Raw genomic sequence first — 140,320 nt, 5'->3', positions numbered from 1 at the left:
ATCCAGGGTTGGGGAGTAACGGATTACATGTCATCTTTGACACAAAAGCGCAAATTTAAATTTGCTCCACCTGAGCGAGTCTGACCACAAGTCAGAGACCACTATGATACACTAAATATGTTTGATAGATCGCGGGAAAAGAGCAGGAATGGGATTTTGAAGGCTACAGTCCAAATTATGTCTTCCAATGGTGCAACTGCTGTTTTTTTTTGTGTTTTATTTTTATATGACTTATTTGTATCTGCATAGCGCATTGATGCGAATCACACTGCTGCTCTCTCGTTTAGCTATTTGCGATTTACGGGTTGTGGTTGTTGTGGATGGCTGTTAACAAATATAAATGTGTATTTGAACCCAATAATGGTTGATTTCAAGAAGTTTAAGCTGCCTATCAATCATTGTTTTTGAAACCAGTGGACGGCCAGTAAAAAATGCGCTCTTGCAACAGCTGCATAGTGCTGATCCAAGTTTATGGAATAACAGTGGGGCTTTTATTGCGCTGTCTAATTCAACAATTTGGCTAATTTATGCTTCCATAAGTCCTATTCTTGAAAATCAAGGAGTATAACTTTTATTGGAATGCCTGGAATTCTGATAGACTTTGGTTTTTAATGTAAAGATACAGTTGAAGTCGGAAGTTCACATAAACGAGTTTTAATGACTTCAACCTAAGTGTTTCAACCACTCCACACATTTCTTGTGAACAATCTATAGTTTTGGCATGTCGGTTAGGACATCTACTTTGTGCATGACACAAGTAATTCTTATAACAATTGTTTACAGACAGATATTTCACTTATAATTCACTGTAACACAATTCCAGTGGGTCAGAAGTTTACACACACTAAGTTGACTGTGCCTTTAAGCAGCTTGGAAAATTCCATAAAATGATGTCATGACTTTAGAAGCTTCTGATAGGCTAATTGACATTTGAGTCAATTGCAGGTGTATCTGTGGATGTATTTCAAGGCCTACCTTCAAACGCAGTGCCTCTTTGCTTGACATCATGGGAAAATCAAAAGAAATCAGCCAAGACCTGTAGACCTCCACAATTCTGATACCTCCTTGGGAGCAATTTCCAAATGCCTGAAGGTATCATGTTCATCTGTACAAACAATAGTACGCAAGTATAAACACCATGGTACCACGCAGCCATCATACCGCTCAGAATGGAGACGCGTTCTGTCTCCTAACGATGAACGTACTTTGGTGCGAAAAGTGTAAATCAATCCCAGAACAACAGCAAAGGACCTTGTGAAGATGCTGGAGGAAACAGGTACAAAAGTATCTATATCCACAGTAAAATGAGTCCTATATCGACATGAACTGAAAGGTCGCTCAGCAAGGAAGAAGCAACTGCTCAAAAACCACCATAAAAAAAGCCAGACTAAGGTTTGTCAATAAATGTTACACCCATAGAGCTGCCATAGGGGACAAAGATCGTACTTTTTGGAGAAATGTCCTCTGGTCTGAAGAAACAAAAATACCGTTATACAAAAAAATACAAAACTGTTTGGCTGTAATGACCATCGTTATGTTTGGAGGAAAAAGGGGGAGGTTTGCAAACTTGGGGAACTGTGAAGCATGGGGGTGGCAGCATCATGTTGTGGGGGTGCTTTGTTGCAGGAGGGACTGGTGCACTTCACAAAATAGATGGCATCATGAGGTAGGAAACCTATGTGGATGTATTGACCTCAATCCTATAGAAAATTTGTGGGCAGAACTGAAAAAGTGTGTGCGAGCAAGGTTGCCTACCACCCTGGCTCTGTCAGGAGGAATGGGCCAAAATTCACCCAACTTATTGTGGGAAGCTTGTGGAAGGCTACCTGAAACATTTGATCCAAGTTGAACAATTTAAAGGCAATGCTACCAAATACTAATTGAGTGTATGTAAACTTCTGACCCACTGGGAATGTGATGAAATAAATAAAAGCTGAAATCAAACACTCTCTACTATTATTCTGACATAAATAAAATAAAAAGTGGTGATCCTAACTGACCTAAGACAGGGAATTTTTACTAGGATTAAATGTCAGGAATTGTGAAACTGAGTTTAAATGTATTTGGGTAAGGTGTATGTAAACTTCTGACTTCAACTGTATAATTTAATCATATTATTATATGTAGTAGAAAGTGATGGGTTCGAAGAAGCCTACACAACCAACCCATCAAGTAAAATGTAACATCCATATATGGCCAGCTATGTAAACGTTAACATTGATTTGTTCTGCAATAGATGTTGTTCAATTGGTAACATACATATTTGTCTTCTTCTAATGCCTCATAAGGGGAAAGTAATCTAAAAGTAGCAGAATGTAATCAGATTACTGAGTTTGGATAATCCAAAAGTTACGTTATTGATGAAAAAATTTGCACAGGTAACTAGTAACTGTAACGGATTACATTTTGAACGTAACCTGCCCAAATCATAGACTGTTCTCTCTGCTACCGCACGGCAGGCGGTAACGGAGCACCAAGTCTAGGTTCAAAAGGCTGCTGAACTCTATTTCTTGAACTGCATTGTGGGTTAAGGGCTTGTAAGTAAGCATTTCATGGTAAGGTCTACAACTGTTGTATTCAGCGCATGTGAACAATTTAGATTTTCTGCTCAGACAGTTTATTTAAAAAATAAATGAAAATATCATGGTGACAAGCAAATCCAACAGGTTAGCAGAGCTCAATTCCATCATTAGTTAGACTTTTAAAACGGACACTAGATGGGGTATATGCCCACATTCAAATGTTTTTATCAATGCGTTTCTCCTTTTAATCATTTTAATGTTCTTATTATCTTGCAGTATATAAGCTGCTCTGCAATTCAGTTGTGGAATTTAGTTTAGTCCTGATGACCTAAATAAATATATCTATTGTCAAATCCCCTATGTTACACATACACTATATGACCAGAAGTATGTGTACACCTGATAGTCGAACATCTCATTCCAAAATCATGGGCATTAATATGGAGTTGGTCCCCCCTTGCTGTTGAACTTGCTTCCATTTAGCTACAAGAGCATTAGTGACGGCGGATGCTGATGTTCGGTGATTAGGCCTGGCTCGCAGATGGCATTCCAATTCATTCTAAAGGTGTTCGATGGGGTTGAGGTCAGGGCTCTGTGCAGGTCAGTCAAGTTATTCCACACCTGTCAGCAACGGGTGTGGCTGAAATAGCCGAATCCACTAATTTGAAGGGGTATCCACGTCCTTTTGTGTATATATAGTGCATGTCACACCCTGGTGGAGAGGGGCTGTGACTAAACTCAGTTCAGTACCATAGATCCGACTACACCACCCTAGGTCAACACCAAAACCAAAGAGAGGTCTGAAAAGCTAATCAAATAGGCCACACCGGTTATTTAAGTGGTAATACATGAAAGCCAGAGGCAGGTAAGGGTTCAGAAGTTCATTTATTTCTCTCCAAATGTCATCTTCCAAAAGAAGGCTGGCTTTAGCTTTGCAAACAAAAATGGAGGAAAAAACAATATAGGAAGCAGTTAAATAAAACCAAAGCAGGTTTCAGTGGAGAGAAAGCGTTACACTTTTCGACATCATTCCATCAACATAATACTTTTCATAACGCTTCCAAAAGAGCTCCTGCGTGGCTTCAAAACAAATTCAACTAAGGTTATAAAGGGGCAGGGAAAAACAGGGAGCCAATTATTTTACTCAATCAATTAAAAATCACTAAATTAGGACAATGTGGGCTGAAGAGTGTACAGTAATCAAGGGGCATTAGTCACACCTGTAGAGTAAATACGAATACCTGTGACACATGTTTATAACAAGGTATAAAGCATTTTAACTGGAGGCTTGAAGTGTTAAGGTACTAGGGGGGTAACTAGGCCCCCCTAAGAACAATGTCTAATTGCTGACTCAAAAAAAGGGTTTGGGAAAAAATTAGTATGTGGATGAAGGCAATGCTTAGTCAGATACACTATAAAGGGAAATAAATGGCTACAGTTCACACTTTTGGAGTTATTTCAGGAAATGTTGTTTTTAGAAAAGAGGTGGGGTTTTAAGTACCGGGGTAACATTTTTTAAACTCAGATTATCTGGCTTAAACTAGCGCTAACTGAGCTAGTCATTGTCTAAATGACAGGTAGAAACACATTCATAACCATAAAGGGGTAACTAGCCCCCTTGGGCCTAATAAGGGGTTTCCCCAAACACACTCATCCAACATATTACTTTACTCAAAAATTATTTCAATATTTTTATTTAAACAAGTGGATTATTTATCATAAGGCTTTCCTACTTGTATATTTAAAAAGCAATTATAGATCTAACTTCATTAGAATACATCTACAACTTTTACTACAAATCATTTTGTTTAAATATAACATTTTTTTGTTGAGCAATAGCATTGGCAGCAAGGGAAAGTGTTGGGAAAATCATTTGGTGAAATCTTATGGTCTTAATGTGAATTACAGAGTGGGGGTTAAAATAATCATTAGGGTAATCTGATCCTAGATCTGTGGTTAAAGGCCATAACTCAAGCTGTCTTAGCTCCACAGGTGAGAAGTCAGAGGTCTTCTTCTGTATTCGGTCAGGCAGGTCATGTAGGCTGTGTTTTGCGCCAAGTGGCCAGGGTTCAGGTCTAGAAGTACGGTTTTGACTAGTCTTACAGTTTCGCTTCGGTATTGCATTTTAACTGACGCCTGGCCCAGAGAGACAATTTCTATACACGGCTACATGGAGAAATCAGATTAGAAAACTCCTAATAACACACTTTAGTCATCACCTCTGTGCACAAAACATCCATTAGATTATTCAAATAATTGTCGTTGAGGCAGATTTTTGTTTCATCACTTACAGCCGAAGATATAAAAATTTGATGTGCTAGTGAATCGGCGTATGGGAACGTGAGTACATTACCTTGCAAACAACAGGCGGACATCTGGCTCCAGTTCTTATTATACCTCAGTGGTTTACACAGGCAGCCAATGCTGATATTATTTTAACTAAATTGTCTTTTGACCAATCACATCAGATATTGTTCAGAGCTGATCTGATTAGGCAAAAGACCAATTAGTGAAAAAATATCAGAATTGGGCTGCCTGTCTAAACCAACCTTAGCTGCTTAAGAGATGGAAGAGGTAGTGAGACGCCACACTTGCAATTGTTTTTCTGGTTCAATAAAAGTCAATGAACTAAGTAGATCAGACTCAGCTGCTATTGAATTGGCGTCTATGGGACACACCCACTTAAGTAGACCGGAACTTACTTTTTTTTTCAATGGTAAACAGCCTGAGTGAACTATCTTCTTTTATCCACCATCTTTGGCTGCTCCATCAGAAAGTCTCGTGTGTTTCTAATTGACCCCAACTCTGCTTAAACCAGTTCTGGGATGCAGTTTCAGTTTGACAAAGTTAGGGAAATTCCTTCCTATTAGACATCATTATTAAATATGTTTTCTACTTAATAAGGTCCAGACAGCAATCCACACACACACACACACACACACACACACACACACACACAAAATGTGGTCTTAATTTCCATCATGTGGAGAGGCTCAGTTGTCAGAGAGGAGCAGGAGCCGCACGATACCTCGCTAAACTCACCTCATTCTTGATTCCATCATGAAAAGAAAAACATGTCAAATTTCCTATTAACTGTAAACTGCATGCAGGTGGAGAAATGAGTCGACCCTACAGCATCTAGTATACTGCACAGTACACAGAGGAGAGATATGTGCCTGCTGTGACCACTGGGACCACTGGGAGGAAGCAGAGGATCATACAGAACAGTGGTTCTTAGAACTGTGTCAGACAAGGTTATTTTGTCACAACCTGTATGTTCCAACTCACCATTTGGGGAAACAGCTGAATATAGAGGTCTAACCATGACCTCTGTGTTAAGTTAGCAACTGCTCAGTAGCCAAAGATCCTCAATTAGTACGTTCAACACACTCCCTTCATGACTCTTCCTGAATCATTACTACTCTCAAAGATGAGAACATGAAGTACTGCCGCTGTGCCTGTGGGCCATCCATAACTCTTACTCTGGGTTGAATTATGACATCAACCCCTGAGAACAGGCTTTAGATGGGTTTAGGGAAGCAATATGGGACACGAATATTTGCATAAATATGAGATAATTACCTGACAGCCGGTTAACCCCAGCAACAGCAGATGATGGATGAGCCTGGGATAAAAAGAAAGACAGCAGAAAAAAGAGAGACAGAGTGAGGGAGAGAGCATATAGTAAGAGAATATAGCAAGGGTTAACGTAACATTAACTGTGGACGGAGGGATGAAAAAGTGAAAGACAAAACAAAAGGGGGAGTTGGTGGAGGGTGGAGGGATGGAAAAGTGAAAGAAGGGTGGAGAGGGTGTTGTCTCTGGCCTTAAGTGTTGTCCTCTAAACTGCTCTTGTTCGGTTTCTGCCTTTTATGGCTAAGATGAACCAATGTGAGGTGGGTAATGAGTGCCTCCAAGCAGACTGAGTAAATCATACAGGGGAAAAAGGGAGGAGGGGGAGAGAGAGGGGGAGGGAGACGGGGTGAGAGCAAAATGGGTTGGAGAGAGGGAGCATGAAGAGGGTAAGGAATGAGAGAAGTAGGAGGGGAGAGAGAGAGGAGGGACAGCAAACAAGTAAATGAAAGTGGGATGGAGAAGAGAGCAGGGGGAGCGGGGAATGGAGACGGAAAGCCAGGGAGGGAAGTGAACAAGGGTGAAGGAAGAGAGAGGGGCGGTGGGGAACATTGAGAGGAAGAGGGAGATTAGAGTTGATAACAAATGGAGGTGGGTGAGGGTGAAGAGGCTTAGGCAGTGCTTAGCACAAGCTGGTCTCAGAGCATTTCGTATTATTCTGTACGTAAATCTGTAACACTCCATTCAGTATGACATGTTACGTTTGGTGTGGTATGTGTTCATTTGTGGATGTCCATCACCCATTTTGTATTATATGCTACGAATTTGGTTAAATGGTTATGGGAAGGGTCAGCTAAAAGGGTTAAGGTTAGAGTTAAGAGAAGGGTTATCTAAAATGGTCAAAGTTAGGGTTAGGGGAAAGGTTAGTTAACATGCTATGTAGTTGCAAAGTAGCTAAAAAGTAGTACATAGTTGAAAAGTTGCTAATTAGCTAAAATGCTAAAGTTGGCCGTGATTAAATTTAAACTCGCAAATGTTGTGTTGGTAGACTCCCCTTATACGCCCACCCACCCTACTTTAGTTTTTGCCTTAAGTAACCATCTGTCTTATATAACCATACCACACGTAACATGTCGTACTAATTTCAGCATCCCGGATTTACATTTACTATGTTACGTCTAGTTTATGAATCCAGGCTGCTTAGCAGGGTATAGCTGCGTGATAAGATCTTGCAGTGAGTTTAAAAGCATACTTTCATAAAACTTCAATGCCAGATTTAGGTTGGGAAAAAGCAGTTTGTGAGAGAAAATAGTGCCCCTAGCTAAACATGGATATAACTTTCCCAGTTAGCACATAACATTCTTAGAACCATTTGTTTTTTACAACTTGGCGAGAGCGTGGTTTCAACTTTCTGGGAATGGCGCAGGACAATTATTCGGCTTTGGAACATTCTCAGCATATTTAAGGAACTTGACAAAAAAACGTTATTTTTTGTGGTATTTCCTAAAGGTTTTAACATTTACATTTCATTTGAATTTTGGTGATATTCTAGGAACGTTCTCCAACCGGTTTGATATTGGAAATGTTCTTAAATAGTTCAGAGAGTGTTGAGAAACAACATTCTTTTGTGAGAATTTCAGTACTTCGGCATAATGTTTCCTACAGGTTTCCTCATGGTTGTATTTAAAGTCATGCTTTCAAATTGTTCCAACAACGTTAAACGCCCACACCAGTAGAAATCAATTTTTTTTAAATCTCCACCCACCTGGGGCATCGGGCCATGCAAAACGAGCTTGCAAAACGAGCTTGCCAAGATTATATTATTTATATTTATATGGCAGATTTGCGGCTGCAATTCACATAGCTAGCTAGTTTGCTGAAATGATAACAGAGAGAACAAAGAATTTAGCTGTTTGATATGGTCTGTGAGCATGTCCAAATATTAGTGCTGCCTGGAATCCGACATGGTTTCACTGGAATTATCTAACGGCAAGACTCAGACAAACGTCAACCCTCAACATGTCAACAGGTCGTATATGCACGGTTTTGTTGGGACTCATATCTTGACAGGTAGGCTGGTAGTCTTTTTCTGAGATAATTATTTTCACCTGACTTACAGAGAAAGACTACCAGCCTACCTGTCAAGATATGAGTCCCAACTAAACCGTGTTAAGTTAAGCCTGTCTTAACTGAAGTGGTGCTCACAACTTTAATTAGCTAGATAAGGTTAGCATGCTAGCTAGTTACACTGACAGCTGTCAGTTAGTGTCCTATTTGCTGTTATTATTTCTCTGCAACACTAGGGAATCATCACAACATTCCCATCCCCAATTCCTGAAGATTTTTTAGCAGCCTGTGTCAGTCAGTCTTCAAGGTGGAAGCTAAATTAGGATTTCTGCTCTAGGACAGAAATTACTCGAAATAGGTGCTCCCACTTCCTCTTAGGTGGATCTTTAAGAAACATTTCCATAAAAAACACAAGAAAACTTTAACGTTCAGAATATGATTAATTATTCAAAAACTTAGGATTAGGTGTCCCGTCAGCGGGTCAGATTTTTTAAAAACTTTACGGAAAAAGCATACCATGCAATAATCTGAGTACGGCGCTCAGAGCCCAAACCAGCCAAAAGAAATGTCCGCCATGTTGAGCAGTCAACATTAGTCAGGAATAGCATTATAAATATTGACTTACCTTTGATGATCTTCATCAGAATGCACTCCCAGGAATCCTAGTTCCACAATAAATGTTTGATTTGTTCGATAACGTTCATCATTTATCTCCATATACCTCCTTTTGCGCGCGTTCAACTTCCAGTGGAAAGGTCGGACGAAAATTCCCAAAAGTTATATTACTGGCCGTAGAAACATATCAAACGATGTATAGAATCAATCCTTAGGATGTTTTTATCATAAATGTTCAATAATGTTCCAACCGGAGAATTCCAATGTCTGTAGAAAAGCAATGGAACGGGAGCTACCTCTCATGTGAATGCGCATGATAGAGCTCGTGGCTGCTGGCAGACCTCTGACTCATTCCCCTCTCATTCAGCCCCCCTTCATAGTAGAAGCATCAAACAACATTCTAAAGACAGTTGACAACTAGTGGAAGCCTTAGGAAGTGCAACATAACCAATATCCCACTGTATCTTCAATCGGGGCTGAGTTGAAAAACTACAAACCTCAGATTTCCCACTTCCTGTTTGGATTTTTTCTCAGGTTTTTGCCTGCCATATGAGTTATGTTATACTCACAGACATCATTCAAACAGTTTTAGAAACTTCAGAGTGTTTTCTATCCAATACTACTAATAATATGCATATATTAGCGTCTGGGACTGAGCAGGAGGCAGTTTACTGTGGGCACGCTTTTCATCCAAAAGTGAAAATGCTGCCCCCTATCCCAATGAAGTTTTAAAAGCTTAAATTCTTGTTAATCTAACTACGTTGTCCAATTTACAATAGGCTTTACAGTGAAAGCATGTCATGCGATTGTTTGAGGACAGTACCCCACATCAAACTATTTTTCAACCAGCACAGGCTTCGTAAAATAACACATATTCACTTTTTGAAAATCTTCCTCTGATTTGCAATCCCAAGGGTCCCAGCTACAACATGCATGGTCGTTTTGTTAGATAAAATCCTTCTTTATATCCCAAAAAGTCAGTTTAGTTGGCACCATCGATTTGAGTAATCCACTCGTTCAACGTGCAGAGAAAGGAACCCAAAAGCTACTGCTAAACTTTGTTAAAACAAGTCAAAATACATTTCTATTTAATCCTCAGCTACCCTAAAATGTAATTAAACTATAATATTTCACACAGAAAGAAGTATGTTCAATAGAGTAAAGTAAAATCAGCAAGTGCGCGTCCTCTTCGTCGCGCGCACACAGACTGATTTCCAACTCTGATTCCCAGTACTAAAACTCAAAATTATTTATCTGGCTCAGCGTGCTCTAGCGACTCCTTGTATGGCGGGTCATGTTTCGGAGGACTCATGGCTCGACCTTCGCCTCTTCCGAATTCCTTGGATAGAGAACAGAAGATCATCGGTTTGAATCACACTGACACTGTGCCATAATAAAAAAGAAATGTGTTTGCATGATTCGTGTCCATGTGTCCTATCTGTGCTTGGAGTTCACAACAGTTAACCTAAGCTAGCAGTCTTATTGAAACATGTTCTCAGAACGTTATTTGATTGCCTTCAAATAACATATCATTTCTGTTCTCAGAACGTTAGTATTAGTTCCGTTTCACCAGTCAGGAAAATTATGGCTCTGTTCCCAGAACCAATGGGAAACCAAAAACGTATGTTCCCACAACTTCCGAGGAACCAAATGTTCTTGCTCAGTTCTCTCTCTTTCCTGTGTCCTCTCCAAACTCAGCCTTGGTCTTCCCTCTTAAGTCCCGTCCGCTTTTTTAATTTGTCATTTTCTCATCCTTCTCTTTTTCACGGTCACCTTTCTCCTTTCTATCCCTTCCAAACATCTCCTTCCTACATTGTTCTAGTGCTTCTCTCTCCTCAACTCGCCTGTATGACCTCATGTCTGTGGTTCAGAAGGCTGCGATTGGTTGAACCCTGGCCTTTGACTTCTAAGGGGCTACCATGTAGGAGTCAGGGAGAGAGAGGAGATTCTTAATGTAAAGACCAGTGACAAGTGGACACTCACTGAAAATGATCTATAGCTCCCTGTCACTCTGATTCTGTCATTGATAGAGAAACATAGTCAAAAGAGAAATGATTTATGAATGTGGTGTAAGTCTTAGTTACTGTAAGTGCTTCAGCCAGTAGGATCTTACTGTAAACCAACAGTGAAGGAAAAATCAAGTGATTGTGTTTGTTCCTCTAACATTATTGACGTCAATTTCATTTTTTTGTGTCCTATTCTTCGAACTGCACATTTGGTCCACAAACGTGGAAGGAAACCAGTGGCAATCAGGTTTGGTCATTGCGCAAATCACTCATTATTTCAACCTCCTAAAACCTTCATTGAGGAATCAATCAATGTCACAGACCATCACTTCCTTTGAAAACCAACTAGCCATTATCACAGACTGTTTTTAACGAGAATAACTTCTCATTACAATATCAAAGTCCAGGCCTGTCCATTTCTCACTGGGCAGACAGACACATATTTGGGGTTGAGTTTGTTTTGGTCTAGTCCTGTCTAAATGTGTTTATGTTGCCAAAAACCAAAAGGGAATAAAGAAAGAGAAACTCAGAAAAGAAACTCAGACAGTGCAACGAAATGAAGAAATAGCATTGTATCCCCATTGGGTTTTGAATGGACCATTGAAAGAAATGCCCTGTAAGTATTTCCCACTGTTAGACTGGGAAAATATTTTGTTTGTTTTCATGGTTCCTTGAAATAGTTTTGTGTAAGAGAGAAAGAATATGTCTGTGATATTGCTCTTGACGTGTATGTCTCTCTCTCTCTCTAGGTCATGTAGTTTATAAAGCAGTTACAGCAGGAGAGTTTCATCTTCAGTTGACACACCGAACCCACAACAGGAATTTCATATATGGGCTTGTTTCAGTATTGGAACACAGCCTTAGTGCAGGATCTCCATATATGGGCACAGACCTACAGTGCCTTGCGAAAGTATTCGGCCCCCTTGAACTTTGCGACCTTTTGCCTCATTTCTGGCTTCAAACATAAAGATATAAAACTGTATTTTTTTTGTGAAGAATCAACAACAAGTGGGACACAATCATGAAGTGGAACGACATTTATTGGATATTTCAAACTTTTTTAACAAATCAAAAACTGAAAAATTGGGCGTGCAAAATTATTCAGCCCCTTTACTTTCAGTGCAGCAAACTCTCTCCAGAAGTTCAGTGAGGATCTCTGAATGATCCAATGTTGACCTAAATGACTAATGATGATAAATACAATCCACCTGTGTGTAATCAAGTCTCAGTATAAATGCACCTGCACTGTGATAGTCTCAGAGGTCCGTTAAAAGCACAGAGAGCATCATGAAGAACAAGGAACACACCAGGCAGGTCCGAGATACTGTTGTGAAGAAGTTTAAAGCTGGATTTGGATACAAAAAGATTTCCCAAGCTTTAAACATCCCAAGGAGCACTGTGCAAGCGATAATATTGAAATGGAAGGAGTATCAGACCACTGCAAATCTACCAAGACTTGGCCGTCCCTCTAAACTTTCAGCTCATACAAGGAGAAGACTGATCAGAGATGCAGCCAAGAGGCCCATGATCACTCTGGATGAACTGCAGAGATCTACAGCTGAGGTGGGAGACTGTCCATAGGACAACAATCGTATATTGCACAAATCTGGCCTTTATGGAAGAGTGGCAAGAAGAAAGCCATTTCTTAAAGATATCCATAAAAAGTGTTGTTTAAAGTTTGCCACAAGCCACCTGGGAGACACACCAAACATGTGGAAGAAGGTGCTCTGGTCAGATGAAACCAAAATTGAACTTTTTGGCAACAATGCAAAACTTTATGTTTGGCGTAAAAGCAACACAGCTGAACACACCATCCCCACTCTCAAACATGGTGGAGGCAGCATCATGGTTTGAGCCTGCTTTTCTTCAGAAGGGACAGGGAAGATGGTTAAAATTGATGGGAAGATGGATGGAGCCAAATACAGGACCATTCTGGAAGTCTGCAAAAGACCTGAGACTGGGACGGAGATTTGTCTTCCAACAAGACAATGATCCAAAACATAAAGCAAAATCTACAATGGAATGGTTCAAAAATAAACATATCCAGGTGTTAGAATGGCCAAGTCCAGACCTGAATCCAATTGAGAATCTGTGGAAAGAACTGAAAACTGCTGTTCACAAATGCTCTCCATCCAACCTCACTGAGCTCGAGCTGTTTTGCAAGGAGGAATGGGAAAAAATGTCAGTCTCTCGATGTGCAAAACTGATAGAGACATACCCCAAGCGACTTACAGCTGTAATCGCAGCAAAAGGTGGCGCTACAAAGTATTAACTTAAGGGGGCTGAATAATTTTGCACGCCCAATTTTTCAGTTTTTGATTTGTTAAAAAAGTTTTAAATATCCAATAAATGTCGTTCCACTTCATGATTGTGTCCCACTTGTTGTTGATTCTTAACAAAAAAATACAGTTTTAGATCTTTATGTTTGAAGCCTGAAATGTGGCAAAAGGTCGCAAAGTTCAAGGGGGCCGAATACTTTCGCAAGGCACTGTATATATTGGAACGTGGTCAGAGCAGGAACTCCATACACTGTTATAGAGAAATTAAAAATGTAATAAATAAAAAATAAAAAATATATGCTTTTAGAACCACCTGCATCCAATCTTCATTAGCCACAAGCCCACCTTACTCAGCTGAATTAAATTGCTTCATCAATCACCATCATTGTATTTAATTGCCATCCTTCTACACACCTTTGCACTGACTCTTGTCTGAGCAATTTGTGGGTGAAAACAGAGTTGGGGGCTGTAGTATCTGTGAAGGTAACCAGAAGTGGTCTTGTGATGATGGTTTGTGGTTTTGCTGGTCAGAGGGAGCAGGTGCTCTGTGTTAAATGAATGGGGACATGAGCTGTGAGTGGTTTTGCTCATGATTACTGGGGCTAGTGGTAAATGTGCAAGTTGGCCAACTGATGGGGAAGAGTTCTGGTTGATGCTCATTGTTTGGTGGGACACAGACAGGGTGGTGTGAGTGGTGAAAGTCGCTGATTTGATGTCTCTTCTTGGCGAAGTGATGTTAGGATATACTTACTGTATGTTATCCTGTACAAGCTTTTATGCTGAATACATTACATTGTTATAGGTGTCAAACTTATGAGCATGTGGCAGTGTGTAGGAGCCTCCTTCCTAGGTGTGCGACGTAAACAGGAGGGCATGAGACAAAGGAATGTGTTGCATTGGGGAAAGTAGTGGTATGTGTTAATTGTCGGGGTGCCCATGGGGCTGGGGATCAGAAATGTCCTGTGTGAGAGAGGCAGGTTGAGGTTTCCAGGGTTAGAGTAGTGCAGAAGTTGTCATATGCTGAGGCAGTGAAGGGAGATGGGTCAATGGGAGGGATCCTGAGAGGAGTGATCTGACTAGTAGACATGTATTAGTACAGAGGGGTAGGCCAACAACTGGTATGATTGTATTTTTAGTTTATAGCAATGGGTTATCAGCTACTGTGTGGATGGAATGTGAGTCGCAGAAAATGTGAGATTATGGCGGCAGCTGCTGAGGTATTTGGGTGTGTGGCACTTGACGTCAGAGTTGCAGGGTGTTTTTTTTTAAGTGGTGGTGTCCCATCCTTTCAGGCTGTTGGCATGCGGTAGGACCAAATATATTTCATGTTCTTTTTTTTCTACCTGCGCTGTTTGATCCACCATAATTCCAGCTGCTCCTAACCAGCCATAAAGAGTATAACAAATGTGACACGTCAACATGGAGCACTGACTGTGACGCGCCAACATGCTAAATGCCCCATTGACTTCCCCCACAACCAGAACTCCTTTTAAGGCCACAGAATGAACTCTCTGACAGAACATGAATCACAACATGTCATGAGAGCATTGTTAAAAATAAAAAAAATTGTAAATAAGGCTGGAGTCAAAGTCAGATTCCGCCATGTTGGATTTACCTGACCATAGGTTTGCCGCAAAAAACTAAGCTCTTCAAATAGGTCCTATATCTTTCTGTCTCCAGCTGTGTTTTGTATTCATCTGACGGGCGGCCAACATGCATGTCAGACTTATTAGATGATCATCAAACAGCCCTCTGTCATCTGGTTCTGTTCTTGCATGGGCACACAAACCATTCAAATGTCCTATGAATTCAATCCAAAACCACCCTTCTAATCTCTTTCAAAAACATGTTGAAAAAGTCTAACACGTAGGGCAACAGCAGGCTGTGTTTTCCTAGGTAGCCGAGTCAACAGACTCAAACAGCCAGATGAAAGAACGCACACCTCAGTGGTTACACGCTCACAGAAGATGAATTGATTAACTCATAAATCAAGCTCATCCCAAGCCCTCGGGCAACCCCTGCCTAGCGGTTAAGAGGTTCAGCCCAACCCTGCACCCTCCAGCTAAGTTAGTGGAGGCAGAACGTTCCATTGCATGGCAATGGCCCAGAGCGGGGGGTGGGGCATGAGGTAAAAGGAAGGGATGGGCCAGGGAGAAGTGGGGTGGAGGAGAGAGACGAGGGGAGGTAGATTCAAGAGTATGAGAATAAATGTATGTTAAGACAAAGGATGGAGAGAGAGAGAGAAAGGGGAAATAAAATTGTTAAAAAGAGAAAACAAGTCAATGCTATGTAGCTGTGCAGAGAGAAGAGGAATGCAGTAAATCCCTGGGTGACACAACAGTTCTGTGGAGAAATAAAATGGGCATTTTTATGTGCTGCAGGTGAGCAGAACAGAGGGAAGGAAAGAAAGAGAGCTGAAGATAGACATAAAAAGGGCTCCCGAGTTGCACAGCGGTCTAAGGCACTGCGTCTCAGTGCTAGAGGCGTCATTACAGACACCCTGATTTGAATCCAGGCTGTATCCTAACAGCCTGTGATTGGGAGTCCCATAGGGGCGGCACTCAATTGGCCCAGCGTCGTCCGGGTTTGGCCGGTGTAGGCCGTCATTGTAAATAAGAATTTGTTCTTAACTGACTTGCCTATTTAATAAAGGTTAAATTAAAAAATATATATAATAATAAAAAGAGGAAGAGAATAAGGGGGTATTAGAGTTAAAAAGTGATGGTAATGAAAGATTTGTGGTGAAATGGAGTCAGAAGGATAAAATGACTGACAGGCTGGTTAACGTTCGGATAGATGGACTGAAAAAGAAAGGGATTGAAGGGGACATATGGGGAAGAGATTGAAAGAGTGACAGAGAGGGAGAGAGACCGAGGGGGGGGGGGGGGGGGTCAGATTTGTACTTAGGAACGAGCATCTGTGTGTAAGGAGAGAGAAGGACAGAGAGACAGCGTTGCCTCTCAGTGCAAATAAAAATTCTTAACAAGAGGACTTATATGTCAACAACTCTGTAGGCCATAACTCTTCCATTAGGTCACAGACTGCCACTCATCTGGACAGGGCTTTCCCAGACTGCTACAGGGAGCCTTAGGGAATGGAACTGAATACAGACTGCTACAGGGAGCCTTATGGAATGGAACTTAATACAGACTGCTACAGGGAGCCTTAGGGAATGGAACTTAATACAGACTGCTACAGGGAGCCTTAGGGAATGGAACTTAATACAGACTGCTACAGGGAGCCTTAGGGAATGGAACTTAATACAGACTGCTACAGGGAGCCTTAGGGAATGGAACTTATTACAGACTGCTACAGGGAGCCTTAGGGAATGGAACTTAATACAGACTGCTACAGGGAGCCTTATGGAAGGGAACTTAATACAGACTGCTACAGGGAGCCTTAGGGAATGGCACTTAATACAGACTGCTACAGGGAGCCTTAGGGAATGGAACTTAATACAGACTGCTACAGGGAGCCTTAGGGAATGGAACTTAATACAGACTGCTACAGGGAGCCTTATGGAATGGAACTTAATACAGACTGCTACAGGGAGCCTTAGGGAATGGAACTTAATACAGACTGCTACAGGGAGCCTTAGGGAATGGAACTTAATACAGACTGCTACAGGGAGCCTTATGGAATGGAACTTAATACAGACTGCTACAGGGAGCCTTAGGGAATGGAACTTAATACAGACTGCTACAGGGAGCCTTAGGGAATGGAACTTAATACAGACTGCTACAGGGAGCCTTAGGGAATGGAACTTAATACAGACTGCTACAGGGAGCCTTAGGGAATGGAACTTAATACAGACTGCTACAGGGAGCCTTAGGGAATGGAACTTAATACAGACTGCTACAGGGAGCCTTAGGGAATGGAACTTAATACAGACTGCTACAGGGAGCCTTAGGGAATGGAACTTATTACAGACTGCTACAGGGAGCCTTAGGGAATGGAACTTATTACAGACTGCTACAGGTAGCCTTAGGGAATGGAACTTAATACAGACTGCTACAGGGAGCCTTAGGGAATGGAACTTAATACAGACTGCTACAGGGAGCCTTATGGAAGGGAACTTAATACAGACTGCTACAGGGAGCCTTAGGGAATGGAACTTAATACAGACTGCTACAGGGAGCCTTAGGGAATGGAACTTAATACAGACTGCTACAGGGAGCCTTAGGGAATGGAACTTAATACAGACTGCTACAGGGAGCCTTATGGAATGGAACTTAATACAGACTGCTACAGGGAGCCTTAGGGAATGGAACTTAATACAGACTGCTACAGGGAGCCTTAGGGAATGGAACTTAATACAGACTGCTACAGGGAGCCTTATGGAATGGAACTTAATACAGACTGCTACAGGGAGCCTTAGGGAATGGAACTTAATACAGACTGCTACAGGGAGCCTTAGGGAATGGAACTTAATACAGACTGCTACAGGGAGCCTTAGGGAATGGAACTTAATACAGACTGCTACAGGGAGCCTTAGGGAATGGAACTTAATACAGACTGCTACAGGGAGCCTTAGGGAATGGAACTTAATACAGACTGCTACAGGGAGCCTTAGGGAATGGAACTTAATACAGACTGCTACAGGGAGCCTTAGGGAATGGAACTTAATACAGACTGCTACAGGGAGCCTTATGGAATGGAACTTAATACAGACTGGTACAGGGAGCCTTAGGGAATGGAACTTAATACAGACTGCTACAGGGAGCCTTAGGGAATGGAACTTAATACAGACTGCTACAGGGAGCCTTAGGGAATGGAACTTAATACAGACTGCTACAGGGAGCCTTAGGGAATGGAACTTAATACAGACTGCTACAGGGAGCCTTAGGGAATGGAACTTAATACAGACTGCTACAGGGAGCCTTAGGGAATGGAACTTAATACAGACTGCTACAGGGAGCCTTATGGAATGGAACTTAATACAGACTGCTACAGGGAGCCTTAGGGAATGGAACTTAATACAGACTGCTACAGGGAGCCTTAGGGAATGGAACTTAATACAGACTGCTACAGGGAGCCTTAGGGAATGGAACTTAATACAGACTGCTACAGGGAGCCTTAGGGAATGGAACTTAATACAGACTGCTACAGGGAGCCTTAGGGAATGGAACTTATTACAGACTGCTACAGGGAGCCTTAGGGAATGGAACTTATTACAGACTGCTACAGGGAGCCTTAGGGAATGGAACGTAATACAGACTACTACAGGGAGCCTTAAGGAATGGAACTTAATACAGACTACTACAGGGAGCCTTAGGGAATGGAACTTATTACAGACTGCTACAGGGAGCCTTAGGGAATGGAACTTATTACAGACTGCTACAGGTAGCCTTAGGGAATGGAACTTAATACAGACTGCTACAGGGAGCCTTAGGGAATGGAACTTAATACAGACTGCTACAGGGAGCCTTAGGGAATGGAACTTAATACAGACTGCTACAGGGAGCCTTAGGGAATGGAACTTAATACAGACTGCTACAGGGAGCCTTAGGGAATGGAACTTAATACAGACTGCTACAGGGAGCCTTAGGGAATGGAACTTAATACAGACTGCTACAGGGAGCCTTAGGGAATGGAACTTAATACAGACTGCTACAGGGAGCCTTAGGGAATGGAACTTAATACAGACTGCTACAGGGAGCCTTAGGGAATGGAACTTAATACAGACTGCTACAGGGAGCCTTAGGGAATGGAACTTAATACAGACTGCTACAGGGAGCCTTAGGGAATGGAACTTAATACAGACTGCTACAGGGAGCCTTAGGGAATGGAACTTAATACAGACTGCTACAGGGAGCCTTAGGGAATGGAACTTAATACAGACTGCTACAGGGAGCCTTAGGGAATGGAACTTAATACAGACTGCTACAGGGAGCCTTAGGGAATGGAACTTAATACAGACTGCTACAGGGAGCCTTAGGGAATGGAACTTAATACAGACTGCTACAGGGAGCCTTAGGGAATGGAACTTAATACAGACTGCTACAGGGAGCCTTAGGGAATGGAACTTAATACAGACTGCTACAGGGAGCCTTAGGGAATGGAACTTAATACAGACTGCTACAGGGAGCCTTAGGGAATGGAACTTAATACAGACTGCTACAGGGAGCCTTAGGGAATGGAACTTAATACAGACTGCTACAGGGAGCCTTAGGGAATGGAACTTAATACAGACTGCTACAGGGAGCCTTAGGGAATGGAACTTAATACAGACTGCTACAGGGAGCCTTAGGGAATGGAACTTAATACAGACTGCTACAGGGAGCCTTAGGGAATGGAACTTAATACAGACTGCTACAGGGAGCCTTAGGGAATGGAACTTAATACAGACTGCTACAGGGAGCCTTAGGGAATGGAACTTAATACATAAATAACAAAAAAAATGCCACTGGTCAGACGAACCATTGGGTAACACTCACCAGTTACATCATCCATCTACTCCATACAGAGGAAATACCGAGAGAAATATTGAGGCTGTGTGAGTGTGTGTTGCAGGAGAGAGAGTGTAGAAATGGCATAGTTGTGAAGGGGGAGCCTCGTTCATACCCACTTATGACACATGCGCCTAGGATGATTCACACGAGTGGGGCGCATACAAGCCACACAGGGTCAAACACATGCACGCGTGCACGCACACATGCACAAACACACACGCTGGCACAAAGCGGTCTTTGTTGACCACTGGTGGCGGCCCCTTTGATGTCTTTTACCAAATGTAAAAAACACACTGCGCTGTGTGTGTGTGCTGTCTCAGAGTTAACCCTTTCACTCATAGTTACTGAGTCAGAGTGTGTATGACCATGTGTCAGCATTGACAAGCAACCAAGGATAAGTCACTTCCTACTGAACCATTACAGCTCCCTTTCCCTCTCTCTCTCTGGTTGGGTTGGGAGTTTGAATGTCAGTGTGTGTGTGTGTGTGTATATGTGTGTGTCAAATACAATTTTATTTGTCACATGCTTCGTAAACAACAATTGTAAACTTAAAAGGGAAATGTTTACTTACGGGCCTTTCCCAACAATGCAGAGAGAAAGAAAACAGAGAAATAGTAGAAAAGTAACACGTAATAATAATACAAGTAATAATAGATCATAATTAGGTAATAAGTAATAATAGATACACATAACTAACGTTAACATGGCTATATACACCGGTACCAGTTGATGTGCAGGTGTACGGGGTAATTGAGGTAGATACATATAACTAGGAATATAGTGACAGATAGTAAACACTAGCAGCAGTGTATGTGAGGAGTCAAAAACGGTCAATGCAGATAATTAAATAAACACTTAACTTCACAGATCTTCATTGTAAAGGGTTTAAACTGTTTCCCATGCTTGTTCAATGAACCATAAACTATTCATGAACATGCACCTGTGGAACGGTTGTTAAGACACTAACAGCTTACAGACGCTAGGCAATTAAGGTCACAGTTATGAAAACTTAGGACACTAAAGAGCCCTTTCTACTGACTCTGAAAAACACCAAAAGAAAGATGCCCAGGGTCCCTGCTCATCTGTGTGAACGTGCCTTAGGCATGCTGCAAGGAGGCATGAGGACTGCAGATGTGGCCAGGGCAATAAATTGCAATGTCCGTACTGTGAGACGCCCAAGACAGCGCCACAGGGAGACAAGACGAACAGTTGATCATCTTCGCAGTGGCAGACCATGTGTAACAGCACATGCACAGGATCAGTACATCCGAACATCACACCTGCGGGACAGGTACAGGATGGCAACAACTGCCTGAGTTACACCAGGAACACACAATCCCTCCATCAGTGGTCAGACTGTCCACAATAGGATGAGAGAGGCTGGACTGAGGGCTTGTAGGCCTGTTGTAAGGCAGGTCCTTACCAGACATCACCGGCAGCAACGTCGCCTATGGGCACAAACCCACCGTCCTGGACCAGACAGGACTGGAAAAAGTGCTCTTCAGTAACGAGTCGCGGTTTTGTCTCACCAGGGGTGATGGTCGGATTCACGTTTATCGTCGAAGTAACAAGCGTTACACCGAGGCCTGTACTCTGGAGCGGGATCGATTTGGAAGTGGAGGGTCCGTCATGGTCTGGGGCAGTGTGTCACAGCATCATCGGACTGAGCTGGTTGTCATTGCAGGCAATCTCAACGCTGTAAGTTACAGGGAAGACATCTTCCTCCCTCATGTGGTACTCTTCCTGCAGGCTGATCCTGACATGACCCTCCAGCATAACAATGCCACCAGCCATACTGCTCATTCTGTGCGTGATTTCCTGCAAGACAGGAATGTCAGTGTTCTGCCATGGCCAGCAAAGAGCCTGGATCTCTCCCGGTGAGGGCTAGGGCCATTCCCCCCCCAGAAATGTCCGGGAACTTGCAGGTGCCTTGGTGGAAGAGTGGGGTAACATCTCACAGCAAGAACGGGCAAATCTGGTGCAGTCCATGAAGAGGAGATGCACTGTAGTACTTAATGCAGCTGGTGCAAATACACCAGATACTGACTGTTACTTTTGATTTTGACCCCCCCCCCCCCCCCCCCTTTGTTCTGGGACACATTATTCCATTTCTGTTTGTCACATGTCTGTGGAACTTGTTCAGTTTAGCAGAGAGTAGCAGAGATAACAGTCTATGACTGGGGTGGCTGGAGTCTTTGACAATTTTTAGGATCTTCCTCTGACACTGCTTGGTATAGAGGTCCTGAATGGCAGGGAGTTTGGCCCCAGTGATGTACTGGGCAGTACCCACTACCCTTGCAGTCAGATACCAAGCAGCTGTACAAAATGGTGATGCAGCCAGTCAAGATGCTCTCAATGGTGCAGCTGTATATCTTTTTGAGGATCTGAGGGCTCATGACAAATGTTTTCAGCCTCCTGAGGGGGAAGCGGTGTTGTAGTGTCCTCTTCATGACACTGTGTTGGCGTGTGTGGAACATGATAATTCCTTAGTGATGTGGACACAGAGGAACTTGAAGCTCTCGACCTGCTCCACTATGGCCCTGTCGATATGAATGGGGGCATGCTTGGCCCTCCGTTTTCCGTAGTTCACGATCAGCTCCTTTGTCTTGCTGACGTTGAGGGAGAGGTTGTTGTTCTGGCACCACACTGCCAGGTCTCTGACCTCCTCCCTATAGGCTGTCTCATCGTCGTCAGTGATCAGGCCTACCCCCATCATGTCATCGGAAAACTTAATAATGGTGTTGGAGTCGTGCGTGGCCATGCATTCGTGGATGAACAGGGAGTGCAGGAGGTGACTAAGCACGCACCCCTGAGGGGCCCCCGTGTTGAGGGTCAGTGTGGTGGATGTATTGTTGCCTACCCTCACCACCTGGGGGCTTCGCATCAGTCCAGGATCCAGTTACAGAGGGAGGCATTCAGTCCCAGTGTCCTTAGCTTACTGGTGTAGCTTGGAGGGCACCATGGTGTTGAACGCTGAGCTGTAGTCAATGAACAGCATTCTCACATAGGTGTTCTTCTTGCCCAGGTGGGAGTGGAATAGAGAGAGCAATATGAAGTGCAAATGAGTCATCAGTAGATCTGTTCCCGGCGGAACACCGAATTTGAGTGTGTCCAGGGTGTCTGGGATGATGGTTTGGCTGTGACCTCCAGGTTTGTTAGTAACTCTCACTCAGATGTCCATAACATGGCATAAGCCATGGCAAAATAGGTAGAATTGCAGGACATTTTTTTATAAAATATAAAAAGTTTATTTCCGCCCATGGAGAAATATTGCAGGAAATGAACCTGAAAATGTACATTTCTCTGTCAAGAGGGGGGACACTAAAAGGGCCCCCAAAAGGCTAGAGCCGGCCCTGTGTATCTGTGTGTGTAGTGGGTAGGGAAATGGTTGTGCACAGTGTAGGTGTGTAGCTGAGGTGAAGAGTGGGACCTTCATTGATCCCTTAATTTCCAGCCTGAGGGAAAACGAGAGAGGGGGGGGGGGGGGGGGGGAGAGATAGAGAGTGAGAAACTGTGTGAGGGAAATGGAAGAGAGAGTTAAAGAGAGAGAGAGCAACGGAAAGAAACAGAGGGGGTGAAGGTGGACGTGTTTACGGGTTGTGTTTGTACCTGTGTGTTTACGCTCCCAAGCTCTGTCTGTTACGAGGCAGGTTCGAGGGATATTTTTGGGAAGGCGAGATGCGTGAGATAATAGGATGGAGAACAGAAAGGGAGTAGTGAGGGATGGGGGGGAAGGGGAGAGATGAAAGGAAAAGAGACATCGTAAATTTTGTCAAGACAGACAAATAAAACTTTCATTCCCCTCTTGTTTGTGATGAATGTGAGTCGCTCTTTGTTTTGGGAAACGCACCCCCTTCCACATCTTTCAGTTGTACCCCTCACCCAAACCAACACAGTCAAAGCCATAATGTTCAAAAACAACCTCACTCCCCAAACACCCCTCCCTAAATGACCAATAGCATTCATCTCAGTACAACAACTCATATTTGATTCTCTTCCATCTCCAACATGACGTAGGACAGTATTCACACGAGAAAATAAATACAACATCTTGTTCAATAAATATCACAGCTATAATCTAATCTTAAACTCTATACATACACACTGTTGGACATTACTGTACAGGTCCTTGTGTAATGACACAAGGCAGTTGATAGAAAACCCCACTATGCCAAGCTTAGGGGCTTTTGTGTTGCATTTGGCTGAAACAAGCGGAGGGAAAAGCTGAGATGCCCATTCCAAAGCTAAAAGTGTCAACAACTCACTGTAAAAACAGTTGGCCAAATCACAAATGACTGGTACGCCTGGAAATGGGTCTGTACTGTGTGTGTCCGGTGGGTGTCTATGCAGTGTTTACTGTAAGTGTCTGCAGATTTCTGATTACTCAGCAACCCCCACCGCCCAGACTCCAACTGTCAGCCCCTGACTCAGACACCCCCTTTCTCCCACTCACTCTCTTTCTACCCTCTCTCCATCCTGCCATTTCTCCTTCCTCTTCTTCCCTCTGTCTCTCTCCATTCATAACTCTCTCTTCCTCCCTAGGCGAAGATGAATGTCTAGTGATTCACTGCTGTTCTGAATCAGCTCTCAGTCAATGACATGACTGTCTATCTGCTTGATCACCACCTTTATGTCCAGTATGTGAGGCGTTACAACCAGTAAATAAGTTCCAACGGCAGATCAATGACCTGCTAGGTCATGATGTCATGTCATTGGTGACAGTGCTGATATTGTCCACAGACTGAGAGGCAGACAATTGATTATTTCCCATCCCCAGATGTGCCAATGTGTGCTCAGGCTGATGGCAGGCCAGAAAGCCACTTTTCTGTGGTTCAGCGCTAGGTAGGTATTCCAACACTGTCTGTGTGAAAATGTGTGTGTGTTTGTGCCCACTCTCAGGTTCTATGTGTGAGTATGTCTCTGTGTGTGTTCTCTCAGTTTCTCAGACTGTGTGTGTGTGTGTGTGTGTGAGAGAGAGAGAGAGAGACAGTGTGTGTCCACCCTCCTCTATCAGTCTGTCAGACTCGGAGTCTCTTCTTGAGGCGGTTGAAGTCCTTGGCGGAGCGCCATAGCCAGCTCTGCAGTTCCCTCAGTACCCAGAAGCCCTCAACCTTTCTGGAGAAGTCGTTCAGCGCCGGGTGCACCGCCAGCAGTGGGGAGGAGGACAGAAGAGGTGGCAGGGGAGGGGGCGGCAGCAAGGGGGGGCCCCTCCTCAATGACAGGGGAACTGGTTCTGACAACAGGGTGTGTCCCTCCCCTGGCCCTGTGCCAAACGGGTAGAAGAGGGAGAGGGGTGAGAGGGGGGGGTGGAGAGAGGGGGAGAATAAGGAGCGAGGGGATCGGCGCTGGGGATGGAAGGATGAAGAAGAGGAGAGGAGGGATGCAGACTCTCGGATGATGTATTGTTCCTCCTCTGTCGCCCTGTTTTCTGAATCCCCCCCGGCTCTGTCCTTATTTTGGGGGTGATAGTTGAAGTTGTAGCTGTAGAGGTTGTTGTTGTTGTTGTTATTGTTGTTTAGGAGTTGTTGTTGGGGGAAGGTTTGTCTGTCTGAAAAGGACAGAATGACTCTGGCGTCAGAGTCCAGTGGACCCTGCTTAACTGTTCTCTCTCCTTCCTCTGAAACACTCAGCAGCCTCCTCCCCCTTCTGTCCTTCCCTCCCTTTCTCTCCAACTCTTCCTCCTCTTCCCTGTCTTCAGTGGCCCCCTCCCAATCTTCTGCCTCTCTCTTCCTCCCTTTCCTCCCGCGCTCCCCTCTCTCCTCCTGCCTCGACCCCACGCTCCTAACCACAGCCCTAGTTACCTCCGCTCTCCTACCCTCCCTCCCCCTCCCTCTATCTTTCTCTCTCTCCCTCTTTCTCTCTGTCATTTCTCTCCTGGTGCTCTCCTCCTTTTCTCCTCTCACTGCCCCTCTGGTGGTCCCAGTACCCCTCTGATCACCAAGAGGATGCGTCATTAGCCCCACCTCCGCCCCCACCCCTGCCTTATAGAGACCCCGACTCATCAGTGGAGATGGTCTGCGCCCCATTGCCTCTCTGTCGCCCCCCGTGTCTCTCTGCGGGTACTGCGCCTCGATCCCAGCAGGAGGCAGGGCATACCCCTGAGTGTTCATGAGGCTTGATATAGACCCCAACAGACTGTCCAGGCCTGTAGAGAAGTGCAGCAGGGAGCTCTGGAGGTAGGGACAGAGGGTGGAGCGGGCCAACTCCCTCACCGCTCCCAGCAGGACAGAGTAAGCCCTATGGTTCTGGGTCAGCCTGGCACGGTTCTCCAATCCCCGCCACAGCTCCAGACGGGTGGCGGCGCTGGGCAGGGACAGGGTCGTGCTGTTGGGACGTGGAGGGGAGAAGTCTGGATCACTGAACGGAGGGCCCAGGTAGGATAGCTAAGGGAGGGAAGAGGGGAGGAGATGGAGGAAGAGCAGAGCATGGAAAGAGGGAGTGGGAGGGAGAGAAGAAATATTTCATCCAACATGTGAATTCAGACAGGGATTGGTTATGCTCAAACACAAGTCTGGGTGCCAGTCTGTTTCTGTGTTAGCAAACTCCCCATAGCAAAGACCAACGGGTTGGCTGGAGCAGAAACAGAATGGAACCAGGCTTCTCAAATATGTGGTGAATTCAAACACTTGTGGAAAGAAACATTGACATGCTCCAACATAAGTGCTTCAACACAGCATATGTATAACAGTACAGTACTCACATAGGTGTCCTTTATCTCTCTCAGCTGATGCTCCAGGTACTTGGTCAGCTCATACGTCCTCTCAATCGAAGTTCTCTCATTAGACAGGCTGATGTAGGGCTCTGGGACCTGGACCGATGCCACGGCTGCAGACAATAGCAGTGTGAGCTGGATGTGATGGACTGGGGGAGAAAGCAATCAAAGGAAAGATCAGTATTTGTTGAAGATTAAAACTACACAAGGCTGTTTATTTCTTTGTCTCTATGGTGATGGTTTTGTTTGAATGTATTGGCAAATCTAAGTAATCTAACTGGCAATAAAACCTCTCGGTTTCAATCCAATTCTAGAGGTTCTGGCTGTCAAATGTTTCCTTTGGTCTCAAATAAAACTTCACTCAAAGCTTCAAAGAGTCAGACGAATGGTCTCACTGCTGTTCAATCCACTCCTCTCTGACACACACACACACACACACACACACACACACACACACACACACACACACACACACACACACACACACACACACACAGCAGAGGTATATATCTGGCTTACTTTATTGTCATCAACATGTTTATTTGTGTGCGTTTGTTTTGAATGCATAACTTTGTCTCTTATTAGTGTTTACGTTGGTATGCGAATGCTTGTGAATTTGCGTACATATACGTGCATGATTTTGTTGTTTGTATTTGAAATGCTGCACATCGGTGTGGATACATTGGTGTGCATGTGTGTGTTTAAGGTTAAGCGTGTGTGCCTGTTTACATGAGTTTATGCATACGTTGACCCTTTTTAAGGCCCTCTCTTCCAGCTTCACACAGGGAAAATGGTGGCCAAATGATCTATGTCAATGGTAGAGAGCTCAGTGCCTATCCACTTCCCTGTCCCATAGGGCCAATGAGAGACACAGAACACACAGAAAATAATTTTCCCCTGTCTGTCTGTCCCCCAGGACTCAGCTGTCATAACTTCCCAAATGCTCTCCTTTTATGCATCCTTTAATCTCTATCTCCCCCTTTCTCCATCTTGTTGCCACACACACACACATCTGTTATCTCTCTCCTATTCTCCTTTGCCCTTTGCTTTCCAAGAACCGTTTCATCCTCACTATACTCTCTCTTTTTTCCATTCCTCCACCACGCTTATATTCATGGTCCCGGTCTCTCTCGGTCTTCCAGGCTGACAGGCAGACAGGGCAAGGGTCTGTGTAATTATGAGTTTTAAACATGTTGCTGTTCACCAGGTGTGAAATATGTTCTGTACAGGATGTGACCATCTCTCTGTTCCCCCATCCATCCCCTTCTTTCTCTCTCTATCCAATCCATCTCTCTCCTTTCTCTCTTTCAACTCCTCCTCCACTTATTCTCTCCTGTCTTTCTTACTCCTGCAATATCCCTCGATGTTTCTCATTTCCTCTCTTCCTTTCAGTCCCTCCATCTATTTGTAGAAAGTTTTCAGGTTGTTGATTGTTTTCCCCATTTCCTCTCCTTCTCCTCCTTTACCCCCCCTCACCTTTTCCTCCTTTACCCCCCCTCTCCTTCTCCTCCTTTACCCCCCCCCCTCTCCTTCTCCTCCTTTACCCCCCCCTCTCCTTCTCCTCCTTTACCCCCCCTCTCCTTCTCCTCCTTTACCCCCCCTCTCCTTCTCCTCCTTTACCCCCCCTCTCCTTCTCCTCCTTTACCCCCCTCTCCTTCTCCTCCTTTACCCCCCCTCTCCTTCTCCTCCTTTACCCCCCCTCTCCTTCTCCTCCTTTACCCCCCTCTCCTTCTCCTCCTTTACCCCCCCTCCTTCTCCTCCTTTACCCCCCCTCTCCTTCTCCTCCTTTACCCCCCTCTCCTTCTCCTCCTTTACCCCCCCTCTTTCTCCTCCTTTACCCCCCTCTCCTTCTCCTCCTTTACCCCCCCTCACCTTTTCCTCCTTTACCCCCCCTCCTTCTCCTCCTTTACCCCCCCTCTTTCTCCTCCTTTACCCCCCTCTCCTTCTCCTCCTTTACCCCCCCTCTCCTTCTCCTCCTTTACCCCCCCTCCTTCTCCTCCTTTACCCCCCCTCTCTTTCTCCTCCTTTACCCCCCTCTCCTTCTCCTCCTTTACCCCCCCTCTCCTTCTCCTCCTTTACCCCCCCCCCCCCCCTCTCTTTCTTCTCGTCTTTAGAAGTGTTCTGTTTTTCGCCCCAGGCCAAAATAACAGCAGCTTATTAACCCTGATTAGTGCTCTCTCTCTCTCTCTATCACTCCCTCATTCTTCCCTCCATCAGTTTGCCCCCAGGGAGTGAAAGACTTAAGTGGAGCTCTTGAACAACTCACAAACATTTATGCAGACACCTTGTTCTGCTCAGGACTAACCAAACATGTCAGGACTTTGTCCACTATAGAACCCATTTCTCAACGTCATCACTTTCAACATATTACTCCTTAACACACCTCAACACCTTTCATCTGAATCAGTTTAACAGTTATAGCAAAAACATGTCAACTCCTTTCAATCACAAAAGCTCAATGCCCGACACACCTTAATATTTAGAACGAATGGCAACAGCTCAACAACTCTCCCTTGGAACATCGAAGAATACTGCAGAGAACCATAACTAATCTAGGTAACCTCCTAACACACACCTGGGACACTTCACATTGCATGTGTTTTAATGCAAAACACAACGCAGTCTGGCAGAATGCCGTTTTGATGCACAAGCGTCTTCTGTAGAATGAGACAGTTTTACTGTGGATGGTAAATGTTACGATAACGTAAAGCCCAAACCCTCAGTCTTCTGAGCAGGGAGCAGGGAGCAGTACCTGGCACTAAGAACAAACTCCACAGGCCAGGTTGAAGCCAGAACATTCTCACAGGCATGATCACATTACAACAGAGGTTCCCCGTGACCTGTGTGTGTGTGCCTGCATATGTGTGTGTGTGCCTGCATATGTGTGTGTGTGCCTATACACACAGTTCTCCATTCTCTAAACCATGTTTGATTATCTATGTTAATCTATGGTTTGATTGCAGATGTAAATGTCAAACTTTGCACAATATTATGGCTGCCAGCTGTAGGACAATGTTCATGGTGCTTGATTTGAGGTTAAGAGTCTGTGGTCAGTCAAGGTTGAACATTGGGGTTAGGGTTCAAAGTTTATGTCAGGGCACAGGCTGGTCTCGGGGCTGGGGTACAGATTCTACAGACTACAGAAGACTTGCTATCAGCTACCATCATGTCCAAAATGATTAGCACCCTTGATAAAGATTAGCAAAAAAAGACTGTAAAATAAATAATATAAACACATATTGTATGCTAAGTGGGTTTTTTATTTTATACTAATAGAGTTGCTCAGAGACTATTTTATTTAACTAATAAAACAAATCTAAAAACGATAAGGTTGTAAATGACTGGCAGCCTGTTTTCAGTACTCCAGCATTGCGAGGATATTGACATATTGAGCCTTTTTTTAATGTTTTTTGAGTCGGAGAACACATTGGGAGGGGTCTTAGACCATTTCTCCATACAGAATTTTTACAGATCTTTGATATCCTTCATCTCTGCTTATGGACTGCCCTCTTCAATTCAAACCACAAGTTTTCAATGGGTTCAAGTCTGGAGACTGTTGATTTTGTGGTCAATTAACCATTTATTTGTGTATTTTGTGTTTGGGGTTATTGTCTTGATGGAAGATCCCCTTGCCTCCTAGCTGAGGGAGCCAGGTTTTGGGCAAAAATTTATTTCTTAAAGTTGATGATGCAGTTGACCTTAACAAGGGCCCCAGGACCAGTGGAAGCAAAATAGCCCCATAACATCAACAAGCCATATTTTACAGTGGGTATGAGCTGCTATTCTGTATATGCTTCTGTTTTTCAATGACAAACCCACCACTCGTGTGCGTGGCCAAAGAACTCTATTTTCATGTCTTCTGACCATAATCCTGCTCGGAGTTTGCTAAACGGCATTGGCACTTGGATTGGAAGCGGTGCTACATTCTACATTATAAACTGGGTGGTTCGAGCCCAGAATGCTGATTGGCTGAAAGCCGTGGTATATGAGACCGTATACCCTGGGTATGACAAAACATTTATTTTTACTGTTCTAATTACATTGGTAACCAGTTTATAATAGCAATGGGGCACCTCAGGGATTTGGCCAATATACCACGGCTAAGGGCACTCCACATTATAAACTGTCCAGGCACTCCACGTTGCACATAATTTTATTTATTTTTTACCTTTATTTAACTAGGCAAGTCGGTTAAGAACAAATTCTTATTTTCAAAGACGGCTTAGGAACAGTGGGTTAACTGCCTGTTCAGGAGCAGAACGACAGATATGTACCTTGTCAGCTCGGGGATAGGAACTTGCAACCTTCCGGTTACTAGTCCAACGCTCTAACCACTAGGATATTTCACCATAAAGTAAGGCAGCTTTGTGCACACTCACTGGTACCCTGGCTGGACAGTAACATGCGTATAGGCCGGGGGGGGGGGGGGGGGGGGGGGGGTCAGGTCGATGTTGTGTGTCTGTGTACAGTTAGAGCACAGATTTATGTACTCAATCAAATGTGCATTCCTTCACTAACTCAACACACACACACACACACACACACACGTGCATACATGCACACACACACGCACATATGCACACACACACAAGGACCAATGTGCCAATCTTTTGAAACACACTTACATGTGCTTAAGCATATGCACACACACACACACACTCACACTCACACTCACACTCTCTCCATCTCTTATCCCTAGAGATATCTTCTTGGAGTTCATATTGAAATTCAAATTGATCTACTTGGCATGGAACGGACCCTGGATTGCCAAAGAACATCAATGACAGAAAACCAAAGGGGAGATAGAGAGGCATAAAACATACAATACAATTGAATGATTACAACAAAACCCTCTCTGTGCTACTTCCAACAAACTCAACGTTCACTCTTTTTATTTTTGTGTTTCTCTCTTTGATTTAATTATCTTCCTCTCCCCATTTGTTTATTCCCTCTCCTTCCCAGAGAAATCTGTCTTTAATTCTTTCTTACTTTCTGTTGATTTTATTACACACTTCGTCCTCTCTGCTTTCCATCCACCGCTAATGATCCATATTAGCTCTCTCCATATCCCTTTCTTTCTCTTCTTCGATGTTCACCTTTTGGTCTCTCTCTTTCTTCCCCTCTCTAATTAGCACACCTCATCCCCTTCATCTACTATACCTCATTCCATTCTTCCTTCCTTTTTTCAGACATTCAGACTTAGGCAGAGCAGGGGAAGGTAAATGAGAAACCTAACTCCCTATCCAAACCCCCAGGTTACGCTTAAAAAAGAAATCTGCAACAACAAAAATACAAGAGCCTTCCATTCAATGTATCCGGTCTGTCTGCTTTAGAAAAACATTGAGAAGGAGAGAGGGAGAGAAAGGGGGGATGGGGGAGAACGTGAGAGACAGACAGACATAAAGAGAGGGATGTAGAGAGAAACACAGAGAGGAGGAGAAGGAGTAAAGGACTTGGATGAGAGAGAATAAGGGAAAGGCAGAGAGAGAGATGAAGTGAAGGGTCATGTTCATTTGGGAAAAATGTAAACAGCATGTGTAACTGTTCAAAGCGTGACCAACTCATTTTATATCATTCCCCCTCTCCCTCTCACGCTAACTCCTGTCAATAGGGAACCTGTACTGTATTAATCCTGCACCACCACTTTCTCCTTCTCTTACTCAATCCCCCTTTCTCTCACTCTTTCTACCTCAATGTCTCTCTCCCACTCTCTCACACACAAAGAGTCAAGGATGGCGCTGTATTCTTTCTCCTGTATTCTTCTGTCTCTCTGCTCTAGATCCAAGGGTGGGTTTGAACCCTTCAACAGAGTGGATGTGCTCTGCTTTCCACACGGACACAAACACTGTTATCTAAAACACACCGACACTAATTCAGCCTCACAGCCATAACATGCCGGTGTGTATGTGTCAGAGAGAAAAACACACAAACAGTCAGACAGACAGAAAGAAAGAAAGAAAGAAGTCAAAGGCAATATGGTCAGTCTGTTTGAACTTGGTTTATATTCTTTATATGCTCAAATCTGGGAAACTTGGTCATATTAAGTGGTTTAGTTATATAACTAATATTGGATAATTTGTATGGGGGGGTTGTTGTTTTAACCTTATTGCTTTATTGAAGACCACCTGAAAGCGTGGGAGAGAGGAGGGGAAAAAGACAGTGGGAGAGAGAGAGGCACGGGGATAGAGAGGCAGGAAGAGAGAGAGAAAGAGAGAGAGAGAGAGAGAAAGAGAGACAGAGGCAGGGAGCGAGAGAGAGGCAGGGAGAGAGAGAGAGAGAGGGACAGGGAGAGAGAAAGAGAGAGAGAGAGAGAGAGAGAGAGAGAGAGAGAGAAATAAAGAAAGAGAACAAGAGAGAGAGGGAGAGAGAGAGAGGCAGGGGGCGAGAGAGAGGCAGGGAGAGAGAGAGAGTCAGGGAGAGAGAGAGACATGGAGAGAGGAGGAAAAAAAGACAGTGGGAGAAAGAGAGGCAGGGAGAGAGAGGCAGGGAGAGAGAGAGAGGCAGGGAGAGAGTAAGAGAGAGAGAGAGAGTCAGGGAGAGAGAGAGAGAGAGAGGAGAGAGAGAGAGAGAGAGAGGCAGGGAGAGAGAGAGAGGCAGGGAGAGAGAGAGGCAGTGAGAGAGAGAGAGAGAGAGAGAGAGAGGCAGAGAGAGAGAGAGAGAGAAAGAGAGAGATAGAGAGAGGCAGGGAGAGAGAGAGAGAGAGGCAGGGAGAGAGAGAGAGAGGCAGGGAGAGAGAGGAAATCTTCAGCCTATTATTCTTTTGTTTTAGAGCTTATAAACTCAGATCTTCACTGTAAAGGGTTTAAACACCGTTTCCCATGCTTGTTCAATGAACCATACACAATTCATGAACATGCACCTGTGGAACAGTCGTTAAGACACTAACAGCTTACAGACGGTAGGCAATTAAGGTCACAGTTATGAAAACTTAGGACACTAAAGAGCCCTTTCTACTGACTCTGAAAAACACCAAAAGAAAGATGCCCAGGGTCCCTGCTCATCTGCGTGAATGTGCCTTAGGCATGCTGCAAGGAGGCATGAGGACTGCAGATGTGGCCAGGGCAATAAATTGCAATGTCCGTACTGTGAGACGTCTAAGACAGCACTACAGGGAGACAGGACGGACAACTGATCGGCCTCGCAGTGTAAGACCACGTGTAACACCTGCACAGGATCGGTACATCCGAACATCACACCTGTGGGACAGGTACAGGATGGCAACAACAACTGCCCGAGTTACACCAGGAATGCAGAATCCCTCCATCAGTGCTCAGACTGTCCGCAATAGCCTAAGACAGGGTGGACTGAGGGCTTGTAGGCCTGTTGTAAGGCAACAACGTCGCCTATGGGCACAAACCCACCGTCGCTGGACCAGACAGGACTGACAAAAAGTGCTCTTCACTGACGAGTCGCGTTTTTGTCTCACCAGGGGTGATGGTCGGATTCGTGTTTATCGTCGAAAGAATAGGCGTTACACCGAGGCCTGTACTCTGGAGCGGGATCGATTTAGAGGTGGAGGGTCCGTCATTGTCTGGGGCGGTGTGTCACAGCATCACCGGACTGAGCTTGTTGTCATTGCTGGCAATCTCAACACTGTGCATTACAGGGAAGACATCCTCCTCCCTCATGTGTTATCCTTCCTGCAGGCTCATCCTGACATGACCCTCCAGCATGACAATGCCACCAGCCATACTACTCGTTCTGTGCGTGATTTCGTGCAAGACTGGAATATCAGCGTTCTGCCATGGCCAGCGAATAGCCCGGATCTCAATCCCATTGAGCACGTCTGGACCTGTTGGATCGGAGGGTGAGGACTAGGGCCATTCCACCCAGAAATGTCCGGGAACTTGCAGGTGCCTTGGTGGAAGAGTGGGGTAACATCTCACAGCAAGATCGGGCAAATCTGGTGCAGTCCATGAGGAGGAGATGCACTGCAGTACTTAATGCAGCTGGTGGCCACACGAGATGCTGACTGTTACTGACTGACACATTATTCCATTTCTGTTAGTCACATGTCTGTGGAACTCGTTCAGTTTATGTCTCAGTTGTTGAATCTTGTTATGTTCATAGAAATATTTACACATGTTAAGTTTGCTGAAAATTAACGCAGTTGACAGTGAGAAGACGTTTAGCATAATTTTGTCACACAATGTTTAACCTCCCTCTCTTTTACCCCCCCATTCACAGACATGGAACAGCAGCCGCATAGGCTGTCCCAAGGGGCAGGTGTATGTATGTGTGTTCTCACACCCTGACTAACGTGAACAATGTACTTTCTCATATCAGTGCCAGCTAACTAGACAAGGGCTTTAGCTCCATCTTGCACCTCTCAACCGAAGCCATTTTTTACAATGAAGGAAACTTCCCATTCACACACACACACACACACACCCACACTAGCGCTAATTTAAAAAAACATTTGTCATTTCCAAGCTTGTGAAAACTTACATTTAGATCAAATTGCCTCCTCAATGTCCTACACTGAAAAATCCCTTTTTTAATAGAACAGGGAAATTCTCAAAGGGATTTTGGTTATGTTATAACATTTGATCTCAGTATTTGTTTACATTTTGAGTATCAATATATATGATATCTGCAGACAAAAGTTAAGCTACTCTGTTTCTTCTGTATTCTCAGATAAATGTGCTTTACATATTTGTTATCTTTTAATATGTTATTACAATTGTCAATTGGGGAGGGATTTCTGCTATTATCTGAAAATATTCAGGATTCATATATTCATTGAAATTTACTTAGAAATTTGAGTTTGGTAGTAGAGAAAATGAAGTGCAATTTCACCTTAGTCATATTATTATCCAAAATACACAACATACTGGGAACTCCTACTGTGGAAATTTCAAAATGATGAAATAACAGAAATACCACTAGTGTGGTTTGTAAAATATTAATTTGTAAAAGCCATTGGTAAATCATTATTATCCTAATCACATGAATCATCATTATAATAAATAAATACATATTTTTACAAGACTGTTAATGTGGAAGATATTAAGCTTTGATCATTTTTACTGGGACTTACCTCCAAAATGCATTTTTATTTTTGGCAAATGACTTTATTTCCTTTCAGTTCACACTGATTAAATCAGCAAGGCTTTATCCAAAGACAACTTGCCAAATTGCGTAATGATGAATTCGTATCCTCTTTTGTTAGTTTAACCTATTCAACTTTCATTTCTCCTTGATTAATCCAATTTTAAATATATTCTATTGAAGAAAATACATTTCTGAATCCTAGGTACGTGGAATTCACACCTTCTCTAATGAAAAATGTGTGAGTTGATAAAAAAAATATCGATAACACCGAATTCCATCGGTGGGTCCCTGTATATCCAAGCCGAGGTGTGCGCACCAAATCCGCCTGGCTGACGTTGACGGTCCGTAGACTTGACGGGCGTATGGTCTGTGTGACAGACTGACTGCGGATGGTTTTTGTAAGGAGGGAGAAAGTTTCTGTCCCCCTCCTATCCCTCTCTTCCTTTATTTCTTTATCCTCCTTGTGATTCACCAAGTTGACGCATAGGCTAAACTTGAAGGAGCCACCCCAGCTAGCACATAACGTTCTGAGAACCATGTTTCTTAGAGCTTGGTGAGAGTGTTGTGCTATGGTTATTTTGCATACAACCTCCCCACCATGTTCTGGGAATTCCGCAGGATACCCAGCTAGCACATAACGTTCTGAGAACCCTATTTTTCTTTTGTGGGAATTTCAGTACTTCAGCATAACGTTTCCTACAGGTTTCCTCATGGTTCAATTGAGCAACTCAAAGAAATATGTGGCGCAGTGGTCCAGAGACTCTGGGTTCACGCCCAGGCTCTGTCACAGCCGGCCGTGACCGGGAGGTCCGTGGGGCAATGCGCAATTGGCCTAGCATCGTCCGGGTTAGGGAGGGTTTGGGCGGTAGGAATATCCTTGTCTCATCGCGCACTAGCGACTCCTGAGGTGGGCCGGGCGCAGTGCATGGTGTTTCCTCCGACACATTGGTGCGGCTGGCTTCCTGGTGTTAAGAAGCAGTGCAGCTTGGTTGGGTGTGTTTCGGAGGACGCATGGCTTTCGACCTTTGTCTCTCCCGAGCCCGTACGGGAGTTGTAGCGATGAGACAAGACAGTAACTACTAACAATTGGATAACACGAAAAGGGGGTAAAACAAAAAATTATACTGAATGTAATTCAAATTGCAGTATGTTCCTGTTATAGAACATTAGCTCCAAAGTATCGTGGAGCTCCTGCACCTAAATATAAACACATATTTCTGAGTGCTAACGTTACTAGCAGCAGTAACAGTAAATCCAGGTATAATGGACACAGACATTGGCTATCACGATATCCTTCAAGTTATATTGGCCAATAAAGATTAGGCAAGTTAACAAAAATAAAGACATACTTTGAAAGAAACAATGACATTAATCCAATAAGTATTTCTGCTAAATATGCAGTTGTTGTAGATTGCTTGCTCATTCCATCCCCAAACACCATGCTAGATAGATCTAAGTGGGCCAGTTCATTTTGCATGACCCGGTGCACTTAGATGGGAAAGGGAGATACCTAGTCAGTTGTACAACTGAATGCATTTAACCCAACCCCTCTGAATCTGAGAGGTGCAGGGGGCTGCCATAATCGACATCCACGTCTGTGGCTCCCAGGGAACAGTGGGTTAACTGCCTTGCTCAGGGGCAAAACCACAGATTTTTACCTTGGGGATTCAATCCAGCAACCTTTTGGTTACTGGCCCAACACTCTAACCACTAGGTTACCTTAGTTTTTATCATCTACTAGCAACATAACATGACAAAACTGTTTCGTCACTTTAGTACCTACTTGCCCGATTGGCCTACATCGCCGAAGCCAAGAGCAGGCTGTTCCTTTCTTGACATCAAAGCCGCAGTGTATATTTGGTATAGGAGTTTTTATAAATGTAATTCAAATTGCAAAAATAGAAGTGTATAATTTTTAAATATATATAAACTTTTGCATTAAGACCATTTAGATGGAATATAATCAATCTATGTTATCAGATTTGTGGACTATATATCGTGCAACCTTTCCTTTAAGTGTATTCAGGTGTGTTGGCCTCACCCATTAATTGCCCACACCTGATCTTAATGAGTGCTTGTTTCCTTTGAAATTGGGTCTGTTTGAATAGTCTAAAATGAACAGATTTCTATGAGTAAAAAAATGACATGCTAGCTCCATCCTGGTGGTGAAGTGGACTAATTCCATGTATAGAAATCAGAAGTTTATAAGTTCAAATCTCATTAATGCAGAGCTACAATAAAAAAGAAATGTGTTTGCCCAAGCAAATGCTTTTCCATGTGTCCTGTCTGTTTGGTGTTCAAATCAGTTAACCCAAACTAAGCTAGGAGTGTTATTACAAGTCTTATTGAAACATGTTCTCTTCAAATAACCTATACATTTCATTCTCAGAAAGTTAATCAAATCTCCCAGGAAAACTTTAAGGGAACCATAGTAAAACGTTCTCAAAACCTCCCTGAAACCAGAACAGGTGACATTTTCACTTTTGTTGTCAGAACGTTTAAAAAACATTATGTTTTACCGGTAAGAAAACGTATGGCTTCATTCCCAGAACCAATGTGAAACCAGAAATGTACGTTCCCACAACTTCCAATGAACCAAATGTGCTATCTGGGATGACTGGAACTTGTCACAACCAATTTCTATCTCTCAGTGATTCTTCCTTTTCATCAAACACATACTTATTTCATTCCCATGATGTTTCATCGGGAGATTTGTAGGCCTACATGTTATGTCGATGCAATATACCTCAGCAAATGAAATCAGTCCAGGTGAATTAAAGTTAAGTGGATAGGGTTTAGGAATAGAGTGTCTGTGTGTAGTCACTGTGCATTTAGGTGTGTGTGTGTGTGTGTGTGTGTGTGTGTGTGTGTGTGTGTGTGTGTGTGTGTGTGTGTGTATGTGTATGTATATGCCTATTTGAATGGTTGCCTGCTTCACTCCTACTTTTCTCTTTTGTGTTATAGTCATTCCTTTGGCATTAGCATTATTGACAGTTAGACTAGTCTGATCTCCTGCTCTCACTTCCACCTGTCAGTTAACGTGTGCCATTGTGTACCCAGAGTGTGAGCTGCGATTGATGTATGTGTATGTGTATGTGTGTGGGTGTGTGTGTGTGAGAGAGAGAGACCAATGTTAAATCTAACAATTTAAAAACAAATATTTAATTATTATCAAAACATTGATATGTGTCTGCTCATAGGATTCAGATAACATAGTATGTTGATATTGGATCAAGGCAAGTCAGTGGAACAAGTGTAATTAGTGTAATTCCTTTGCCAAAGTGGTACAGTAGGCTATATGGGATGGGTCCAATGATTTATATATATACTCTAGATGACATTTAGGGGACGCTGCCCCCGTGCCTCCACGGTCAAGATGCCCCTACCCTTACACTAACCCTTACCATTTTACATGTCATCTTCAATGGGGTAGGGATGTCCCAAAGATCCCGGATAGCACAGACCATCTTGGCACTCCCCACCATTGTAAACAATATTTTGGAAGCTTTAGAAATGCATTTGTTAACGTCTACATTAGTTTTTGCCACATTTATTCAATTAAAACACCTTAATGCATACCAATTAATTATATTATGTGAGCTAAGTATACTTTTTGAGATTACTAATGATACTGCCCCCACTACAACAAAACAATACTTAAATACATGTAATTTTGTCCTTTAAACATTTAATTGAAATACAGTACAATTCCATTCATTCCTACTGAGGACTGCTCCTACTGGGGAGTGCCAATATGGCTGACCGGTGGCTTTATCACCATCCATCCATCATCACAGTGAACCATTATTTTAACAGGTTGCTGCGTGCACCCCTTAGTGGTGGTGAGCAGTCATTGCAGGCGGTTCTGAAAACGATGAGGGTTGCGTTTCATAAAACAAGGCCTTAATAAAGACTGAAAGCTGTAGTATTAAACAATTATAATCTGTTTCTAGAGGAAGCCAATTTGTTTATGTTAGTGTCAGGCGAAAGACCAACACAGCCGAACATCTTTAAAAAGTGTTATTTTCTGGTAAGAAGAACGAAACGGAAGTAAATGCTAAAGTAGCATTGATTTATTTCCGGTGACGTCAGCTCTTGCCTTGACGCTTCACGCGGGAAACGGCGAGGTCTCATCATCACATTTACAGTAAGACATCAAGTTTTTGTTCTTTTTATTTAGGGAGATAAATAGTGGATTGCAAATATATGTGTATAAAACTAGATCAATTAGACAAGTAAAATTGCCCTAGCTACTATTGATCCATAGGAATCAAATAGTTGACGAAGCAACTCAACATCATCACTAGCATGCTAGCCACACTCGACTGGCATCCATTTACTAGCAATCTCGTTACATGTCCAGCTATCTAACGTTCTACGATAGATAGCTAGTTAGTATCTGCATGTTCTAGACAGAAATAAAGCAGCTTGCTCATTGCTGTTCACTTACTACTAAGCCTTTATAACCGCATTGAGTTGTCACGCTAGCTGTCGTATGTTGTTATTGGCTAGCTACTTAGCCTAACTACATGTTTTGATTTTACAAAGCTAGCTAGCTAATTAGATATTAAATGAAATGGCAACAACAGTCTGTGTCACCCGTTGACTCTCAGAGGAATTAGCAAAATAGCTCGATATATTACAACGTGGGCTCCTCTGAATTAACATTGCTAGCTTGCTAACTGTTTGACATGATCTTCCTCTGTGTCCTCAGCTGAGCATCACTTGTAGAGGCAGAGATGGGAGACACGCTAGAGTTCAACGAGATCTACCATGAATCCAAGGGGTCCTGGGTCAGTAACTAGCTATTCAAATGCGTTCCCAATAATATTGCAATAGGTCACAGATTTGGCACATGTTACACATTAAATATGCATTGACGCAAAAATGGCAGACAGTATGCTAGCCAGCAAAATAGAACTAGATTGGCTGAACGTGAAATTGATTTCAATATGATGGAAATATATAGGCCTATGTATGTAGCCTACTGTATTTATCTTTTAATGCAGTCATCTTGGTTTTCATTTGAAGCGTCTGTTTATCCTTTGCTTGTTTGTAGCAATTGCAAAGACATTGGCAACTTTCTATGTCGTCATCTTCGTTCTGAAGTTACCGGTGGTCACAGAGACAGATAAACATCTGGATTCTGGATGTTTAGTTGAGATATTCTGTCTGTAAAGTGACGCGGAAGGACAAAAAACGCATTTAACGATGCTGTTTTAGTAGCGGTCTGAGGCAGTCGGTAAATAACACGCATTTTCAATTGCAACTTTAGTAACAAAGGTTTTGGGAAACAGCTCAGAGACTTTAAAGATGCTCATACAAAGGTTCTAATGACGAAGTTAGCCTTAAGATGCTTTTGGAAAACCGGGCCCTGATTAGTTGAATCAGGTCTGTTAGGCCTGCCAGGGATCAATGTGGAACGAATGCCTGCACACCCTGTGGGTCTCCAGGACCAGGATAGAAGTAGACATGGATATTAGGGTTGGCACTATACCAGTATGAAGAGGACTTAATTCCTTGAGGAAAGCACTCCTAATGTTAGCAACAACTTTTATATTGTCACCCAGAGTCACATTTGTTTATTAGCAAGCAATAGCACATTATATTTGACAAAATTAGGTTTTAAAGGATCATAGAGTGAAGTCTTTGCTTCGTGTTTTCTTTTTACTCAAGGAAAATTGAGTATTGTAGTGGATATACAAATAAATTGCCACAATCTGGCACTGGCACCAACCAAAACTCGGCATAGCTACTAGCGAGTTTGTCAATCGCAGTAACCTAAGTGTATTTATGTGTGTGTGTGTGGTCTCTCTGCAGAACGACGGTCGTCTGCGGTTCAGTAAGCAGAATGTGGTGTATAAGAGCAGTAAGACCGGGAAGGTGGACAACATCCCGGCAGCAGAGCTGTCTGTGGCCACATGGAGGCGTGTGTGTCTGGGACACGGCATCAAACTGGCAACCAGCAGCGGCCATGTCTACAAATACGACGGCTTCAGAGACACGGTGAGGCAGTGTGTGAACGAGTGAGGGAATTTGTTTGAAAATGGTTGTGTGAGCGACTGCTGTGGTTTTGTGTTCATTTGTGAGTTCTGTGTGGGTAGGTGTCGGGTGAGCTTTTAGATAAGTCCGTTGATCTGTTCACACGTGACTGTGTATGTGTATTGTGCAAGAGTGGATCTGTGCGTCTCTGCGTGTGTGAATGTAAGTGCATGTAAGTGCATGTGTGTACAATCTAGCCTTACCAGTGCTGCTACAGATCTCCTGAGGTTAGCCGCTATAGAGAGAGAGAAGTAAAGCTGTTCTCCTGAGGTTAGCTGCTACAGAGAGAGAAGGAAGGCTGGTCTCCTGAGGTTAGCTGCTATATAGAGAGAGAGAGAGAGAAGGAAAGCTGTTCTCCTGAGGTTAGCTGCTATAGAGAGAGAGAGAAGGAAGGCTGTTCTCCTGAGGTTAGCTGCTATATATATAGAGAGAGAAGGAAAGCTGTTCTCCTGAGGTTAGCTGCTACAGAGAGAGAAGGAAGGCTGGTCTCCTGAGGTTAGCTGCTACAGAGAGAGAGAAGGAAGGCTAGTCTCCCGAGGTTAGCTGCTACAGAGAGAGAAGGAAGGCTGATGCAGAATCATCTGGCCAAGTGCATAAAGTTCTGTCAGCTCTCACAACAAGCAACCTCTGACAAAAGTCCCTCAACTTCTATTTGAGGTGAACATTATGAATCAGACACCTTATCGATAGCAACAGTTCATGGTCCTCCTGGAATCAGATTTTTTTTTGACTCAATGGAGGAACGTTGTCAGATAAATTATGACGAATATCTTGCTCGAGCTGTGTATGCAACTGGTTCAGCTCTGATGCTCACAGGCAATGTGTATTGGAAGAGATTTCTGAATGTTCTTTGCCCAGCGTACACCCCTCCAACCAGGCATGCTTTATCTACACATTTTCGGGATGCAGAGTTCAACAGAGTTCAAGTGAAGGTCAAGCAAATCATAGAGAAAGCAGACTGTATTGCAATCATCTCTGATGGGTGGTTGAATGTTTGTGGGCAAGGAATAATTAACTACATCTACACCCCTCAACCAGTAGTCTACAAGAGCACAGACATAAGGGACAACAGACACACCGGTCTCTACATTGCAGATGAGCTGAAGACAGTCACCAATGACCTTGGACCACAGAAGGTATCTGCACTGGTGACAGATAATGCTGCGAACGTGAAGGCTGCTTGGTCTAAAGTGGAGTAGTCCTACCCTCACATCACACCCATTGGCTGTGCTGCTCATGCATTGAATATGCTTCTCAAGGACATCCTGGCACTGAAAACAATGGGTACACTCTTCAAGAGAGCCAAGGAAATGGTTAGGTATGTGAAGGGTCATCAAGTTATAGCAGCAATCTAACTCGCCAAGCAAAGTGAGAAGAATAAGAGCACCACATTGAAGCTTCCCAGCAACACCTGTTGGGGTGGTGTTGTCATCATGTTTAACAGTCTCCTGGAGGGGAAGGAGTCTCTCCAAGAAATGGCCATATCACAGTCTGCCGATATGGACAGCCCCATCAAGAGGATCCTTCTGGATGATGTATTTTGGGAGAGAGTGGTAAGCAGCCTGAAACTCCTGAAACCAATAGCAGTAGTCATTGCATGGATTGAGGGAGACAATGCCATCCTGTCTGATGTTCAGACTGCTTGCAGATGTAAGAGAAGGAATCGGTACTGCCCCGCCCACTTCACTGCTGCTCCAAGCAGAGGAAACTGCAGTTCTGAAATACATCCAAAAGTGTGAAGACTTCTGCCTCAGTCCCATACACGTGTTGGACCGGTGTTTGCCTTTCCAAATCATGTCCTATCAATTGAATTTACCACAGGTGGACTCCAATCAAGTTGTAGAGACATCTCAAAGATGATCAATGGAAACACGATGCACCTAAGCTCAATTTCGAGTCTCGAAGCAAAGGGTCTGAATACTTATGTGAATATGGTATTTCTGTTTTTATTTCATACATTTGTTAAATTTCTAAAAACCTGTTTGCTTTTTCATTATGGGGTATTGTGTGTGGATTGATGAGGGGGGGGGGGGGGATAATTGAGTCCATTTTAGAATAAAGCTGTAACGTAACAAAATGTGGAGATATTCAAAGGGTCTGAATACTTTCTGAATGCACCGTACCTACAGAAATAAGACCGATCCTGCGCCTGTAGCCTGTCTTAGCGTTTGGTTAACAGCTTACTGATTCTGTGAACAGCAAGCCTCACGCAACAGTTTCCTAAATTGGTCTGTTTTTAATCTTTACTTTGCTGTAATAAAGGCTTTACACTTTGCGTTAGACCAGCCTCTCTGGTATTATTCTTTTAATCGATTTAGTATTATTTAATCTGTTACAAATTATCAGACTAATTATGCCTCTAAAATAATAACCCTCCTTTTCCTTAGATCTCCTTTTTTGTTATTACTATCATTATAATAAGTACTTTCATTATTATTAGTAGGCATAGTATAGCAGCCTTGTATAACCACCATCGATCGAGCTGTCGGCCTAAAAGTGCAACCTGTTTAGTCTTAATATTGTAACTTCCTTGGGCCTATATTTCAATACTTATAGGCTATTGTAACAATCAGTCATTTATTTGTTCATGTCATCACACAGCATACGGGTCATTCATGATGTGAAATGTAATCAAGCGTTTTAGTTTTAAAATAACAAAGGGGCCATTGAATAATTGGCGTAAATAATAAATTGGCCTAAACCATTCCGTTTCAGAAATTGCATTCACGAATGAGTGGGACCGTTTTTAGTCTTTGCTGTAATAAAGGATTTACCAAAAAAAAAAAGATTATCCAACACACTCTCTGGTACGCCTAGAATTTATTTTGTGTTTACATTGTTCCAAACGGTCTGAAATTATATTGTAATCTAACAGCACCTGTTTGGCGCACACACAGGCCTAATGTGCACGCCGCGTTTGCTCCATGCCTTCTTTTTCTTGATCTCCGGTATTTCCCATAACTTTCCTCACATCTGACTTCCCCTTTACCTCCTGCGCAACCAGTAAGCATTCCCCCGTTTCAAATGTATTTCTAACGTCATCTGCTTCCATTTTGCGGTGACGTGTTAAGGTGTTCAGAGTTTGTTCTAACCAATTTATTTATGATGTGCTGTAGGTCAGGCCCTAGGGTTGAGGGAATAGGGAATGGTTTCTTCCTAAACAAATGAGGGATTTCGGTAACAGAACTTTTCAGTAAGAAATGACTGTAATAATGTTGCAGCTTCGTCAACAAGGACAGCGCGATCAACACTGATGTTCTCTGGTGGTCTCTGCACCAGTGAGGACAGAGTCAACGGGTGCTCGTCACACAGTTACTCGCTTTAAAATATATATACAGTGCCTTGCGAAAGTATTCGGCCCCCTTGAACTTTGCGACCTTTTGCCACATTTCAGGCTTCAAACATAAAGATATAAAACTGTATTTTTTTGTGAAGAATCAACAACAAGTGGGACACAATCATGAAGTGGAACGACATTTATTGGATATTTCAAACTTTTTTAACAAATCAAAAACTGAAAAATTGGGCGTGCAAAATTATTCAGCCCCCTTAAGTTAATACTTTGTAGCGCCACCTTTTGCTGCGATTACAGCTGTAAGTCGCTTGGGGTATGTCTCTATCAGTTTTGCACATCGAGAGACTGGATTTTTTTCCCATTCCTCCTTGCAAAACAGCTCGAGCTCAGTGAGGTTGGATGGAGAGCATTTGTGAACAGCAGTTTTCAGTTCTTTCCACAGATTCTCAATTGGATTCAGGTCTGGACTTTGACTTGGCCATTCTAACACCTGGATATGTTTATTTTTTAACCATTCCATTGTAGATTTTGCTTTATGTTTTGGATCATTGTCTTGTTGGAAGACAAATCTCCGTCCCAGTCTCAGGTCTTTTGCAGACTCCATCAGGGTTTCTTCCAGAATGGTCCTGTATTTGGCTCCATCCATCTTCCCATCAATTTTAACCATCTTCCCTGTCCCTGCTGAAGAAAAGCAGGCCCAAACCATGATGCTGCCACCACCATGTTTGACAGTTGGGATGGTGTGTTCAGGATGATGAGCTGTGTTGCTTTTACGCCAAAATTAAAGTTTTGCATTGTTGCCAAAAAGTTCAATTTTGGTTTCATCTGACCAGAGCACCTTTTCCACATGTTTGGTGTGTCTCCCAGGTGGCTTGTGGCAAACTTTAAACAACACTTTTTATGGATATCTTTAAGAAATGGATTTCTTCTTGCCACTCTTCCATAAAGGCCAGATTTGTGCAATATACGACTGATTGTTGTCCTATGGACAGAGTCTCCCACCTCAGCTGTAGATCTCTGCAGTTCATCCAGAGTGATCATGGGCCTCTTGGCTGCATCTCTGATCAGTCTTCTCCTTGTATGAGCTGAAAGTTTAGAGGGACGGCCAGGTCTTGGTAGATTTGCAGTGGTCTGATACTCCTTCCATTTCAATATTATCGCTTGCACAGTGCTCCTTGGGATGTTTAAAGCTTGGGAAATCTTTTTGTATTCAAATCCGGCTTTAAACTTCTTCACAACAGTATCTCGGACCTGCCTGGTGTGTTCCTTGTTCTTCATGATGCTCTCTGCGCTTTTAACGGACCTCTGAGACTATCACAGTGCAGGTGCATTTATACTGAGACTTGATTACACACAGGTGGATTGTATTTATCATCATTAGTCATTTAGGTCAACATTGGATCATTCAGAGATCCTCACTGAACTTCTGGAGAGAGTTTGCTGCACTGAAAGTAAAGGGTCTGAATAATTTTGCACGCCCAATTTTTCAGTTTTTGATTTGTTAAAAAAGTTTGAAATATCCAATAAATGTCGTTCCTCTTCATGATTGTGTCCCACTTGTTGTTGATTCTTCACAAAAAAATAAAGATATAAAACTGTATGTTTGAAACCTGAAATATGGCAAAAGGTCGCAAAGTTCAAGGGGGCAGAATACTTTTGCAAGGCACTATATATATATATATATATATATATATATAATTTTTATTAAAAAAAATATGTCTCAGCAAGTCTGAACCAGGCGGCACAATCAAGTCAATTGTGGTTGAACTCCCTCTAGTTATTTGCGCGTAAAGCATCAGACAAGCTCAGAGCCTATAATTGATTTAATTAAAACACACAGGATGTGTCAGTCGAATCATTTATGAAAAAATAAATGTCTAAGAATTTCGACCAATCGATTGGTCGAAAGATCAGACGACTCTTGGTCCACCAAGATTTATTTTAGTCAGGGACAGCCCTAATATCCTCACTGGTTCGACACCACCTCAGCCTACTTCTCATGTACAGTACCAGTCAAAAGTTTGGACACACCTACTCCATTTAATTTTTTTTACTATTTTCTACATTGTATAATAATAGTGAAGAACTCAGCACTATGAAATAACACGTGGAATCATGTAACCAAAGAAAGTGTTAAACACATCTAAATATATTTTAAATGTGAGATTCTTCAAATTAGCTACCCTTTCCCTTGATGACAGCTTTGCACACGCTTGGCATTCTCTCAACCATCTTCATGAGGTAGTCACCTGGAATGCATTTACATTAACAGGTGTGCCTTGTTAAAAGTTCATTTGTGGATTTTCTTTCCTTCTTAATGTGTTTGAGCCAATCAGTTGTTTTGTGACAAGGTAGGAGTGGTGTACAGACGATAGTGCTATTTGGTAAAAGACCAAGTCCATGTTATGGCCCAAGCAGCTCAAATAAGCAAAGAGAAACGATAGTCCATCATTACTTTAAGACATGAAGGTCAGTCAATGTGGAAAATTTCAAGAACTTCAAAAGTTTCTTCAAGTGCAATCGCGAAAACCATCGAGCGCTATGATGAAACTGACTCTCATGAGGACCGCCACAGGAAAGAAATACCCAGAGTTACCTCTGCTGCAGAGGATAAGTTAATTTCAGATCAAGTTCAGATTTCAGCCTATATAAATACTTCACAGAGTTCAAGTAACAGACACATCTCGACATCAACTGTTCGAGGAGACTGTGTGAATCAGGCCTTCATGGTCGAATTGCTGCAAAGAAACCACTACTAAAGGACACCAATTAGAAGATGACTAGAAGATGATTAGAAGATGAAACACAAACAATGGACATTAGACCGGTGGAAATCTGTCCTTTTGGTCTGAGTCCAAATTAGTTTTTTGTTGTTGTTCCGACTACCATGTGTTCGTGAGAATGGAGTGGGTGAACGGATGATCTCTGCATGTGTAGTTCCCACCGTGAAGCATGGAGGTGGTGGTGCTTTGCTGGTGACACTGTCTGTGATTTATTTAAAATTCAAGGCACACTTAACCAGCATGGCTACCACAGCGATACACCATCCTGTCTGGTTTGCACTTAGTGGAGCTATCGTTTTTCAACAGGATAATAACCCAACACACCTCCAGACTGTGTCAGGGCTATTTGACCAAGAGGGAGATTGATGGAGTGCTGCATCAGATGACCTGGCCTCCACAATCACCCGATCTCAACCCAATTGGGATGAGTTGGACCGCAGAGTGAAGGAATATCAGCCAACAAGTGCTCCGCATATTTAGGAACTCCCTCAAGATTGTTGGAAAAGCATTCCTCATTAAGCTGGTTGAGAGAATGCCAAGAGTTTGCCAATGTTGTTTTAGACGTTTTTGTTACATGATTCCATATGTGTTATTTCATAGTTTTGATGTCTTCACTATTATTCTACATTTTAGAAAATATTCACACACAAAAAAAACCTTGAAAGAGTAGGTGTGTCCAAACTTTTGACTGGTACTGTATAGACAATGTGTTGAATGTCTGTGCTGAACAAGTAATGATAATGTATTTGAATTGGGACTGGTGAATTGCACTGATGACATATGACATATGTTTACTAATTTGGTACCTCTTGTAAACAGCACTGCACTTACCCTGAGTTTGCTTTGCACTGATCTGGACTCCACTGTGTTAGCCGTAACTGGGTCTATTCACAAGGCACAATTTACAAAACCTAAACAAAGGGGGCCGACACACTGGGAGGGACAATCCTGTCCAATAGAAAACACTTGTTTTTAATTTCCTGTTGCAACACCTGGTGTCCACTAATGCATAGAACCCTGGTGTCAAGATCTCATGGCAACATCTGTGTTACAGAGCATCTTATTAGTTAGGGGGAGAGGAACAGGGGTGTTGGAATGGAACACATAGGGGACAGGGAGGGGTGGAGGGAGGATTGGGACCATGTTTTTTGGGGGGGCAGGAGGAAATTGGTGTGTGTGTGCGTGTGGAGGATGGGGAGGCTGGGATGAGTGATTATTATGGCTGTGTCATGTAAGCAACAGCACTCTGCCAAAGGAGTAATGAAGGATGGTGCTCTACATATTGGAGCTGATGAGGACAGCAGGAACACACACACACATTATGTACATCTTTACATAGTTACCGGTCACTCATTACACACACGCACAGATTTATATCCCGTATATACTATATAATGTAAACTTAGATCTGTATATACGGGCTGTCACACACAAACACAATGTCTTCATTCATCTTTACAAACACACGCACCGATGCTGTCAACACACTGATCTGATGTTCTATACACACACAGATGGACACGCATTCACAGTCTGGTGAATATTCTCTCTCTGTCCAACACACACACACACACACACACACACTGTGGGCTTTCCCACTCTCTACTAACCGAACACAGGGGTTTTCAAATGGGGGTTTTCAAACTGGGGTCCAAGGTACTGCAGAGGGTTGGCAATGTTTTAGAAAAGTCTACAGGAACAGTTGGCCTGCTAGCTATTCTTGTTCATCCAACGCTGGGGGAGTAGATGAATGGATTCATTGCTAAAATCTCAAACAATCCATTTTAATATGGAGGAAATTACAGTAATTTCAGCTAATTTCAGAGTTTTTTCTGTATAGAAAATTCTTAGGCGGGTCATCTGAGTGCACATTTTTGGGATGGAAAAACAGTTTGTGTCAACTTAACCCTTTACGCTCGTGGGAATTGGCCTATATGGAGAAGTAGGGCTGGGACGATACCAGTATTGCGATACTCGTTGGTATCGTGGCAAGGAAACCAAGCAGATTTATCTTCTTTAGGAGAACAGACCAAATGATGATGTCATCCTGAGTCGCATTTGATTGACTTTCCTTGTTAAAGCACACTATAATCACTATAATCGACATAAAACAGGGTTTTAAAGGACCAAAGAGTGTGTGTGTGTGTGTGCTTCGTGTTTCCATTTTTGCCATGTAAAAAAATATTGCTTTACTTGTATCATCCCTAATTGGATAGGAAATGTTTCTTACAGAAGAAATATGAAAAACATATTCATAACTATGGTAGCAATTGAAAAGGGACAGTTTTGAGTATATGGGAAAATTATTAGACCAAAGGTGTGAACAGAACAGAACAGTTCAGCTGACACAAGACTGAATAAAAAAAAATCTCCCCAATTTTTGTCAAAAACAATTGGTAGGTACAGTCCTATCGCTGCAACTCCCGTACAGACTCGGGAGAGGTGAAGGTCGAAAGCCGCACGTCGTCTGAAACACAACCCCGCCAAGCCGCACTGCTTCTTGGCACAATGCACGCTTAACCCGGAAGCCAGCCACACGCACCAATGTGTCGGAGGAAACTGCAAAATTGTCTCAACTTCGTGCCAACTGTTTAGAATAGCTGGAAATTAGTTTAGAATCTGAAAAGGTTTCTCTCGACTCAGTGGGGGAAAATGTGTAGAATTACAGCAAAATGTTCTCGCCACTGCCAATATACAGCACCTTCACCTCTAGCTAACGGGCTCTGTTAGAGTTCACACTTCCAATGAACTGTGAGGAGGTCAAAATAATGAAACTACCAAATCAATGTGGATGACTTTTACCTGATGACAAGGCATCTATTGTTTTGCTAACATGATGGGGTCGCTGGTTTTCCTGGTCAGGGGTCGCTGGTTTTGCTGGTCAGGGGTCCCTGGGTCGCCGGTTTTCCTGGTCAGGGGTCGCTGGTTTTCCTGGTCAGGGGTCCCTGGGTCGCCGGTTTTCCTGGTCAGGGGTCGCTGGTTTTCCTGGTCAGGGGTCCCTGGGTCGCCGGTTTTCCTGGTCAGGGGTCGCTGGTTTTCCTGGGCAGGGGTCCCTGGGTCACCGGTTTTCCTGGTCAGGGGTCCCTGGGTCACCGGTTTTCCTGGTCAGGGGTCCCTGGGTCGCTGGTTTTCCTGGTCAGGGGTCCCTGGGTCGCCGGTTTTCCTGGTCAGGGGTCGCTGGTTTTCCTGGGCAGGGGTCCCTGGGTCACCGGTTTTCCTGGTCAGGGGTCCCTGGGTCGCTGGTTTTCCTGGTCAGGGGTCGCTGGTTTTCCTGGTCAGGGGTCGCTGGTTTTCCTGGGCAGGGGTCCCTGGGTCGCTGGTTTTCCTGGTCAGGGGTCGCTGGTTTTCCTGGTCAGGGGTCCCTGGGTCGCTGGTTTTCCTGGGCAGGGGTCCCTGGACAAGAAAAGTTTGAAAACCCCTGACCTAACAGACCAGCTGATAGGTGCATAAGCTCTATTTCCCACACGTTCTCCTTTTCCTCTCTCAAAAACACACACATACACACACTGTCCTTTCACATACACACACACATACACACACTGTCCTTTCACATACACACACACACACACATACACACACTGTCCTTTCACATACACACACACACACACACACACACACTGTCCTTTCACATACACACACACACACACACACACACACTGTCCTTTCACACACACACACACACACACACTGTCCTTTCACACACACACACACACACACACTGTCCTTTCACACACACACACACACTGTCCTTTCACACACACACACACACACTGTCCTTTCACACACACACACTGTCCTTTCACACACACACACACTGTCCTTTCACACACACACACACACACACTGTCCTTTCACACACACACACACACACACTGTCCTTTCACACACACACACACACACTGTCCTTTCACACACACACACACACACTGTCCTTTCACACACACACACACACACACACTGTCCTTTCACACACACACACACACACACACTGTCCTTTCACACACACACACACACTGTCCTTTCACACACACACACACACTGTCCTTTCACACACACACACACACACTGTCCTTTCACACACACACACACACACACACTGTCCTTTCACATGTGGAAGTGATTGCGGTGTGTGTCTGGGTGCTCCAGCTCTAATCGGGCCGGCAGGATAAATAAACGGGCTGATTGTAAGCTGCGAGAAAGAGAGCGCGACCTGAAGGAGAGCACAACCAGAAGGGGAGAGCGACCAGATTGAGCTGTGATTAATTAGCCTCCTCATCAAGGGGGAGGAGAGAGGGGTGTTTCTTTGTTTTTCACTGAATAGTGTGGGCAGTAAGAATTTAACTGAACATCTTTTCTCTCTGTTTTCTATTTTGCTTTCTCTCTGCCTCCCCCTGTCGTCTCCCTCCATCCACCCCCCCTTGTCTCTCGCTCCCTCCCTCCCCCTGTCGTCTCCCTCTACCCCCCCCTCGTCTCTCGCTCCCTCCCTCTCTCTGCAGGATTATGAGAGGATCTCTGAGTTCTTCAAGGCCAACTACAAGGTGGAGCTGACAGAGAAGGACATGTGCGTGAAGGGCTGGAACTGGGGCACTGCTAAATTCTCTGGTAAACAACACCCTCTAAATGTCACTGAACACTTATCACACAACACCAACAGAGGATCTGATCATCCTGCAGTTCCCTCCTGGCTGGCAGGTTTACAAAACAACCCTTTTCATCTCTGGATCTCTCTTACTGATCCGTTGTAGCATTCCGCCAGCTATGTAGTGCATTATGGGAGCTGTGGTTTTTGAACCCCTCTTTCCCCTCTCGCCGCAGGTCCATTGTTGTCGTTTGACGTGAATGACAGCTCCGTGTTTGAGATCCCCCTGGCCAGCGTGTCCCAGTGTGCCACCGGGAAGAACGAGGTGACGCTGGAGTTCCACCAGAACGATGACTCTGAGGTCTCTCTCATGGAGGTCCGTTTCTACGTCCCCCCCGGGCCCGCAGACGAGGGGGCAGACCCCGTGGAGGTAACCCACGCTCTACTCTGTCCTGCTGCTGGCTGAAAATGGAGTGATCGTCGGTGCCTTACTGGCTTCCCCCCAGCAGATGGCGCCACCGCTACAGCTGTCCCTATACTCAGAAACAGTCCATTTTCACCCCAACGTCATTGATGCGGTGGTTATTCCTGTTTTAACCCTGTGTCCCTGTCCTCCCTGTCAGGCGTTTGCCCAGAACGTGCGGTCTAAGGCAGATGTGATCCAGGCTACAGGAGATGCTGTGTGTGTCTTCAAAGAGCTGCAGTGCCTCACACCCAGGGGCAGGTACTGTGGCATCAGCACCACGAACCACTACTCATCAGTATTATCCGTCGTTGTTTTGTTGAATATTACTCTCCATTTATCAGATTGATCCACATCGTTCGCTTTGCTCAACGCTAGCCCCCCCCCCAAAAATGAAAACCTACCACATACTAGACAAACACCAACTTTGAAGGCAGGCCTCCCTCTCGTTCACCCACGTTCTTCTCCCTCTGTGCGTCAGGTATGATATCCTCATCTACCCGGCCTTCCTGCACCTCCATGGTAAGACGTTTGACTACAAGATCCCCTACACCACCGTGCTGCGTCTCTTCCTGCTACCAAGCAAGGACCAGAGACAGATGTTCTTCGTTGTAAGTGTGTGTGGGTGTGTGTGTGTGTGTTTGAGGTGAGTGGTTGACAGTCGAGTGTAGATTGTGTTAAGATGGTGTCGGGGGCCACCGAATGTGCAGACAACACAGTGTAAATGCAGTCATTCTCACTTCAAAGCCCTTGCCATCGTCTTCGATTCATAATCATTCTGTCTTCTTCTATGCCCCCCCCCCTGCCGTCTGTAGATCAGTCTGGACCCGCCCATTAAGCAGGGACAGACGCGTTACCACTTCCTCATCCTGCACTTCTCTAAGGAGGAGGAGCTCAAGCTTACCCTCAACATGAGCGAGTGAGTGGGAGAGTGAAACGACAGCAGCTCAACACCGCATGGGAGAGGGAGAATGAACGCTTAATGCAATGTCTGTTTCCCTCTTCTCTCCCCCTCTCTCTTTGGGCCCTCTCCCCTGTTCTTTCTCCCTCTCCTGCCCCTCCTGCTCCCTCACCGAAGGGAGGAGGTGGAGAAGCGTTATGAAGGGAAGCTCAGCAAGAACATGTCAGGCTCTCTCTATGAGATGGTCAGCAGGGTGATGAAGGCTCTGGTCAACAGGAAGATCACTGTGCCCGGAAACTTCCAGGGGTAAACACACACCGACACACCGGATCGCCAACACATACACGCACAACACACACCCGCGATCACCAACGTACGCACGCGATCACCAACACACACGCGCAATCACCAACACACACACGCAGAATCACTTGCAAAATATGCACCAATGTTCCTCCTCTCTTCCTAAAGTGTAAACCCTTTGGGCCTGTACACTGTTCCTCTGCCGAGGCATGACATTATAAACGCTCCAAGAAACACTGTGATGTCCCTCAGAATAACTGAGTCTGCCTCCTCTCCCCTGTAGCAACACCCCTGGGGCCCAGTGTATAACATGTTCCTACAAGGCTCAGTCCGGCCTGCTCTACCCACTGGAGCGGGGTTTCATCTACGTCCACAAGCCCCCAGTTCACCTGCGCTTCGAGGAGATCTCCAGTGTCAACTTCGCCAGAGGCACCACCACCACGCGCTCCTTCGACTTCGAGGTGGAGACCAAGCAGGGGAACCAGTTCACCTTCAGCAGCATAGAGAGGTATTGGAGGGGACGGAGAAACGCGCAGCACACAAGCTCCCGTGTTGATTCTGCGTCGAATTCACGGTTCCTGTTTCTCTCTCTCGTCACAGGGAAGAGTACGGGAAGCTGTTTGACTTTGTCAACGCCAAGAAACTCCACATCAAGAACCGAGGATTCAAGGAGGTAACCTTTAGGAGATGGAGACTGTGGTGGACATGCATTCAACTCCTCTCCAAGATAAATGATGTGTTTATAAATATTGATGATGTCACTCTCTTCTTGTCTGTCTGTTGTGTACCCCTGAAGAAGAAGGTTGGTATGGTTACGGGGGTGTGGGAGTGTTGGCTTGATTTTTGGTTTGGAGCGATTACTGCTCGCATGGTGTGTGTGTTTGGGGGGGGGGGGGGGGGGGGGGGGCTTGTGTCTGTGTATGTTTTTTTTTTGGGGGGGGGCTATAATTCTAATCATGGTGGTTGATTTCAGTGAAGAACCATGAATGATTTACTAATCGGTATATGATTGCTGATTATGCTTATCCACAGATGTGTTTTGGAGAGTGTGTGTGAAAGAGAGGGGTGTCTGGTCTCGTTCTTCTATCCTCATGGGGACCGGAAACCCCTAAATTCTCCAAGGATAGTAAAACGAGGGGAAAAAAATCTCCGTTGTGGGGACATTTCCCAGAAAATCTATTTTAGGCTTAGGGGTGAGGACTAGGGTTAGGGAAAATAGGATTTTGAATGGAAATGTAACTTAGGTCCCGACGAGGATAGTAAAACGTGCTGTGTTTGTGTGTGGGGGGTGCTGCCTGCATTGTCTTGACTAATGTATTGCCCAAGGCATTGCAGTGTGTTAACTGAAAGATGAAACACATCCTCTAAACCAAATACAGGAAGTCCTGATTTTTACTCCCAGAATGCTCTCTGGTAATATAAACAGCCCACTCTGTCCATCAGTGCCCCACTCCGTTGCCCTGGGTGGTAGTCGCCACGGCAACAAACTATTACCTTGAGGTCACCTGACTGGTAAAGAACTACAAAGAACTCCACTTCCTCCAGTTTGTCTCGCTTCTTAGCTTTTAACTTAGGGAGAATCTCATTACATTGCCTTGATTCCTCGCGTCCTCTCTCGAATCCTCCTCAAAACACATTAGATGAGGTCAGAGGTCTTTGACCTTCTCATCCAATGGGTTTTAAGGACGTGAGGAATCAAGGAAATGCAATAGAGTCTCCCTCATTCCCAGCAGTAGTCCTAAAGGTAAGGAGGTAAGGAATTGTAAAGTGTTGGAACACAGCCCCTTCTGTACAGTAACCTGCTGTCCATAGGAAGAGATACAGGGCCTTGGAGCATCATGGGTAGTGTAGTCTCTGATTCTCTGCTGCCCCCGACATGGTATAAAGGCTAAGAACAACGAGTACAGTGACTCAGACGACGATAAGCACAATGCCTGCCTGGAGAGGATGAAAGCCGAGGGCAAGATCAGAGAGGAGGGAGACGGCAGCAACGACTCAGACGAAGAGACCGGTGAGTGACAGCTCCCGCAGCTATTAGGGTGGCCAGATCGTTGATTGACAGCTCCCGCAGCCAATCAGGGCCTACCCTAATAGAGCTCAATGGGACTCATTCATACATGAAGAGATTTAAATCCGTCATAGGTCTGGCTATTGTGAGCTAGTTGTGTCGCTGTCCAAGAGAGCAGCGGGTTTGGGGGAGAACTGTGTTACTGATGTTCTCTCTTCTTACTAGATGAGTCTTCAACCCTGGAGAGGAGAGTGATGTCGCTGAGGAGTGAGTTTATACCCGTCATCCCTCACTCACTCTCCCATTGCCTACTCAGCCCCCCCCCCACCCCCCTCTCTCTCCTCTCTAACAGTATTCCTCCCCTCTCTCTCCTCCCTCTCTCTCCCTCTCTTAACAGTATTCCCCCCTCTCTCCCCCTCCCTCTCTGTTTAACAGTATTCCTCCCCTCTCTCTCTCCCTCCCTCTCTCCCTCTCTGTTTTAACAGTATCCCTCCCTCTCTATCCCTCTCTGTTTAACCAGTATTCCCTCCCTCTCTCTCCTTCCCTCTCTCTCCCTCTCTTAACAGTATTCCCCCCTCTCTCCCCCTCCCTCTCTGTTTTAACAGTATTCCTCCCTCTCTCTCTCCCTTCCCTCTCTCTCCCTCTCTGTTTAACAGTATCCCTTCCCTCTCTCTATCCCTCTCTGTTAACAGTATCCCTCCCCTCTCTCTCCCTCCCTCTCTCTCCCTCTCTGTTTAACAGTATTCCTCCCCTCTCTCTCTCCCTCCCCCTCTCTCTCCCTCTCTGTTTAACAGTATTCCTCCCCTCTCTCTCCCCCTCTCTGTTTAACAGTATTCCCCCCTCTCTCTCTCCTTCCCTCTCTCCCCCTCTCTGTTTAACAGTATTCCTCCCCTCTCTCTCTCCCTCCCTCTCCCCTCTCTGTAACCATATCCTTCCCTCTCTCTCCCCCCTCTCTCTGTTTAACAGTATTCCTCCCCTCTCTCTCCCCCCCTCTCTCTGTCTAACAGTATTCCTCCCCTCTCTCTCCCTCCCCTCTCTCTCCCTCTCTGTTTAACAGTATTCCCCCCTCTCTCTTCCCCCCTCTCTGTTTAACAGTATTCCTCCCTCTCTCTCCCTCCCTCTCTCCCTCTCTGTTTAACAGTATTCCTCCCCTCTCTCTCCCTCCCTCTCTCCCTCTCTGTTTGAGCGGTCTTCCACCCCCCTCTCTCCCTCCCTCTCTCCCCCCTCTCTGTTTAACAGTATTCCTCCCCTCTCTCCCTCCCCTCTCTCCCTCTCTCTGTTTAACAGTATTCCTCCCCTCTCTCTCCCTCCTCTCTCTCTCCCTCTCTGTTTAACAGTATTCCTCCCCTCTCTCTCCCTCCCCTCTCTCTCCCTCTCTGTTTAACAGTATTCCTCCCCTCTCTCTCCCTCCCCCCTCTCTCCCTCTCTGTTTAACAGTATTCCTCCCCTCTCTCTCCCTCCCCCTCTCCCCCCCCTCTCTGTTTAACAGTATTCCTCCCCTCTCTCTCGTCCCTCTCTCTCCCTCTCTGTTTAACAGTATTCCTCCCCCTCTCTCTCCCCCCTCTCTGTTTAACAGTATTCCTCCCCTCTCTCTCCCCCCCTCTCTCTGTTTAACAGTATTCCTCCCCTCTCTCTCCCCCCCTCTCTCTGTTTAACAGTATTCCTCCCCTCTCTCTCCCCCCCTCTCTCTGTTTAACAGTATTCCTCCCCTCTCTCTCCCCCCTCTCTCTCTGTTTAACAGTTATTCTCCCCTCCCTCTCCCCCCCTCTCTCTGTTTAACAGTATTCCTCCCCTCTCTCTCCCCTCTCTCCTCCCTCTCTGTTTAACAGTATTCCTCCCCTCTCTCTCTCCTCCCCTCTCTCTCCCTCTCTGTTAACAGTATTCCTCCCCTCTCTCTCCCCCCTCTCTGTTTAACAGTATTCCCCCCCTCTCTCTCTCCCCCTCTCTGTTTAACAGTATTCCTCCCCTCTCTCTCCCTCCCCCCTCTCCCCCTCTCTGTTTAACAGTATTCCTCCCCTCTCTCTCCCCCCTCTCTCTGTTTAACAGTATTCCTCCCCTCTCTCTCCCCCCCTCTCTCTGTTTAACAGTATTCCTCCCCTCTCTCTCCCTCCCCTCTCTCTCCCTCTCTGTTTAACAGTATTCCCCCCCTCTCTCTCCCCCCTCTCTGTTTAACAGTATTCCTCCCCTCTCTCTCCCCTCCCCTCTCTCCCTCTCTGTTTAACAGTATTCCTCCCCTCTCTCTCCCTCCCCTCTCTCCCTCTCTGTTTAACAGTATTCCACCCCCCCTCTCTCCCTTCCCTCTCTCCCCCTCTCTGTTTAACAGTATTCCTCCCCTCTCTCTCCCTCCCCTCTCTCCCCCTCTCTGTTTAACAGTATTCCCCCCCTCTCTCTCCCCCCTCTCTGTTTAACAGTATTCCCCCCCCTCTCTCTCTCCCTCTCTGTTTAACAGTATTCCCCCCCCTCTCTCTCCCCCCTCTCTGTTTAACAGTATTCCCCCCCCTCTCTCTCTCCCTCTCTGTTTAACAGTATTCCTCCCCTCTCTCTCCCCCCCCTCTCTGTTTAACAGTATTCCTCCCCTCTCTCTCCCTCCCCTCTCTCTCCCTCTCTGTTTAACAGTATTCCCCCCTCTCTCTCTCCCTCTCTGTTTAACAGTATTCCTCCCCTCTCTCTCCCCCCCCTCTCTCTCCCTCTCTGTTTAACAGTATTCCCCCCTCTCTCTCCCTCCCCTCTCTCCCTCTCTCTGTTTAACAGTATTCCTCCCCTCTCTCTCCCTCCCCTCTCTCTCCCTCTCTGTTTAACAGTATTCCCCCCTCTCTCTCTCCCTCTCTGTTTAACAGTATTCCTCCCCTCTCTCTCCCCCCCCTCTCTCTCCCTCTATGTTTAACAGTATTCCCCCCCCTCTCTGTTTAACAGTATTCCTCCCCTCTCTCTCCCTCCCCTCTCTCTCCCTCTCTGTTTAACAGTATTCCTCCCCTCTCTCTCCCTCCCCTCTCTCTCCCTCTCTGTTTAACAGTATTCCCCCCTCTCTCTCTCCCTCTCTGTTTAACAGTATTCCTCCCCCTCTCTCTCCCCCCCTCTCTCTGTTTAACAGTATTCCTCCCCTCTCTCTCCCTCCCCTCTCTCTCCCTCTCTGTTTAACAGTATTCCTCCCCTCTCTCTCCCCCCCTCTCTCTGTTTAACAGTATTCCCCCCTCTCTCTCCCTCCCCTCTCTCCCTCTCTCTGTTTAACAGTATTCCTCCCCTCTCTCTCCCTCCCCTCTCTCTCCCTCTCTGTTTAACAGTATTCCCCCCTCTCTCTCCCCCCTCTCTGTTTAACAGTATTCCTCCCCTCTCTCTCCCCCCCCTCTCTCTGTTTAACAGTATTCCTCCCCTCTCTCTCCCCCCCCTCTCTCTGTTTAACAGTATTCCTCCCTCTCTCTCCCTCCCCCCTCCCCCCTCTCTCTGTTTAACAGTATTCCTCCCCTCTCTCTCCCCCCCCTCTCTCTGTTTAACAGTATTCCTCCCCTCTCTCTCCCTCCCCTCTCTCTCCCTCTCTGTTTAACAGTATTCCTCCCCTCTCTCTCCTCTCTCTCTCCCTCTCTGTTTAACAGTATTCCTCCCCTCTCTCTCCCTCCCCTCTCTCTCCCTCTCTGTTTAACAGTATTCCTCCCCTCTCTCTCCCCCCTCTCTCTCTCCCTCTCTGTTTAACAGTATTCCTCCCCTCTCTCTCCTCTCTCTCTCCCTCTCTGTTTAACAGTATTCCTCCCCTCTCTCTCCCTCCCCTCTCTCTCCCTCTCTGTTTAACAGTATTCCTCCCCTCTCTCTCCCCCCCTCTCTGTTTAACAGTATTCCTCCCCTCTCTCTCCCTCCCCTCTCTCTCCCTCTCTGTTTAACAGTATTCCTCCCCTCTCTCTCCCTCTCTGTTTAACAGTATTCCTCCCCTCTCTCTCCCTCCCCTCTCTCTCCCTCTCTGTTTAACAGTATTCCCCCCCTCTCTCTCTCCCTCTCTGTTTAACAGTATTCCTCCCCCTCTCTCTCCCTCCCCTCTCTCTCCCTCTCTGTTTAACAGTATTCCCCCCCTCTCTCTCTCCCTCTCTGTTTAACAGTATTCCTCCCCTCTCTCTCCCTCTCTGTTTAACAGTATTCCTCCCCTCTCTCTCCCTCCCCTCTCTCTCCCTCTCTGTTTAACAGTATTCCCCCTCTCTCTCCCCCCCTCTCTGTTTAACAGTATTCCCCCCCCTCTCTCTCCCTCCCCTCTCTCTCCCTCTCTGTTTAACAGTATTCCCCCCTCTCTTTTTAACAGTATTCCTCCCCTCTCTCTCCCTCCCCTCTCTCTCCCTCTCTGTTTAACAGTATTCCCCCCCTCTCTCTCCCCCCTCTCTTTTTAACAGTATTCCTCCCCCTCTCTCTCCCTCCCCTCTCTCTCCCTCTCTGTTTAACAGTATTCCCCCCCTCTCTCTCTCTTTTTAACAGTATTCCTCCCCCTCTCTCTCCCTCCCCTCTCTCTCCCTCTCTGTTTAACAGTATTCCTCCCCTCTCTCCCCCCCTCTCTGTTTAACAGTATTCCTCCCCTCTCTCTCCCCCCCTCTCTGTTTAACAGTATTCCTCCCCTCTCTCTCCCCCCCCTCTCTGTTTAACAGTATTCCTCCCCTCTCTCTCCCTCTCTGTTTAACAGTATTCCTCCCCTCTCTCTCCCCCCCCTCTCTGTTTAACAGTATTCCTCCCCTCTCTCTCCCTCTCTGTTTAACAGTATTCCTACCCTCTCTCTCCCTCCCCTCTCCCCCCCTCTCTGTTTAACAGTATTCCTCCCCTCTCTCTCCCCCCCTCTCTGTTTAACAGTATTCCTCCCCTCTCTCTCCCTCTCTGTTTAACAGTATTCCTCCCCTCTCTCTCCCCCCCTCTCTGTTTAACAGTATTCCTCCCCTCTCTCTCCCCCCCTCTCTGTTTAACAGTATTCCTCCCCTCTCTCTCCCTCCCCTCTCTCTCCCTCTCTGTTTAACAGTATTCCTCCCCTCTCTCTCCCCCCCTCTCTCTCCCTCTCTGTTTAACAGTATTCCCCCCCCCCTCTCTCTCCCTCTCTGTTTAACAGTATTCCTCCCCTCTCTCTCCCTCCCCTCTCTCTCCCTCTCTGTTTAACAGTATCCCTCCCCTCTCTCTCCCCCCCCTCTCTCTCCCTCTCTGTTTAACAGTATTCCCCCCCCTCTCTCTCTCCCTCTCTGTTTAACAGTATTCCTCCCCTCTCTCTCCCCCCCCTCTCTCTCCCTCTCTGTTTAACAGTATTCCTCCCCTCTCTCTCCCCCCCTCTCTGTTTAACAGTATTCCTCCCCTCTCTCTCCCCCCTCTCTGTTTAACAGTATTCCTCCCCTCTCTCTCCCTCCCCTCTCTCTCCCTCTCTGTTTAACAGTATTCCTCCCCTCTCTCTCCCCCCCTCTCTGTTTAACAGTATTCCTCCCCTCTCTCTCCCCCCTCTCTGTTTAACAGTATTCCTCCCCTCTCTCTCCCTCCCCTCTCTCTCCCTCTCTGTTTAACAGTATTCCTCCCCTCTCTCTCCCTCCCCTCTCCCCCCCTCTCTGTTTAACAGTATTCCTCCCCTCTCTCTCCCTCCCCTCTCCCCCCCTCTCTGTTTAACAGTATTCCTCCCCTCTCTCTCCCCCCTCTCTGTTTAACAGTATTCCTCCCCTCTCTCTCCCTTCCCTCTCTCTCCCTCTCTGTTTAACAGTATTCCCCCCCTCTCTCTCTCCCTCTCTGTTTAACAGTATTCCCCCCCTCTCTCTCCCCCTCTCTGTTTAACAGTATTCCTCCCCTCTCTCTCCCTTCCCTCTCTCTCCCTCTCTGTTTAACAGTATTCCCCCCCTCTCCCTCCCCTCTCTCTCCCTCTCTGTTTAACAGTATTCCCCCCCTCTCCCTCCCCCTCTCTGTTTAACAGTATTCCTCCTCTCTCTCCCTCCCCTCTCTCTCCCTCTCTGTTTAACAGTATTCCCCCCCTCTCTCTCCCCCTCTCTGTTTAACAGTATTCCCCCCCTCTCTCTCTCCCTCTCTGTTTAACAGTATTCCCCCCCTCTCTCTCCCCCCTCTCTGTTTAACAGTATTCCCCCCCTCTCTCTCTCCCTCTCTGTTTAACAGTATTCCTCCCCTCTCTCTCCCCCCTCTCTGTTTAACAGTATTCCCCCCCTCTCTCTCTCCCTCTCTGTTTAACAGTATTCCCCCCCTCTCTCTCCCCCCTCTCTGTTTAACAGTATTCCCCCCCTCTCTCTCTCCCTCTCTGTTTAACAGTATTCCCCCCCTCTCTCTCCCCCCTCTCTGTTTAACATTATTCCCCCCCTCTCCCCCTCCCTCTCTGTTTAACAGTATTCCTCCCCTCTCTCTCCCTCCCCTCTCTCTCCCTCTCTGTTTAACAGTATTCCTCCCCTCTCTCTCCCCCCCTCTCTGTTTAACAGTATTCCTCCCCTCTCTCTCCCCCCTCTCTGTTTAACAGTATTCCTCCCCTCTCTCTCTCCCTTCCCTCTCTCTCCCTCTCTCTCCCTCTCTGTTTAACAGTATTCCTCCCCTCTCTCTCTCTCCCCCCTCTCCCCCCTCTCTGTTTAACAGTATTCCCCCCCCCTCTCTGTTTAACAGTATTCCTCCCCTCTCTCTCTCCCTTCCCTCTCTCTCCCTCTCTGTTTAACAGTATTCCTCCCCTCTCTCTCTCTCCCCCCTCTCCCCCCTCTCTGTTTAACAGTATTCCCCCCCCCTCTCTGTTTAACAGTATTCCTCCCCTCTCTCTCCCCCCTCTCCCCTCTCTCTGTTTAACAGTATTCCCCCCCTCTCTCTCCCCCCTCTCTGTTTAACAGTATTCCCCCCCCTCTCTCTCTCCCTCTCTGTTTAACAGTATTCCTCCCCTCTCTCTCCCCCCCTCTCTGTTTAACAGTATTCCTCCCCTCTCTCTCCCTCCCCTCTCTCTCCCTCTCTGTTTAACAGTATTCCTCCCCTCTCTCTCCCTCTCTGTTTAACAGTATTCCTCCCCTCTCTCTCCCTCCCCTCTCTCTCCCTCTCTGTTTAACAGTATTCCCCCCCTCTCTCTCTCCCTCTCTGTTTAACAGTATTCCTCCCCCTCTCTCTCCCTCCCCTCTCTCTCCCTCTCTGTTTAACAGTATTCCTCCCCTCTCTCTCCCTCTCTGTTTAACAGTATTCCTCCCCTCTCTCTCCCTCCCCTCTCTCTCCCTCTCTGTTTAACAGTATTCCCCCTCTCTCTCCCCCCCTCTCTGTTTAACAGTATTCCCCCCCCTCTCTCTCCCTCCCCTCTCTCTCCCTCTCTGTTTAACAGTATTCCCCCCTCTCTTTTTAACAGTATTCCTCCCCCTCTCTCTCCCTCCCCTCTCTCTCCCTCTCTGTTTAACAGTATTCCCCCCCTCTCTCTCCCCCCTCTCTTTTTAACAGTATTCCTCCCCCTCTCTCTCCCTCCCCTCTCTCTCCCTCTCTGTTTAACAGTATTCCCCCCTCTCTCTCTCTTTTTAACAGTATTCCTCCCCCTCTCTCTCCCTCCCCTCTCTCTCCCTCTCTGTTTAACAGTATTCCTCCCCTCTCTCCCCCCCTCTCTGTTTAACAGTATTCCTCCCCTCTCTCTCCCCCCCCTCTCTGTTTAACAGTATTCCTCCCCTCTCTCTCCCCCCCCTCTCTGTTTAACAGTATTCCCCCCTCTCTCTCTCTTTTTAACAGTATTCCTCCCCCTCTCTCTCCCTCCCCTCTCCCCCCCTCTCTGTTTAACAGTATTCCTCCCCTCTCTCTCCCCCCCTCTCTGTTTAACAGTATTCCTCCCCTCTCTCTCCCTCTCTGTTTAACAGTATTCCTCCCCTCTCTCTCCCCCCCTCTCTGTTTAACAGTATTCCTCCCCTCTCTCTCCCCCCCTCTCTGTTTAACAGTATTCCTCCCCTCTCTCTCCCCCCTCTCTGTTTAACAGTATTCCTCCCCTCTCTCTCCCTCCCCTCTCTCTCCCTCTCTGTTTAACAGTATTCCTCCCCTCTCTCTCCCCCCCTCTCTCTCCCTCTCTGTTTAACAGTATTCCCCCCCTCTCTCTCTCCCTCTCTGTTTAACAGTATTCCTCCCCTCTCTCTCCCTCCCCTCTCTCTCCCTCTCTGTTTAACAGTATCCCTCCCCTCTCTCTCCCTCTCTGTTTAACAGTATTCCTCCCCTCTCTCTCCCCCCCTCTCTCTCCCTCTCTGTTTAACAGTATTCCCCCCCTCTCTCTCTCCCTCTCTGTTTAACAGTATTCCTCCCCTCTCTCTCCCCCCCTCTCTCTCCCTCTCTGTTTAACAGTATTCCTCCCCTCTCTCTCCCCCCCTCTCTGTTTAACAGTATTCCTCCCCTCTCTCTCCCCCCTCTCTGTTTAACAGTATTCCTCCCCTCTCTCTCCCTCCCCTCTCTCTCCCTCTCTGTTTAACAGTATTCCTCCCCTCTCTCTCCCCCCCTCTCTGTTTAACAGTATTCCTCCCCTCTCTCTCCCCCCTCTCTGTTTAACAGTATTCCTCCCCTCTCTCTCCCTCCCCTCTCTCTCCCTCTCTGTTTAACAGTATTCCTCCCCTCTCTCTCCCTCCCCTCTCCCCCCCTCTCTGTTTAACAGTATTCCTCCCCTCTCTCTCCCTCCCCCCCCCCCCTCTCTGTTTAACAGTATTCCTCCCCTCTCTCTCCCCCCTCTCTGTTTAACAGTATTCCTCCCCTCTCTCTCCCTTCCCTCTCTCTCCCTCTCTGTTTAACAGTATTCCCCCCCTCTCTCTCTCCCTCTCTGTTTAACAGTATTCCCCCCCTCTCTCTCCCCCTCTCTGTTTAACAGTATTCCTCCCCTCTCTCTCCCTTCCCTCTCTCTCCCTCTCTGTTTAACAGTATTCCTCCCCTCTCTCTCCCTCCCCTCTCTCTCCCTCTCTGTTTAACAGTATTCCTCCCCTCTCTCTCCCCCCTCTCTGTTTAACAGTATTCCTCCCCTCTCTCTCCCCCCTCTCTGTTTAACAGTATTCCTCCCCTCTCTCTCCCTTCCCTCTCTCTCCCTCTCTGTTTAACAGTATTCCCCCCCTCTCTCTCTCCCTCTCTGTTTAACAGTATTCCCCCCTCTCCCTCCCCCCTCTCTGTTTAACAGTATTCCTCCCCTCTCTCTCCCTCCCCTCTCTCTCCCTCTCTGTTTAACAGTATTCCCCCCCTCTCTCTCCCCCCTCTCTGTTTAACAGTATTCCCCCCCTCTCTCTCTCCCTCTCTGTTTAACAGTATTCCCCCCCTCTCTCTCCCCCCTCTCTGTTTAACAGTATTCCCCCCCTCTCTCTCTCCCTCTCTGTTTAACAGTATTCCTCCCCTCTCTCTCCCCCCTCTCTGTTTAACAGTATTCCCCCCCTCTCTCTCTCCCTCTCTGTTTAACAGTATTCCCCCCTCTCTCTCCCCCCTCTCTGTTTAACAGTATTCCCCCCCTCTCTCTCTCCCTCTCTGTTTAACAGTATTCCCCCCCTCTCTCTCCCCCCTCTCTGTTTAACAGTATTCCCCCCCTCTCCCCCTCCCTCTCTGTTTAACAGTATTCCTCCCCTCTCTCTCCCCCCTCTCTGTTTAACAGTATTCCTCCCCTCTCTCTCCCCCCCTCTCTGTTTAACAGTATTCCTCCCCTCTCTCTCCCCCCTCTCTGTTTAACAGTATTCCTCCCCTCTCTCTCTCCCTTCCCTCTCTCTCCCTCTCTCTCTCCCTCTCTGTTTAACAGTATTCCTCCCCTCTCTCTCTCTCCCCCCTCTCCCCCCTCTCTGTTTAACAGTATTCCCCCCCCTCTCTGTTTAACAGTATTCCTCCCCTCTCTCTCTCCCTTCCCTCTCTCTCCCTCTCTGTTTAACAGTATTCCTCCCCTCTCTCTCTCTCCCCCCTCTCCCCCCTCTCTGTTTAACAGTATTCCCCCCCCCTCTCTGTTTAACAGTATTCCTCCCCTCTCTCTCTCCCTTCCCTCTCTCTCCCTCTCTGTTTAACAGTATTCCTCCCCTCTCTCTCTCTCCCCCCTCTCCCCCCTCTCTGTTTAACAGTATTCCCCCCCCCTCTCTGTTTAACAGTATTCCTCCCCTCTCTCTCCCCCCTCTCCCCTCTCTCTGTTTAACAGTATTCCTCCCCTCTCTCTCCCTCCTCTCTCTCTCCCTCTCTGTTTAACAGTATTCCTCCCCTCTCTCTCCCCCCTCTCCCCCCTCTCTGTTTAACAGTATTCCTCCCCTCCCTCTCCCTCCCCCTCTCTGTTTAACAGTGTTGCTCCCCTCTCTCACCTCGCTCTCCCTCCCCCTCTCTGTTTAACAGTGTTTCTCCCCTCTCTCTCCCCTCGCTCTCCCTCCCCTCGCTCTCCCTCCCCCTCTCTGTTTAACAGTGTTGCTCCCCTTTCTTTCCCTCCCCCTCTCTGTTTAACAGTGTTTCTTCCCTCTCTCTCCCTCCCCCTCTCTGTTTAACAGTGTTGCTCCCCTTTCTTTCCCTCCCCCTCTCTGTTTAACAGTGTTTCTTCCCTCTCTCTCTCTCCCCCTCTCTGTTTAACAGTGTTGCTCCCCTTTCTTTCCCTCCCCCTCTCTGTTTAACAGTGTTTCTTCCCTCTCTCTCTCTCCCCCTCTCTGTTTAACAGTGTTGCTCCCCTCTCTCTCCCTCCCCTCTCTGTTTAACAGTGTTGCTCCCCTCTCTCTCCCCCTCTCTGTTTAACCGTGTTGCTCCCCTCTCTCTCCCTCCCCTCTCTGTTTAACAGTGTTGCTCCCCTCTCTCTCCCTCCACTCTCTGTTTAACAGTGTTGCTCCCCTCTCTCTCCCTCCCCTCTCTGTTTAACAGTGTTGCTCCCCTCTCTCTCCCTCCCCTCTCTGTTTAACAGTGTTGCTCCCCTCTCTCTCCCTCCCCTCTCTGTTTAACAGTGTTGCTCCCCTCTCTCTCCCTCCCCCTCTCTGTTTAACAGTGTTGTTCCCTCTCTCTCCCTCCCCTCTCCCCCTCTCTGTTTAACAGTGTTGCTCCCCTCTCTCTCCCTCCCCTCTCTCTCCCTCCCCTCTCTGTTTAACAGTGTTGTTCCCCTCTCTCTCCCTCCCCACTCTCTCCCTCTCTGTTTAACAGTGTTGCTCCCCTCTCTCCCCTCTCTGTTTAACAGTGTTGCTCCCCTCTCTCTCCCTCCCCTCTCTCTCCCTCCCCTCTCTCCCCTCTCTGTTTAACAGTGTTGCTCCTCTCTCTCTCTCTCTCTCTCTCTCCCCTCTCTCTGTTTAACAGTGTTGCTCCCCTCTCTCTCCCTCCCTCCCCTCTCTCTCCCTCCCCTCTCTCTCCCTCCCCCTCTCTGCTTAACAGTGTTGCTCCCCTCTCTCTCTCTCCCTCCCCTCTCTCTCCCTCTCTGTTTAACAGTGTTGCTCCCCTCTCTCTCCCTCCCCTCTCTCCCTCCCCTCTCTCTCTCTCCCCCTCTCTGTTTAACAGTGTTGCTCCCCTCTCTCTCCCTCCCCTCTCTCTCTCTCCCCTCTCTGTTTAACAGTGTTGCTCCCCTCTCTCTCCCTCCCCTCTCTCTCCTTCCCCTCTCTCTCCCTCCCCCTCTCTGTTTAACAGTGTTGCTCCCGTCTCTCTCCCTCCCCTCTCTCTCTCTCCCCTCTCTGTTTAACAGTGTTGCTCCCCTCTCTCTCTCCCTCCCCTCTCTCTCCCTCCCCTCTCTCATCCCCTCTCTGTTTAAGTGTTGCTCCCCCCTCTCTCTCTCCCCTCTCTGTTTAACAGTGTTGCTCCCCTCTCTCTCCCTCCCCTCTCTCTCCCTCCCCCTCTCTGTTTAACAGTGTTGCTCCCGTCTCTCTCCCTCCCCTCTCTCTCTCTCCCCTCTCTGTTTAACAGTGTTGCTCCCCTCTCTCTCTCTCCCTCCCCTCTCTCATCCCCTCTCTGTTTAACAGTGTTGCTCCCCCCTCTCTCTCTCCCCTCTCTGTTTAACAGTGTTGCTCCCCTCTCTCTCCCTCAGGTATGACAGTAACGCGTCGGAGAGCGACAGCGGCAGCGGAGGGGATGGCAGCGGTGATGAGGGAAAGAAGAAACCTGCAAAGAAGGCCAAAGTCGTGAAAGAGAAGAGGGAGAGGAAACCACGCAAAGGGGTGAGAGAAAAGAGGGGGATTAGGAGTCATCTAGAAGAGGTGAGAGAGAAGAGAGGGATTAGGAGTAATCTAGAAGAGGTGAGAGAGAAGAGAGGGATTAGGAGTAATCTAGAAGAGGTGAGAGAGAAGAGAGGGATTAGGAGTAATCTAGAAGAGGAAAGAGGAGAAGGAGAAGAGGCATTAGGAGTCATCTAGAAGAGGAGAGGGATTAGGAGTAATCTAGAAGAGGTGAGAGAGAAGAGAGGGATTAGGAGTAATCTAGAAGAGGAAAGAGGAGAAGGAGAAGAGGCATTAGGAGTCATCTAGAAGAGGAGAGGGATTAGGAGTAATCTAGAAGAGGTGAGACAGAAGAGAGGGATTAGGAGTAATCTAGAAGAGGAAAGAGGAGAAGGAGAAGAGGCATTAGGAGTCATCTAGAAGAGGAGAGGGATTAGGAGTCATCTAGAAGAGGAAAGAGGAGAGAGAAAGAAGGGGGAATAGATGAGTAATATCTTCGTTTATTATGCTTGTATCAGAGAAAAATGTACCTTTTTGACCTATGGCAGCACTTCCAAAGTTGATGTATTTATGCTCATGTTTCTCTCTGTCTGTCTTTTAGAAGAAGCAGAAGGACACGAACGCCCCCAAGAGGCCGATGAGTTCCTACATGCTGTGGCTCAACTCCAGCCGCGAGCGCATCAAGTCTGAAAACCCCGGAATCTCCATCACAGAGATCTCCAAGAAGGCAGGAGAGATGTGGAAACAGATCGGGAAGGAGGACAAAGAGGTGAAGGAGGGGGGAATGCTTTCTCTACTCTCTGTTTCCCATATTCTGCTCCTCTCTCCCATTTTTCTGTTTGGGAATTTAGTATAAAATAATTGTCACCCTAGCAAACTGTAATTCTGTATTTAAACCATTATTTAGGAAAACAGATTGATAACAAAAGGTTTGTCTCTGCAAGGAATGGGATGGGAAGGCAGAGGAGGCTAAAAAGACCTATGAGAAAGCCATGAAGGAATACAGAGAGAGTGGTGGAGGCTCCTCCACACCAGCCAAGAAGTAGGAGACCACACACACACACACACACACACACACACACACACACACACACACACACACTACCAGGTGCACATAGAAGCTCTTAACACACACACTCATAACAACCTCAATCTTACAACCATCTTGACCCAAGAGTTCCATTTCTCTCCATCAGGGAGAGCAAGAAGGAGGACAAGAAGAGGAAGTCTGGTGGAGGAGAGAAAGAAAAGGAGCAAGGAGGGAACGACAGCTTTAAGAGCCGAGAGTTTATCTCCAGCGAGGAGAGTTCATCTGACGGTGAACGCAAGAAGGCCAAGAAAGCCAAGAAGGCCAAAGGCACACCCCAGAGCAGAGACAAGGTACTGCACTGTCACCATGGTAACAATAGGATGGATTGATAGGATGAATTTATGGGATTATCATAGTGAAGAATATCTCTCTCTCTGTGTGTGTGTCTCTGTGTATTTCTCTCTATCTCTGTGTGCGTCTCTCTCGCCCTGTGTGCGTCTCTCTCGCCCTGTCTCTCTTGCTCTCTCGCCCTGTCTCTCTTGCTCTCTCGCCCTGTCTCTCTTGCTCTCTCGCCCTGTCTCTCTTGCTCTCTCGCCCTGTCTCTCTTGCTCTCTCGCCCTGTCTCTCTTGCTCTCTCGCCCTGTCTCTCTTGCTCTCTCGCCCTGTCTCTTGCTCTCTCGCTCTGTGTCTCTTGCTCTCTCGCTCTGTCTCTCTTGCTCTCTCGCTCTGTGTCTCTTGCTCTCTCGCTCTGTCTCTTGCTCTCTCGCTCTGTGTCTCTTGCTCTCTCGCTCTGTGTCTCTTGCTCTCTCGCTCTGTGTCTCTTGCTCTCTCGCTCTGTGTCTCTTGCTCTCTCGCTCTGTGTCTCTTGCTCTGTGTCTCTTGCTCTCTCGCTCTGTGTCTCTTGCTCTCTCGCTCTGTGTCTCTTGCTCTCTCGCTCTGTGTCTCTTGCTCTCTCGCTCTGTGTCTCTTGCTCTCTCGCTCTGTGTCTCTTGCTCTCTCGCTCTGTGTCTCTTGCTCTCTCGCTCTGTGTCTCTTGCTCTCTCGCTCTGTGTCTCTTGCTCTCTCGCTCTGTGTCTCTTGCTCTCTCGCTCTGTGTCTCTTGCTCTCTCGCTCTGTGTCTCTTGCTCTCTCGCTCTGTGTCCCTTGCTCTCTCGCTCTGTGTCTCTCGCTCTCTCGCTCTGTGTCTCTCGCTCTCTCGCTCTGTGTCTCTCGCTCTCTCGCTCTGTGTCTCTCGCTCTCTCGCTCTGTCTCTCGCTCTCTCGCTCTGTGTCTCTCGCTCTCTCGCTCTGTGTCTCTCGCTCTCTCGCTCTGTGTCTCTCGCTCTCTCGCTCTGTGTCTCTCGCTCTGTGTCTCTCGCTCTCTCGCTCTGTGTCTCTCGCTCTGTCTCTTGCTCTCTCGCTCTGTCTCTTGCTCTCTCGCTCTGTGTCCCTTGCTCTCTCGCTCTGTGTCCCTTGCTCTCTCGCTCTGTGTCCCTTGCTCTCTCGCTCTGTGTCCCTTGCTCTCTCGCTCTGTGTCCCTTGCTCTCTCGCTCTGTGTCCCTTGCTCTCTCGCTCTGTGTCCCTTGCTCTCTCGCTCTGTGTCCCTTGCTCTCTCGCTCTGTGTCCCTTGCTCTCTCGCTCTGTGTCCCTTGCTCTCTCGCTCTGTGTCCCTTGCTCTCTCGCTCTGTGTCCCTTGCTCTCTCGCTCTGTGTCCCTTGCTCTCTCGCTCTGTGTCCCTTGCTCTCTCGCTCTGTGTCCCTTGCTCTCTCGCTCTGTGTCCCTTGCTCTCTCGCTCTGTGTCCCTTGCTCTCTCGCTCTGTGTCCCTTGCTCTCTCGCTCTGTGTCCCTTGCTCTCTCGCTCTGTGTCCCTTGCTCTCTCGCTCTGTGTCCCTTGCTCTCTCGCTCTGTGTCCCTTGCTCTCTCGCTCTGTGTCTCTCGCTCTGTCTCTTGCTCTCTCGCTCTGTCTCTTGCTCTCTCGCTCTGTGTCCCTTGCTCTCTCGCTCTGTGTCCCTTGCTCTCTCTCTCTGTGTCCCTTGCTCTCTCGCTCTGTGTCCCTTGCTCTCTCGCTCTGTGTCCCTTGCTCTCTCGCTCTGTGTCCCTTGCTCTCTCGCTCTGTGTCCCTTGCTCTCTCGCTCTGTGTCCCTTGCTCTCTCGCTCTGTGTCCCTTGCTCTCTCGCTCTGTGTCCCTTGCTCTCTCGCTCTGTGTCCCTTGCTCTCTCGCTCTGTGTCCCTTGCTCTCTCGCTCTGTGTCCCTTGCTCTCTCGCTCTGTGTCCCTTGCTCTCTCGCTCTGTGTCCCTTGCTCTCTCGCTCTGTGTCCCTTGCTCTCTCGCTCTGTGTCCCTTGCTCTCTCGCTCTGTGTCCCTTGCTCTCTCGCTCTGTGTCTCTTGCTCTCTCCCTCTGTGTCCCTTGCTCTCTCGCTCTGTGTCTCTCGCTCTGTGTCTCTCGCTCTCTCGCTCTGTGTCTCTCGCTCTCTCGCTCTGTGTCTCTCGCTCTGTGTCTCTCGCTCTCGCTCTGTGTCTCTCGCTCTGTGTCTCTCGCTCTCTCGCTCTGTGTCTCTCGCTTTCTCTCTCGCTCTGTGTCTCTCGCTCTGTGTCTCTCGCTCTCTCTCTCGCTCTGTCTCTCGCTCTCTCTCTCTCGCTCTGTGTCTCGCGCTCTCTCTCTCGCTCTGTGTCTCTCGCTGTCTCTCTCGCTCTGTCGCTCTGTGTCTCGCTCGCTCTGTGTCTCTCACGCTCTGTGTCTCTCGCTGTCTCTCGCTGTCTCTCTCGCTCTGTCTCTCTCGCGCTCTGTCTCTTGCGCTCTGTGTGTCTCGCGCCCTGTCTCTCTTGCTCGCTCGCTCTGTGTCTCGCTCGCTCTGTGTCTCTCGCTCGCTGTGTCTCTCTCACGCTCTGTGTGTGTCTCTCTGTGTGTCTCTCTCGCTCTGTGTGTGTGTGTGTGTGTGTGTGTGTGTGTGTCTCTCATTGTGTCTGTCTCAGGAGTCTGAGGAGGAAGAAGGGGAAGCGATGACCACACCCCCCAGCTCTGAAGAGGACTCTGACTGAGGAGAGGGGGAGGAGCCTCGCTGGACCTGCTGAAGACATCGCAACGAATAGGGAACATTTGGACAAGTTTACTCAGTGACCGGTGCACGAAGAAACGCAGATCATATCATATAAACACACACACTTAGCGTTAAATGGACCAATAATTTGTATTCCCGCTCTGATGTCCTACACATTCTCAGAAAGTCAATACCTCTTGCTGTGCTGACAGACTATTTGTTTTCCTGATGCTAAATAGAGGGTTTCTCAAGACTAAGTCCGATCTATCCAACAGCAAATTATGTACTACAATACCCATGATTCTACTGGGTTCTATTCTGTTCGCCCCATGGGGATGGTTGTAGTTTAGTAGCACTGAGACATGCAGAGGGGTCTTCAGTCTTGAGATTTTAAACTGTTTAGAGAAATTAAGAACTGCAATTCTGTGCGTTTTTGTTTATTTGCCATGTCAAGTTTGTCTTTTTCAAAGTGAAATAATAAATCTTTTTTTTATAAAATGTGAGTGATTGTTTGTGGGCACTTGAGGGAGTTAAAGGAACTGAGATGGGTGGGTGGGGGGGACATTTGGGAGGATTGGGATGGAGCCAGGTGAGAGGATTAATGTCTTCTATGAGTGGAGGACTATCAGGTAGAGGAATGAGATTTAAACCAATAGAGACTTCGTCTCTTCCCTGAAATGAACCTCAAGACCACAAGCTCACACACAGTTGGCTATAATATGTTGTGAGGTCAGCAACATTAGATGGAAACATCAAACGGAGGCAGATGAGGACCGCGTTAACACACCCACTTACACAAATGACAGTAGGCAGGCACACTTTTTATGCTTTCTGTTAACTGGCTCTTCATTGAGTTTGTTCTAGATAGTTTGACGTTAGCGGCTGTACTGAGAGATTACATACATGAAGGTGTATTATGCTACGTTGTTCAGATGTGCCACATTAGCCAATCAACAAATCGTACATCTGGAAATATTAACCTATGTTATTATAGGCTCAGGTTTTGCCCTTTGGAATTGGAGGAGAGGAGAGGAGAGCGAGGCAAAGAACGGTTCCCGGTATAATGGCAGAACAAGACCGGTTGTCGTCGTGAGTGTGGAGGGAAGGGACAAAAGGTGAACCATGAGAAACCTGATCCCGGATGCAGAAAGTTGTTAAACGTTCAATGTAGCCGTTTTTTTATCTCAATATCAAATCATATCTGGGTAACAAGTACCTTACTGGGATTGTTTTCAATTAAAATGGTAAAAAAATAAATAATAATGCTCTCATCAAAGGGCAATTTCTCTAGCAAGAATTTTGTTAGGACTGTCTGAGTGGGGAAGGGGAAACTGAAAATTGGTCTTATTGGTCTCAACTAATTTGGCGCTCTTTTCAAACAGATCATACACTTAAAGGGCTTATCATAATTTTCACAATTTCACAGTATTATTCCAAACTCATAGTGTGGAAATATATACAAGACAGGCAAGTCAAGTTTTTGAGGGCTTTAAAATGAAGAGAGGACCTTATATACAGTTGAAGTCTGAAGTTTACATACACCTTAGCCAAATACATTTAAACTCGGTTTTTCACAATTCCTGACATTTAATCCTAGTAAAAATTCCCTGTCTGAGGTCAGTTAGGATCACCACTTTAGTTTAAGAATGTGAAATGTCAGAATAATAGTAGAGAGAATTATTTATTTCAGCTTTTATTTCTTCCATCACATTCCCAGTGGGTCAGAAGTTTCCATACACTCAATTAGTATTTGGTTGCATTGCCTTTAAATTGTTTAACTTGGGTCAAACGTTTTGGGTAGCCTTCCACAAGCTTCCCACAATAAGTTGGGTAATCACCAGACAGCTGGTGTAACTGAGTCAGGTTTCTAGGCCTCCTTGCTCTCACACGCTTTTTCAGTTCTGTCCACACATTTTCTATAGGATTGAGGTCATGGCCACTCCAATACCTTGACTTTGTTGTCCTTAAGCCATTTTGCCACAACTTTGGAAGTATGCTTGGGGTCATTGTCCATTTGGAAGACCCATTTGCGACCAAGCTTTAACTTCCTAACTGATGTCTTGAGATGTTGCTTCAATATATCCACATCATTGTCCTACCTCATGATGCCATCTATTTTGTGAAGTGCACCAGTCCCTCCTGCAGCAAAGCACCCCCACAACAGGATGCTGCCACCCCCATGCTTCACGGTTGGGATGGTGTTCTTTGGCTTGCATGCCTCCCCCTTTTTCCTCCAAACATAACGATGGTCATTATGGCCAAACAGTTCTATTTTTGTTTCATCAGACCAGAGGACATTTCTCCAAGATTTCTCCATTTCTCCTCTTTGTCCCCATGTGCAGTTGCAAACCTTGGTCTGGGTTTTTTATGGCGATTTCGAAGCAGTGGCTTCTTCCTTGCTGAGCGGCCTTTCAGGTTATGTCGATATAGGACTTGTTTTACTGTGGATATAGATACTTTTACATTTCCTCCAGCATCTCACAACGTCCTTTGCTGTATGATGGCTGCGTGGTCCCATGGTGTTTATACTTGCATACTATTGTTTGTACAGATGAACGTGGTACCTTCGGGCGTTTGGAAATTGCTCCCAAGGATGAACCAGACTTGTGCAGGTTTACAAAAAAAAAATCTGACGTCTTGGCTGATTTCTTTAGATTTCCCCATGATGTCAAGTAAAGAGGCACTGAGTTTGAATGTAGGCCTTGAAATCCACAGGTACACCTCCAATTGACTCAAATTATGTCAATTAGCCTATCAGAAACCTCTAAAGCCATGACATACTTTTCTGGAATTTTCCAAGCTGTTTAAAAGGCACAGTCAACTTAGTGTATGCAAACTTCTGACCCACAGGAATTGTGATACAGTGAACTATAAGTGAAATAATCTGTCTGTAAACAATTGTTGGAAAAATTACTTGTGTCATGCACAAAGTAGATGTCCTAACCGACTTGCCAAAACTAGTTTGTTAACAAGTAATTTTGTGGAGTGGTTGAAAAACGAGTTTTAATGACTCCAACCGAAGTGTATGTAAACTTCCGACTTCAACTGTATGGTTTAACTAATCAGGGATGGTTGTTTCAGAGTGAATTATAATGATAGTTGTTGGCAAGGCAGCGTAGAGACAGTGGTTGTAGAGTGGTGTCAGAATAGTAAGGGTGGTTATTAAAAGGGTCTGGGTGGGGAGGGTAATTTTTTAAAAGGGGATGAGTAAGGTGGGGAGTGTGGTTTTTTAAATGGGATGGGTAAGGTGGGGAGTGTGGTTTTTAAAATGGATGGGTAAGGTGGGGAGTGTGGTTTTTTAAATGGGATGGGTAAGGTGGGGAGTGTGGTTTTTAAAAGGGGATGGGTAAGGTGGGGAGTGTGTTTTTTAAAAGGGGATGAGTAAGGTGGGGAGTGTGGTTTTTAAAAGGGGATGGGTAAGGTGGGGAGTGTGGTTTTTAAAAGGGGATGGGTAAGGTGGGGAGTGTGTTTTTTAAAAGGGGATGAGTAAGATGGGGAGTGTGTTTTTTAAAAGGGGATGAGTAAGGTGGGGAGTGTGGTTTTTAAAAGGGGATGAGTAAGGTGGGAAGTGTGGTTTTTAAAAGGGGATGGGTAAGGTGGGGAGTGTGTTTTTTAAAAGGGGATGAGTAAGGTGGGGAGTGTGGTTTTTAAAATGGATGGGTAAGGTGGGGAGTGTGTTTTTTAAAAAGGTGATGAGTAAGATGGGGAGTGTAGTTTTTAAAAGGTGATGAGTAAGATGGGGAGTGTGGTTTTTAAAGGGGATGGGTAAGGTGGGGAGTGTGGTTTTTAAAAGGGGATGAGTAAGGTGGGGAGTGTGTTTTTTAAAAGGGGATGAGTAAGGTGGAGAGTGTGTTTTTTTAAAGGGGATGGGTAAGGTGGGGAGTGTGGTTTTTAAAAGGGATGGGTAAGGTGGGGAGTGTGGTTTTTTAAAAGGGGATGAGTAAGGTGGGGAGTGTGTTTTTTAAAAGGGGATGAGTAAGGTGGGGAGTGTGTTTTTTTAAAGGGGATGGGTAAGGTGGGGAGTGTGTTTTTTAAAAGGGGATGAGTAAGGTGGGGAGTGTGGTTTTTAAAAGGGATGAGTAAGGTGGGGAGTGTGTTTTTTTAAAGGGGATGGGTAAGGTGGGGAGTGTGTTTTTTTAAAGGGGGTGAGTAAGGTGGGGAGTGTGTTTTTTTAAAGGGGATGAGTAAGGTGGGGAGTGTGTTTTTTTAAAGGGGATGGGTAAGGTGGGGAGTGTGTTTTTTTAAAGGGGATGGGTAAGGTGGGGAGTGTGTTTTTTAAAAGGGGATGGGTAAGGTGGAGAGTGTGTTTTTTTAAAGGGGATGGGTAAGGTGGGGAGTGTGGTTTTTAAAAGGGATGGGTAAGGTGGGGAGTGTGTTTTTTAAAAGGGGATGAGTAAGGTGGGGAGTGTGGTTTTTAAAAGGGGATGGGTAAGGTGGGGAGTGTGGTTTTTAAAAGGGATGAGTAAGGTGGGGAGTGTGGTTTTTTAAAAGGGGATGAGTAAGGTGGGGAGTGTGTTTTTTAAAAGGGGATGAGTAAGGTGGGGAGTGTGTTTTTTTAAAGGGGATGGGTAAGGTGGGGAGTGTGTTTTTTTAAAGGGGATGGGTAAGGTGGGGAGTGTGTTTTTTAAAAGGGGATGGGTAAGGTGGGGAGTGTGTTTTTTAAAAGGGGATGGGTAAGGTGGAGAGTGTGTTTTTTTAAAGGGGATGGGTAAGGTGGGGAGTGTGGTTTTTAAAAGGGATGGGTAAGGTGGGGAGTGTGTTTTTTAAAAGGGGATGAGTAAGGTGGGGAGTGTGTTTTTTAAAAGGGGATGAGTAAGGTGGGGAGTGTGTTTTTTAAAAGGGGATGAGTAAGGTGGGGAGTGTGTTTTAAAAGCTTTACCATGTTCATCAGAGATCCCTCCCTGCCTCAGGTCACTGCAACTCAATCCCTTATGTCAGCGTTTCCCAAACTCAGTCCTCAGTCCCCCCTTGGGTGCATGTTTTGGTTTTTGTCCCAGCATTACACAGCTGATTAAAAGAATCAACTCATCATCAAGCTTTGATTTTTTTTAATTAGCTGTGTAGTGCTAGGGCAAAAACCAAAATGTGCACCCAGGGGGCCCTGGGAACGAGTTTGGGGAACCCTGGGTCATGTGTATATCTATAATTTTGCTAAGACTTGCTTTTTCGATTGTGCATGTTTATCTGTTTATGCCGAGTCCGTTTCCTGTATGATGATAACTTTCACAAAAATCTTAGTAATGAGAGAGACCTCAGTCAATCTTATTTCTCTCTCTCTCTCTCTCTCTCTCTCTCTCTCTCTCTCTCGTCATTAGCATGCGGTCATGTGTGCTTCCTGGTTCTTATTAAGTCTCTCATGTAACATTTATGTCTGAAGTGTATATTGATTTCAGAGAACCATGTCATTTCCTGGAACGTGATAACATTGCCTCGGTGTGTGCACTCAGAGCTCATATAACTGTATTGCATTGCATTACTGTAATTTGCCACAGACGTAATGGAACCACTTAAGAAATGAAGAGATGCCATCTTCCAGCTCGGTCTCTAGACACTACACACATGTACACACGTAGCAAACACACACATTTTGAAATTATTGCATTAACACACTGACTCTAAGCGTGACTATTATAGCCATTATCATTAGACCCATAATGATATGTCAAATAGTTTGTATTGATCTCTCAAAGGCGTCTACTATTCTGTGTTTTCTGTTCTGCAGAGTACTGTCCACACCTTGTTCTGTTCTGCTATCACGTTTTAGGGAAGACCCAGATGCAGACAGTGTTGAAGTAACAAAAGTTTATTACTAGAAAGGGGGGCAGGCAAAATGACAGGTCAAGGGCAGGCAGAGGTCGGTAATCCAGATCAGAGTCCAAAAGGTCCAGAACGGCAGGCAGTCTCAGGGTCAGGGCAGGCAGAGGTCAATAATCCAGTGTGATGTGACAACATACAGAATGGCAGGCAGGCTCAGGGTCAGAATGGTCTAAACCGGGAAAACTAGATAACAGGAACTAGAAACAGACAGGAGCAAGGGGAACAACGCTGGTAGGCTTAACAAACCAAACGAACTGGCAACAGACAAACAGAGAACAGGTATAAATACACTAGGGATAATGGTAAAGATGGGCGACACCTGGAGGGGGGTGGAGACGAGCACAAAGACAGGTGAAACAGATTAGGGTGTGACATCTGCAGAGTATTGTCTAAGTTGTTCTGTTCTGCAGAGTACTGTCCACACGTTGTTCTGTTCTGCAGAGTACTGTCCACACGTTGATCTGTTCTGAAGAGTACTGTCCACACGTTGTTCTGTTCTGCAGAGTACTGTCTACGTTGTTCTGTTCTGCAGAGTACTGTCTACGTTGTTCTGTTCTGCAGAATATTGTCAACACATTGTTCTGTTCTGCAGAGTACTGTCCATGGGGTGTTCTGTTCTGCAGAGTACTGTCAAACACGGTGTTCTGTTCTGCAGAGTACTGTCCATAGGGTGTTCTGTTCTGCAGAGTACTGTTTACGTTGTTCTGTTCTGCAGAGTACTGTCCACACGTTGTTCTGTTCTGCAGAGTACTGTCCATGTGTTGTTCTGTTCTGCAGAGCACTGTCTACACGTTGTTCTGTTCTGCAGAGTACTGTCCATGTGTTGTTCTGTTCTGCAGAGTACTGTCCATGTGTTGTTCTGTTCTGCAGAGTACTGTCCATGTGTTGTTCTGTTCTGCAGAGTACTGTCCATGTGTTGTTCTGTTCTGCAGAGTACTGTCCATGTGTTGTTCTGTTGTTGGCTTGTATGGCATTAAATTGGATTTAAAGGTGTTTTGTGTTCACGTGTAGTGAGACTTTAGTTTGTTCAGGAGTCCGAGCAGAGAACTGTTATGGTAATGAGAGGGAGAGTATGTGATGGAGGAACAGAGAGATAAAAAGCCCAAAGAGTTGTTTTCCTTTTTTCTCTTTGTTCAGAGAAAGGGGAAGGTCCAATATGACCATTACCCAATGTGTGAGAAAAAGAGAGAGAGGCAGGGAGGGAGGGGGACAAGGTGACCTACGGAATGTACTAAATCATTACAGAGATAGAGGCACAGATAGGGGTGAAACGAAGAAAGAGAGGACACAGGGAATTTATGCGAAAAGTCTTATCAGCAGCATTGTGTGGTAACTAAAGGCTCTCACTCACATACTTCTAAACAAACTGATGCAAAATACACTTATCGCTGTAGCTGTCTCTCATATAGACACATGCACACAACCCAGTTCTCAGGATGCCTAAGATATGGGCTTTTATTACGGATTTCTTCACCTACGAGACGACCAAGTCGGTGGTGGTGAAGAGCAGGTCTGTTGGAATCATCAACCGCGTCGTACAACTACTCATCATCATCTACTTCCTATGGTCTGTACAACCTGTTTTTGCCTCTGTGTGTGTGTGTGATAATGTTGACCTCTCTTCTTCATCTCCTTTCCTCTCTCCAACATTCTAGAACTCTTGTTAATAATCCTCCTTCATTACCTCTCCCCCTCCACAATCTTCGCCTCCATCTATCTTTCTTTCTGTTGTCGTTTAGTTGGGTCTTTTATCACGAAAAGGCGTACCAGGTGAGAGACTCGGGCATCGAGTCTTCGGTCATGACCAAGGTGAAGGGCTTCGGTTACCATAACAACCGCGTGATGGATGTGGCGGACTATGTCGCCCCTACACAGGTCCGTGACACCCTGAGCGTGAACCTTGACCCTAATCAGAGACAACACCAACGTTATACTGCAGCGCAACCATACTTAGTTACTGTACACAACCTGTATATTGTACACTCCCCTCCGTATTTATTTGGACAGTAAAGCATAAATGATTTATTTGGCTCTATACTCATTTTGGATTTGAGATCAACTGTTTTATATGAGGCAGGAGTACAGAATGTCACCTTTTATTTGAGTGTGTTTTCATTCATATCTGTTCTACTGTTTAGAAATTAAAACACTTTATCTATCTAGTCCCTCCATTTGAAGCTGTCATAAGTATTTGGACAAGTTCACTTATAGTGTATTAAAGTAGTCAAACCTTTTTGGATTATATTTTCTCCAATAGAAATGTAATATTGTAATATTGGTCCCATGACTTGAATGGGATTTGTGCCACAAACGCTAAAACGTCAGCATGTGGAAACAGTGCCAAGGAAACTAAACCAAAGCATGAATCACTGTCATGTCTTGTCCAGAGACTGCTTACGGGTTAAGGAAACCAATGTAATTTTGTAATTTGGGTGAAGTATCCCTTTAACACATTATAAGTGAATCTTTCAAAATACTTAAAACACCTTTAAATGGGGGGGACTAGATACACAAAATGCTTTCATTTCTAAATGAAATGAAAATACCCTCAAATAAAAGGTGTCGTTCTGGACTGTTGCCTCATATAAAACATTTGATCCCAAAACCAAAATTCTGGAGTATAAAGCCAAATGAAAGGTTTTCGCTTCGCTGTCCAAATGAATAAGTCGGGGAGTGTAACTGTGCAATATACAAAATATTGATTCAACTTTTGATTAAATGATCGCAATATGTAGGCGGAGTTCACTCTGTTGAAACATACCCGAGCAGTCTTTTGATACTTGATATAAAGTGACTGAGCACTTAGTGGTGGTCATTTTAAACACTTAAAGGGAAGTGTTTTGTGTGAGGTGATGAAGGAAAAGTCCTTTGGTTGGATGGAAGTTGTGGCCGAGTGGCTCATGATACATAGCTACTATGTCAGTTTAGCATTAGCCCAACCAACTGGTTAAACAATTACAGACTCATGCATTGGTTGAGGCTTTGAGATGATTTTAGCAGTAGGCCTGATATGTTGCCTTGACGATGTTTAGGCTAAACTGTTGGTTTTGAATATTATCTGACAGGGTGCCGCAGTGTTCTGCATCATCACCAAGCTCATCATCACAGAGAACCAGTTCCAAGGATTCTGCCCGGAGGTGAGTCCAGTCCAGTATACACGTACCATGTACCTTGTTGTTGTAGCCACGGACAAGCATACCTGATTCTACTTGTCAACTCATCATCAAGCCCTTGACAAGTTGAATCAGGTGTTTTTGTCTGGGGCTACAACAAAAATGTGTGCTGTTTGGGGTACTCGAGGCCCGGAGTTGGGAAACACTGCACCTATACCATGTTTATAACAATACAGAGTACTCTACTCTATGATGTCCCGGCCATTACCACTGGCAAAAGCCAAGGCATTTCATATTGGGTGGTGACAGAGTTTCTGATCACAGGGCAATGTTACTGCCTATGTATCAGGCCTGCATCTATGTGCGTATCTGTACTGTCTGTGTTCAGAGTGAAAGCAAGTACAAGTGTGACACGGATGAAGAGTGCGACAAGTATTTGGGGAGCTCCACTGGAAACGGTGAGTCCCTCTCTTCTCTTCTCTGTCATTCCCGTGCTGGGACTCCATTGTGTTCTCTCTCTCTCTCTTTCCATTTACACCTGGTTTTCATTCCCCAATCCCACTACATGTATTTACTCCTCTGTTCCCCCTCATGTCTTTGTGTGTAATTATTTTGTGTGTTACGTGTTGTACGCACTAGTCTAATTGTTTGAAGCTTATTTGTAATTGCTCTAAATTTATGTTGTGTGAATATTGTGGGCGCTACACACTTTGCCTTGTTGGCTGGAGGAGGTTTTTGACGCAGCTGCGTCCGTCTGTTGGTTTCTCCTGCTGTAATAAAGTGTGTGCCTGTTCACAACCCTCTGCTCTCCTGCACCTGACTTCTCCACAAGTACGCACACGCCTGACACTCTCTCTATTTCTCTTTCTCCCTCCCTCTCTCTCTCTCTCTTCCCCCAGGAATAATAACTGGTGCCTGTGTGAACTCCTCTAAAGGACGACGCTGTGAGATGAAGGGTTGGTGCCTTGCAGAGGACGACAAAGTCCACATGTAAGACATTTCTCTCATTATAGAAAAACCTTTGAATGAGTATGTGTCCAAACCTGTGACTGGTACTGTATATACATTCTCTCCCTCCCCCTTTCTCAGGCAACCAATGATGGAAGTGGAAAACTTCACCATCTTCATCAAGAACAGTATCCGCTTCCCTATGTTCAACGTTACCAGGTGAGTCCCACACACCGCCCATTTCTGAGGCTGTAATGGTCAGACCTTTATGAAGTTGTGCTGGAGTACTTTCAGGAGGTCTCACCCATATCCGCGGGAAGTTGTTTTGAGTAGTGAGACTAACAATAAAATCTAAATTCCTAACGTGATGAATAGCCAGAGCATAGGACAAGATTGGTTAAAAACTTCTTAGGGCTGAGATCCCGTTAACGGGATCGATATGACAACAGCCAGTGAAAGTGCAGGGCGCCAAATTCAAAACAACAGAAATTTCATAATTAAAATTCCTCAAACATACAAGTATCTTATACTATTTTAAAGGTACTCTTCTCTTCATCAGATGACCCTCATAGAACTTCATGTTACACAATACATGTATGTTTTGTTCGATAAAGTTCATATTTATATAAAAAAAATCTCAGTATACATTGGCGCGTTATGTTCAGTAGTTCTAAAAACATCCAGTGATTTTGCAGAGCCATATCATTTTACAGAAATAGTCATTATAAATGTTGATGAAAATACAAGTGTTATACATGGAAATATAGATTAACTTCTCCTTAATGCAACCACTATGTCAGATTTCAAAAAAGCTTTATGGAAAAAGCAAACCATGCAATAATCTGAGTACGGCGCTCAGAGACCCAACAAGCCAAAAAGATATCCGCCATATTGAGCAGTCAACAGAAGTCAGAAATAACATTATAAGTATTCACTTACCTTTGATGATCTTCATCAGAATGCACTCCCAGGAATCCCAGTTCCACAATAAATGTTTGATTTGTTCGATAATGTCCATCATTTATGTCCAGTTAGCTCGTTTTGTAAACAAATCCAAAGTCATGAACCACGTTCACTAGGAGCAGACGAAATGTCAAAAAGTTCTGTTACAGTCCGTAGAAACATGTCAAACGATGTATAGAATCAATCTTTAGGATGTTTTTAACATAAATCTTCAATAATGTTCCAACCGGAGAATCCCTTTGTATCTTCAATAGGGAATGAGTTGAAAATCCTCAGATTTCCCACTTCCTGGTTGTTTTTTCTCAGGTTTTTGCCTGCCATATGAGTTCTGTTATACTCACAGACATAATTCAAACAGTTTTAGAAACTTCAGAGTGTTTATATCCACATATACTAATAATATGCATATATTAGCAACTGGGACTGAGGAGCAGGCAGTTTACTCTGGGCACCTTATTCATCCAAGCTACTCAATACTGCCCCCAGCCATCAACTGCAGCCTCAGTTAATTTAGCTCATGGCTGTTTGTAAATAGCCCATTACAGTAAATAGCCCATTAACTAGTTGACAAGTTAACAAATTATATGTTGCATTCACATCTCCAACTCAACCAAAAAATGTTTGTTAAAGAATGTGATTACACCAGGTGCTCAGATGGAACTATCCATGCAGTAGCTACAGTGCATTCGGAAAGTATTCAGACCACTAAGTTTTTTCCACAAATAATTACCTATCCCAGCATATTAATATAAGACAGTAACTTTAGACCAGTTGCCAACTTGCTAACAACATAAAACGTATCTTCAGACGCACTTCAATCTCCATGGGCAAACAAGCCTATATTTGATGTTACCATTTATACCACGACGGGCAGTAGTACTATAAAATGGTACCTTAACTTTAGAAGACGTATCATACGGCGTGACCTACATCACAAGGCGCAGACGGCGAGGCTTTGAGTTGAATATGATGATGATTACATCATAATCCAATGTATCTGTCAGTTGACGCTCAAAAGACAGCAAACTGAGGTGGTTCAGCCGGGCGCTTGTCATTGATGTGCGAAGATGATTTTTTAAATCCTAGTTGTTGTGGAGAAGCGTCTCTCCACACTGCATGACGTCATTGGAAGTGTGACAGAGAGTTTATATTTGGGAAAATATCATCAGGGCAGCTGTCAAGTATACTCATTATGGAGGAAAAGTCACTCTTTCCCATGTTCATTTTGCGACTGCTGAATAAAGACAGTGAATTCAGCATCCCCAATTGATATTGCGAAAGATTTTACTGCTTCAAAAAGTTCCTCTTCTGTAAGTTGGCCTTCGCACAGGTCTTTCTGTAAATGTGTTCATTTTACATTATTATTAGGAAAGACATCCTTCCAGTTTACATCATTCAGTGGAAATGGAGGAGACTGAAGAGAAAGCATATGCTTCAAATATTTTGCTTCCTCTTTCAAAATACAATTCACTTTATTTGTGTAATACATTACACTTGATGCTTCTTGAATAAGTACCTCCATTTATTTTGTTTTTCCTCTAACCTATTTTGTGCCTCTATAGTACAGTTTCCGTTACCATCTACCTGCTCTGTTACTTCCTCTATTTCCTTTATTAGTCTCTTCTGACCTAAACTGCTTTTGATTTAATGATGAGTATTGTATTGAATGGCCTCTAAAAGTACATTTGAAAGTGTCCCATACAATAAGGGGATCTGCTGTACCTATGTTGTACAAATAAAGTCAATTATGAATTATTTTGTCTTAGTTAAGAACTTAAGAACAAATTGTCACCCAATAGGCTTTGATTACATTTCCAATATCCCCATCCACGTGGAAATTCTGTCAGATTTATATGGAGGCCAATTAGATGGTGGTTCACTCGCATTCAGTCTCCTATTAATACTTTTGAAACGTTTGATGCCAGCAAGAACGAGACCAGGAAGTAATCAAGACCGCTAGCTTGATGAAGCCTCCTCCATGTATATCTCACTGGGTCAAGGTTTTTCAACCTCCATATATCCACAAGTTCTAATGTAACCATGATCTTTGTGATCTCCTTCAGTACTTGAGGGTGATAGTTTGTAGTGTGATTTCCTTTACAATCTATTGAGGTACCTAAAACAATATTATATTCTCCCACCATAATAATAGATTATTTCATTGCTTGTGAGCTCAATAGATTATTATAGATATTTTTTAAAAAGTATGGATCATCATTATTTGGCCCATATAGATGAATTAATCAGATCTGATTTTTAGTCCAGTAGCATATTTAAAATAATCCATCTTTCTTGTTGATCTGTTTGCACAGTTTGCACAATCGGATCAAAGTGTGTATTAATTAGTATAGTCACCCCATTTGAGTTTCTTTGCCCATGACAAAAATATATTTCTCCCTCCCAGTCCTTTTCCCACCCAACCTCATCTATATTTATAGAATGAGTTTTCTTTAAACAATAGATATTAGATGAAATCATTCTTAATTCAAATTTAAATCAGGCTATCATTATTATTTTTCTTTTGATTTTTTCTTTGTTTCATTGTTACATTATTAACTTTGTTTCATCGATGTTACATGTCATATTAGTATATTATTATGTACATTTAGTGTACAAAACATTAAGAACACCTTCCTAGTATTAAGTTGCCCTCAGCACAGACTCAATTCGTCGGGGCATGGACTACAAGGTGTCCAAAGCTTTCCACAGGAATGCTGGCCCATGTTGACTCCAATGCTTCCCACAGTTGTGTCAAGTTGGCTGGACGTCCTTTGGGTGGTGGACCATTCTTGATAAACACAGGTAATTGTTGAGCGTGAAAAACCCAGCGGCCTTGCAGTTCTTGACACACTCAAACCGGTGCGCCTGGCACCTTCTACCATACCTCGTTCAAAGGTACTTAAATCTTTGTCTTGCCCATTCATCATCAATCCATGTCTCAATTGTCTCAAGGCCTAAAAAACATGATTTAACCTGTCTGCACCCCTTCATCTACACTGATTGAAGTGGATTTAACAGGTGACATTAATAAGGGACCATAGCCTTCACCTAGCTTCACCTGGCCAGTATATGTCATGGAAAGAGCCATTTAGTACACTCAGTGTAAGTATGGGATGTGTTTTAACCTTGAGTTGTCTATCTGTGTCATTCATTTAATAACATTTGATTTTAATACAAGCCTTGGCTGTCATCTCCTCCATGATGAGGTCATCTCTTAGTGCCCTGACCTGTTCACTCAGCACATTTGCACATTTTAGGGCTTTCCTGTCAACTCATTGCCCTCTCTTTTCTGCTGAAGGGGATTTGGCTCTATCGCTCACGTTTTTACCTTCCCTCTGTCTCACACAGAGGGAACTTCCCATCATCCCTGAATGCGACTTATATCAGGAGCTGTACGTATGACCCGGAGCACAACCTCCACTGTCCCATCTTCAAGGTGGGAGAAGTGCTGCGCTACACAGGACAGAACTTCTCCACCATCGCTCAGACAGTGAGACATATCTCCTCCCCTCTTCCACCTCTCCATCTCTCTCCCCCGAGAGTCTCCATCTTTCTTTCTTCTACTCTCTCTCTCTCTCTCTCTCTCTTTCTCTCTCTCTCTCATTATGCTTTCTTAACCTTTCTTCCTCACTTCTCCCTCTCTATTTTATATATATCCAGTCCCACATGCTTCTCCCTACATTTTCTCTTCCCTCTCCTCACTCATCCCCCCTTCTCTTCTCTTCCCTCCCTCTATCTCCCTCTATCAGGGTGGAGAGATTGCGATCAACATTGAATGGCAGTGTAATCTGGATGAGTCAGAAGAGAGATGTGAACCACACTACTCCTTTACGCGACTTGATGCTGTGTTTCAGAAGAATGGCATCGCTAAGGGATACAACTTCAGGTACTGAAACCCTTTTCAGTTTAGTGTCGTTCAAGGGAATCCCCCCTCTTTCTTCCTCCTTCTCCCTTTCTTCCGTCAGGTTGTTTTCCACCACCTTTTTCTCCTCTCCATTTTCCTTACACCCCCCCCCCCCTCTTCCTCGTTGTAAAGCTGTGTTCATTGACACTGTCTCCTCCTCTATCTCCCTCCACAGATTTGCCAAATATTACAAAAATGAGAATGGGACGGAGTTCCGCACTCTCCACAAGGCCTACGCCATCCGCTTTGACATCCTGGTCACTGGCCTCGTGAGTGTGGATTAGGGTGTGTGTGTGTGTGTGTGTGTGTGCTTTCGTACCTGTTATCTGTGTATCACATGGGATTAATCTGTCTCTTTTCTTTCAGGCAGGGAAGTTCAACGCAGTTCCTACTCTGATCAACGTAGTGGCAGCCTTTACCTCCGTGGGATTGGTAAGGCTTCGGTACTCAGACTGTATGTTTCAAAAGGAGGCCATGCAATACGTTTAGAATGTGACCACCATTATAAGCAAGTACAGTAAGCTCCAAAAGTATTGGGGCAGTGTCAAATGTTTTGTTGTTTTGGCTCTGTAATGCAGCAGCACTTTGGATTGAAATGATACAATGACTTTGATCTTAAAGTGAATACTTTTTAACCACTTTTTTCTCCCCAATTTCATGGTATACAATTGGTAGTTACAGTCTTGTCCCATCACTGCAACTCCACATGGACTCGGGAGAGGCGACGGTCGAGAGCCGTGCGTCATCCGAAACATGACCCAGCCAAGCCGCACTGCTTCTTGACACAATGCCCGCTTAACGTGGAAGCCAGCCGCACCAATGTGTCGGGGGAAACACAGTACACCTGGCTACCGTGTCAGCATGCATGCGCCCCGGCCCGCCACAGGAGTCGCTAGAGCGCGATGGGACAAGGAAATCTCGGCCTGCCAAACCTTCTCCTAACCCAGACGACGCTGGCCCAATTGTGCGCTACCTCATGGGTCTCCCAGTCATGGCCAGCTGTGACACAGCCTGGAATCGAATCCAGGTCTGTAGAGACACCTTAAAACGCCGCGACACTCGGGAGGCCCCCGCAAAAAGATTTTAATTAACCTCTACGGGATCGGTGTCCCCCCCACACGGGACGGTTGGTCTAACGTAGGCTAATGTGATTAGCATGAGGTTGTAAGTAACAAGAACATTTCCCAGGACATAGACATATCTGATATGGGCAGAAAGCTTACATTCTTGTTAATCTCACTGCACTGTCCAATTTACAGTAGCTATTACAGTGAAAGAATACCATGCTATTGTTTGAGGAGAGCGCATATTTGGGCAGTCTTGATACAACATTTTGAACAGAAATGCAATGGTTCATTGAATCAGTCTAAAATGTTGCATCTAGTGGCCAAAATCGAAATTGCGCCTAACCTGGAACAAGACACTGTGATCTTTCTCTTGCATTTCAAAGATGATGTAACAAAAAAAAAACACAAAAAAAAACTCACGTTTTTTTAAATGTATTATCTTTTACTAGATCTAATGTATTGTATTATCCTACGTTCATTTCACATTTCCACAAACTTCAAAGTGTTTCCTTTCAAATGGTATTAAGAATATGCATATCCTTGAAGTCGGAAGTTTACATTCACCTTAGCCAAATACATTTAAACTCAGTTTTTCACAATTCCTGTCATAGGCCAGTTTGGATCACCACTTTATTTTAAGAATGTGAAATGTCAGAATAATAGTAGAGATAATGATTTATATCAGCTTTTATTTCTTCCATCACAATCCCAGTGGGTCAGAAGTTTACATACAATCAATTAATATTTGGTAGCATTGACTTTAAATTGTTTAGCTTGGGTCAAATGTTTTGGGTAGCCTTCCACAAGCTTACCACAATAAATTGGGTGAATTTTGGCCCATTCCTCCTGACAGAGCTGGTGTAATTGAGTCAGGTTTGTAGGCCTCCTTGCTCGCACATGGTTTTTCAGTTCTGCCCACAAATATTCCATAGGATTGATGTCAGGGCTTAATGATGGCCACTCCAGTACCTTGACTTAGTTGTCCTTAAGCCATTTTGCCACAACTTTGGAAGTATGCTTGGGGTCATTATCCATTTGGAAGACCCATTTGCAACCAAGCTTTAACTTCCTGACTGATGTCTTGAGATGTTGCTTCAATATATCCACATACTTTTCCTTCCATGATGCTATCTATTTTGTGAAGTGCACCAGTCCCTCCTGCAGCAAAGCACCCCCACAACATGATGCTGCCACCCCCGTGCTTCACGGTTAGGATTGTGTTTTTCGGCTTGCCCATCCTTCAGCTACAGTACCCTTAGCCCCTCCCATCTATCTCTGAAGACCACCCAGTTTTGATTTCTAGCTGACATATATTTTTATTACTATGCTGTAATGTTTCACAAAAGTGTCTGAACCTTTCTATTCTCATAGTTTCTACCGATTGTAAATTAAAGATAAAATGTTTTGCTAAGAGCATTATATTATTGATCAATTGACTATGACTTTTGAAATCACCCAGCAGTGCTATTTGCAGAGTTAGCTCAAGGTAAATGTTGTCATTCTTAAGCCGTTCCTGAACCTGCAACCAAAAACAAGCTACTGTACATAATATGGGCATAACCAAGACTATGGGCTGTACCAAAACAAGTGAGCTAATGATTCTGTCTCTTTGCAGCAAAATCTGCAGAGCTGGGATGGTTGTTTCCCTCATAGATATAACATCATTTTGGTTACAATAAAAAAAAACATTTTATCATTTCAATTGAAAAAGTTTTGAATCTGGCATTGTTTTGTGTATCAGTTCATAAACCATGTGCCATGGAATCAATTAATCGAAAATCTCTTCCCAAATATTTTGCAACCTGTATGGCACAGCTGTAATTTTTTTGGTTTTTAAATTAAACTAGTATACTTAAAAAAAAATATATATATATCACAATTTTCTTTAACCAATTTTGGTCTTTAATGCAGGTTCCTTACCTTGTCCCCCTTCCGCTTGCCTCTTCAATTTTTCTGTTAATGCTGCAATTAGTTGGTTATAATTTTGAATAGAGCAGACATTTCCATATATTTTTGTTAGCTGCATGTGCGACATAAATAGCAACCAACTTTCTTTTCCATCTATTTTAGGGTACCAAAGATATTGGGACAAATTTGCTTATAAGTGTATTAAAGTAGTCAAAAGTTTAGTATCTGGTCCCATCTGTAACTTTCTCTCTCATAATTATTCACGATTCAGTCAGGAATATCCATAATCATAGTAGCATCCACATTATTGTAGAATTGTTTAGAAACATATTATATTCTTATTTACAGTAAAAGTGACTCCAAAATGACACAATACATTATTTCCCATGAATTTCTATTGGGCACAAAATAATCTGAAACACAACAAAAACAAACGCATCCAACAAGTTTGTAGAGTCAGAAACTTGATGTAGTAATTGAGTGCTAGGAATATGGGACCAAATACTAAACTATTGACTACTTTAATACACATAAGTGAATTTGGCCTAATTCTTTTGGTCCGCATAAAATGTGGGGACTATACACAAAAAAATGCTGTAATTTTTAAAGGGTCCACTTGATATGGATGAAAATACCCTCAAATTCAAGCTGGCAGTCTGCACCATTTTCCTCATATTCATTGTGTTATTTCAAAGTGCTGGAGTACAGAGCCAAAACAACAACAAAATGTGTCACTGTCCCAATATTTTTGGAGCTCACTGTATTTCCCGATTCGTTAAGTCAACTTGTATAACTCTTCGTTCTGACTGGCTGCAGGGTACGGTCCTCTGTGACATCATTCTTCTGAACTTCCTGAAGGGGGCAGACCAATACAAAGCCAAGAAATTTGAGGAGGTACTTTTTTAATTACTCAGATAAAAGTATAATGTTTTGTGTTATGTATCGTTTGTGTGAGGGAGAGAGAGGTGAAGAGCATCTGTCTTATTCTCTCTTTCTCTCTACTCCATCTTCTCTCCCTCTCTTCTCTCCCTCTGTTCCTCTACCCCATCTTCTCTCCCTCTCTTCCTCTCCCTCTGTTCCTCTACCCCATCTTCTCTCCCTCTCTTCCTCTCCCTCTGTTCCTCTACCCCATCTTCTCTCCCTCTCTTCCTCTCCCTCTGTTCCTCTCCCTAGGTCTCTGAGTCACAGATACAGATATTACTCTCTCGAGAAGGTTGCAGCCAGCTCTCAATCCAACCAGAGGAGAAGATTTCAGACGACTCGGGAACTGTCTCCCTCTGCCTGGACCAGCAGCTTTGAGTGGTTTGAGGCAGGGTTTGTTAGAAGTTAATAGGGATTGATTTGTATTTCTCTTCTTTTTTCCCCCTAGTAGTATAGAATTAGGCAAACCATGATTGATGGCACACTCCAGCACAGTAGGTGGAGGCGTGCACCTTAACATTTTGTTTGAGGACTGCCATTATACCAAAGAAGAAGGAGGAGAAGAAGAAGAAGAAGAAGAAGCTTTGAGTGACAGTCCACATCAACCCAACGGCAGAGTGGAAGATCCTGCCACACTTCCTTAGTTCATCAGCAGCTGTTGATATGTTCCATGTTCATGTGGATGAAGCAGTGGTGATTTTAGCATGTAAATCTTGGTGGGGCAAACTCCCCAAATTGTTTTTAGATGCATGCCAGCAAAGACACTACACAACACAACACTAAACAATACATGAATTACACTATAACGGCGATAAGCAGTGCCCACAAACTGTTAGGGCCTACATAAAGCTGTCCCAACAGCAGAGCTTTCTTTTCAGCACAATGGAGTGAATCCTTACCACCGCTACACCTGGCTATCAGCGGAGCCTTGTCTGTCAACGAAACAATTAATTCAGCCTTGTTTACTGCCTTTTTAAAAAACATAGCTGATAAAACAAATGTGGTTTCTACTGACAATTAAGACGTCCAAACTATGGCATACGGGAACGGCGAGCAGATAATAGGCATTCCGTAATTTCGATTAAGACATTAATGAGCGAGCGGCGACGGATGTAGTCAATATAACTATGTGTTCAGCACTTTTGAAATGTACAGGGGCAGAATGCAGAAGATGGGCTGCTCTTACAGTATTTTCCCTGTACACCAAGTCAGAACTGTAGGATAAATGAAGGGGGCATATAAGCAGACAATGAAACCTCTTACAATATTAGATGATGACATTTCTCAAAAACAGGTTATAGGCTACATGTGCAGCACCACTGAAACAGAACAGTAACGTTAGGTGAAATTAGAGGTGAAAATAGACCAAATTATTAGGGTGATGAACATGGGCTACTAACAGCTTACGACATAACATACACTTAGTATTACTTCCTTAGCTATAGTATACATAGCTCCCTTGCATATTACATCATTTATGCAGCAGCATACAAGGCATTTTTGGACTCACCTTGGCTTGTGATGTGCTCACTTAAACATGAAGGTGGCATGGCGTTTTTGTCATCAAACTTTGTCATCAAATAATTTCTCTTCATTATTTATCTTTATATGACAAGGATTAAAAAGGATTTTGCCAGTAGATTGCTGACTTGATTCGTGATGATTAATGCCAGCTAAGACATTGAAAGTAAGCTGTTGACATGATCAGTCTAATCATAGCTACTGTACATATAACGTGATTTGACGTCATTTTTTTTTTTTTGCCAATGACCTTGAGCCTTCTTGGAAGGGCACTGGTAATATAACTCTATGGCAGGACCCAAAGGGCTGACATTTTGGATGTCTACCCTTACTAAGGACATAAACTTGGCCTGTGACGTAGTGTCCCCATGAGTGACAGAACACTGCTCCTATTTCAGCTGGCTCGCCTCACCACCACAGAAAGCACTGAGCTAGGCTGAAACAGCTGCATGTTGGAGCTGCCTTACTCAAGAACACAACAAAGAGACCATGTGTGTATGCGACTTTATTAACTCAATGATATTTATATATATATATTTTTACATAGTTTGCAAACTGATATGTGACACATATTAATGCCAAAATAACATGCAAAATGGCAAGCCCCACCAATTTAAAACAAATATACATGTTTTATTTATTTATTGCTAAAAATGTGAGGCTCAAAACAGATGGGGCTCCGCCCCACTTGCCCTGAATGACGTAACAATTGAATCTGAGTAACTTTTAAAATGTGTTTTTAAAATGTGTTCCGATCTTTGGGGGCAAACTATCTCTGTACAGTGGGATGAATACATTAGTAAAAACAAACTGTTACTCTCAATATTGTAGCTGTTCCACAGTCTGCCGCCACATAAAAGCTTTGCCCTGGTCTCATTACCTTTGTACATAGTCTGTATACTTCATATGTTACAGTTATCCGGCCTCATCCCTTTCTCCATCTCTGTCTTGCTCCATTTGTGATGTACTATAACAATGGGGGTATGAGAAAAGATGTCGTGGTCCTATATTGATCTTGGAACCTGGTGGAAAGCAAAGGTAACCAGGAATTATACAATTATCGGACTTGACTGAGTCGTGCCTGCTGTATTGTGTTTTTCTGCAATACACACCCAATATGCACGGACACATTCACACACACTCAACCTGGGCACTCCTCCTCTCACCAAGGACCCATCACAACACTAATAGATCAGCAAAATAGCTTCTTAATGGCCTTACACCACTGTTAATTAATAAGGACTGATGAGGAGCGAGGGAGAGAGAGAGAAACGGTCCGTTATAACTATTGTCTCCTGACATTCCATGCTAATGGACTTAGAACACTTTCATACGTAAACATAGCGATCATGTAATGATGACATGAGTTTATTTTTGTGTGTTGGCTTGTAGAATGATCAAAGTAATCTCGTTTCCTTTCCTCTTCCCTTCCCCATGGAAAGCATTAATAACTCAGTATCAAACATTTGAGTTGAATGAAAAAAAGATGCAAAAGTAATTACAAAGTATTTTTACTATCTTGCCAAGTCTCTCTTGCAAAGGAGATTCTCAAGGTCATTTCTAGGTTAAATAAGGGTAGACAAGGATGAGCCTGTTATTGTTCAGTGTCTGTGTTTCTTCCTTGTCTTCCTCCTCAGAGCTAATATCCAGGCGGGGAGAGCAGCAGCGGGCTGTGGCATCATCGGCACAACTTGAACTTCCTCCATCACTGCATTCTCCTCTAGCGTGGAGTCCTCCTCTGTTCCACAATCCTCCTCTGAATCAGGATACTGCTGGATCAGGAGGCTGGGCGGCATGGTAACTACCTCCTCAGAGAACCGCACGTGACGAGATTTTGACATCCGCCTCTGAGAGCCAGAGAGAGAGAGAGAGAAAGAGAGAGAGAGAGGGAGAGGGAGAGGGAGAGGGAGAGAGAGAGAGAGAGAGAGAGAGAGAGGGAGAGGGAGAGAGAGAGAAAAGGATTGGGTGAATGCCCCAAATTATTTTTCAATTTACAGTTGTCCAAATGCTGACAGTGTGGCACAGACAAATGAGAGTGAAATCTGTACAAACCTTTTTGGTCACTGTTTCCATTGATAGTGAGGACTCTGAATCTTGAAACACTGAGTGTCGCAGTATACTTTGGGTGACAAGGGGATGTGAGGTGGAGGAGGAAGAGGGGGAGGATGGAGGGAGAGGGGAAAGGGAGGATTTCAGGGGGTGGACAGGCATCATGAAGTTGTCCCCCTCTTCCCTCTCTTCCTCATCAGATGGGACTGAGTTCTCTTGTAATCTCTCTCCCCCCTCTCCTTCTAAACATTCTCTCTCTTCTTTCCTCTCCTGTGACCGGTGCTCTCTTTTTCTGTTCATGTGGACCCTGCTCTTCAGGGCAGAGCTGTCCAAGACCTCCACTGGCTGTGGAACAACAATGTACACTATTATCAACTTTAATCCTTAAGAGTCTATTATTGACGCACACATGCATCAATCTATGTGAAGTAATTTAAAAATATCCCCATCAAAATCTGTCAGTTTAAGACAGAGAGATGTTTCTTTTTGCGTGGACTGCGTGAATCCACCTCATCCGCCTATGTTGACCTTCTGCATCTGCGGTGGAAGGTGGCCAAACTACAGCAGTGTTTGTCAGACCCGAAAATTGGTCTTTCACTAAAATATCTGTAGCATCTGGTTTGGCCCCACTGGACTCATCTGAAGTCACTACCTCCGATGTGCCAACTTCTGTCTGTTGTGTCTGAACCGTTTGGGCTACACTCTATGGAAAGATAAGATTCTCACTAACACGTTGGTGTTCTCCGTTTTGTTCTACAACCCCCACAAGTGTCACGGGACTCGTCTGAAGACAACCCAGCACCGCTTTAAACAATCAATATAAGTATGGAGGTAGTTTTGTGCCAACAAAAAAAGGTGTTAAGTATGTTTCCAAAATCTTTTTTATAATATATTTTATCTCCTAGATATACGACAGACACTTCAAAAATGATTCCTTATGATTTATTTTTTGTCTGTCTGTTTAGCCATTTATGAATGTTATTCAATGTGTTTCTATGGGCTATAGTACAGTAGTAAAGGACAAATTCAATATGTTATCAAAATAAATGTATATATATTTTTTATACCTACAGGGTCTTAAAATTCCAAATGAAATAGCTAAATGATCCATGGTATGACCATCTTGAAACAATTCCATGTTATCTTAGTAGAAGCCCCCCCCCCCCCCCCCCCCAAGGCATAGACTTTTAGTTCATCAGGATTAGTTCATTTAGGGTTACATAAAAGGTTAGTGATAGTGTTTAAATTAAGGCCTATAGGGGCGATTTCCTGGTCACAGGTTAAACCTAGTCCTGGACTACACTGCAAACTCAATGGAGAATTACTTTTTAGTCCAGGTTAGGCTTAACCTGCGTACAGGAAACTTCACAATAAGGTTTGAGTGAAATCTTACCTTAATGAAGGAGAACTCTAACACAGGTATATGATTTGGCCTCACTTCATCAGAACTGGTTTGTGATAGGACATGACCGTATTCCTTTGGTGCCGATTGGATGAGTTCACATTTACTGTTCTGTTCTTGGACAGGGCTTTGTTCTGTGATATTCATATTGACAGATGAAGAAACATCAGCGCTTCTATCATAACTTTGGTCCAATTCACTTTGTCTGAAGTCCCACTGACTGTTCACATTTCCTGATTGGCTGACTCTGTCCAAGGTCATAGTTGATCGGCCGCTCTCATGATCTTGTGACCGTCTCTGGCTGGTCTCTAATTGATTGGTGACCTCTTCAGCTGGTGTTTGATTGGCTAAGGTGTCTACTTGTGATGGATTTAGAAACCTGGCCCACTCCTGCCCTGTGAGGATCTCCTCCAACAAGCTAAAGGACCCAAGGCCGAACTCAAAGGAACTTGGGGATCTGTCATGACAAATAAGGAATACTAGATTAGATATATCAAACATGTACATACAGTATATAACTATCTAACAAAGCACCACTGTCTTACTCAATACTCACTAAAACAGGAACTGAGAACTTCCTGTGTGTGAGTGAGAGAGAGAGCGCGAGCGAGTGAGAGCACGATAACAAGCAGGTAATTGACAGTAAATGTCAGTAACTAGGGTGTGTCCGACACCTCACAGCTGTCAGTGCCCAGTATCACCCTGACTAATGTCTCAGCTATGACAACGTCCCTTTGCATATACCAATATTACACAGAACTTACTCAGATGTGAAAGCAAGGTGTTATTCCTAGTTAGATCGCATAGTCAGAAGAATCTCCTAGCCCTGTATTTGTATTTACTAAGGATCACTTCATGTGTACGTGTGTGTAGAGTGTGTGTCTTATCATGTGTATGTGTGCCTGTACATGTGTGTAGTGTGTGTCTTATCATGTGTATCTGTGAATGTACGTGTGTGTAGAGTGTGTCTTATCATGTGTCTGTGTGTCTGTAACTGTACGTGTATGTAGAGTGTGTGTCGTATCATGTTTCTGTGTGTCTGTAACTGTACGTGTGTATAGAGTGTGTGTCGTATGTGTACCTGTACGTGTGTGTAGAGTGTGTGTCTTATCATGTTTCTGTGTGTCTGTGCCTGTACGAGTGTCTCTTCACAGTCCCTGCTGTTCTATTGTGTATAATTAAGACAAAAAGGTTTTCATGACCTACTGACCTGACTAGGAAATACTCCATGCCGTATCTATAGGCAAAGTGGTACACATATTACATTTGAACCAATGCAAATCACAAGACAGTAGTTAAAATCTACTTCATTGGGAAATGAGTTAGCCATATGCACAGACGCTGAACAACCACAAATATATCAGTTAAGCAAACCGTGGCTGCTAACACATACAGTACCAACGCTGATCTGCTACACTGACAGCTGTTTGATTGTCTGTCTGTTTTGAACTGACCTGAACTGACCCGCTGTACCGCTGTCTTCTGACAGAGTGGGAGGGGCTTCCCCCTGGCCCTCTCTGATTGGTGACTGAGTGGTCGTATAGCCTTCTTTATTGGACATCTTAGTGACGTTATCATCTCTGGTTAACAGCTGAAACTGTTGAATGAAAAATATATTGAATGTTCGAGTGTAACGCTAGACAGTTAGCTAACAAAGGTTAGCAAATATGTTACTTGTATTTGCTAATGAAACAGTCTGCATCATCAAATAAATAAAATGAGTCAAAGTCAACTCTACTGTACTTACTTTAACTTGTTTTGCATCTTTCTTTCCTTCTCTCACTCCATCCTCCGCTTTCCTTTTCTTCCCTAAACTCTCCTGCCTGTCCCTCCATTTCTCCTTTATCCTCTGTGTCAATCTCTTCATCGACTTAGTTGACGAGGTGTTTTCTGCTACACTTTGACCAGGTGACTTAATCTTCATGACATCTCCATGTCCCGGAACCTCCGACCCCCCATAGCCCAAAGTCCGCCACCTCTCCATTTGAGTCCCCATGTCAAATGGAATAAAGTCAGAGTTTGACGCCATTAGAACCGACCGGTCATGGTTCTGAGCACCCTTGGTCTTGGAGCTTAGAGATGAGTTACTGAGAGGTGATGCGTCAATGTGGCCCTCGTTCCCGGTTTGAGTTCCTGTGAAGGTCATCACTGTTGGCAGAGCCCCCACTGACCCCCCTGGGTCACCTCTTACACTGCCAGCATCCTGTAAGGGGGCGAGGACAGGGGCACCCTGAGCAGCCGAAGGGGATGACACCATCTGTCCCCTGTCCAACTTGGGGAGACTGCCAGTGGGTTGCTTCCTCCCTTCCTCCCCTTTCCCTTTCCAAATGGATCCCCCAAAATTACAGTCCCTCACAGGTATCCCAAACTCCTCCCTGGAGTCCAACCTCCACATCTCACTTTTCCTGGCCTTCTCACATCCCCCTTTTCCCTCAGCTGCTTTGACATCATCAGCCGGAGACAGTCCCAGAGCCCCATTGCCAATGGCGTTAGCCCAAGGTCTCCCCCCATCCTCCCCCTGGCCCTGGGCAGCTGTGGTGGGGCCGTGGGGGGCCTGGTCCTGCCTGCCGTGCTGGGTCTCTGAGCCAGGCTGGAGCCTCAGTCTCTGGAGCATGGACTGAAGCAGAGTCTGGGTGTCAACGGAGGGGCTTGGCTGAGACATTCAGGACAGAGAGCACTCTTACATCAGACCCCCTGGGTTAGACCAATGATGGTATATACAAACAAACATACAGTACATACATATGATATGCTGTATATGGATTATGGATTAGACAGACCAGTGGCTATTGAGATTGAGTTACAGAAAACAATCTGGAATATTCCTTGTGTTTGTCCTCAGTCTTAGTTCAGTTTCAGGCGTGTGCCCTGGCGTCTCTTGTCTTGTTAGGAAGCATGTTAGGATTGTTCTCTTTATCATTCCAGTTGTTCTCCATTGTCATACTTCACCAGTTTTTCCAGATGGATTGTTGACATATTCTTTCCCCTTATTTCCTCTGTCTGTTGCATGGTCACTCCAGTCCTCCTTGGGTTGTCAGAAAAGTTGCGACATCGCTCTGTAGACTCAGCGGTGTCAAAAAAACAGCAACGCTAAAACCCGCTCAAACTCTTCTGTCTCTTACACTCACTCTCTCTCTCTCTCTCTCTTCCTTTTCCTCTATCAAATTCTCTCACTCTCCTGTTTGTTTCTCTCTATCTCTAGAAGTCACGCGTGTCTATTTTTCGTGGTGGAGAAGTTGCCCTTCTTTCGATCATGTCATCACTAGGAGGAGAAGCATGGGAATGACATTCAACAGGCCTTACAGACAGATAAATGCACCCAGACCAGTGAGGCTGGTCTAACTACTCTATAGCACTTTCCTCCACAAGTGACAGTGACTCAATCTCGCTCGCTTTTGTCTATCTTTCTTTCTCTTTCTCTCTCTCATTCTGTCTCTCTGTCACATGTGTACACTGGCACATGCCCTCTTTCTCTGAACAGTGTGGTCAGGAGGTTTTTTGGGGGGCATTTTTGTCTCAGCAAAAGGAGCTGGCCTCAAATCAGGAAAGACATTGCTTCTACTGTTCCACATGAAGATATATCTGTGATACATTTACAAAATCCTTTTTTGTTCTTCTAGCAGACATTTGATCATGTTGAAGCTGATTTTGAACATCTTTGAGATCTCTGCAAACAAGTGTTTTTATATGTTATTCATTAATCTACACTGAACAAAAATATAAATGCAACATGTAAAGTGTTGGTCCCATGTTTCATGAGCTGATATAAAAGATCCCAGAAATGTTCCATACACAAAAAAAATAGTATTTCTCTCAGGTTTTTGGGCAGAAATGTTTTTACATCCCTGTTAGTGAGCATTTCTCCTTTGCCAAGATAATCCATCCACCTGATAGGTGTGGCATATCAAGAAGCTGGTTAAAGAGCATGATCATTGCACAGGTGCACCTTGTGCTGGGTATAACGAAAGGCCACTCTAAAATGTGTAGTTTTGTTACACAACACAATGCCACAGATGTCTCAAGTTTTGAAGGAGCGTACAATTGGTATTCTGAATGCAAGAATGTCACCCAGAGGTGTTGCCAGATAATTTTATGTTAATTTCTCTACCATAAGCCGCCTCCAACGTCATTTTAGAGAATATGGCAGCACACCCAAACGGACTCACAACCACAGACCACGTGTAACCATGCCAGCCCAGGACCACCAAATCTGGCTTCCTCACCTGCGGGATCGTCTGAGACCAGCCACCCAGACAGCTGATGAAACTGAGAGGTATTTCTGTCTGTAATAAAGCCCTTAAGTGGGGAAAAACCTCTTCTGAATTGCTGGGAAGGCTCGTGAGTGGGTGGGCCTATGCCCTCCCAGGCCCACCCATGGCTGCGCCCCTGCCCAGTCATGTGAAATCCATAATTAGGGACTAATACCTTTTTTCAGTTGATTGATTTCATTATATGAACTGTAATTCAGTAAAAATCATTGACATTTTTTGCGTTTATATTTTTGTTTAGTATAGTTACAACCTACAGTTGAAAGCTGTGGAGTATGTGAATTGATAGAACCAGTTTCTCTAATGAAGGATTGACCGATTAGACTTGATACTCAGCATTGTTTGGAAGCTGTCTGAAGATCCAGACAGATCACGACATGAGCAGGCGCTGAATCACCAAGAACACGCCCATTCGTTTCTCTCATTGGTCGGTCAAAAAGACGCGCGTTATGGCGTCTTTGAAGTAAATAAAGTGAGTATTTACAACACTTTGCTGTGTATATTTATAGCTAGCTATGGAGGTTAGTGAATAGTATTAATGGCCAATATAATGCACAAGCCTTCTGAATATAGCCAATCGAGCAGGAATGATAGTTTCTGACTAAAATGCTGGCTAGCTAAACAGATTTCACTTTACTCAACTAGCTAACGTTAGCTGGTCCTGTTAGCTGGTTAGCTAACAAGCTTTCCAGACAGCAAGTACCCTTAGCTAGCTACATTGTGAACTGGTGTTATAATGTCGCTAGCAATCTTTGGTCAGTAAATCACTTTGCTAATTTGCCAGTAATATAACGTTACTCCTTTGGAATGAAATTTGTAGCTGGCTAGCTTCCTTCTGCAATCATGTTGACAAGTGCTACCCATTTCAAAAGTGACTGGAGCAACTTTAGCTCACTGATCATTTGCTATCAAACAGAGAGTCACGTTGATATTTGTCAGCTTTCTGTGAGGGATGAGTAGCCAGGAAAACCATTGTAACTGTAGCTATATGTCTCTTACTGACACGCCCTTATTGTCCAGGCGCTATGAAAGTGTGATCTGTACACCTGCATTGTAACTCAAACAAGTACCGTCATCTCCCTGACATGGACTGTGTTGTGACAGGGGGCAACGTGAAAGGTACTTATCCCATCAGACATTGAAGAAGACATTTTATACCACCACCTACAATACCAGTCAAACGTTTGTACACACCTACTCATTCCAGGGTTTTGGACATTGTAGAAAAATAGTGAAGGCATCGAAACTATGAAATAACACATATGGAATCATGTAGTAACCAAAACATTGTTAAACAAATCAAAATATATTTTAGATTCTTCAAAGTAGCCACCCTTTGCCTTGATGACAGCTTTGCACACTCATTGGCATTCTCGCAACCAGCTTCACCTGGAATGCTTTTCCAACAGTCTTGAAGGAGTTCCCACATATGTATTTAGTCGTTATTTTACCAGGTAAGTTGACTGAGAACACGTTCTCATTTGCAGCAACAACCTGGGGAACAGTTACAGGGGAGAGGAGGGGGATGAATGCTGAGGACTTCTTGGCTGCTTTTGCTTCACTCTGCAGTCCAACTTATCCCAAACCATCTAAATTGGGTTGGGGTCGGGTGATTGTGGAGGCCAGGTCATCTGATGCAGCACTCCATCACTCTCCTTCTTGGTCAAATAGCCCATACACAAGCCTGGAGGTGTGTTTTTGGTCATTGTCCTGTTGAAAAACAAATGATAGTCCCAGTAAGCGCAAACCAGATGGGATGGCGTTTCGCTGCAGGATGCTGTGGTAGCCATGCTGGTTAAGTGTACCTTGAATTCTAAATAAATCACTGGCTAATGTCTTCACTATTAGTTTACAATGTAGAAAATAGTAAAAATGAAGAAAAACCCTTGAATGAGTAGGTGTGTCCAAACTTTTGACTGGTACTGTAGCTAGCTAGCTACATGCCTTTTTATTGAATGAAATTGGGATGATTTGTGTGTCTGTGTTTTACAGTGCTGGCCAAGGCCATCCACTCTCTGTCCAGGATAGGTGATGAGTTGTACCTGGAGCCACAGGAGGATGGGGTGAGTTACCATGATACACACACAAGCACACTTTAATATGCATACCAAAATACATTGACACTCATTCTCACTAAATTCTATAATATTGTTGCCAAGACATCATTGAGGCCCAGGGATTTGGCTGCAGTTGTCAAGTTACTATTTCCTGTCTCACAGCTGGCTCTGCGTTCAGTGAACTCATCCCGCTCAGCCTACGCGTGCTTCCTTTTCTCCCCACTCTTCTTCAGCAGGTATGGGGCGTGTGTGTGTGTGTGTGTGAGAGAATGCGAAAGAAAGAAAGGGTACACTACCTATGGCTGCTTCCATTCTTTTACAGGTACACCATTCCCTTAGGACATGCTTTTCGCTGCAAGATGGCTATCAAGGTACAGAGACACATTGCTTTGACCCCAGGGTTGGGCGCAATTTAAATTGAAGGCAGTCAATCCAGTTCATTCAATCATAAAAAAAATGCATTTATTTTTAATTACTTTCACAATAAACTGAAAAGTATAAGCTATTTATAAAAAATGATTTAATTTTAATCTTCAGTTTTCATTCTAACCACTTCCTGAATTGACTGCCTTCAATTTGAATTGAGCCAACCCTATTTGACACATTTCTGTTATCTACAGTTTAATACTCTTCTGTTATATCTGTAATGTCTACTTATTCTCGTCCCTCTCTGCCTCTCTCTCTCAGTGTGTGCAGGCCGTGTTCAGGTCCCTGTCGTCTCTGGAGAAGACAGTAGAGAAGTGTCACATTGAACTGGATGGAGAGAAGAGTCGTCTCACCTTCACCCTGCACTGCAAACATGGTACATACCGTTAAAGTGCCATAAAATAACCACAGAACAGTTTTATCTGGAGTTGTAACCACTTTAAACCTCCTCACACCCTAATCAAGGCATATTAAGTGTGTGTGTTTGCGTTCTGTAGGTCTGCTGAAGACACACAACCTGTCATTCCAGGACAGTGAGAGTCTGCAGGCCGTGTTTGATAAAGAGAGCTGTGCCAACATGCTTCGAGCCCAGCCCAGGTCAGCACATTCTCTCTCTCTCTTTCAGTGTTCCTCTCCTGTCATCTTACAGTGCCTTGCGAAAGTATTCGGCCCCCTTGAACTTTGCGACCTTTTGCCACATTTCAGGCTTCAAACATAAAGATATAAAACTGTATTTTTTTGTGAAGAATCAACAACAAGTGGGACACACTCATGAAGTGGAACGACATTTATTGGATATTTCAAACTTTTTTAACAAATCAAAAACTGAAAAATTGGGCGTGCAAAATTATTCAGCCCCCTTAAGTTAATACTTTGTAGCGCCACCTTTTGCTGCGATTACAGCTGTAAGTCGCTTGGGGTATGTCTCTATCAGTTTTGCACATCGAGAGACTGAAATGTTTTCCCATTCCTCCTTGCAAAACAGCTCGAGCTCAGTGAGGTTGGATGGAGAGCATTTGTGAACAGCAGTTTTCAGTTCTTTCCACAGATTCTCGAATGGATTCAGGTCTGGACTTTGACTTGGCCATTCTAACACCTGGATATGTTTATTTTTGAACCATTCCATTGTGGATTTTGCTTTATATTTTGGATCATTGTCTTGTTGGAAGACAAATCTCCGTCCCAGTCTCAGGTCTTTTGCAGAGTCCATCAGGTTTTCTTCCAGAATGGTCCGGTATTTGGCTCCATCCATCTTCCCATCAATTTTAACCATCTTCCCTGTCCCTGCTGAAGAAAAGCAGGCCCAAACCATGATGCTGCCACCACCATGTTTGACAGTGGGGATGGTGTGTTCAGCTGTGTTGCTTTTACGCCAAATATAACGTTTTGCATTGTTGCCAAAAAGTTCAATTTTGGTTTCATCTGACCAGAGCACCTTCTTGTTTGGTGTGTCTCCCAGGTGGCTTGTGGCAAACTTTAAACAACACTTTTTATGGATATCTTTAAGAAATGGCTTTCTTCTTGCCACTCTTCCATAAAGGCCAGATTTGTGCAATATACGACTGATTGTTGTCCTATGGACAGAGTCTCCCACCTCAGCTGTAGATCTCTGCAGTTCATCCAGAGTAATCATGGGCCTCTTGGCTGCATCTCCTTGTATGAGCTGAAAGTTTAGAGGGGCGGCCAGGTCTTGGTAGATTTGCAGTGGTCTGATACTCCTTCCATTTCAATATTATCGCTTGCACAGTGCTCCTTGGGATGTTTAAAGCTTGGGAAATCTTTTTGTATCCAAATCCGGCTTTAAACTTCTTCACAACAGTATCTCAGACCTGCCTGGTGTGTTCCTTGTTCTTCATGATGCTCTCTGCGCTTTTAACGGACCTCTGAGACTATCACAGTGCAGGTGCATTTATACAGAGACTTGATTACACACAGGTGGATTGTATTTATCATCATTAGTCATTTAGGTCAACATTGGATCATTCAGAGATCCTCACTGAACTTCTGGAGAGAGTTCGCTGCACTGAAAGTAAAGGGGCTGAATAATTTTGCACGCCCAATTTTTCAGTTTTTGATTTGTTAAAAAAGTTTGAAATATCCAATAAATGTCGTTCCACTTCATGATTGTGTCCCACTTGTTGTTGATTCTTCACAAAAAAAATACAGTTTTATATCTTTATGTTTGAAGCCTGAAATGTGGCAAAAGGTCGCAAAGTTCAAGGGGGCTGAATACTTTCGCAAGGCACTGTACCTCCTATGCATCACTTTGATTTTTCCTTCTTTCTTTCCTCCAGGTTGCTGGTTGACACGGTGCTGCACTTCCCTCCCTCTCTGGAAGAGGTGAGTGTGTCAGTAAGTGGAGAACGAGTGTGGTTCAGGAACCATGTAGATGACGAGGCAGGTGAGGAGAAACCTGTTTTGTTTTTCTATACTATTGAAGTGTTGGCGGTGTAGTGTTTATTAGCTATTTTTAAACAAGTCAATAACCCTGTATAGCAAAATGATAGTAATATCTTTAATCCCTCTTCTCCTTTTTGCTCTCTCTCTCTCTCTCGTAGAGCAATCCAAAGCCATGCTGACTGAACTGTGTTTGAGTTCTGATGAGTTTGACCACTTTGCTGTCGGAGCTCAGACCAGCATCACATTCTGTCTAAAGGAGCTGAGGGTATGTAGGGTTCTGTTACTTGACAAATAGGTTATTACTGTTGTTATAATCTGACGTGGTATGTCATAAGTGATTTGAAGGCATCATAGCAGGCCACTTAATGAAGCGTTGCGTTGTCTTTCAGGGCTTGCTGGTGTTTGCAGAATCCACAGGACTCCCAGTCTCAATGTATTTTGATGAGCCAGGCAGGTAAGGATACATATTCACCACTCACACATACCAATATGAAGGTATAAGTATATATTGTTTCCCGTGTAGCATTCATGTCTGTTTTTGTCAGTCCTGTGGTGTTAAGTGTAACAGACAGTGTTCTGGAGGTGAACTTCGTGCTTGCCACTCTGTCTGATGACTCCAACCTCTGTAACCATAACAACAACACAAAACGGTAATTGAACATTAACTGTCAAACATTCAGAACAGTCATGCCTCTTTGTACAGGACCCTGTTCTTTACCCAGAATCCTCTCCGTTCTCCCCAGAGCTCGCTCGCCGCCACCTCCTGACGACTTTATGACTGACGACATTGACTCTTATCTCATCGCCATGGAGACCAGTGAATTAGCGGGTCCCTCCGATGCCCTTGCGCCCCGGTCCCCCTCGCCCAATCACACACTTACAACTCCGCCATCTGTAGCCATGCGCAGGCTAGAGAGAGGAGAGGAAGAGGAGGAGGAAGATACCGAGGACACTGAAAGACCTCCAAATAAAAAGGTGAGCTTTGTTGTCAAAGGGCTTGCTGTTACTTACACAACTCCTGGGATCAATGTAAAACTAACCCCTCTCCCCCTCTCTTTCTTTATTCCCGCTCAGTTCCGCTCGCTCTTTTTCGGGTCAGTCTGTCCCTCTGATTCTCAACTGACCAATCAGACGATCAAGAGCCAGGAAGTGCTGGCCAGTGACAGCGAGGACGACACCCAAGCATCATTGCCGTGACCTGGGGTGGTGGAGTTGAAGCCACGTGTGTTTGTGTGTGTGTGTGTTTTGGAGAAACCCACTTATAGAATCCCTGCGAAGAGATATTTAAAAAGATGAAAAAAGGTTTGCATCTAATCTGAAGACTAATCACGTTAGATGTGGAGTCTTACCCTTGGGATAATTTTTTAGAATATGGATTTGAACAAATCCAGACCTTTCTAGTTCTAATTACCGTTGCAGCCTTGAGAAGAAAGTCTGCACTCAGTAGGTCCTCTGAGGGACAGTGATGGGACATTCAGACTTTTTATTGGACCATATCATCACACTGGGGGACTCTGGAATTATGAGGAAATGGACAAGTACTTCCTGCATGTCAATGATCAATGTACACAAGCTCTAGAATAAAAAAACACTTTTTTTCTCCCCTGAGTTTGAAAATATAAATGGTTTTATTTATTTTTTTAAATTCAAGTCTACACTTGGATGAGATGTTTTATGGGTAATTTTTGTAAAAACTTTTAGAATGTCGATTTCTTTCCTTGCTTGTTAAAAGTATGTCTCCATAGATGGAGTTGAGTTTCTTTTGGAACCAAATGTCTGTGAGCCACTGTTTCCAGGGAGGGGAACACTGCTGTGTAGCACCTGAAAACTCTTCCCCCTCGTCTGAGGCTTCCTCCTCTCCCTCTTTCTCTCTTTCTCTAACTCCTTCTCCCTCTTCTTCTGTAACTTCTCCTCCTCTTTCTCCCTCCTCTCCTGCTCCCTCCGTCTCCTCCTCCTCTCTCTGGAGCTCAGGTTCTCCTCTTCCTTCCCCCTGACCGTGCTCCCCTCACCCGTCCCATCACTGAAGTCCTGGATCAGGATTTGGGGAATGGGGACTTTGTGCTCCCCTTTCTCCTTGTCCTGCCTTGGTTGCTCCCCTTTGAGCCTGCGGAAGAGACCAAATAGCCTGGGGGTGTCGGTCGGCCCAGTCTGAGGTGGGACAGTGTCCGGGTTGCTCCCTGTCACCCGTTTGGATGATTCTGGGCACTTTGGTACCTGAATGGGAGATGTGGGTTGTGGTTGATTGGACTGAATGAAGCCTATATTTGATTGATTGGATTGTGTGAAGGTGGGTTGTGATTGGTTGGGTTTAGTGAAGAGATCCTCAGAGAGCCTGCGGGTGAGCCTCCGGGAGCTGGAGGATTTGCAGAGCCGGAAGTCTCCGGAAGGGGTTGCCCACGGTCCATCACAGGGCGTAGTCCTTTGGGACGAGACATCAATTTGTGTGGACACCGAGTTGCCAGAGTCAGCCTTTGAGTCTGCAGGAGGGGGAGACTCACTCTGACTTTGTGACTTTGGGTTGTCAGGTATGTGAGGGAAGTCACCTGTCAGTGATTCCCCCTGATGTAATGGTGGAAGGATGTCAGTTGAGGCTTTCTTTTCTTTCTCTCCTTCACTCTCCCTGACTTTCTGGGTCTCCTGATCTGGACGGATGGTGACTGGACTCTGGGGTTTTTCAGGAAGCTTCTGTTCTGATGAGTTCCTCTCCTCCACAGGCTCAGTAGTGGATGTCAACTCTGGAGAAACCTGGCTCTGATTGGCTGCTATTGTGCTAGAGGGCTCTGTGTACTGTACCTCTGTCTCTGTGCGTCTCTGAATGTCATGTGGAGACTCCATGGTCGTCTCTGTCCCTGTGTTTGTGTCAGTGGCTTTCTCCGTGCGCGTCTCAATCCCTATGTATACAGCTACCCGTATCTCTGATTCTTTGTCCGTCTGTGTTTCTGCCTCAATCTGTGACCCCAACTCTGCCTCTACTCTTGTGTCTGCCTCTATGTGCATCGCTGACTCATTTTCTTCCTGCGTCTCTGGTTCTGTATGTGCCTCTAACGCCGTTTCTCTCTCTGCCTCAGATTTTTCATCTGTGTGTGTCTCCGTCCCTTTGTGTGACTGGATCTCTGTACGAGCCTGTATCTCCTTGTCGGTGTGTGTCTCTGTGCCAGTGCCTTTGTCTCTCTCGGTCAGTGAGCCTGTGTCTGTTTCTGCCTCCAAGTTAACATCTGCCTCTTGTTGTGTGTCTGTCTCCGAGTCTGTATTCACATCTGTTTGAGTCGCTGTCTCTTTTGACCCCATGTCCGTCTCGGTCTCTACACTTTTATCTGTGTGTAGTCCTTTCTGTACCTCCATTTCCCCCTCTGTCTTGGCTTCTGCTCTTATCTGAATCTCTACATCTGTGTAGGTCTCTGTCACTCTTTCCTCCTCTGTCTTTGCTTCAATGTATGTCTTCAGTTCTGTGTCTGGAGCAGTTTCCTCCTCTGTGTATGTCTTCAGTTCTGTGTCTGGAGCAGTTTCCTCCTCTGGGTATGTCTTCAGATCTGTGTCTGGAGCAGTTTCCTCCTCTGTGTATGTCTTCAGTTCTGTGTCTGGAGCAGTTTCCTCCTCTGGGTGTGTCTTCAGTTCTGTGTCTGGAGCAGTTTCCTCCTCTGTGTATGTCTTCAGTTCTGTGTCTGGAGCAGTTTCCTCTTCTATGTATGTCTTCAGTTCTGTGTCTGGAGCAGTTTCCTCTTCTGTGTATGTCTTCAGGTCTGTGTGTGGAGCAGTTTCCTCTGTCATTGCTCCTGCACATGTCTCTGTCTCCTTGCTTTTCTCTGCCTCACCCTTCGTCTCTGTCACTATATGCACTGTGATGAAATTTGCACTCGCTGTTGACTGTTTGTTCAGTACTTCCTGTGTTTGCATGGTGTCTTTACTGTGGTCAGTTTCCTGTGTCTGGCTGTCGCTGTGCTGCTCAGAGACCGGTGTCTGGCTGAGACCCCCATGCTCCTCTCCCTGGCCCTGTGAAGTGACGCTGTGGTCCGAGGTGAGCTGACGCTGCTGGGAAGGTTCTGGGGTCAGCTGGGTTTTCTGTCTTCTGTCCTCCTGTTCTAAGGGTTCTTTGTGTTCTAACGGTTCTCTCGTTTCCACTGGGGCCCTGTCCTCTGTAGCTGGACATGGAACACCCGGAGCCTTCACTGGACTACCATCCATCTCACTTCTTCTTCTCAGATTCCCTCCCTCGCTTCTCTCCTCCTGTGAAACCTTCCTCACCTCTCTGCCTTCTCCCTCCCACTCCCCAATGTCTGTCCTACTCCCTCTTATCCACTTCTTGCGGAGGAGCGAGGGAGAGAGAGAGAGGAGGGAGGGCGAGCGAATCAGAGGGAGGGACAGGTTCCCTTTCTCCCTCTCCTTCCTGTTCCTCTCCTCCTCCCTCTCTCGAACCCTCGTCCACGCCATCCGATATCCGTGGCAACGACCCCGGGGATCAAAGGTGGAGGCGGGCCGTTCCATTCTCCACTCCTCCAGCTCTCTCTCCGTCTGCCTCTCCAGATCCTTACTCGACAGGGGGACAGAACACACCTACAGTGGGGAGAACAAGTATTTGATAACCTGCAAAATCGGCAGTGTTTCCTACTTATAAAGCCTGTAGAAGTCTGTCATTTTTATCACAGGTACACTTCAACTGTGTGAGACGGAATCTAAAACAGAAATCCAGAAAAGCACATTGTATGATTTTTAAGTAATTAATTAGCATTTTATTGCATGACATAAGTATTTGATACATCAGAAAAGCAGAACTTAATATTTGGTACAGAAACCTTTGTTTGCAATTACAGAGATCATATGTTTCCTGTAGTTGTTGACCAGGTTTGCACACACTGCAGCAGGGATTTTGGCCAACTCCTCCATACAGACCTTCTCCAGATCCTTCAGGTTTCGGGGCTGTTGCTGGGCAATATGGAGTTTCAGCTCCCTCCAAAGATTTTCTATTGGGTTCAGGTCTGGAGACTGGCTAGGCCACTCCAGGACCTTGAGATGCTTCTTACGGAGCCACTCTTTAGTTGCCCTGGCTGTGTGTTTCGGGTCGTTGTCATGCTGGAAGACCCAGCCACGACCCATCTTCAATGCTCTTACTGAGGGAAGGAGGTTGTTGGCCAAGATCTCACGATACATGGCCCCATCCATCCTCCCCTCAATACGGTGCAGTCGTCCTGTCCCCTTTGCAGAAAAGCATCCCCAAAGAATGATGTTTCCACCTCCATGCTTCACGGTTGGGATGGTGTTCTTGGGGTTGTACTCATCCTTCTTCATCCTCCAAACACGGCGAGTGGAGTTTAGACCAAAAAGCTTTATTTTTGTCTCATCAGACCACATGACCTTCTCCCATTCCTCCTCTGGATCATCCAGATGGTCATTGGCAAACTTCAGACAGGCCTGGACATGCGCTGGCTTAAGCAGGGGGACCTTGCGTGCGCTGCAGGATTTTAATCCATGACGGCGTAGGGTGTTACTAATGATTTTCTCTGAGACTGTGGTCCCAGCTCTCTTCCGGTCATTGACCAGGTCCTGCCGTGGAGTTCTGGGCTGATCCCTCACCTTCCTCATGATCATTGATGCCCCACGAGGTGAGATCTTGCATGGAGCCCCAGACCGAGGGTGATTGACCGTCATCTTGAACTTAATAATTGCGCCAAGAGTTGTTGCCTTCTCACCAAGCTGCTTGCTTATTGTCCTGTAGCCCATCCCAGCCTTGTGCAGGTCTACAATTTTATCCCTGATGTCCTTACACAGCTCTCTGGTCTTGGCCATTGTGGAGAGGTTGGAGTCTGTTCGATTGAGTGTGTGGACAGGTGTCTTTTATACAGGTAATGAGTTCAAACAGGTAATGAGTGGAGAACAGGAGGGCTTCTTAAAGAAAAACTAAGGTCTGTGAGGGCTGGAATTCTTACTGGTTGGTAGGTGATCAAATACTTATGTCATGCAATAAAATGCTAATTAATTACTTAAAAATCATACAATGTGATTTTCTGGATTTTTGTTTTAGATTCCGTCTCTCACAGTTGAAGTGTACCTATGATAAAAAATGACAGACCTCTACATGCTTTGTAAGTAGGAAAACCTGCAAAATCGGCAGTGTATCAAATACTTGTTCTCCCCACTGTAGGTGGGGGTGAAAGGGAGATACGGGGGGAGGTGGTAAAAGTGGGGATTTATCTGCTATCGCACAGGTGTGTGTATTTATATACATGGTAAGATAGTTCAAGTATAACTTGTGTACATGCGTATCGGTCCTGAGGCCAGGTGTCTGACCTCTGCAATGAAGGTATCGTCCTCCTGCTGCACCTGCTCCCTCACACCCCTCAGCCTCTCCAGAGTCTCCATCTGGCCCTCGCACGCCTCCCTCTGCTCCACCCGGCCCAGAGCCCTGCGCACCAACACCACCGCCACCTGGAACAACACACGCACTCCTGATGGAGGGGGGATAAAAACAACACAAGGAGGGAAACAGAGGAATCAAATCTCCTCTTAGAGAGATTCTTTCAATCTTGTGTGGATGGAAGGGCCAAGAAATAAGAATAGGTAGATTTGATAGAATGCATAAATATGACCATAGATGATGGATTAACAAAGTCCCTTATTCAGGTACAGACCGTAGCAGAAGAACAGGTCCCAGACCCTGAGCAGGGTGTTAAAGGGTAGGTGGCGTGTGAACAGGCACATCAACCAATCGGTGGCGAACATCAGAGGCTCCACGCCGTGTCTCTGCAGGTGCTTGTGAGCCGCGGGACACGTCCTCTTCAGCACCCTGGTCAGCATGGCTGCGTCAAAGAGAACCCCCTCCTAACGACAACATTAGAGGGACAAGTGTCCGGAGAGCTGCTATTCAGCTATGTTACAACATCCAAACCCTTTACTGATGAAAAATATATGCACGTTACACTGTTGAGCACGCTGTATCACAAATTGATCATGTGTAGTAAAGTAACTGTGTGTAGAGCAATCATCTTACCAGAAGGGGACTGTAGTAGCCAGGGAGGTACTGTTCACTGATCTGCACCAGACACCAGAATGCCTGCTATAGGAGGGGAAAGCAAAAGGTATTAAGAGAGATGGAAGGTCCAGTTTTTTCAATGTGATGATGAAGGATCACTGGTGATAACATGGTGATTGTAACAGTACCTCAGTAGGCATGTTCATCAGCAGTACAGCTGCTACAGGTCCCTGGGCCTGGCAGTAGCCCTCCTCAGGCTTCAGCTGAGTGAAGGCCTTCAGCACCCGGAACAGACCACGCTGTCTGCCCACACAAACAGCACAACACTCTGATGCATCAAACATTGACAGGGTAACACTCTAGATAATATTTATACAAAACTACAAGAAGGAGGGATGGGGAAAGATGTGTTTAGTATGTCATCATTGAACATGTAGTATTATGAGGCTCTGTTACCCATGGCCGTCTCTGGAGAGGAACATCTCATGGAAGGGGAACTGGCGGTCTAAGTCTCTCTCTATAATGTCCACCCAGCTCTGTAGTGCGGGTCTGGAGTCCAGAGTCTGATAGAGGGGGAGAGATTTACCTGATTACTAGGTTTTACTCTGCTATATTTGTAGATTTACAGTAAGTATATCATGCAAATGGAACAGTAAGGTTCTAATTGTTGGTTCCATCTGTAGAGGTGGTTGCTCTCTAACCTGATAGAGGTCCTTGTTGTGGCGCATTCTGTCTGTGGCGCCACACAGCAGTGGCCAACATTTAGCCCTGAGGGATGCTGGGATGCCTTTCTGACACTGCTCTTTGACCTGAGAGACGGGTGGAGGGTGTGTCACGGTCATGCCAGAGTAAACACCTGGGTCTGGTGTTCCAGAAAAGGTTACATTTAAAAGGCAGAGTACACACCTTCCTGGAATTTTTTAGTAAGACACGATCCCATTGGCTTATGATGTTGATCCACTTGGCCTCTCTCTGTCTAACGAGCTCAGGGGACGGGCCTTCACTCCTAACCAACATATCATCAGCAGAATATGGTGAACACTTTAAACAAAACTGTCATAACATTTCCAAGGCAGTATATTTCTCGGGTAGGTAAACTCCTCACTATGGCTCGCTCTATTCTGTTTCTGTGGACAAAATGATCTGCACATTTCCTGAGATGAGTCAACTGCACCTTCAGTTCTTGTCACAGAGAACGAAAACACCATAAACACCCACAGGAAACAGGAAAACCACAAGGTGGCGGTGCGACTGTCTCCATGGCAACGGGTCAGGATGTTCAACGACAGAGTGAGTGAGAGTGTGTAGGAGGTGATTGTTATATTGGTGTTCTGATTCTACCTGGGTCAAGACCCATTTGTACTTGCATCTATTGAAAAACAATTCTGTCTGATGCTGAACGGTCATCTTTCCTGCCATAACTGTGTTTTTGTTGCATTCAGTTGCAAGCTATAGGATGTCTTTAGTGGATTTTATTCACCAGAAATGCATTCTCTCTGTTTGTTTCTCTTATCGTAACTAATCAATAGAGAGAGAAGAGAGAGAGAGTGGTAAAAAAAAAAGGTTTTCAGTGCTGCTGAGCCAGAAGGTCTGTGTAGTACTGACCCAGTAGTGGATCCATTCCCCAGGATGAAGCCGAAGCGGTCTGTCTCTGTGGCTGGAGCTCCAACACTGACCTCTGACCCCCTGTCAGAACCAGAACTGTCCTCTCCGCTGGGGGGCGTCTGGGTCGGGGTGGACGCACTCAGCATCTTACCCTACAGAACAAAGAGAGGAGAGACAATGGTCTCAGTTACAATATAGTGCACACGTGTGTGTATGTCTGTACTGTTGGTGTTCAGAATGAAAGCAAGTACAAGTGTGACACAGAATACTCATCCTGTATATTAGAAATTAGGATGCTTAAAACCTTTTACAATCTAGGCTACATACATACATATAGTTGAAGTCGGAACTTTACATAAACCTTAGCCAAATACATTTAAACTCAGTTTTTCACAATTCTTGTTATTTAATCCTCATAAAAATGCCCCGTCTTTGGTCAGTTAGGATCCCCACTTTATTTTAAGAATGTGAAATGTCAGAATAATAGTAGAGAGAATGATTTATGTCAGCTTTTATTTCTTCCATCACGTTCCCAGATTTGATGATTTGCACTTTTCGCACCAAAGTACGTTCATCTCTAGGAGACAGAACGCGTCTCCTTCCTGAGCGGTATGACGGCTGCGTGGTCCCATGGTGTTTATACTTGCATACTATTGTTTGTACAGATGAACTTGGTATCTTCGGGCATTTGGAAATTGCTCCCAAGGATGAACCAGGCTTGTGGAGGTCTACAAAAAAAAATTCTGAGGTCTTGGCTTATTTCTTTTGATTTTTCCATGATGTCAAGCAAAGAGGCACTGAGTTTGAAGGTAGGCCTTGAAATACATCCACGGGTACACCTCCAATTGACTCAAATGATGTCAATTAGCCTATCAGAAGCTTCTAAAGCCATGACATAATTTTCTGGAATTTCCAAGCTGTTTAAAGGCACAGTCAATTTAGTGTATGTAAACTTTTGACCCATTGGAATTGTGATACAGTGAATAATAAGTGAAATAATCTGTCTACAAACAATTGTTGGAAAACTTATTTGTGCCATCCACAAAGTGGATGTCCTAACTGACTTGCCAAACTGTAGTTTATTATTAACAAGACATTTGTGAAGTGGTTGAAAAACGAGTTTAAATGACTCCAACCTAAGTGTATGTAAACTACCGAATTCAACTGTACATACATAGTGTGGTGCTACAGAATATAGCCACAGCATCAGCAGATGAAGTTGTTTAATTTGAAGCAGAAGTGATACCCTATCTACTCCCTGCCATGCCATCAACCGTGACTGTAACCACACCTGGTAGTTATAAAGTAGTAATGATGTAAAACGATGTAAAAATCAAATACCTTTGAGTTCTCTCTCCTCTTTGATCACTGGATGGGATGCTTGCTGGAGAGAAGTGTTTGGTTAGAACGAGATTGGAGAGGACGCGAGAAACTTCCGCTATTAATACTGTCACGTGCTCTTTCTATCACACACACATAGGAAGTCGTTACAATAATGCGCGTGTGCGAATTACGGTGTAATAGCATTTTATAGGAGGGTGATGTTGTGTAAGGAATAAGAAATGAAGTAAGTGAACCTTTGCCACATTTAAAATGGCGACAAGGTCTACCCAGGCCTATGCTGCTGTTTCCCACCAGTTCTCTATGTTCCTCTGGGAGCGACAGAATGCACATGAGTGACATCTGAGTGACATCTGCTGGTCAGCAATACATAGACGCATGTGATTATTAGATGAACATTTTTCATCCGTTGTTTTCTTCAAACCCCCGTGGCGCAGCGGTAAATCGTTGGCTTTAGTAGCCTATAATCAGTTGGAATACCAGATTTGCATCTTACATCATTCTCCATTTTTTTGCCTTCAAGTTTACTCTTTTTCAAAAACGATATCTATTGCATGATTTAGGGTGCTTAAACAGACGCCTCTATACTATACTAAATACAACGAATTATTTGAACAACAGTGCAGAAAGTGTGGTTTCACATAAAACAAAAACAAATGTACCTTCAATGGGTTTCGACCTCCTACCCTCATGTCCCTGAATATGCCATTATTCCCTACTCAACCTGCTAAACCAGGGGTTCCCAAACTTTTTCACTCAGGCCACACTTCCAGCATTGGGGAACAATCTGCACACCACACTTTTTGTATGGTTACTTCTACACATTTTGTCATGGGGTGCAGAGAAAATGTTGCAGTTTTACAGCAAATTGTCTTGCAATTGTATATATTTTGCCATGTCTAATGTGTATTCATATGATATAAGTGACTCAAACATTATAACATAATCTTAGGGTTTAAAAACCTAGCTAAAATACATTACCAGTTATGGGCTAGTTGAACTGGACATTTCTGGCAAGTTATAAATAGCTCTAAGGTATGTAATGACTGAGCCGGACTGAGTTCCTAAAAAATAAAATGTTCTTTAAAAAAAATCATGGGCTGGCGTGGTTACACGTGGTCTGTGGTTTTGAGGCTAGTTGGGCATACTGCCAAATTGTCAAAAACAATGTTGGAGGTGGCTCATGGTAGAGAAATTAATATTAATTCTCTGGCAACAGCTCTGGTGGACATTCCTGCAGTCAGCATGCCAATTGTGGTGTAACATTTTGTTGAGTGACATTTAAGAGTTACCTTTTATTGTCCCCACGGCGAATTCAGTGGGATTTTGCGACACCCTGTTTGAAAAAGCACGTGATCAAACAAAGCTTTGGACGGGTGACAGAGATGATCTCGCGAATGAGAGAAAGATGGCGGAAGTGGATGCTGAGTTCGAATTAAGCAGCGCGTTGAGCAAATTTGGTTAAGATTAATGTTCTGATTGGACAACAGTAGTATCGAAAACTGGAACAAAAAGGAAATTGTCTAAAATTGGAGTGGAGGATACGTGTGTAAATGATAATGAATTTATTTTTGTTGGGATGCGTTTGTTGAGTAAGGATCCATATGTGGGAAACCCGTTTGAGGTGTCAAAAATGGTGAAGTATGCGCTTGGAAAAGTGGAGTCTGTCACAGTGGCCAGGAGAGGTCTTATTTTGATTAATTGTATTTCTGAAGAGCAGAGAAAGATTGCAGTGGGCCTTAAAAGAATGCAGACAACAAAAGTTTTGTGTTCTGAACTTCAGAGTGGAGAACCCGTCAAAGGAGTCATCACAGGGGTGACGACGGATGTTCAAGTTGAATTCCTGAAGATAATTCCTGGTGTGGTTGTTGCCCGGCGTCTGACCCACTGGGTGAATGGAGAAAAATAAGAAAGTCTGTTGGTCCTGTTGTTTTTTTGATAAAGAGCAAATACCTACGCAGCTTGGTTATGTAAGATACGCTGTATGACCTTTCGTCCCCAAACCACTGCAGTGTAAGAATTGTAAAGGATTTTGTCATGTTTCAAGTGTGTGCAGACGAACAGAGTATATTGAAGAACAGTGGGTAGAAAGGATGACTGTGTTGCAATCGTGGTTTGGATCAGGATCCTGAGTTCCTGGAGTGCCCTGTAAGGGTGAAGGAAATTGAGGTGGCAAAAGTTTGATCGGTAAATCGAATTACCTATGTGGAGGCGATTATAAGAACTGAGAAAACAAGTGATGCTAGTGAAGATATGCTAGTGGATACACCCCAGCCTGTAGTAAAAGGTTTGCTGCCAGACAAAAGTGTGTTAAAAATATGGATTTTTGTTGCATTCATTGCCACAGTTATAAACTGTACAGCACAAGTCTTAAAGAAGTCAAAGAAACGGGACATTATTGTGGCTGCGGCAGAAACGTTTTTGATTTTACATCTGAAGACTTGCAAGGGGTACTGGCACCGAAAGACCCGCCCTCCTAGTTTCCCCTTGTGCCTGTGTAGGGATCTGATCTGTTTTATTTATTTATTTTGAACTAAAAAGTTATCTTATTTAGTACATTTTTTGCTTGTTTTTTTGGTAGTTCCGTTTTTTGGGGGAATCCTGTTTCCATCACCGCATGGTAGATGGCGGGATGTACATTACATTTGTCACGACTTCCGCCGAAGTTGGCTCTCCTGCCTGTTCGGGCGGTGCTCGGCGGTCGTCGTCACCGTCCTACTAGCCACCATCGATCCCTTTTTCGTTTGTCTGTTGGTTTTGTCTTATTAGTTTCACCTGTGTGTATTTTAGTTTATTGACGTCCTTATTTATAGTAGGTTGTCCCGCCCTTGTTTCGTGCGGGATTGTTTTGGTTTCATGTATTTTAGTGAATACGTATTGTGTTATTTGCTCCGATATATCTTAATCCTGTGTTGGATTATTTCACCCTGTTTTCGGGTTTTCAGTGTTTGTTCCGGAGAATAACTATCGACTCACTGCACCTGCTCTCTGCGCTTGATTCCACCTACCTTGTTAATACGTGACAGAATCCCGCACCACCCATGGAATCAGCAGGAGCAGCCGCGTCTCCTCTCCCATCGATGGAGGAGAGAGTCCTCCACCACACCAGCGTGCTCCATCGGATTGGTTCTGCCATGGACCAAATGATGGAGAGGATGGATCGATGGGAGAGGAGTGGTCTTCCCACATCATCGCTAGCACCCCCTTCTCCAGCACCTCCTGTTCCTACGACCACATCTGGCTCCGGGGCTCTGCGGTTGACACTCCCACGGGAGTATGACGGAACGGCGGCTGGGTGCCAGGGTTTCCTCCTTCAACTGGAGCTATACCTGGCTACCGTGCGTCCTGCTCCCTCTGGAGAGGAGAGCGTGAGCGCCCTCGTCTCCTGCTTGACTGGGCGAGCCCTCGAGTGGGCCAACGCAGTATGGAATGGCCCGGACTCGGCGAGGGATAATTACCCAGAGTTCACCCGCCGATTCCGAGCTGTTTTTGACCATCCACCAGAGGGTCGGGCGGCGGGTGAACGGCTGTTCCACCTGCGGCAGGAGACGAGGAGCGCTCAGGACTTTGCTCTGGAGTTCAGGACCTTGGCCGCAGGAGCAGGATGGAACGACAGGGCCTTGGTCGACCATTTCAGATGCAGTCTCAGGGAGGACGTCCGCAGGGAGCTGGCATGTCGGGACACCACCTGCACACTGGATGAGCTCATTGACTTGGCTATCCGTCTCGACAATCTGCTGGCTGCTCGCGGGCGTTCGGATCAGGCCCTGTCGTTTCCACTTCCCAGCCCTCCTGCCCCTATCCCTATGGAATTAGGAGGGGCAGCTTCGAGGGAGACCGGAGGAGGAGTGTCCTCCTGCACCAGTTGTGGTCGACGAGGGCACACGTCAGACCGGTGCTGGAGGAACTCGTCTGGGAGTCGGGAGGGCAGGCGGAGCACTGCTCGATCACCCCAGGTGAGTAAGCACCAGACTCACCCAGAGCCTCCTGTCGGTCATGTGTATGTTTTGATTTCTTTCCCTGGGTTTTTTCCCTCTCTACAGCATAAGGCGCTAGTCGATTCAGGCGCAGCTGGGAATTTCATGGATCGTGGGCTTGCGTTAAGGCTAGGGATTCCCCTGGTGTCGGTAGATCAACCTTTCCCCGTGCACTCATTAGATAGCCGACCATTAGGGTCAGGAGTGATTAGGGAGGCTACGGTGCCACTGGACATGGTAACGCAGGGGGATCATAAGGAGCAGATTAGTCTGTTCCTTATAGATTCACCTGCGTTTCCGGTGGTGTTGGGGGTTCCCTGGTTAGCTCAACACAACCCGGTGATTTCCTGGCGACAGGGGGCTCTTAAGGGGTGGTCAGAGGAGTGTTCAGGTAGGTGTAGAGGAGTTGCCGTTGGTGCGACTACGGTGGAGAGTCCAGACCAAGTTTCCACCGTGCGCATTCCCTCTGAATATGCCGATTTGGCTATCGCCTTCAGTAAAAAGAAGGCGACCCAATTACCACCTCATCGTCGAGAGGACTGCGTGATAAACCTTCTGGAGAACGCTGCACTTCCTAGGAGTCACGTGTATCCATTGTCCCAGGAGGAGACGGTAGCGATGGAAACATACGTTACTGAATCACTGAGACAGGGGTACATTCGGCCCTCCGCATCACCCGTCTCCTCGAGCTTCTTTTTTGTGAAGAAGAAGGATGGAGGTCTGCGTCCGTGCATTGATTATAGAGGTCTAAATTCCATCACAGTGGGGTTTAGTTACCCACTACCTCTCATCGCCACGGCGGTGGAATCATTTCACGGGGCGCGCTTCTTCACAAAACTGGACCTGAGGAGCGGGTATAATCTGGTGCGTATCCGGGGAGGGGATGAGTGGAAAACTGCATTCAGTACTACATCTGGTCATTATGAGTACCGCGTCATGCCATACGGGTTGAAGAATGCTCCAGCCGTTTTCCAATCCTTCGTAGACGAGATTCTCCGAGACCTGCTCGGGCAGGGAGTGGTAGTGTACATCGATGACATCTTGATCTATTCTGCCACACGCGCGGCGCATGTGTCTCTGGTGCGTAAGGTACTTGGGCGACTGCTGGAGCATGATCTGTATTGCAAGGCGGAGAAATGTGAGTTTTTCAAACAGTCCGTTTCCTTCCTGGGATATCGTATTTCCACCTCTGGGGTGGTGATGGAGGATGACCGCGTTACAGCCGTGCGTAATTGGCCGACTCCGACCACGGTGAAAGAGGTGCAGCGGTTTTTAGGGTTTGCCAATTACTACCGGAGGTTTATCCGGGGTTTTGGTCAGGTAGCTGCTCCCATCACCTCGCTGCTGAAGGGAGGACCGGTGCGCTTGCGCTGGTCAGCAGAGGCGGGCAGAGCATTCACTCGTTTGAAGGAGCTGTTCACCAATGCACCCGTGTTGGCGCATCCGGACCCCTCTTTAGCGTTCATAGTGGAGGTGGATGCGTCCGAGGCTGGGGTCGGAGCCGTGCTGTCCCAACGCTCGGGCGTGCCACCCAAACTTCGCCCTTGTGCTTTCTTTTCGAGCAAGCTCAGCCCAGCGGAGCGAAACTATGATGTGGGGGACCGGGAGTTGTTAGCTGTAGTCAAGGCTCTGAAGGTGTGGAGACATTGGCTTGAGGGGGCTAAACACCCCTTTCTCATCTGGACTGACCATCGTAATCTCGAGTATATCCGGGCAGCGAAGAGAATGAATCCACGTCAGGCTAGATGGGCCATGTTTTTTACCAGATTCCGGTTTACCCTCTCATACCGGCCCGGCTCCCAAAACACCAAGGCCGACGCGCTGTCCCGCCTCTATGATACCGAGGAGCGGCCCGTTGAGCCAACTCCCATCATTTCACCGTCATGTCTCGTGGCACCGGTGGTATGGGAGGTGGACGCAGAGATAGAGGGGGCCTCACGGTCAGAGCCGGCCCCTCCCAACTGTCCAGTAGGAACCCAGTACGTACCGAGGGGGGTCCGGGACAAGCTGATTCGGTGGGCTCATACTCTCCCCTCCTCGGGTCATCCTGGCATCGAGAGGACAGTGCGGAGTCTGAGAGGGAGATACTGGTGGCCCACGCTAGCTAAAGACGTGAGATTTTATGTCTCCTCCTGCTCCGTGTGTGCTCAGAGCAAGGCTCCTCGGCACTTGCCTAGAGGGAAATTACAACCCCTCCCCGTTCCACAACGGCCGTGGACACACTTATCGGTGGACTTTCTTACCGACCTTCCCCCGTCCCAGGGAAGTACTACAATCCTGGTCGTTGTGGATCGGTTTTCTAAGTCCTGTCGTCTCATCCCGTTGCCCGGTCTCCCTACGGCCCTGCAGACTGCTGAGGCCTTGTTTACCCATGTCTTCCGGCACTATGGGGTGCCTGAGGACATCGTTTCTGATCGGGGTCCCCAATTCACGTCCAGAGTATGGAGGGCGTTTATGGAGAGACTGGGGGTCTCGGTCAGCTTAACCTCAGGTTTTCACCCCGAGAGTAATGGGCAGGTGGAGCGCGTAAATCAAGAGGTGGGCAGGTTTCTGCGGTCCTATTGCCGGGACCGGCCTGGTGAGTGGGCAAGGTATGTTCCCTGGGCTGAACTAGCTCAGAACTCCCTACGCCACTCCTCAACTAACTTGTCTCCTTTTGAGTGTGTGTTAGGTTACCAGCCGGTCCTGGCTCCATGGCATCAGAGCCAGACCGAGGCTCCTGCGGTGGAGGAATGGGTACAGCGCTCCAAGGACACATGGAAAGCCGTTCAGGACTCACTACGGGTAGCGGGCGAACGGCAGAAGAGGAGCGCTGACCAACACCGCAGTGAGGCCCCCGTGTTTGCACCGGGGGACAGGGTCTGGCTCTCGACCCGGAACCTGCCCCTCCGCCTGCCCTGTCGGAAGCTGGGGCCGCAGTGTGTGGGGCCGTTTAAAGTCCTGAGGAGAATAAACGAGGTGTGTTACAGGTTACAACTTCCTAGGTATTACCGTATTAACCCCTCGTTTCATGTGTCTCTCCTCAGGCCGGTGGTGGCTGGTCCCCTGCAAGAAGGTGAGGTGCCTGAGGTCCCTCCGCCCCCCCTGGACATCGAGGGGTCCCCGGCGTACACAGTTCGGGGCATTCTGGATTCGAGACGCCGGGTGGGGGGCCTACAGTACCTCGTGGACTGGGAGGGGTACGGTCCGGAGGAGAGATGCTGGGTTCCGGTGAGGGACATTTTGGACCCTTCTCTCCTGAGTGATTTCCACCGCCTCCACCCGGATCGCCCAGCACCTCGTCCTCCGGGTCGTCCTCGAGGACGGTGGCGGCGCGCTGCGGGGGCCGCGCGTCAGAGGGGGGGTACTGTCACGACTTCCGCCGAAGTTGGCTCTCCTGCCTGTTCGGGCGGTGCTCGGCGGTCGTCGTCACCGTCCTACTAGCCACCATCGATCCCTTTTTCGTTTGTCTGTTGGTTTTGTCTTATTAGTTTCACCTGTGTGTATTTTAGTTTATTGACGTCCTTATTTATAGTAGGTTGTCCCGCCCTTGTTTCGTGCGGGATTGTTTTGGTTTCATGTATTTTAGTGAATACGTATTGTGTTATTTGCTCCGATATATCTTAATCCTGTGTTGGATTATTTCACCCTGTTTTCGGGTTTTCAGTGTTTGTTCCGGAGAATAACTATCGACTCACTGCACCTGCTCTCTGCGCTTGATTCCACCTACCTTGTTAATACGTGACAACATTGTGTGATTGCCATTATACCATAGAAGAAGAAGCAGCAGCTTTGCAAGTCACTTCTGATTAAGTGACATGTCTCAGCACACTGCTTCGCTGCTTACGAATTTGATGCATGCATGGCAACTCCGGTATCAAATTTATTGCCTTGACCACACCTACAGTGCTTTTGCGCAAAATGGTAAGCAGCATCATCTGGATATACAGTACCAGTCAAAAGTTTGGACACACCTACTCATTCAAGGGATTTTCTTTATTTTTACTATTTTCTACATTGTAGAATAATAATGAAGACATCAAAACTAGGAAAAAAACATATGGAATCATGTAGTAACCAAAAAAAAGTGTTAAACAAATCAAATAAAAATATATATTTGAGATTCTTCAAAGTAGCCACCCTTTGCCTTAATGACAGCGTTGCACACTCTTGACATTCTCTCAACCAGCATCACCTGGAATGCTTTCCCAACAGTCTTGAAGGAGTTCCCACATATGCTGAGCACTTGTTGGCTGCTTTTCCTTCCCTCTGCGGTCCAATTCTTCACAAACCATCTCAATTGGGTTGAGGTCGGGTGATTGTGGAGGCCAGGTTATTTGCTGCAGCACTCCATCACTCTCCTTCTTTGTCAAATAGCCCTTACACAGCCTGAAGGTGTGTTGGGTCATTGTCCTGTTGAATAACAAATGATAGTGGGACTAAGTGCAAATCAGATGGGATGGTGTAATGCTGCAGAATGCTGTGGTAGCCATGCTCGTTAAGTGTACCTTAAATTCTAAATAAATCACTGGCTGTGTCACCAGCAAAGCACCCCCACACCATCACACCTCCTCCTCCATGCTTCACTGTGGGAACCACACATGCGAAGATCATCCTTTAACCTACTGTGCGTCTCACAAAGACACATGCGGTTGAAACCAAAAATCTCAAATTTGGACTCATTCGACTAAAAGGACAGATTTCCATCGATCTAATGTCCATTGCTCGTGTTTCTTGGCCCAAGCAAGTCTCTTCTTATTGGTGTCCTTTAGTAGTGGTTTCATGGCAGCAATTCAACAATGTGATTCACACAGTCTCCTCTGAACAGTTGATGTTGAGATGTGTCTGTTACTTGAACTCTGTGAAGCATTTATTTGGGAAACAATCTGAGGTGCAGTTAACTCTAATGAACTTATCCTCTGCAGCAGAGGTAACTCTGGGTATTTCTAACCTGTGTTGGTCCTCATGAGAGCCAGTTTTATCATAGCGCTTGATGGTTTTTGTGATTGCACTTGAAGAAACTTTTGAAGTTCTTGAAATTATCCACATTGACCGACCTTCATGTCTTCGTGTATTGATGGACTGTCATCAAAAAGAACCAAGGCACTCTTCATATAATTAATTAAAATGCCTTTATATGTATGGCATGTTCAATGGAAACAAAGTTTAAAAACTCAGACGCGTTTCGGCTGCATAGTCTTCGTTAAGGAGTACAAAGAAATGATAATACAATGTCCTCTTTTGAGCAGCTTTTTCCAATCAGCCCTGATTTGAAGAGGGAGTGGTTACAGAATATAATTTCTCTTCGCTTATTTGAGCTGTTCTTGCCATAATATGAACTTTGTCTTTTAACAAATAGGGCTAACTTATGTATACCACCACTACCTTGTCGCAACACACCTGATTGGCTCAAACGCATTAAGAATGAAAGAAATTCCACAATTGAACTTTTAGCAAGGTTAATTGAAATGCATTCCAGGTGAATACCTCATGAAGCTGGTTGAGAGAATGCCAAGAGTGTGCAAAGCTGTCATCAAGGCAAAGGGTGGCTAAATATAAAATATGTTTTTATTTGTTTAACACTTTTTTGGTTACTACATGATTCCATATGTGTTATTTCCATGTGTTATTTTACATGTAAATCTTGGTGGGGCAAACCCCCCAAAAAATGGGATGCATGCCAGCAAAGCCACTACATAACAAAACACTAAACAATACATGAATTGCACTATAACGGTGACAAACGGTGCCGACAAACTGTTAGGGCCTACATAAAGCTGTCCCGACACCTTACCAATGCTACACCTGCTATCAGCGGAGCCTTGTCTGGCAGCGAAAAAAGTTAATTCGGCCTCATCTACTGCCTTTTAAAAAAACATAGCTGATGTGGCTGACTTGCTTAAACAAATGTGGTTGCTACTGACAATTGAGATGTACAAACTATGGCATAAGTGGACAACAAGTGGATGAGAGGTAATCCGTAATTTAGATGAAGACATTAATGAACGAGCGACGACGCACTACTATCAGTAGCACTGTCAAAGCTGTACAAAAAAAAAGTCTGAAAAAAAGGAAACACCGGCCACAAACGATGTGTTTACAATACAGCGTTGGTGAAAATAGACCAAATTATGAGAGTGAGGCACATGGGCTACTAACAGCTTACTACACATCATACACTTAGTATTACTTTCTTAGCTACAGTATACATATCTCCCTGGCATATTACATATGCAGCAGCATACAAGACATTTTTGGACTCACATTGCTCACTTAAACAGGAAGGTGGCACGATGGTCCTGTGTTGGCATATTTTGTCATCAAACTTTGTCATCAAAGTCTCGCATTCTCTAGATTTATGGTGGGAACTCAAAAAAAACACATGGTCACTCACCGAGGTAAAGACAGTTTCAAGTTGGATATTCAAAGGATACTCGCGCTTTCAAACCTTAATAGCTTTCAAACCACTTGAGCCACAGACTCCAAATAAGTGTCATGATGTTGGAAAAATTACGCACAACATTGCACAGTTCTTATTTTCACAATTTGGACGTAAATTTGCTTTCCAAAGCTAATAAACATGTGGAAATGTCAGCAGCATTTTGTGTTCCTAGTTGAATTAGTTAGGGAGCGTAAACAAAGTACAAACTTATCTTACATTCAAATTTCAATAGCTCCTTGGTCATGTGACCTAGTGACTTCAAACAAGGTTCAGAATGTCCACTGAGTGGGCTTACATATTACACACCCTTTAGTTTGTCCATTTTCATCTCACACATATTTACATTAATTTTTCCAAATGTAAAACTTCAATAGCACCTTGGTCATGTGACCTAATAACTTCAAATAAGGTTCAGAATGTCCACTGACTACCCTTCTATATTGCACACCCTTTAGTTTGTCCATTTTCATCTCACATGGTTTTACATGAATTTTTCAGCATTTTGAATTTCAATAGCTCCTTGGTCATGTGACCTAGTGACTTCAAACAAGGTTCAGAATGTCCACTCCGTGGGCCTACACATTTCACACCCTTTAGTTTATCCATTTTCATCTCAAGATATATATATATTTTTTCAAAATGTGAAATTTCAATAGCTCGTTGGTCATGTGACCTAATGACTTCAAATAAGGTTCAGAATGTCCACTGGACACCCTTTAGTTTGTCCATTTTCATCTCACATACCTTTACATACATTTTTCAAAATGTAAAGTTTCAATAGCTCCTTGGTCATGTGACCTGCTGAATTCAAACAAGGTTCAGAATGTCCACTGACTATACCTTCATATCGCACACTCTGATGTTTGTCTACTTTCATCTCATGCTATTAATTAAACTTAAATTTGTAAGCTTTGCAGGCCTTCATTTAAAAACATTTTTTTTAAAGTACACAAATGTTCCATCCTCGCAATAACTATCTTTCACATGGACACTGAAAAGATCCACAAATGGCTGTATATGGTATGGATCAAGGACAGGAGAGGTGTTCATACAGAGGTGCTTAAAGGAAGGCGCACAGGTAGGCCTCGTAAAAAACAGTGTTTCATATGCTCTTTTTAATCACAGTAATAGGCAGTGATTTGTCAGTCACAGTGAGCTTGATAACGTGAAAGAATCCTTTTCATAGCATCACTTTCATATACTGGACATTAAGACAAATCCTTCTATGTTGAGTATTAGAACCCAGTTTACATAACCTGATAATGACTTGATATTTGAGTGCATTCACAACAAGCCACCTGCACACAACTTACAAAATGCAATAGTGCATTTGAGGGTTTGTTTTTCTGATTAAAATAGTTATTTGATGCATGGCCTACTATTTCTAACTGGAAAAATAAATTTGTACGTCTTTTGTGAGTAAAATCCTTTTTCCAAAGTTGGTTTAGGTACATTTTTGTGAAGACCCTGCTGGACAGAAAGAGAAGGGGGAATCGGAACACGCTGCATTCAAATTCATGTCTTAGTTATTCCATTATACTGGATCTAATACATATTATCATTTTACATACATTCATAAGTGTAATACTATTTTATGACATACTGTGATAAACACTCCTGGCTGCTGGCTCTGTCACTTTCAGACACACGCAGAGCAGACTTGAACCACAGGGGTTCTCTGTAAAGAGATAGTAATCCAAAAGGCACAGACACACCCCTTGACTTTCAATTGGCACCGTTGACCTGTATGTATTCTCTCCTGATTGGCTCTGTGGTGCACAGTCTGGCAGTCTGACTAAAGTCTGGCAGTCTGACAAATATTTCCTAACACTTTGGATCCTATTCTTGGACATTTAGAAGACACAATGCATCAATGCAACAACAATTTTTTTTAACTAATTACTGTCCATGAGTAACCTCAACCTTGTGGGTCTATGGGTGTTTGGGCCAATAAAGTGCCAACTCAATTCTACCACTGACTAGTCTCTCATTCCCCTATGAACGGGGACACAGGGCAATAGTTTTTAATCTAACCAGACCTTTTTACTGGAGTACACTACCCCCTAATTGTGGCTCTTTTCTTGACACATAGTAGCAGTTTACCAGATAAGTCAAGAAGATCAAAAAGTAGATTGTTGTAAGGGTGTATTACATCCTGTGCTGGCCCCATTGTCATATCCATTCTGGATTCTGAGTGGTAAAATCATAGCTGAAAAATGCCTTTATGTATGTGTATTCATTTTCCGCCAAGACAGAACTGCCAAAGGGGGTGGAGTTGCAATCTACTGCAGAGACAGCCTGCAGAGTTCTGTCATGCTATCCAGGTCTGTGCCCAAACAGTTCGAGCTTCTACTTTTAAAAATCCACCTTTCCAGAAATAAGTCTCTCACTTTTGCCGCTTGTTACAGACCCCCCTCAACCCCCAGCTGTGCCCTGGACACCATATGTGAATTAATTGTCCCCCATTTATCTTCAGAGTTTGTACTGTTAGGTGAAATAAACTGGGATATGCTTAACACCCCGGCCGTCCTACAATCTAAGCTACATGCCCTCAATCTCACACAAATGATCACGGAACCTACCAGGTACAACCTCAAATCTGTAAACTTGGGTACCCTCATAGACATCATCCTGACCAACCTGTCCTCTAAATACACCTCTGCTGTCTTCAACCAGGATCTCAGCGATCTCTGCCTCATTTCCTGCGTCTGTAATGGGTCCGCGGTCAAACGACCACACCTCATCACAGTCAAACGCTCCCTAAAACACTTCAGCGGGCAGGCCTTTCTTATCAACCTGGCCCGGGTATCCTGGAAAGATATTGACCTCATTCCGTCAGTAGAGGATGCCTGGTTATTCTTTAAAAGTGCTTTCCTCACCATCTTAAATAAGCATGTCCCATTCAAAAAATGTAGAACCAGGAACAGATATAGCCCTTGGTTCACTCCAGACCTGACTGCCCTCGACCAACACAAAAACATCCTGTGGCGTACTGCATTAGCATCGAATAGCCCCCGCGATATGCAACTTTTCAGGCAAGTTAGGAACCAATATACACAGGCAGTTAGGAAAGCAAAGGCTAGCTTTTTCAAACAGAATTTTGCATCCTGTAGCACAAACTCCCAAAAGTTCTGGGACAGTATAAAGTCCATGGAGAATAAGAGCACCTCCTCCCAGCTGCCCACTGCACTGAGGCTATGAAACACTGTCACCACCGATAAATCTACGATTATCGTGAATATCAATAAGCATTTTTCTACGTCTGGCCTTGCTTTCCTGGCTACGCCTACCCTGGTCAACAGCTCTGAACCCCTCACAGCAACTTGCCCGAGCCTCCACCATTTCTCCTTCACCCAAATCCAGATAGCTGATGTTCTGAAAAAGCTGCAAAATCTGGACCCCTACAAATCAGCCAGGCTAGACAATTTGGACCCTCTCTTTCTAAAATTTTCCGCCGCAATTGTTGCAACCCCTATTACTAGCATGTTCAACCTCTCTTTCGTATCGTCTGAGATCCCCAAAGATTGGAAAGCTGCTCCGGTCATCCCCCTCTTCAAAGGGGGAGACACTTTAGACCCAAATTGTTACAGACCTATATCTATCCTACCCTGCCTTTCTAAGGTCTTCGAAAGCCAAGTTAACAAAAAGATCACAGACCATTTCGAATCCCACCGTACCCTCTCCGCTATGCAATTCTCATATAGAGTTCAGTGTGTCAAATGGGAGGGCCTGTTGTCCGGACCTCTGCCAGTCTCTATGGGGGTGCCACAGGGTTCAATTCTCGGGCCGACTCTTTTGTTGCTCTTGCGGCTGGTGATTCTCTGATCCACCTCTACGCAGACGACACCATTCTGTATACGTCTGGCACTTCTTTGGACACACAAAATGCAGGGAATAAAAATCAACTAATCTCCAGATGAGCTTCAATGCCATACAACTCTCCTTCCGTGGCCTCCAACTGCTCCTAAATGCAAGTAAAACTAAATGCATGTTCTTCAACCGATCACTGCCCGCATCTGCTCACCCGCCTAGCATCACTACCCTGGACGGTTCTGACTTAGAATATGTGGACAACTACAAATACCTAGGTTTCTGGCTAGACTGTAAACTCTCCTTCTAGACTCATATTAAGCATCTCCAATCCAAAATGAAATCTAGAATCGGCTTCCTATTTCGCAACAAAGCATCCTTCACTCATGCTGCCAAACATACCCTCGTAAAACTGACTATCCTACCAATCCTTGACTTTGGCGATATCATTTACAAAATAGCCTCCAACACTCTACTTAGCAAATTGGATGCAGTCTATCACAGTGCCATCCGTTTCGTCACCAAAGCCCCATATACTACCCACCACTCCGACTTGTATGCTCTCGTTGGCTGGCCCCCGCTTCATATTCGTCACAAAACTCATTGGTCCAGGTCATCTGTAAGTCCTTGCTAGGTAAAGCCCCGCCTTATCTCAGCTCACTGGTCACCATAGCAGCACCCACCCGTAGAACGCGCTCCAGTAGGTATATTTCACTGGTCACCCCCAAAGCCAATTCCTCCTTTGGCCGCCTTTCCTTACAGTTCTCTGCTGCCAATGACTGGAACGAATAGCAAAAATCACTGAAGCTGAAGATCTCCCTCACTATCTTTAAGCATCAGCTATCAGAGCAGCTTACAGATCATTGCACCTGTACGTAGCCCATCTGTAAATAGCCGATCCAACTACCTCATCCCCATATTGTTATTTATATATATTATTTTTCTTTGCTCCTTTGCGCCATAGTATCTCTACTTGCACATTCATCTTCTGCACATCTCACTCCAGTGTTTGTTTGCGAAAATTTAATTGTTTCGCCACTACGGCCTATTTATTGCCTTACCTCCCTAATCTTACATGCTGACCAGACCGGACACGTCGCGTGCGCAGGCGTCGCAAAATACATTTAGAAATCCATGTTATTCAATTATTGCACCCACACTGCTCGCTCTCGCCAACAAGCGTCTGCGATGCCAAGGGCTAAAATAGAACTTCTTCCTATTTCTGACGCAGATTGCGCTGAAAGTCCTGCTTCTCCCATGTCCTCATTGGTTTATAGAAGCAGGTACCCATGTGCCATCTCCTCATTGGTTATACCCACGTGGGTGATTGAAAGACCAACTGTTTTGCCGGTAGTTGTGGTAATACTATGAAAGTTTAGATGTCGATCACCATATAAGTTCAACGATGAAAAAGCCTGGAAGGAGGAGAGATGACTAGAAACAATTCGGTTGGCCATTTTATGTGTAGATTAATTTGTTGGAGTAGAGGACCTTGTGTAGTTCAGGTAAAATAACAACTCAATGTTTATATCTCAGGACAAATCAGCTAGCAACTACAAGCTAACTAGTTAAATTGCCATACACGTTTAATGCTTTTCGAACAGTCCCCAAATTAATGTAATTGGTTCAGAGTTTGTTTTGATATTTTAACCTGCGTGTCGTGATCGCGTTTGGTGTGGGGGGACAAAATAAATGTATGCACGATAGCGCACGATGGCGCACGATAGCGCACGATGGCGCACGATAGCGCACAATGGCGCACGCTAGCAGCCGGTTTGGGTTCCGTGTTACTTCATTTGCACACACTGTATATAGACTTTTGTATTGTGTTATTGACTGTACGTTTGTTTTATTCCATATGTAACTCTGTGTTGTTGTTTGTGTCACATTGCTATGCTTTATCTTGGCCAGGTCACAGTTGTAAATGAGAGCTTGTTCTCAACTGGCCTACCTGGTTCAATAAAGGTGAAATAATAAAATACTGTATGTGGGAATGTCTTATGTCCGTCCTACATGTAGTGTTGGTACATGGAATATTCCTCAACTGCATATATCATAGATTGCTATTGCAAATAGAAGTATTACGTTCAACAACTGACATTTTCAGATATTATTTTGACAAACACACTTTGGTGCTTACAATTCATTCTCTATTGTCATAGATTTGGTGGGCACTGTCATCTGTGATCTTTGTGATATGACTTTCTTTAAGCACGTACTGATGAAACGGTCACTTCATATTTTTTTCTTAAAGTCTACAAACGCTCTACATTTATTCGCTCTGTAATAGGGTTGGATCCTATATGCTACTTTTATTAATGTCCTGTAAATGGTTCAGTGCCTATAATTTAGGCTGTGTGGATGGGCATAAAGGAAATTACCTCTACTAATAAATTACTACTAGATTATAGTGATAAGGAAAACAGCATACAAATTTGGCTTGTGTATTCATTTGCCTATAACTACTCAGAATTCCATTATTTTTACACAAAAAAGAGAATACTTCGAAATGAGAAGATCCTGCCATGGAAAAGACGACTGGGCGGACATAAAGTGGAAAGGAGGGGAAATAACTCACACCATGCAGCAGGACACCTTCAGCTGTGGGGTCTTTGTAATGCAGGTTTGATAGTTATATAGTTTTATTTGGCCAAGGACGTTGCACAGAAATTCCCCAACATCCCTTCCCAAATTGATATGGAACCTTCAAAAACACATGGAACAACTGCGAAAAGAAATGGCTGAGGATATAATAAATATGTCTTGTATGTAACGACATTTAATTCAAAGTAAATGTAAATTCTTTATTTTTATGTAGTTGTGTGGGACAGCCATATGTTCAGTTCATGCCTATGATTTCAGAGTTCAGCAAAGCCAACAACTGCTTCGTGTGGGCCACTGATAAAGAACCTGGATGTGGCCCAAAGACTGACTGGGTTAGTAACTTTATTTAACATTTTTATAATATTTTGACAACAGTGACGGCATGTAAGACATTTTATGATATAACACAATGGATGGCTAATTCGATAATTTATATTTGATATTCTTTAAAACATGTTACGCTTTGTTTTGTTTTAGATTGAATGTTTTGCATGCCAACGGTGGTTCCATGTGCTGTGCCAAGGAATGAAGAGAAACGAGTTCAACAGAACGAAGAACACAAACTGGAAGTCCAGTCTTTGTTGTTGAAAATGTATGCTATACCCCATCCACACTGAAGAGGCTCTGAAATGTACATCAACCAGGGATTAAGAGAAAGTTAACACTGTGAAATGTTTCATTCTTATTTGAAGTTAAGTGTCTGTTGACATGTTGGAAAAGATTAAAGGTCTACAATTTCTGTTTAATTTGTCAATATTCAATTTTTATTCATTTTATGGTTGATATTAACGACGAAAGGAGATATTATCTGTCTCTCTCCTATCTGTCTCTCTCCTCACAAGGTTGAGGTTACTCATGGACAGTAATTAGTACTACATTTATTTGTTGTTGCATTGATGCATTGTGTCTTCTAACTGTCCAAGAATAGGATCCGAAGTGTTAGAAAATATTTGTCAGACTGCCAGACTTTAGTCAGACTGCCAGACTGTGCACCACAGAGCCAATCAGGAGAGAATACATACAGGTCAACGGTGCCAATTGAAAGTCAAGGGGTGTGTCTGTGCCTTTTGGATTACTATCTCTTTACAGAGAACCCCTGTGGTTAAAGTCTGCTCTGTGCGTGTCTGAAAGTGACAGAGCTGTCCTGTCTGTCCAGCAGGGTCTTCACAAAAATGTACCTAAATCAATTTTGGAAAAAGGATTTTACTCACAAAATACGTAGGATACGTTTTATCTATAAATTCTCTTCATTATTTCTCTTCATATGACAAAGAATAAAAATAATTTGCCAATAGATCGTAGACTTGATTCATGATGATGAATGCTAGCTTTTGAAAGTAAGATGTTGACATGATCAGTCCAATCAAAGCTACTGTACATATAACGTGATTTAATGTCATTTTATCTGTGGCCAATGACATTGAGCCTTCTTTTGGAAGGGCACTTATAATATAACTCTATGGCAGGACTCAAAGGGCTGACATTTTCGGATGTCTGCTCTTACTCAGCACTTAGACTTGGCCTGTGAGGTAGTGTCCCCATGAGTGACAGAACGCTGAGCCAATCAGGAGCAATGCTTCTATTTTCTGCTGCTGGCTCGCCCCACCACCACAGCTAGGCTGAAACACCTGCATTTTGGAGCTGACTTACTCAATAAAACCAAAAAGAGACCATGTTCGTATACGGCTTTATTAATTCAATTATATACTTTTTTTTCTACATAGTTTGCAAACTGATATATGCGACACATATTAATGCAAGAATAACATGCAAAAAAAAGTGCTCTGCCCTAATTGCCCTGAATGATGGGTTGCCAATGTTTATTTAATCGTTTTTATGTCTTCACTATTATTCTACAATGTAGAAGATAGTAAAAATAAAGAAAAACCCTTGAAACAGTTGGTGTGTCCAAACTTTTGACTGGTACTGTGTGTGCAACAAAAGTTCAACATTCACCTTTTGCTACCCTTTATGTCAAGCCGTCTACGCATACAGTTTGATGCATATACCACACCGACAGGGTCATTTCATTTTGGTACACCAGCATTACATTCATTTCCAATGAAAAGCTGCGTTTGCCTTGCAGCATTGCGTTGCAGAGGCAGTTGCAGTGCATATGTTGGATTTATCGAACGTATGCGTCAAACTGTATAAGTAGACAGCTTGAAGGTGAATGTTGAACTTTCGTTGCATACATAACCAGATGATGCTGCATAATATTTCGCGTAAAACAATGTCTGTGTGATCGAGTTGTGACTGCTGCCCCTCGAGTCTGCACAGCCCAGGCACGTTGTCGGAGCAGGTGGGTTTATTTATATATATTTACAATGATTGATGCTGTTTGCAGTTATATATTACAAAGTAGTAATTTTTCATGTTTATTTCGTTTTTTAATCGGTATTCCTGTATTTCCTGATATTTACTATCAGTGCTCAGAAAATATAAGGATATACTGAGCGCCGCCTGTCGGATACTTGGGAAGTTATCTATCCGGTTTGAACAGCGATATTCAAGTGCGCAGCATGTCATTTTTATTGACCTGACCCGCTTCCCCTGTCATAGGCTACAGACCGCTCATATAGACAACCGTGCCTTATTAGACAACCGTGCCTTATTATTCAACGTTTTTTTTCTTCTATAACCGTTTTTCCTTAAGGTTTATTCATCAAATCATAGCCAGTTAATGTTATATCCACTGTGCGTGATTTACGAGGATCTGCACGCTTTTTCTTTCAACTTTTTTGCCAGTGACATTAACCATATTTATTGCTACAGTAGTAACCTATGCTGCAGGCCTGAATGTTCGTGCGGCTACAATTTTATGGCATTTATTTGTAAATTCAGTAGGATGTAAGGGCCAGATTGGGGACGGGAGATTAGGAAAGTGCAGGGTAAATCAGCTGCCTGGCAGTCTGTTCACCGCTTTACACACTCACAAATAGCGTCTGTGTTTAGGATGTGCTCACTGGAGGTCAAATAGAAGGGGGTTTTCCTGCTGCTGGACATTTGCGGTCAGAATCCAATATTTTGGTCTATTTGACTCATTTATTTTTCAACAAATGCACTTTCTCTCTCTCTTTCACTCTCTCTCTCTCTCTCTCTCTCTCCAGTTTCTTCTTTCTGTGATGTCTACTGCATTGTGTTTGCTTTACTGCTCCAGGCCAGGTAACACCAGACACCTCTAAATCTAATTGCCCTGAAGCTTCCAATGTTAGTGAATTGTGGACTTGCATTGCATCCTTATGACAGTCTGCCTTAATTTGGGGGTGATGGATACCTGTGTCACTGTCCTCTCTGTGCCTTTGGAGTCAACAGCCCTGCCTTGGTTTCGACACTTCAGCCGCAGTGTAAGGGAGAGGGATGTACAGTAAGTAACACAAATGTTGATATTTAAGAGCAATAACACAATTGATTGTGCTTCTGATTTAAGGCAGCCCCCCGCAACTCTCTGATTCAGACGGTTTGGGTTAAATGTGGAAGACACATTTCGGTAGAATGCATTCAGTTGTGCAACTGACTAGGCATCCCCCCCTTCCCTTCCCTTTCACATCATCTGCCTCTCTTCTCTCTCTCTCTCTCTTTCTCTGTCTGTCTGTGTAGAGTATGTGAATGCCAAAAAGCTGCCCCTTGATATGAGGTCAATCACTGACCGAGCTGCTCAGGCTCTCCTGTGGACCGAGCACACACACACCCACACCATAGGCCTAAATAAAATGTACATTTTTTAAATTTTATTTTGTATAGGCCCAAGTGACCCTATACACACCTACTGTACCCTATACACACACTGCCTTCAATGCCCTGATCACTATACACACTGGTACTACAAACTACTGTATATAGGCCTATATATCACCAATACTTGATTGTATGTACCTGCAGTCCACAACATTACCCAGGGTATAGATAACTTCATATACTTTACTATGGAATGCTACCCCAACCAGGTAACCCCTATAAAGCCCAGGTAAGTCCCCACCCAGGTCATTTCCTACCCTCCCGCACAGCTCAATAGAGCCCCATAGAGTTTACATTCCCTCCTCCTGTTCATTAAGTCCTCTCTCTGCTGCTTCTTGTGTCTGCCACAGGCCATTACCATTGAGGCTGAGACACGTGCAGACGGCAGCAGGAGGACCACTCGCTACGACATCGACATGACCAAGTGCATCTACTGTGGCTTCTGCCAGGAGGCCTGTCCTGTTGATACTATTGTGGAGGTAAACAGCTGACAACCCATCTTTCTTTCTTTTTTTTCAATTCAATGGACTTTATTGGCATGGGAAACATGTTTACATTGCCAAAGCAAGTGAAATAGATAATAAACAAAAGTTAAATAAATAATAAAATTGTACAGTAAACATTACACTCACAAAAGTTTCAAAGGAATAGAGACATTTCAAATGTCATATTATGGCTATGTACTGTGTTGTAATGATGTACATACAATTAAATTGCAAAAAGGAGAATAAACAAAATAAATATGGGTTGTATTTACAATGGTGTGTGTTCTTCACTGGTTGCCCTTTTCTTGTGACAACAGGTCACAAATCTTGCTGCTGTGATGGCACACTGTGGTATTTCACCTAATAGATATGGGAGTTTATTGAAATTGGATTTGTTTTCAAATTCTTTATGGGTCTCTGTAATCTGAGGGAAATATCACTCTCTCTCAGTTTGTCAAATTCTATAACAGAAAATTCAGCAGCCTATTCCAGAACTTCTGGATTATTCTAGGGCTAAGGGTTTTTGGACTTATTTCTCTCTTTATGTCCCTCAGGGTCCAAACTTTGAGTTTGCCACAGAGACCTACGAGGAGTTGCTGTACAACAAAGAGAAGCTACTGAACAATGGAGATCAGTGGGAGTTGGAGATTGCTGCCAACATACAGGCAGACTACCTCTATAGATAGACCATCGTACTGGAAAACCAACCTAACTACATATACTATGCATACCGTAAACACTAAGACAATCTAATGTCAATGAATAATACACAAACAAAGCCTTCGATCATACTTTTAACATGGAGAGCCAGTAGGCCTATTGTCAGAGGGAAAAAAAACACAAGTGTGAAAGTGCACACACAAATTGTACATTAATCATTATTTGATGACCGTATGTATACCTCATGCACATTTTGTCATTAACAAAATCTTTAAAATATTATAACTGTAGATGAAATTGTAGGTTATGTATTTGTATGAAGAAAATACATGTTTTTTGACGGCCTCTTTTTGTGTATCTTTTCATCCACTTTTGGAAGAAGTTTAAAAGGGATATCTTGGCACTGTAGATACTGTAGCTTGATTTGCACTAATGAAAAATGTATCAACCCCTACAAAAATATCCATTAATTATAATCGATATACTAATATGCATTTCCTGTTGCTGCAGGATTATTTTTCTGTTCTAGCATACTGGCTCAAATTAAGATCCTACATCTGTACCTGTATGATATCATCGGGAGTTGTAACAAAAAGCATTGTATTGCTGGCATTGGTCACATGACATGGGCGGAAACTGACTCAATTCCACGCTGAATCTCCCGCGAACGCAGCCATTTACTCTTTTTCTCTTCGTTTCAACGCTGGTGAGTCTGAACATTTTTCCTGATGTGATGCTTGTCTACATTCAAATTTTAATCATTGTGAATAAAAATTGGTTTAATCGGAGACACTAAAGTACGTTGTTGGTGTACTTATACACTCAGTTTCGTAGTTATGTTAATAGTATGCGAAGTTATTAGACAATTTTATTGATTTCCAAGCCTATGCTAGCGAACGTTAGCTACCATGTTAGTAGCGAACGTTAGCTTTGTGATAAGTGGTTCTGTTGGCGAAATGCTAGCTAACTGGATTGCGAGACTTTCCTTAATTTGTTTCTGCAATTGAAGCGAACTATGGTTATTGTCAATCCAAATAACATTTGTCTAGTTGTGTGCTTTGAGACGGAGTTTGTTGTCTAACAAACTGACGTTAGTCTTTTAGCTAAACGGGGGACAGATTTTAGCGCTGCACAGACATTGTTCCAGTCGAAACTAGAAAAGTGCGGCAGCCTCAGCCTGCTGAATCAATGGCGCACTCATCAAATGCTAACTGTTAGCTAGCCATTCTCTGCGTTGAGGATGCATGCTGTGCTAGGTACAAATAAAACTTTTATTTAGAAAGCATATATTCCTGCAATTAGGTTGTAATACTTCTGATTGTTTACACGTTTAAATATCATGTCAGATGTCTGAAAATATGCAATGTATTTGGAAGAAGTTGATAGAATTAAAACCGCCCAAAAACAAGCGTTAGCTAGCGAGGTTACTTGTTGGTTAGCTAGCAGCTAGTTCCTGGGCGCGTGCTGTTGTCTCGATATGTCGAAAGTTAGGTTGTTGTAGTTTAGCGATCCCATCATCAGAAAATAGTTAGCAAACCAGTTAACTCTGTAGATAGTTAACCCATCTACACGGGCTATGTAACTAGTTAACGTAACCATTCCGGCGCCTTGTCCTGTTTTTAGGAGAACATCAAAATCCACGACACATTTATTAACAATGGCAGAAGGCGAGCCACAGGTCCAGTTCAAGGTGAGGGCTATTACTTATATCTCAGACGTCAACGGTTTTAGAGCGTGAAATTGGATTATATGTTTGGTCATGAGTAGTTAGCTGCTGTTTTCACCTATGTTTCAACTTCTATCCCTCTTCCTCTCTCAGCTTGTGTTGGTTGGCGATGGAGGAACGGGAAAGACTACTTTCGTCAAAAGACATTTGACGGGAGAGTTTGAGAAGAAATATGTTGGTAAGTCACTCCCATCGGCATGTAATTACTTAAACAACAACACACCGTTTTTAAAGCGAGAACACAGCCACATGGGATGATAAATGGGTGTTAGGCCTCTGCACACAGCCTGTAATAGTAGAATGCTTAATCAGAATTTGTCATTGGGAGGGGGCCGTGTTGGCAGATTCAACTGTCAGAATGCAGAGGCCTCCAATATGAGAGGATACATGGAGGCACCAGATGGCAATGTGCAGCAAGGGTGTGACACTGAATGAAACAAACAGCCACCATTCTAGCATCTTCTAATCTCGGCAGTTTTACTAAACTGTCTTCCTCCTCTCACCATTTCTCCTTTGCACCCCACCTTTCTCTCCCTTATTTCTTGCTATCTCTCCCGTCTTTTCTCCTTTTGGGTTTCCCCTCTATTCTCCCCTTTCCTTCCTTCTAGCCACTCTGGGAGTGGAGGTGCACCCGCTGGTCTTCCACACTAACAGAGGGGCCATCAAATACAACGTGTGGGACACAGCCGGGCAGGAGAAGTTTGGAGGGCTCCGAGACGGCTACTACATCCAAGGTATGGTATAAAACGGTACTTATTAGCTTATTCTAGAGTTTTTCATGACTAGGAGGAATAACTCTAACTCTAGTTACTAAAAATAACTCCCTGCTCAACAAAAAATACTTGGATACAGAGCTTTGTATGGAAGGTCACTGGCCAGTTCTTACAACCAGGAACTAATGAATGACAATAGTTCATAATGGGTAACCACTAGAGGTCGACCGAATATGATTTTTCGATACCGATTATTGGAGGAACAAAAAAAGCATATACCGACTAATCAGTCTTTTTAAATATGATTTATTATTATTTTTTGTGTGTAATGACAGTTACAACAATACTGAATAAAATCAATTACAAACGTACTTAAATAAAATCAATTTAGTCTCAAATAATGGAACGTGTTCAATTTGGTTAAAATAATGCAAAAACAGTGTTGGAGAAGAAAGTAAAAGTGCAATATGCCATGTAAAAAAGCTCAAGTTTAAGTTCCTTGCTCAGAACATATGAAAGCTGGTGGTTCCTTTTAACATAAGTCTTCAATATTCCCAGTTAAAGAAGTTTTAGGTTGTAGTTATAGGACTATTTCTCTCTACCATTTGTATTTCATAGACTATTGGATGTTCTTATAGGCACTTACGTATTGCCAGCCTAATCTTGGGAGTTGATGGACTTGAAGTCATAAACAGAGCTGTGCTTCAAGCATTGCGAAGAGCTGCTGGCAAATGCAGGAACGTGCTGATTGAATGAATGCTAACGATCCTGCTGCTGCCAACCACCGCTCAGTCAGACTGCTCTATCAAATATCAAATCAGACTTAATTATAATAAACACAGAAATACATGCCATAAGTCACTAATGGTCAAACCCGGAAATGTATAATAATTTAAAAAGTTTATTATTTTGGTGAAACACGGAGCCGTTCCATATTTTATTGAACGGGTGGCAACCCAAAGTCTAAATATTTCTGTTACATTGCACATCCTTCAATGTTATGTCATAATTATGTAACAGTAACAACATTTAATCCGTACCCTCGCCCATACCCGGGCGCGAACCAGGGACCCTCTGCACACATCAACAGTCACCCTCGAAGCGTTGTTACCATCGCTCCACAAAAGCCGCGGCCCTTGCAGAGCAAGGGGAACCACTACTTCAAGGTCTCAAAGCGAGTGACGTCGCCGATTGAAATGCGATTAGCGCGCACCACCGCTAACTAGCTAGCCATTTCACATCCGTTACAATTATGTAAAATTCTGGCAAATTAATTCATCTTTGTTAGGAAGAAATGGTCTTCACACAGTTCGCAACGAGAAGTGACACAATTTCAGGCATTTTGATTATATGCAACGCAGGACAAGCTAGTTAAACAAGTAATATCACCAACATATGTAGTTTGATTGTTTTTCATATAAGCTTAATGCTAGCAAGCAACTTACCATGGCTCCTCGCTGCCTGCACTTGCATAACAGGTGGTTAGCCTGCCACGCAGTCTCCTCGTGGACTGCAATATAATCGGCGTCCAAAAATGCTGATTATCGATTTGAGAACTTGAAATCGGCCCTAATTAATTGGCCATTCCGATTAATCGGTGGATCTCTAGTAACCACTTCCCCCTCTAAGGATGCTGTGTTGAGAAGATTCATGTTGTGACTCTCCCTCTCTACATCCTTCTCTCGCTTTCTTTGACTCTTCACTCCATCTGCTTTTCTCTCCACTCCTACTTTGTACTCTCACTTTCCACTCTCCAGCCCAGTGTGCGATCATC

General features: G+C 44.7%; 7 protein-coding genes and 1 pseudogene across 11 annotated transcripts in view; 5 read left to right on the top strand and 3 right to left on the bottom strand.

The window, feature by feature from the left end:
* Positions 1–23,479: 23,479 nt before the first annotated feature.
* clcf1 (cardiotrophin like cytokine factor 1) lies at positions 23,480–35,848 on the bottom strand. The gene is made up of 3 exons (XM_036942972.2): positions 35,267–35,848; positions 26,215–26,375; positions 23,480–25,897 (listed from the first exon to the last, which is right to left on the bottom strand). Exons 1-3 carry the CDS (start codon positions 35,277–35,279, stop codon positions 24,533–24,535), a joined length of 1,539 nt encoding a protein of 512 aa, XP_036798867.2. The 5' UTR covers positions 35,280–35,848; the 3' UTR covers positions 23,480–24,532.
* A 3,269-nt stretch (positions 35,849–39,117) lies between these two features.
* On the top strand, positions 39,118–72,236 carry ssrp1a (structure specific recognition protein 1a). Its single transcript, XM_090198381.1, is given in 18 exon segments — positions 39,118–39,427; positions 39,995–40,073; positions 41,101–41,286; positions 51,897–52,002; positions 52,216–52,409; positions 52,603–52,703; positions 52,924–53,053; positions 53,258–53,361; positions 53,521–53,649; positions 53,930–54,154; positions 54,247–54,319; positions 55,534–55,661; positions 55,880–55,921; positions 67,566–67,695; positions 68,294–68,461; positions 68,637–68,734; positions 68,889–69,072; positions 71,674–72,236. Coding segments are annotated over 17 exon segments (2,118 nt in total). The 5' UTR covers positions 39,118–39,427; positions 39,995–40,019; the 3' UTR covers positions 71,740–72,236.
* A 6,484-nt stretch (positions 72,237–78,720) lies between these two features.
* On the top strand, positions 78,721–92,020 carry p2rx3a (purinergic receptor P2X, ligand-gated ion channel, 3a). Its single transcript, XM_036942966.2, has 12 exons — positions 78,721–79,122; positions 79,295–79,430; positions 80,621–80,692; positions 81,057–81,126; positions 81,568–81,658; positions 81,758–81,835; positions 85,928–86,069; positions 86,329–86,465; positions 86,659–86,752; positions 86,850–86,915; positions 90,275–90,352; positions 90,632–92,020. Exons 1-12 carry the CDS (start codon positions 78,992–78,994, stop codon positions 90,755–90,757), a joined length of 1,221 nt encoding a protein of 406 aa, XP_036798861.1. The 5' UTR covers positions 78,721–78,991; the 3' UTR covers positions 90,758–92,020.
* A 367-nt stretch (positions 92,021–92,387) lies between these two features.
* LOC110488827 (uncharacterized) lies at positions 92,388–98,826 on the bottom strand. Its single transcript, XM_021561251.3, has 5 exons — positions 97,099–98,826; positions 96,806–96,948; positions 95,343–95,808; positions 93,953–94,294; positions 92,388–93,747 (listed from the first exon to the last, which is right to left on the bottom strand). Exons 1-5 carry the CDS (start codon positions 98,011–98,013, stop codon positions 93,502–93,504), a joined length of 2,112 nt encoding a protein of 703 aa, XP_021416926.2. The 5' UTR covers positions 98,014–98,826; the 3' UTR covers positions 92,388–93,501.
* A 1,165-nt stretch (positions 98,827–99,991) lies between these two features.
* Positions 99,992–106,107, top strand: rad9a (RAD9 checkpoint clamp component A). Its single transcript, XM_021561250.3, has 13 exons — positions 99,992–100,091; positions 100,640–100,738; positions 101,612–101,682; positions 101,839–101,912; positions 101,999–102,047; positions 102,364–102,478; positions 102,600–102,699; positions 104,397–104,503; positions 104,661–104,767; positions 104,892–104,956; positions 105,048–105,152; positions 105,246–105,477; positions 105,577–106,107. The coding sequence occupies exons 2-13, from the start codon at positions 100,705–100,707 to the stop codon at positions 105,697–105,699; spliced, it is 1,182 nt and encodes a 393-aa protein (XP_021416925.3). The 5' UTR covers positions 99,992–100,091; positions 100,640–100,704; the 3' UTR covers positions 105,700–106,107.
* On the bottom strand, positions 102,875–114,725 carry tbc1d10c (TBC1 domain family, member 10C). Of its 3 annotated transcripts, none has more exons than XM_021561247.3 (10): positions 114,413–114,725; positions 113,072–113,223; positions 112,373–112,472; positions 112,168–112,275; positions 111,923–112,029; positions 111,655–111,769; positions 111,485–111,550; positions 111,126–111,315; positions 110,785–110,942; positions 102,875–109,053 (listed from the first exon to the last, which is right to left on the bottom strand). In XM_021561247.3, exons 2-10 carry the CDS (start codon positions 113,215–113,217, stop codon positions 106,228–106,230), a joined length of 3,816 nt encoding a protein of 1,271 aa, XP_021416922.3. In that variant the 5' UTR covers positions 113,218–113,223; positions 114,413–114,725; the 3' UTR covers positions 102,875–106,227. The 3 variants fall into 3 exon arrangements, with proteins under 3 accessions (XP_021416922.3, XP_021416923.3, XP_090054506.1); XM_021561248.3 differs by having other exon boundaries at positions 111,485–111,547; positions 114,413–114,683; XM_090198380.1 differs by lacking the exons at positions 113,072–113,223; positions 114,413–114,725 and having other exon boundaries at positions 110,785–110,922.
* Positions 114,726–133,811: 19,086 nt separating this feature from the next.
* On the top strand, positions 133,812–136,453 carry LOC110488824 (NADH dehydrogenase [ubiquinone] iron-sulfur protein 8, mitochondrial-like; annotated as a pseudogene). The gene is made up of 5 exons (XR_016486291.1): positions 133,812–134,392; positions 134,524–134,591; positions 134,825–134,952; positions 135,220–135,441; positions 136,002–136,453. The product of XR_016486291.1 is annotated as an NADH dehydrogenase [ubiquinone] iron-sulfur protein 8, mitochondrial-like (transcript).
* A 332-nt stretch (positions 136,454–136,785) lies between these two features.
* ran (RAN, member RAS oncogene family) overlaps positions 136,786–140,320 on the top strand; it is a 4,548-nt gene continuing 1,013 nt past the window's right edge. The window contains exons 1-5 of one of the 2 annotated variants that reach the window (XM_021561243.3): positions 136,786–137,363; positions 137,731–137,797; positions 137,927–138,011; positions 138,442–138,567; positions 140,304–140,320. The exon at positions 140,304–140,320 is cut by the window's right edge and continues 171 nt beyond it. In XM_021561243.3, the coding sequence (XP_021416918.1) occupies positions 137,765–137,797; positions 137,927–138,011; positions 138,442–138,567; positions 140,304–140,320 (261 nt within the window). In that variant the 5' untranslated portion in view covers positions 136,786–137,363; positions 137,731–137,764. The remainder of the gene's footprint in view (positions 137,364–137,730; positions 137,798–137,926; positions 138,012–138,441; positions 138,568–140,303) is intronic. The other variant, XM_090198379.1, reaches the window with a different exon arrangement.

Source organism: Oncorhynchus mykiss, chromosome 14 (genome assembly GCF_057628025.1).
Source record: "Oncorhynchus mykiss isolate SJ-2025 chromosome 14, ASM5762802v1, whole genome shotgun sequence".
NCBI lineage: Eukaryota > Metazoa > Chordata > Actinopteri > Salmoniformes > Salmonidae > Oncorhynchus > Oncorhynchus mykiss.
The sequence above is the reverse complement of the archived record's forward strand: the minus strand, read 5'-3'. Positions and strand labels throughout refer to the sequence as shown.

Bases quoted from the DNA above. Each gene is read 5' to 3' on its own strand.
- LOC110488827 (XM_021561251.3), bottom strand. From the start codon at position 98,013: ATGTCTCAGCCAAGCCCCTCCGTTGACACCCAGACTCTGCTTCAGTCC. The intron at 94,295-95,342 runs GTAAGATTTCAC...GTTGTTCCACAG, and splicing joins TAGAGTTCTCCTTCATTAAG to CCAGTGGAGGTCTTGGACAG. The intron at 93,748-93,952 runs GTTTGTACAGAT...TCTGGCTCTCAG, and splicing joins TGGAAACAGTGACCAAAAAG to AGGCGGATGTCAAAATCTCG.
- clcf1 (XM_036942972.2), bottom strand. The intron at 25,898-26,214 runs GTGAGTACTGTA...TCCCTCCCTTAG, and splicing joins GAGAGATAAAGGACACCTAT to CTATCCTACCTGGGCCCTCC.
- rad9a (XM_021561250.3), top strand. From the start codon at position 100,705: ATGGACTGTGTTGTGACAGGGGGCAACGTGAAAG. The intron at 102,048-102,363 runs GTACAGAGACAC...TCTCTCTCTCAG, and splicing joins GCTGCAAGATGGCTATCAAG to TGTGTGCAGGCCGTGTTCAG. The intron at 105,153-105,245 runs GTAATTGAACAT...CGTTCTCCCCAG, and splicing joins CATAACAACAACACAAAACG to AGCTCGCTCGCCGCCACCTC.
- p2rx3a (XM_036942966.2), top strand. From the start codon at position 78,992: ATGCCTAAGATATGGGCTTTTATTACGGATTTCTTCACCTACGAGACG. The intron at 79,123-79,294 runs GTCTGTACAACC...GTTGTCGTTTAG, and splicing joins ATCATCATCTACTTCCTATG to TTGGGTCTTTTATCACGAAA. The intron at 86,753-86,849 runs GTGAGTGTGGAT...CTTTTCTTTCAG, and splicing joins ACATCCTGGTCACTGGCCTC to GCAGGGAAGTTCAACGCAGT.
- tbc1d10c (XM_021561247.3), bottom strand. From the start codon at position 113,217: ATGCTGAGTGCGTCCACCCCGACCCAGACGCCCCCCAGCGGAGAGGAC. The intron at 112,473-113,071 runs GTCAGTACTACA...TATGTTGGTTAG, and splicing joins GGGAATGGATCCACTACTGG to GAGTGAAGGCCCGTCCCCTG. The intron at 110,943-111,125 runs GTCTGTACCTGA...CCCCTCCATCAG, and splicing joins GGACCTGTTCTTCTGCTACG to GAGTGCGTGTGTTGTTCCAG.